Here is a 144,179-nt window from a genome sequence, read left to right as displayed (position 1 = left end):
CAGTTTGAGGTGGAGTCTTCCAATAGTGGTAGACAGTCAACATTAGCTCTTGGCTATCTAATCGGAGATAGGGAGGAGAGTGGTATTGTTGAACCAAAGGGGATGACCATGAAGACCTTGTGGATTATGTTTCAATTGTGGCTGAAGAAGTGCAAGACGATGATCTTCAGGGAGGCAATTGAAAGCAACATGTGATCAGACTTGGTAACTTGTGAGACTGCTGGAGGTAGTTGGATACAAGGAGAGTTTGATGTTGCAGCTTGTGGAACCGCCTAAAATTCCAAGGTTGGTTTGGAGCCAAGCAAAACTTCGAGAGTACGGAAGGCATTCCGGGGTCGAAGAGTGGTGAAGGCTTGTAGGGCTATCGCAAAATCCCATGAATAGTCGGAGGCAAGCGATTCTTCAGGAGGACGGAAAAGGCACAATCCGGGGGCTGAAGAGGGATGGTGGAGCTTGTTGAGCTATCTAAAATTCCGATGATAGTTGGGAGCAAGCGTTTCTTCAGGGAGGTACGGACTTGACCAGTTCGGAGTCTGGAGAGGGTACGGTGAATCTTGTGGGGCTACCTAAAATCCTATGGTAGTGGGATGCAAGATCTTCATGAGAGCGGAAGGCATTCCGAGGATGAAGAGGGAGGTACGATCCAGTGATCTTGAATAGAAGATTCAAGATGGAGAGAGCAGCACGGTGGTTGATCGGATCACCATCGATTTAAAGGCAAGGTGGAGAATTGTTGGATATGCCTTGAAATCTCGGTAACAAGAAGTCAGAAAATCATGTTTTTGGGAGATTCTGCTTGCTCACGCCCAGGCGTGGGAGCTCACGCCCAGGCGCAGCGCGTTTTGACAGCATGTGTTGTTTTGCTGTTTTTTTGGGAAAAATCTTTTCTTGGAAGATATTCTGACTTGGATTTGTTTTATTTTAAAACAGATTTGTTACTAATTTTTTGGCATATATTTTTCTATAAATAGGGAGTGCTTTATTCATAGAAAAATTGAGAGTAGAGATGTAGAGACAAGGATTAGGGTTTGCCACCACACAAGGGCTAGGGTTTTAGAGAGGAAAAAGAGTTTTCTCTTGGTACAACTCTAGGGTGGGCAAACTATCTTTGTGGTACACCTTGGGAAACACTTATCAAATTGAGTCTCTTGGCCACGGGAAGAGATTCGGGTTTTTGGGTAGAATTAGGATTAATTCTTGTAACTCAATTGGAACTCTTTGTAAAGTTACTTGTTTGATATAGTGGAACGGAGGGGCTGCTCTCTCCCCCAGACTAGGTCATTATTTGACCGAACTGGGTAAACAAATATCGTGTTCTTTCTTCTCCTTTATCTTGTTTATCTATTATTATTATTGCTTATTCCGCTTAATTATTTGGTTGCCGTTCTATTGCTCCACACATCAAGTTATTCATTGGTGTGATTTTAAGACGAATTCACAACAGTTTCTACCAAGCAAAAACAAGGAGAAGGCTAGTTACCTTAAGAGAAGTGATTTCCTTGCAAGTTCTATGGATTTCCCTAGCTTGGAATGAGATGATTTGGTGATGAAATGAAAAATTGGTGAAGATATGAAAATGGGGGATGGCTTCACGGTTTGGAGAGGAAGAGAAATGGAAAAATTCAGATTTTTCTAAGTCCCCAAAGAAGCTAAACCTCCTTACTATACATTGGTCTTGGTCATTCCTAGCCATTGGATCAAAAGTGCAACTAAAGCCATGAAAAACCCTCACCATTGGATCAAGCAAATCCCATCCACTTTAGATATTTATTTCCCTCATGAGAAACTCACGCCTCATCGACGAGTCGCACTACGCATACGAGCCAAACTCGCGAAACTAGAAAATTTAGAAACTAAATGTTCGCCTTAAACGATTTCCAAAAATTATCGCGAAACATTTTTCCTCGACTGTAATTTTCTTCCCTAACTCTTAAAAATATTCTCAGGACATATCCTAACTCGCGCAGATATATAAATCCTCCATCTAAAATTCTACGGAATTCCGAAACCGTAAAATTTTACAACAGCGGGTAAAATTCCTACTCGTTTTTCCAAAAACAAGAATAATCCAAAACTCGTCGTTCTGACTTCACAGAAACCTTCTCATTCATGAAAGAGGATTACAACCCAAAAGTCTGTGCCTTTCCAGCGCACGAGCACAAAACAGACTCCATCTCAGCAAAAATCCTATTATTGCGACGATACTCACAAAAACACTTAACCAAAAACCCTAAATTCCTTAGCCATTACTTATTTTCTTCACGCAAAAGGTACTGTGGAATTACGGGTCTTACATTACTACCCACCAAAAAGAAGTTTCGTCCTCGAAACTAAAGCGAGAGTAACAACTCATCCCATTATTACTAACACCAACGTGCACTTGTCGCAACCCTTTACAAAGTAGCACTAGCTTCAAACTCCAGACGCCAAGCTAGACAACACAATGAGTTCCTCACTCAAAATTTTTCTACCAAGTCCACAAACCTAGATCAACACATGTTGTTTCCAAGGTCACATATTTTGTCTCCGCAGCATAGCCCATTTCATTAAGTTCACACGAAACGGCGACGGGCTACCCTCCAAAAGAATTTCCAAAAACTTTACGCACTACCAAAGCTGGCCAAACTAGTCCATTCCAGTCAACACGATTCCGCCTACTAATAACAAGAGATTAAGGACGATCAGTTCCTCAATTTGTCACTAGATAGTCGACAACCATGATGGTGACATAGACCATCTTTACCAAACTACAATAGCACTCTCAGCCACTTGTACTCAATTCATCTGAATCACAAAGGTCCAACGTCTTCTTCGAGGTTTTCTACATGTCTCCTCAATTCTTACTACCTCGATCTTGTCTACGAGTCGCAACCGCCCACAACATAAATACTCCGAAAGAAGTTGTCATCTCCGTAGAACCTTACAACTTCACCAATGTCCGTAAATCCTTAAAAAAAAATTTTTTTTTTTTTTTGATCTCGTAACTTCGCCGCACCGTTCGTTCATACACTAATCTCATTCCAATCTCATTTTTAATAATACCATCCCAACATCCGGTTGGTGATTACAACTCCCCAAGTTGTCTTGGCGGTTGTCAACTTATAAAATCTTTTGTTAAATTCCCAAACCATTTTAAAACTTCGTCGAGTTTCCTTCCTCTTACCAATAAATTCTCTTTTCCTCAAAAGAGTTCGTCACCCTCGACCTCCTTAATTGTTCCAACCTCTCGTATTTATTGTTAACATCCGATGTCCTTTATTTTCTCAACGCGCACTTTCCACTATGCTACGCCCATCTTCATTAGAACAATTACTAACCTCCTTTTCATATTCACATACAACAACCTCACTGCCATGACATCCATTCATGTGGTGATTTCGAATCCTTATTACACACATACAAACATAATTTTCCAAATTATGTGTGAGGTAGTCCCATTTGTGAATCCTCAAGAACTTAAAATACTAGCCATATCATCCAAATTTCCCATTACATCTTAACATTCAACAAAATGTCCTTCCAACTATCACTCTCATTGTCTTAGTACTCTTACTAACAAACTCTCTTTCTAATAATACACGACATTTCTAGAAAATTTCGAAAAATTCTCGTTCAAAACTTGAATTATTTAAAACTTGTCTACCTCCACACCAATGATGTCATAAATTCAAGATACTACTTGGTCATTCAACCCTTTTGGTCGATCGAAATCATTAACTTAAATGTCCAATCACACAGGATCTCTACTCAAATCTTGACTAACCCCTTCAAACTACTCAAGATGTTTACTTTCTCTTAGGGTCTACCTGCCAATAATCAACAATTATAGCTTACACTGCTACAATTCTCTAAGTATTTCCATACCATACACCTCTAGTATCCCATACCATCGACATAAATTCACTTTCCAAAATTGAACTCCTCATTCTTACCAAAACATCTCTCGAAATCTATAGTTATCTAACCAATGATTACCTATATATTTCTCTTACATCAACACCTATACTTACTATCTCCCGAACTATGTATAGATTGTCACTCATCGACGTGATATTTAGTCTCATACCCTCAATTATCACGAGATTCATCCTTAATAATCTCATTTTCGAATTCAACCTATCTCACACACTCAACTTAAACCTTGAAGGTACCCATCGACGTATAACTGTCATCTAACACCACCAGGTTCGCTCACTCTTGACGCGCAACATCCACTTTAACTCAAATACGGCTCGCCCCGATGATTACCCAATCATCGTAATTAATTCCAATTGACATTGTTGTCTGTTCCACCATCCCTCATTGGCTGCATCTTCTTGACAACCAAATGACTTCATCAAGTCTCATCCCGAACTCACCGTAGCAAACATCCAATATTTTCTTCAAAAAGTTCCCCGAATCAAGTCCTTACTTGAAATCCTTTACAAGAATGATGTCCACTCGTCCACACTCAACATTGTCGAGTGGCCACGTCCAATGCCACTTCCAAGAATCCCTTGTAGTTTTGATTCGCTCCAAGTCCATCTTTCCTTTTCACCCATAGGACTGATGCTCCCCACGGAGACACACTTGGCCTAATAAATCTTTTTCCAATTCCACATCCGACTTGATAAGCGCCAAACGTAGTTGAATCACGGATTGGTGGAAGACACACATTAACGAAACGAGTTAATGCGCCAATACTAGCAAACAAGACACACTGCTACCCACAAATGATTCGCTAACCCGACGCGAATCCAACTCTAAACTAACTGACCTCAGACTGTTAACTCATGTACACACTTTCCCTTTGAAGATCTAATGCCGAGCTCTGATACCAAAATGTAACACCCCATTTTTCAAAGCATAAAAAGGGGTATTATTTATTTATTTTTTTTTTTAAAACAACACGCTAAATAAAAATGGCGCGCGTGAACGCCCTTAGCTATCTCGACAATTCATCATTCAATGGAATATAAATATAACATCAACACATTATATTACAGGGCTTCCTCGAAGCAAAGTGTGTACCTGAATAATTTACAAACAGCGGATACATTAAGTTCATCAACCAAAAGACACGAGTTATGAACCGAATATATCACAAGGCCAAAAGGCACTAAACATGTCTGAGTATAAATGTATAAGACATACAGTCATCCAAAAAACAACTAGGCCCTAAGCCTAACCAAAAATGTAGCCTAACAAGCGCTACTCTCTACACTCCGGGATAGTCCACGAAGTCCTCGCCATCCACACGACCCACAGTCTCGCTAGGCTCTCCGTCATCTAAGGTGGGGGATAACCCGTTCATTTATCACATACAAAGCAAGGGTCACCAACTGAAACAAATATACATACCAAATACCAAGTACCAAAACGGAAAGCGAGTAATCATTTAACATAATTCTCAACACCAAGAACAATGAATAAAGTGCACACATAACCTAATGCAAAACCTCTAATGAATGAGTGTGACACCCCGTCACAGGATCGTCACATGCATGGATTCCGGAATCAAACGGTGGGATAACACCGGGTGCAATCACTCAGATCAAACACCTACTCAATTGGTGGAATACCCCGAGTACAATCACTCAGATCAAATACCGGCTCCATTAACGGCGGGTACAATCACTCAGATCAAATACCGGCTCACTTAAAGGCGGGAGTATCACCGGGTACAATCACTCAGATCAAATACCCACTATGAATGCATGAGCATACGCCTTCTCTACATATACTAATGCAACAACTTACATATTCTCATTAATATGTAATCTCAAACATTCCAACATACATATTCGCATAATATGTAAACAACCAATATGTATTCAACATAACTCATTACGAGAATACATAACGCAACCATACAAAGCACTCACAACCAGTGCATAAACAACAAGCCAAAACAACACATGTTATTGTCGGAAGTAAGGCATAAATAGAAGGTGCCCTTACCTCGGCAAGCTTCCAATCAAAAACCACAACGTTCGCTCTATTCTACCGTTACGTGCTTCCTAAAATAGTGAGCGGACAAAGCATAAGTTTCTCCCAAAATATCTTAACGAAACTAAACCTATCAACAAAGGTCTAGAGGTGTCTAAGGCACTTCCTAACACTCTCGGATATTATTTCCGAGTCCTCCCCATAGTGATTAAAAATTCCCGAAGTTAAATACACTATTTTTCACAAAACAAACACATTTTCGACAAAATAGTTTTCAAACTAAAATGACCATAACTAATTCAACTCTTGTCCACTCGAGACGAACCATACGCCAAACTCTTCGTCTCGAAAAGACGGATCAAATGGTTAAGTTTTGAGGGAACTGAAACAATTTTAAATGGACGAAAATGCCCCTGCACAGTTCGTCCAGAATTGAGAAATCAAGGCATTCTCCCACAAATTTTCATTTTCAAAGCATACCATTGCTCTCTATGGTTTTAAACTTCAAAGGACACTTTCATACACTACCAAAACACTTGTAAACAACCTAAAAATTTTACGAAAATATCTCGACAAAATAATCGAGTTTTTCTTGCGTCGCAAGTTTCAAGTTTTTCTTTCCAAATACAATCCTATAATCAAACTTTGACCCACCTATGATCATTTCATCAAAGCATGCTCATTTTTCACAAAATTGTGGACTTAGAAAAATTTCACAATTTTTCCCCCCCCACACAAGCTCTAGGTTCTGCCCTTGAAAAACAAAGTGGCCCTTCCGCTCAAAATTTTTCGCTTCCGAGGGCATGGTAATATCCCATAATACCCCCGAGTTACTAATCCAAGCCCCAAAAAATTTTCCGGGCAAAGCCTCAAATTTCGAAAATTCAATTTTAGGTTCTTTAACACACATACAACACTAAAACCATTTTTTCCCAAAAATTTTTGCATGGTAATTCGCCCTAGGCCACCATTGTGCCTCCCTCAAAGCCCTAACCAATTTTGAAACCTCTACCACACTTTTCCGAAATTTCTCATGACCAAAAGTTTTCAAAATAAGGACCACTCAAAATTTTTCCAATACTAATACCTAGCATGATTCTATGAGTCCACAAGTCTTTGAAATTGATCAACCAAATCATTTTGAGGGCCAAAGCAAGGATTTCCAAAAATTTGTTCATGAACACCTCAAGAACACACATAAAAAATAAATTTTCTTGTTTCACAAAAACAAAACCATTTCCTAACATCCATTTGCCTACAAAGCTCATAAACAACTTCAAAAATAAAAGCACAACACAATTTTCCAAAGTTATGAGCATTTCAAATAAGTTTTTCAAACCCTAACAAAAGATTTTATGAAAATCTTAATCACCATGGAAATCACAACATGCCAAGCTTAAACAAGCTTAAATACTACTCCTAAACACTTCCTTAGAACCACAAACAACCAAAACTAATTTCTAGAAAAATAATTCTCAAGAACATAACCCAAAAATTCCTAGAATCATGAGTTTCTACCAAGCAAAAACAAGGAGAAGGCTAGTTACCTTAAGAGAAGTGATTTCCTTGCAAGTTCTATGGATTTCCCTAGCTTGGAATGAGATGATTTGGTGATGAAATGAAAAATTGGTGAAGATATGAAAATGGGGGATGGCTTCACGGTTTGGAGAGGAAGAGAAATGGAAAAATTCAGATTTTTCTAAGTCCCCAAAGAAGCTAAACCTCCTTACTATACATTGGTCTTGGTCATTCCTAGCCATTGGATCAAAAGTGCAACTAAAGCCATGAAAAACCCTCACCATTGGATCAAGCAAATCCCATCCACTTTAGATATTTATTTCCCTCATGAGAAACTCACGCCTCATCGACGAGTCGCACTACGCATACGAGCCAAACTCGCGAAACTAGAAAATTTAGAAACTAAATGTTCGCCTTAAACGATTTCCAAAAATTATCGCGAAACATTTTTCCTCGACTGTAATTTTCTTCCCTAACTCTTAAAAATATTCTCAGGACATATCCTAACTCGCGCAGATATATAAATCCTCCATCTAAAATTCTACGGAATTCCGAAACCGTAAAATTTTACAACAGCGGGTAAAATTCCTACTCGTTTTTCCAAAAACAAGAATAATCCAAAACTCGTCGTTCTGACTTCACAGAAACCTTCTCATTCATGAAAGAGGATTACAACCCAAAAGTCTGTGCCTTTCCAGCGCACGAGCACAAAACAGACTCCATCTCAGCAAAAATCCTATTATTGCGACGATACTCACAAAAACACTTAACCAAAAACCCTAAATTCCTTAGCCATTACTTATTTTCTTCACGCAAAAGGTACTGTGGAATTACGGGTCTTACAGTTTGGGAATGGTGGTTACAACCTGAAAATATAACCAACGGGAGGTTGTATTTGTTCTTCTTGTATGTTGTGTCAAATGCAACCACATATGCAAAACAGAAGTAGTCAGATCTACTGGTCCCATCAGCCCAAAAAAGAGACTTCATCCGTCCATTACTACTGTCAGCAACATATTCAGCATAGAGCATGGGATCAATAGCTGACTTTGCATTAAGATAATGTAGCGATGCGGCAACATCACCATCTTTAACAATATCACGCATTTTTTTATCAAAATAATTGTAAAGATCTTTCTTCGTAAACCTAACACCACCATATCCACCCTTCTGAGCAACCATGTACCCCATAATATGACAAGTTCTAATTCCACGTGACTGCATACCATCAACCTGAGCTCTATCTGCTTCACTAATTTTACAATAAATTGGGTGTAAGTGCACAAACCTAGCTGATGTTAATTCATGGTTATGAGTCTCTTCAAATACAGACACTAGAAATCTACCCTTATCGGCTTTGTATGTCACACGAAACCTAGCCGTGCATTTCGTACGTGTCAAACATCGGTGCTCTCTTTTCCTATGTAACCTAGATATGTGTCTCTTAACTCTTAAACCTTGTCTACTGCATACAAAAAGCTTGTTTGTTATTATTTTACTACCACCAGGCCCTATTTTCTTCTTATCATCACTTTTCCTAACGGAAAAACCTTTACATTTACCGTATTGATAATAAAATTCATAAGCTTCTTCAACACTACCAAAATCCATAGCACGAATTTCATCAGCAGTCATAGAATTAATACGTACCGCTCTTTCACCTACAAATGCTTCATCATCAAAATCATGGTCATTGCCATCATCATCATCATCACCATCATCATCGTCATCATCATCATCATCGTGGTCACCAGTATCATCGCCATCATCTGACCTATCATGCACACTGGATACCGAATAGCTGGAATCCTCATCATCAGATGTATGACTATCAGTTGAACTAAATTCATTCGAATCAACATATACATATTCATCATATTCTACCATTGTTGTGAACCTGAAACACAACAATTGTCACCATCAATAACAATACCTCCTAATTCCATAATTAAAATGAAAGGTAACTAACACAACTGAAAATCAAATTTATACACACACAACTAATTTTATGCAGAAAACAAATTAAAGCTAATTCCCAAATTGAAAATCAAATTAATTCTTAGTAACTAATTACAAATAAATCTGCAATTCAATTTCAGCATGAACCCTAATTCCCAATTGAAATCAAATTGATTTTCTGCATAAACACTAATTCCCAAATTGAAATCAAATTAATTCTTAATAACTATTTCTGTTTCGTATTTACCTTAGCAACTGCATACGCAATCTTCTTTCACAAACTCGCCGTCGAATGGAGTTCCGTTCAAACTTAGAAGAAGAAGGAAAACGATGAACTAGCAAAGTCTGTTCGTCCAACAATGGCGAGCGTTTTGGAGGTTAATGTTGTTGTTTACACTTTGTTGGTGATGAAAAGAAGTTCAGGAAAACGAAAACGATGATGTTGTGTCTTTGTTGGTGATGAACACAAATTCAGAAGAAGGAAAACGATGAAGTTTGATTCAAAAAAAAATTACAAAGATTATTTTGTCATGTTGTTGTTTTTTTTATTTAATTTTAGTTTTAATTTAGTTTTAATTAATTTACAATCATAATTAAAATTAACAAAATATAATATTGGGGTAATTGTGTAAGTTTTAATATGTAAGGGACTTAGTTGAAATATTAAAAGATGTTAAATTACATGGTAAGTACCATACATCAAGGTTGTACCATATCATTCAAAGTTGGTCAACACTACATCCTCATTGGCTAGTTTTGGAATGTACCAAAACATTCCAACTAAGAAATGTACCATAAAATTTTCCTTTATGTAATATGATAAAAAACGATTAAAGAAATTTAACATGTCATTTCAAGATTTCTTTAAATAGAAATTTCCTAAATTACTCTTTTAAATCACAAAAATTTTAAAATGGAAATTAAAGAAATTTCCTAAATTGCCTTTTGTCAAAATAAAAAGAGATGTTTTGTAAAAAAAAAAAAAATACAGAGATGAGATTTTTAATTTACAAAAATTTGAAAATGGTTTTTTATTTTTACAAAAGGGTTTTTTTTTTTGTGAAATTGACAAAAAGGTTTTAATATGTGTGTTTTTTTGCTTTTCATTAATTTCTATTATTTTTTATACTTATAGCATCACTCGTTTTGAAGCATTTGTTTCAATTTCTCGTAAAGTTCATATTTTTATTTTATATATGCAATTTCGTGGGTTTTCAATTTCCGGCGGTTGGATTTTTTTTTGTTTTAGGTTGTGGGTATCATTCTTCTCTTTCTTGCATCAAGAAATTCTTACTAAATACCCCCTCCGATCCTATATATAAGAAAAAGTTTATTTTTAAATTCAATGTAAAGTTGATGTATCTAGACTATAATGTTATCTAGATACATCAATTTTACGATGAATCTAAAAAATAAACTTTTTCTTATATATAGGATCGGATGAAATAACATTTTCCTTTAGGGTATGTTTGGTTCGAAGTAGATGGAGGGAAGGGGAGGTGAGGAAATATTTGTTATAAAGAGTAAATTTGGTAGAAACTCTCAAATATCTCAAATGTTGTATATTTTTTAAAAAACTCTCAAATATTATATATACGGTACTTTTTTTTTCTTTTTGAAAACTCTCAAATATATATATTTTTTTTGTAGAAACTCTCAGATATTTTTTTTTGTACAATATTTGAGATATTTGAGAATTTCTACCAAAATTACCCATAACTAAAAATATTCCTTCATATTTTTTTATTTTTTAATCATACAAACTTAACGTCTTTCATTAACTAGTAAATGTTCAATACATAAGGGAATAATCTCAAATCTACGGAAACTAGCCCAAGAATTGGCCGCCCGAGCAAGTTGTAACGACCCAAATTTATTATTCACTATGTAAGTGTTTATTTATTTGGTGACGTGGCTTTTAAGTAAGATAGTAACTTTAAGTTATTTATCGAGAGATTTAGTTAACGCGCGAGTTAGTGAGAGTTAACGCGAGTTGAGCCGAGCAATTGGGCTTTTGGCCCAATGGGCCTTGACACAAAGGAGGGGGGCGCTATTTAGCCTTGTTAGAGAGAGAAGTTGCTCATTTTTCTTTGTTCTTGAGAAAGTAGAGAGAAGGAAGAGAAGAGGAGAGCTAGGGCAAGAGCTTCAAGGAGAGATCCAAGAGCAAAGTTCGTGAGTTCGTCGATCTAAGGTAAGAGAGTAGATTTCATATTCATGGGTGATACGAGAAAGGGGAGAATGTCGATTTCTCCGTACCCGAACTTTCTCCACCCCATTTTCGTTTGGGTTTTTGGGTGATTTTCTTAAAGGAAATGATAGAGAATGTTCATAACATGTTTAATATACTTGTATCATGTAGCATGAACGATTTTGTGGGTTATGAAATTCCGGCACGCAGTGGACACAATGCTACAGATGATGCTACAGCATGTGGTGTAGCATCACAAACGCTGAATAAAATAAAGCGATAAATAGCAGAATAATAAATAACACAGATCGTTTGTTAACCCAGTTCAGTGCAACGTCACCTACTCTGGGGGATACCAATCCAGGAATGAATCCACTATAATAGCTCTAGTTCAAAGCCCTCGACCAACACCCGGTACTTGACTTATCGCCTAGACACTACCCGTGCAATCCTATCTAAGAACCTCTTAGATAATGAGACCCCGTCCCAAATTCCCTCTAACAACACGTACCATGTTGCTGTCAATAATAACGATCAAGATGGAGACACTCTCCTAGAAACTAGACCACACTCTTGCTTAAAAGCTCTTGAGTGAATCACACACACTAACTCCGTGCTTCAAAGCTTAGGAGTAGTTTACAATTAACAACCAAAACACAGTCCTAAACTTGCATCAAATTGACACAAGAAATGCTGACAAAAGACACAAACTCTAAACCTTAAAAAATCACACTTTGTAAAAAACACGGTTTAGAATACATGAGTAGAATAGCTTGAGGCTTCACATATTTATAGTCTTCAATTGTCTTGATGTTCAAGCTAGGTCTTCAGACAAATACAGCTGTAGGAATTGCGGCCAACCCTAAATTATTTCCAGAAATATAATTCATGTTGTACCAAACAAAAAAAACGCTAAAAATATAATTATATTATATTTTTGTTTTAAATAACATTCCTTCAGCCGGCTTCAATAAAACTTGCTGAGCAAGGCTCGTTTTGCCCAGACGCACGTGCCTGAATATATAATTGAAGCAAATCTTGACCAAGATTTGAAATAAAAATTCTGCACGAAAAACAGAGCATCAGGATGCTGTACTATAATGCTACAGCACCTCAGTCCAGCATCTGGCTGGTTGGCTTTTGCAAAATGTAGCCAATCAAAACACCAACAATCTCCCCCTTTGGCAAATTTTGGCTAAAACAACCTCAGGCCAGTGCATAGAGAGATACAGTCTAGACTTTCCTTCGAGTCAACATAAGCACAAAACTAGGAAAGAAAGTAGAACGATGCTAAGCTATTTAAACTTTCCTTCGAGTCAACATACGCACACAACTAGGAAAGAGAGTAAAGAAATTCATCAGATGAATAGATAGCTAGCACGTAAGCATCAGAGGCATGCAATAGCGGAACATAACACATCTAGCCTCAAAGTACAGATAGAGAGAAATAAACTCTCACATAGTGGATTCAAGATAGGAGAAATAAACTCCTTCATATTTAATCAATGCCACAGAGGATAGGAAAAATAAATTCCTATATAAGCATGCATATCATAAGTAGTAGAAAAATAAATTCTACCTACTCCCCCTCAATATATGCATAAACTTCACTCCCCCTCAAAACTTGCATATCACATAGAACAGACATGCTATACTACCTACTCCCCCTCAATATATGCATAAACTTGACTCCCCCTTTTTAGCCATAAATTTTGACAAATAAAGTCAGTATCACATAGTAGGAGCAAAATACATATTTCCATAGAGTTATCAGATCATAGAGAACATAGAGTGCAGAGAGAATCAGAGCATATGAACTCATAAAGTGCATATTACAGACCATGAGGGCATAGAAAACCTGGAGTATTGGACCCAACAGACATGGATTGTGCATGTTACAATCCAGAGAGCATCAGGGTGTTGCCCACAAAATTAAAATCCAAGAGGACATGCAAATAAAGCATAAGCAGGTCACATAGAAGGACTTGCGTCATAGTCCTCCTCCTCTACCTTAGTATCACCACCTGCATTATCATCAAGAACACCAGGATTGACATTGGAAAACACCTTGAGGTCAACAATCATTTGCTTCCTAGGCAAAACATCAGTTGACTGATTGACAGATGATGCAGCACAGTCTGCAGCATGTGTAACTCAAATAGTCTAAAATCAAAAGACAAATCACAACCTCTCTTATCAGCCTCAGTACAGATGCCAGGATGTTGAGCTAGAACAATATCACACATCAGTGTAGGGAAGGCTATAGGCATCTTCACAGCACATGACTTAATATCCAGAACAGTTTCATCAAGAATATAAGAACCAAACTCAAAAGGTGATCTGGTCCCTACAATATATATAAACCTAGCCAAACCTGTAGCCACATTATTGGAATGTGTAGTTGGAGCCCAGTTGGCTGCTACAATTTTGTTCAAGAGAGCATTCTTTGCAATGACCTTGGCAGCAAAAATGTTGTTTTGTTTAGGCCATACTTTCAACAAATTTCCTGCATTTCTCCTTAATCTTTTAGCAATTGGAGCAGATGTCTTTTTAGGACTATCACTAGCGTTGAGATTGTCCACATCAAATACATTGGAATCTGTAATATTATCTTTCTCAACAGATTCATCATGCACAAACAAGGTATTCAAACTCTCATCAGATTGAGAGATCACAGCAGTGTTACTAGCAGAACCCTTCTCTTTATCAGGAATAATAACATTAGTTGGAGATTGAGGTACAATTATGTTCTCCAAATTTTCCTGTGTTGCAGATGTTGTAGCATCATGTGCAGCAACCTTCTCAGGAACACTCTTCTTGACATGTTCCAACACATAGTCATCTTTGACCTAAGTTGGAGCGTCAAAATCATCACCAACAAATGTTAAACACAGCAGGGGAGAACACCACATAACTTCCTCTGATATGAGTTTATTTCTCTAATACGCTCTGATACCAATTGAAATTCCGGCACGCAGTGGACACAATGCTACAGATGATGCTACAGCATGTGGTGTAGCATCACAAACGCTGAATAAAATAAAGCGATAAATAGCAGAATAATAAATAACACAGATCGTTTGTTAACCCAGTTCAGTGCAACGTCACCTACTCTGGGGGATACCAATCCAGGAATGAATCCACTATAATAGCTCTAGTTCAAAGCCCTCGACCAACACCCGGTACTTGACTTATCGCCTAGACACTACCCGTGCAATCCTATCTAAGAACCTCTTAGATAATGAGACCCCGTCCCAAATTCCCTCTAACAACACGTACCATGTTGCTGTCAATAATAACGATCAAGATGGAGACACTCTCCTAGAAACTAGACCACACTCTTTCTTAAAAGCTCTTGAGTGAATCACACACACTAACTCCGTGCTTCAAAGCTTAGGAGTAGTTTACAATTAACAACCAAAACACAGTCCTAAACTTGCATCAAATTGACACAAGAAAGGCTGACAAAAGACACAAACTCTAAACCTTAAAAACTCACACTTTGTAAAAAACACGGTTTAGAATACATGAGTAGAATAGCTTGAGGCTTCACATATTTATAGTCTTCAATTGTCTTGATGTGCAAGCTAGGTCTTTAGACAAATACAGCTGTAGGAATTGCGGCCAACCCTAAATTATTTCCAGAAATATAATTCATGTTGTACCAAACAAAAAAAACGCTAAAAATATAATATAATTATATTTTTGTTTTAAATAACATTCCTTCAGCCGACTTCAATAAAACTTGCTGAGCAAGGCTCATTTTGCCCAGACGCACGTGCCTGAATATATAATTGAAGCAAATCTTGACCAAGATTTGAAATAAAAATTCTGCACGAAAAACAGAGCATCAGGATGCTGTACTATAATGCTACAGCACCTCAGTCCAGCATCTGGCTGGTTGGCTTTTGCAAAATGTAGCCAATCAAAACACCAACAGGTTAAAATTGGGAATTTGTAGATGTTTGATCAAGAACTTTGTGGTTTATGAGTTTTTGAGTAAAAATGATAAATCATTACTTTTTCGATGCATTTGATGTAGATCTGAGAATCTATCCATCCTTTTATGTTTATATATATGTTATGTACATGAAGATAAACTTATTTGGGATTCATAACAGGAAAAATGGGAATTTTGGGTGATTTGGAGTAAAAAACACGAAGTTTGAACATTGCTGTAAGAAGGTCGTCACTAAGCCTTCGCTTAGCGAACAGGTGGCGACTGCTGCTATCCTGAGGCCCTCGCTGAGCGACCATAGGCCCTCGCTAAGCGACCAGCTCGCTGTCGCTCGCCAGAAGTTGTCCATGCACTGACTTTTGCTCGCCATCCCTCGCTAGGCCGTCGCTAAGCGACCAGTACTGTACAGAACATGTTTTGTTGATGTTTTAAAGTGCAATTAGGCACTTGTAACATGTATTTAAGGTATCCTAACATGCAATTAAGTGTTTGTAACCATGATTGATTGCTTGTTGATGAATAATGATGTGTTGATGAATTGTTGATTATATTTGTGGAATATAATTGTTGTTGATTGTGTTGATGATGTTTGTTAAAATGTCAAAGAAGTATATTAAGGTGTTAATTAACTTAATAAAGAAGTATATCGAATTATGTTATTCGATAAAGACGTATATTAAGGTATAGTGTTATCTTAATAAAGAAGAAATGTTGGATAGTGTTCCACATTATAAATGAAGAGCTTAATGCTATTGATTGTGAGTGAATTCATGAAATACATACATGCATTCATAAATATATGTGATATTGGATATTCCAATAAAGAAGGATATCGGATTATATTTATCCGATAAAGAAGGATATTAGAGGTGAGATACTCTAATAAAGAAGATGGTACCACATGCATTAGAAATGTCTAGGATGACATAGCATGAAGTTGAAGCATTAGATTTGCATTAGGTTATGTGTACATTATATGATAATTGGTATGTGACACATAATTGGAATTGTTTGATGTATTTGTCTATATGATGATGGATAAGTGACATTATTTGTACTTGTTGATGAATTATCTTTATGTGTTAGACATTAATTGTTTGATGATTATAAATGAAGTTTTATTTCAATTATCTGGTATTCATAAGTAATTGAAAATGAAGCATGCTAATGAGTTAGAATATGATGAAGTGTTAAGTTTATTTACTTACACTTGGATATTATTTGAGTATGACTTCTGACTCTCTTTTATGTGTTATGTGTTGGACCGTTGGGGGTCCAGATTTTACGGGATATGTGTGTTTCATTGTTCGAGTATTTGGTGAAGCTCCGCTCTGATTGTGACACGGGAAAATGGTTGTATATAGTATATAGAGTCATTCATGACTCATGTATTTAGATTGGAAAAATGTATCTTTTATAAGAGAATTTATATTGTATAAAACGAGTTTTTATTAAGTAATCATGTTAGTATTATTTTGTAAAGAGGAGTGTAATACCTAGAATTAATATTCTATAAATTAAATTGTAATTTTCCGTTGCGTTTTTTGAAAAAGATTTAATAAAGGTATAATTACTACAATAATGGGTTCGGGTGTTACACAAGTGAATGAGAAACTATATTCGCTTGTCTCCTAACAAACTTCACTTCAAAGTTTATACACGATAACATAATTTGGATAATATCAGCAACAATTAAACTAAATTCCGATTTACCACTACGTCTCGTTCGAATAGCTTCAGTCAACACCTGCGAGTCGCTTTCAAATTGAACCATATCCAGACCTCTATTAGGTAAAAGAATATTTTTTCGATATATTAGATGATTAAATTATTAGGTAAATGAATATTTTTCCGAAAGAAATCATTTTTTATCATTTAAAATATTATAATAACTAAATACTATTTATCAAAATTATAAAAAAAATAAAAATTTTATCACTCATAATAGTCAATATTGATTTTTTTTTTATGAAAAAATGTAAAAACGTTTGTGTATTGCTTATAAAACATTGAAATTGTGTCTTTTCTTATGAAATTATTATCTTTGAAATACAATAATCGGCAAATAATTTTTTTATTTAATAAATAATTATTAATTAAGTAATTAATTGATCTAATGTACCGGTAGATTGAATTTTTTCATATGTACCATAGAAGCCCCCTAATAAGTTTGAGGGCTTTTCTTACTTAAGCCCTCAACAAGTTTTATTAGAAAATTAGTATGTGATTCTTAAAAAAAAATAATAATAATTCTACCAAATATGATTAAGGGTGCGTTTGATCTGCTTAAACTTAAGGGACTTGACAGAACAACTTCAGTTGTATTGTACGTGTTTGATTTTAATTTTTTTCTCAAACAATTCAATATCACCTAATTGGAACGAGACACATGACATTTAAATTTTTAGCAATATAACATTTCGATGTCAACTAATTGGATTACCTGTGAATCAAAAACCTAGTTATCAAAAAAGGATTATTAAGTTGCTACCAATTCTACCGATAAGAACTAAAGAAGTAAATTGACCAAATTGAAATGTAAAACACTTAAGAATTTAAATGTCGACAATGTAACAGTTCAACATCAACTAGTTAGATTAACTATGACTCAAGAAACGTAATTCATATGAAATGAGTGTTAAGTCTCAACTAATTTTCTCAACTGTGACATAGGGAATCAATTCATCTCAGTTAATCTATTCAACTTGACCTAATTGAAATGGTAAACAATTAAAAAGTTGAATTTCAACATTCTAGCTAACAGTTCAATCTCATATTGTTGGACGAATTATTACACCAAAAACCTAGTTATTATGAAAGGATTGTTAAGTCACAACCAATTAGACCGAAAGGAACTAAGGAGATCAAACATTCTCAATCTCACTATTCAACTTGACCAAGTGGGAATGAGAAACACTTAAGAATTCAAATTCTAAAATCAAACAATTCAACCTCAACTACTTAGATTAACTGTGACTTAAAAAAACTTAGTTCAAATGAAATGATTATTAAGTCTCGACTAATAATGCCAATTGTGTCAACAAAAATCAAAAAATTTAGATCAAACCCTTCAACTTGAAACATAGTTCATATGCAAACTTAACTAATTATACTTACTTTATTAAGGAATTCAATTTTTCTCAATCAAGTCGTTCAATATCACTTAATTGGACTAACAATAACTTATGAATTTAAATTTCGACAATCAAGCATGTCTAGAACAATATCAAAAGTTCATTTACAAAACTTTAGTATTTTTTAATATGAGATGAATTAAATATGAAATTTCTAAATCAAAATATCAAGATAAAAGTAACGAATATTTTGACCTAGAAATCAAATTTTGTGCTCCTTACTTTTGGACAAACTTTTTATAATGCGCTATACATATTTGCAAAATCATCAGAAATATACATCAACTTTACAACATGACCAAAATTGCATGCATAAACATTTTGTGGGGATCAAAACATGACATTTTCTTATGCAGATCAAAAATTAAATTTAGTAATTTTGTATCGATAACAAACTTATTTAACCCTGTAAAATATAACGAATCACTAAAAATTAACAATATTTCAATAAAATATATAAACATATTAAAAAATTTAAGTTTTTTTTACTAAAAAATAAATATTTTTTTAATAATTATAAGCACTAAAGATTAGGTGGTAAATGAATATTAATCTTTATAAACTAATAATAATTAAAAAAATTGAAAGGTAATAATATTGAAATATTAAAATCGTAGTTGGATCAATCATATTAATAATTTTAAAAGTTTTTTTGTTTGAATAATTAAAAAAGTTATTAAAATCATATTTTAATTTTTAAGAAAATACAAAATACTAGAATAATATTATTTATAAGATATTCGAATAATATTAAAATATTTGAATTTGTTGAAAATCATATATAAGTTGATAGATATGATGCATGATTTGATTTATTGTGGAAGGATACATTTGTCAATATTAAAAAGTAGTGTTTAATATAAAAAACTTAATAAAGAAACAAAATCTGCATTAAATTTTTTTTTGACAAATCTGCATTAATTACTATATTACTTGTTAACCACATCAGCGATGTACCAGTACACATCCACGTAATATGTGTACAGAAGAATTCACCTTGAACGGAGCAATTATTATAATCTGACCGCAATGTATTAATTATGATCTCCCTAAATGGAAATATAACCATTATAAAACTTCTGAGCACAAATCAATTTAAGGCATGCATTGTCCCCCGTAAAGATATCAACCATCCTTTCACCTGCCCATTTAACAACTTTATCTTAAGCCATACACATAAATCCATACTTCCTACACTTTCATCTTATATTCCCTCGATCAAAAGCATCTATCAGAAGTGACAACATCTCAAAATATACACACTCATTCATTATAAATTCATTTTATCCTCTTACTCTTTTATCCATGCTTCAAATCATACACTCAATATCATGGCTCTACAAACTCATGTGAGTGAGGACAACCAAAAAGATAAACAGTGCAACAAAACAAAAATAAATACGCAACTTGCCCCCACATATATAAAAAGAATTAAAGAAAATTAAAAGCATTATATAAAAAAGAAAGGAAATTAATAAAAATATTGTATGCATGATGATGTCTGTAGGGACTTTAAATTCCAGCTTATGCATCTTTCCAGGTAATCAAAGCACTCAATTCTACACATTACACATTATCCCACTATGCTTTCTCCATCAATTATCACTACTATAGATAATCATTCAAGAAAACCAAAAATTGATCACTCAACAAACAAGCAATAATAACAAGACTTTGAAAGCCATGCTTTTTTTACTTAAAAAATAATTTTGCACTAACTCTTTTATCTACGACTTAAGTCGACTTAAGTTAAGTCGTAGATAAAAGAATTTGAGTTTGAATTCTCACAAAAATCTTAGATTAATATAAATTCATGGTCATTATGAGAAAGGACATTGTTGCTTGTAATATTTAACTATTTTTATCAATTATTTTTTAGTTTTGAAATTTTTCTTGACTTTAGTGAGTTGTCGACACATATTGAAAAAAATACAAGTCTCAAATACGATAAAAATAAAATATGTGTTACAATCTAAAAGGAAAGAGAGAATTGAAGATAATGATTCTTCATTATTGAATTGAATGAATGCAAAGTACAACTAATGATCCTTATATATACAATGTAGGATCTATGATAAGCTATGCTACACTAACTTTACAATAGCTTGCCCTACAAGTTAGTTACAATGCCTTAATCTACACCTTGTGTTATCTTTGCTTATATGATTCATAATCACCACTTAACAGCCTCCCACAAGTTGATGCTTGGTATATATCAAGCAATCCAAGCTTGGATATGAAATTGTTGAACTTTGGAGTAGGTAGTGCCTTTGTTAGGAAATCTACTAGCTGATCCTATGTTGAAATAGGTAGTAGCCTCATTAACCCTTCTTGTACCTTTTCTCTCACAATGTGGCAGTCTATTTCAATATGCTTAGTCCTTTCATGGAAAACTGGATTAGAAGCTATGTGCAAAGCACTTTGATTGTCACAAAAATATCACTGCTGCTTAGAACTTTCAATGTGTAAATCCTTCAACAAGTATAAGAGCCAAGTTAATTCACATGTTGCTGAGGATAATGCTCTATATTCTACTTCAGATGATGATTTGGATATGGTAGTCTGTTTCTTTGCTTTCCATGAAATTAATGATGTGCCTAAGAAGAAACAATACCCAGTAGTTGATTTTCTAGTGTCTATGCATCCTGCCCAGTCTGCATCTGAGTAACCAAGCAGTTGTATATCTGCATTTTTGTGAAAGACAAGACCTCTACCAGGGTTGTGTTTGAGGTATCTAATGACTCTACAAGCTGCCTTATAATGTGTCACAATAGGGTTATGCAAGAATTGGCTCAGTTGTTAAGTTGCATATGTTATATCAGGTCTAGTATTAGTGAGATATAATTATTTCCCTACAAGTCTTCTATACAAGCTAATATCTTCAAATGGTTTTCCATTGTCCTGATGAAGCTTAATAGAAGGATCCAGAAGTGTAGAAGCTGGTTTGGATCCAAGTAGGCTTGAGTCATTGAGTAAGTCTAAGCAATATTTCTTCTGAGATATGCTAATGCCTTCTTTTGAATGTGCAACTTCCAATCCAAGAAAGTATTTCACAACACCTAAATCTTTGATTTTAAAGTTAAGATCTAGAATAGCTTTGATTCTATTAATTTCTTGCATATTAGTACCAGCCAGTATCACATCATCAACATATATGAGCAAAGCAGTGAAATTATTTTGTTGACTGAGTGTGAACAAGAAGTAATCAGAGGTTGATTGTGTATATCCTTCCCTGACTAACAAGGAGGAGAGCTTCTCATACCATTTCCTGCCGGCCTATTTCAAACCATATAAACTTTTGAGAAGCTTACAAAATTGATTAGGCTTGGTACAATGAACTCCATCTGGAATTTTCATGTAAACATTTTCCTGCAAATCTCCATGTAAGAAAGCATTATTTACATCTAATTGATGTAAGAACCACCCTTTAATTGATGCAATGGCAAGTAGCATTCTGACAGTAGTTAGCTTGGCAAGAGGTGAGAATGTGTCAAAGAAATCAAGGCCTTCTACCTAGTTATAACCTTTCGCAACTAACCTGGCCTTATATCTTTCAGCAACTAACCTTTGGTAAATTTGATTGATATAGTACCATCAGACTTATGCTTAATTTTATAAACTCATTTACTACCAATAGGTTTAATGTTGGGTGGTAAGTCCACAATCTTCCAAGTACCGGTACGAGCAAATGCCTCAAGTTCAGTATTCATAGCTTGAATCCAATTTTCTGATTTACAAGCTTCATTATAGGTCTTAGGTTTTGTGTGTTGTGTGAGAGACATAGTGAAGACACTATATGAAGGAGACAATTGAGAAAGGGAATGAAAGGAGGAGATAGGATAGAAAGTACCTATAGATGAGGATTGTCTTGATGAACCTATTGAACTGCAAACAAAATCAGACAGATAAGAAGGTCTATGTTTTATCCTATCAGGTATAACATTAGGTATAATGGGTGAAGTAGCAGGTGGGTTGTCAGTTATGATAGGTACATCACTAGTTGTGTCAGTTTGGTTAGTATCATTGGCTGTATTGGCTGGTGTTTGAGTAGTGGAAGAAGTATCAGGAGAAGGTGTTAGTGAAATGGGAGAGTCACAGTCAATGGAGATATGGTAATGCCAATGAATTTGAGGTTTACTTGTGGTGTAAGGTAAAATATGGTCGAAGTGGATGACATTTCTGGAAATGAAAATTTCTTTAGAATCAAGATCATATAGAACTGTGCCTTTAACACCATGCTTGTAGCCTAAGAAAACACATTTTCTGCCTCATGGAGACAGTTTTGACCTATGAACATTTAGAGTAGATGCATATGCAAGAGAACCAAAGACTTTTAGATCATTCAAATTGGGGAGGTCATTATGCAGCATCTCATGTGGTGATTTATTTTAAAGCACAGGAGTAGTAATCTTATTTATAATATAAGTGGCATGTAACACTGCATAAGACCAAAAATATTTTGGTAAATTTGATTGATATAGAAGAGCTCGAGCAATATTCAAAATATACTGATGTTTCCTCTCCACTCTGCCATTTTGTTGTGGAGATTCAACACAGCTTGTTTGATATAAAATACCATTTAAAGAGAAAAATTCATGCATTGAAAATTTTGGTCCATTATCAGACCTTATGATTTTGACTTTATGATTATATTGAGTTTGTATCATTTTAACTAAGCTAATGACATGATATCTAGTTTCAGCTTTAGATTTCATCAAAATGATCCAAGTAAATCTGTTATAATCATCTACAACAGTTAGAAAATAAGAGTGACCATGAACAGACTTTATTGAAATAGGACCCCAAATATCAAAATGTACTACATCATAAGCATGATTTGCTTTATTAAAACTACTACTATAGGGAAGTTTCTTAAACCTAGCAAGGTGACAAATGTCACAGATTCCATTATGATCAACAGTTACATAAGGAAATTTATTTCTTAAGCTAACTAATCTACTATGAGAGGGGTGTCCAAGTCTGAAATGCCAAAGAGTAGATTTAGGGATTGAGGTATGATTAGAACCATCAATGGAAGCAACATGAGCTACTTTATCTGTAAGATTGAGGTGGTACAGTCCATCATGTTCATCAGCAGAACCAATCATCTTAAAACACTTCTTGTCCTGAATTTCACAATGTGTACCATAAAAATTAACAATGTAATTTGGTGAACTACACAATTTAGACACAGCAATCAAATTTATTGAAAATTCAGGTACACAAAGAACATCAGTTATAGCTAATTTTGAAGAAAAATTGACAATGCCTGAATATTTTGCAATTGCAGAGTTACCATTAGGCAATTTTATGCTAATAGGATTGATTTCAATATATGATTGAAACCAACTCAAAGAGTTTCATATGTGATGACTAGCACCTGAATCAATAATCCAAGTACTAAGAACACATGCATTATGAGAATAAAAGTTAATACCTTTGTGAATCACTGATGTATAATTAGTGCTCATGGAAGAACCAACCTGATTGGAGCTTGCAGAAATAGAATTTGGTGCAAGATTTGAATGCTGAAGAAGAGACATTAGCTTATCATACTGTTCTTGAGAGATAGATGGAGGAGTAACTGTAGTTGAGTCATGACTGCCTCTGTAACGACCCAATTTTCATATTATTATTTTTATGTGTTAAAATATTTTATTTAACGTGGCATTTTAATTAAGTTAATAACTTGAGTTATTTATCGAGTACTTTAGTTATTAAGCGAGTAGAGAGAGTTAACGTGTTATTGGGCCAAGCCAATTGGGCTTGAGGCCCAATGGGCCTTGTGTGTGTGTGGAGCGCCCATATGGGCATAGTGAGGGAAGAGAGAATTCATTTCTCATGTTCTTGTGTTTTTGAGAGAAGAGAGGAGAGAGCTTGAGGAGCTAGGGCAAGAAGAAGAGCTAGGGATTCGAGAGCTTCGTCGTGTTTTCTTCGAATCCAGGTAAGAGAGTAGATTTCATATTCGTGGGTGACTCGAGGAAGGGGAGAATGTCGATTTCTCCTCACCCGAACTTCCTCCACCCCATTTTCGTTTTAGTTTGGATGGATTTTCTTAATGGAAATCGATTCTAAGGTTCATAACATGTTTAACATGCTCTTATCATGATGTATGAACGAATCTAATGGTTAAAAACGAGATTTATAAAGGATTAAACTCAAGAACATTGTGTTCTTGAGTGTTTTGAGTAAAAGTGTTCAATCTTTACTTTTTCGATGTTTATGATGTATATCTGAGAAATGAACTGTCATTTTGTGTTTAGATATGCTTGTTGCACATGAATATAAACTTATTTGGGGTTTATAACATGAAAAATGGGATTTTTGGGTGAATTTGGGTGGAAATCGCATGTTTTGAGCAGTTCTGGCAGGAGCTGTTCGCTACAGCTCGCTGCAGCTCGCCACGAGCAGGTGACCCACTGGTGTGGTTCGCTGAAGCTCGCTAAGCCTTCGCTCAGCGAACAGCTCGCTAAGGCTCGCTTAGCCACCGCGACAGCACAACACTTTGCTGTTTTGGAATTTGAATGGCTTTGAGGGTTCTAACATGTTATATTATGTATGTTAATTGTTGTATTAGACATATATGATTATAATATGGATAATGAACATATTGTATGAGATTAATTGAGTAATCTTAGAGAATAAATATGATTGTGATGATCATGAATATGTGTTAGGAATATGACTTAATCTTATGCTTTTGTGATGATGTATGCAATTGGATTATGTGTGTGTATCTTGTTTTGGAAGATGATTATTGATGATGTTTATTTAAATGTCAAAGAAGTATATTAAGGTGTTAATTAACTTAATAAAGAAGGATATTAGAATTATGTTATTCTAATAAAGAAGTATATCGAATTATGTTATTCGATAAAGACGGATATTAAGGTATTGATTATCTTAATAAAGACGGACGTTGGATAGTGTTCCACGTTAGTGTTGATGGGCTATATGCCATAATTGTTGATGTATATATTCATGAGTTTTGAGTGCATGCCTCATGAATATTTAGGGATATTGGCTTGTCCAATAAAGAAGGATATCGAACTATATTTGTTTGATAAAGACGGATATCGGAGGTGAGATACTCTGATAAAGACGATGGTACCACATGCATTAGAGGTGTCTAGAGGACATAACATGAATGTGAAGCATTAGATTGCATTAGGGATTTTGTGTGCATTTTATGATAAATGATGTTTGACACATACTTGGTAAATGTTGATTGTTAATCCGTATGTGGGGAGCAGAGTCCGTCATGACTATAAAATGAACAACGCAGGGTCCGTCATGACCATAATCTGAACAATGTATTTGTTGATGTTTTGGTATTGTCCGAGACGACGTGAAACTATATGTTTGGTGTATTTTGTGGATGATTGATTATGTGATAAATGAAGTATATGCATGATATATGAATATGCATGAATGATGGTGATGTATATGTATAATGTATGATTATGCATGTTTTTATGAAGAAGTGTTTAAGTACCATTTACTTACACTTGTATATTTTGAGTATGTTGTCTAACTCTCTTTTATGTGTTATGTGCTGGATCGTTGGGGGTCCAGATTTTACAGGATTTTGTGGTATTCGATGTCGAGTCGTCGGTGAAGCTCCGCTCTGATTGTGACACGGGAAAAGGGGTTTTATATTGTATATAGAGTCTCCTTACCTAGGTTGTTTTGTATAATCAATAAACATATTATTTGATTTAAGATTTGTATAAACACTGTTTTTACTAATTAATTACATTAGTATTATTTTGATTGAAGAGTGTAATGCTCGAACCATGACTTTTAATAATAACAAACTTTGATTTTCCGCCGCGTATTTTGAAAAAGATTTTACTAAAGGTAGAAATATATAAATAATGGGTTTGGGTGTTACAGCCTCCCTCAACTGTAGCATTGTGAGCAGATGAAGGTTTCTTCATATGTGGTGGCACACCATTCTTTTTGAAACAATTCTCAACAACATGATTATCTTTACCACAATATGAGCAATTACGAGTGGAAGGCTTGGAACTAGAAGCAAACTTTCCATTCTTTGCAGCATTAACAAGAATCTTCGAATCATCAATTTCAGAGAAATTACCTTGGCGTTCATGATGAATTACTAGAGAAAAGACTTTTTTGATAGGAGGAAGTGGATCCATAATCAAGATCTGTGACTTGACAGTGGAAAAATGATCATTCAAGCTAGTTATGAACCTAACTATCTGAAGCAGGGAGTGATTGCGTCTTACAGAACGCATAGCCTCGCAAGTGCAACGATGATGACAAGTGCAAGTAGGAATTGGAAGATACAACTCCAATTCTTCCCAAAGAGTTTTGAGATCAGAGTAAAAATCAGTGACAGAGCGAGTTTCTTGCTTCAAAGCATAGATTTCTTGTTGCAATTCAGAAATTCGAACCAAATCTCGTTGAGAGAAACGTTCACGAAGATCGTTCCAAATATCGCTAGCATTTTTCATGAATACTACCGATTGAGCAATAGATGGTGAAACAGAGTTCAAAATCCATGAAGATATCAATTGATTACAGCGATGCCAAGCGCAATAAGCAGGATCGAAATCATCATCTGGCATTGGAAGAGCATCAGTAACGAAATCGAATTTCATCTTCGTGCCAAGAGCACGTTTCATTGATCGATACCACGAATGGTAATTCGAACCAGTGAGAAGAGGAGTAACAACGACAGAGGTAGGGCCATCGCCGGGATGAACAAAGTAAGGAGAAGAATTGGATAGAAGAAAATGTGAAAGAAAAGAGTTAGTTACGGCGGAAGCAAAACGGTTACGGTGGTGAGAGAAAACGGTTACGGTGGATCGGTAAGGCGGTTGATACCATGTTACAATCTAAAAGGAAAGAGAGAATTGAAGATAATGATTCTTCATTATTGAATTGAATGAATGCAAAGTACAACTAATGATCCTTATATATACAATGTAAGATCTATGATAAGCTATGCTACACTAACTTTACAATAGCTTGTCCTACAAGTTAGTTACAATACCTAATCTACACCTTGTGTTATCTTTGCTTGTATGACTCACAATCACCACTTAACAATATGAAATAAAATAATTTTATAAAGAGTGACATATTTCATCTTATAAAAACTATTTTATAAAATTAATGATTTAAGCCCAATGTAAAATTCTAATATGTATTAGAGTGTTTTTATCAATTTAAGTCACTTATATATCAATAGTTCTGAGCATGATTTAAGTCCATCACTTTACAAATAGATTTTGTAAGGAATTGTTTTTTTTTTTTTTTATAGAAAAGAAAAGTGGAGTACAAAGAGGGGGGACCACACCAAACCCTCAAACAACATTAACATATTCTAAAAAACGGGAGGCCGAGCCTATTTCTATCAAGATCCTCTCTAATGATGATAGGAGAAATATTCCACCAAGCATAATCGTTCAAAGCAAGACCAAAAGAGGCAAGTTTATCATATTTTTTATCTTTGTGATGCAATTCAGCCAACGATTCTTTAACTGCCAAGGAATTACATGAGGGGATTTGAAGGCTAAAACAACTAACTTAGAATCACATTCTAACCAAAGCTGCTTCCAATTTTTCTCAAAAGCACATTCAATAGCTATAATAACTCCCATGATTTCAGCAAATAAAGCATTAGCTATTCCAAGATTTTTAGCAAAACAACCAAGAAACTCACCCTTGTAATTTCGAAAAACTCCAGCACAAGCAGCTGGCCCTGGATTTCCCATTGAAGTTCCACCAGTATTGCATTTGTACCATCCATTTAGTGTAGGAGACCACAAAACTTCAACAATTTTAGCAGGTCTAGATTGATGAATTTCAATCTTAAAAAACTTCAAAATTTCAAAATCAGAAATAGAAGAACCAGCAGTCAATCTAGTGCAATTACCAACTAATGAAACATTGACAATTATCAAAGAGGTAATTGAATTGAAATTTGGCTTGATATTTTTGAATCTCAAATTGTTTCTACTAAGCCAAATGGAGTTCAATATATAAATAACAACAGCAGTAATTGTGATTTTGCTTCCAATTACCACTTGTGACCTGCCATAGAGTAGATAAAGACGAGACATCAATTCTATGATTAATAATAGCAGCCAACCAATTCCATAAAGCAAGAGAAAACTGACATTCGAGAAACAGGTGGTTGGTAGTTTCAGAATCCTTGTTGCACAAACAACACATATAAGGCAGCTGCATTCCTCTAGTAGCAAGAATTTCATCTGTAGGCATCTTATGATGGAATAATCTCCAAACCATAAAAGACTTGGAAGGAGGAATAGCTATGTTCCAAAGAGATTTTGCCCAGCTAACTTTTTGACCTGAAGTTGTGAAAAAGGAGTATGCATCTTTAAGGGTGAGCTCGCCATGAGCATTATGGATCCATATCAATTTGTCCTCTTTATCTTCTAATGGAATAGTGAATTGATTGAGATATGGTAAGAGTGTAGGATAGGCAGCTTGTAAGTCTAATGGAACAATCCATTGATGATTTAAGATGAAATCTGACACCTTTGCATGGAGAAAATGATGTAAGTGCTGAGGAATTTGTAAGGAATTGTTAAATTCAATATAAAAACATAAAAATAAGACTCTCCTCATCTAAAAAAAATCAACAAAGACTCACCTCATTTAAAAAAATTCAACAAAAAAGCTCAAAATTCATACAATTTTTTGCATTTAAATTGGTCCATTATATATGTTTTTTGTGTAAAGTGTTTTTATGATTAATAGAGTTGCATATGTGGACAACTTAGAAGGGTGCAATTTGAAAGTGTTAAACAAATTTAACTTCAAATTTGACAGAAAATGACAAAATTATGTTGATATCAGTAACATAAAAGATCAATTTAAGATTTTTTAAACATAAAAAGACAAAGTTATGTTTACATCAGTAGGGATGACAATTGGCCCCATACCCAATGGGTACCCGCAAAAAATACCCACAATAGGTAGGGTAAAAACCCGCATTTTGGGTACGGGAACGAGTATTAGTAATTATCCGCAAAAATGAACGGGTATGAGTGTGGGTACGGGTACCTTAGTACCCACCCCGCCCCATACCCATATAGTATATATTTATTTATTTTATTTAAATTATTATATAGTAATATATGTATATCAATTTTTAAAAAATACAACACTATAAAACTATTACACATTTTTAATAAAAATGTTTATTTTATAATATATCGCAAACACAATATGAGTATGTCAATAATAATATGAACTTTATCGCGAGATTAGTAATAATTTTGTTTATAATTTTCATGAGTCAACACTAAAATCTTTGAATTTTTATTAATTCTATTAAAATGATATGATATTTTATAATTAATCGATTTATTTTTAGTAAAAATGCGGGTAACGAGTACGAGTATGGGTACTTGAATACCCATAGGGTATGGGCATGGTGTTTACACTGTACAAAGATTGTTACCCACGCGGGTATGAGGATGAATACAAGTATTTTTTTTAAACTGTGGGTATGGGGATGAGTACTATAATACCCTACCCATACCCTACTCATTGGCATCCCTAGACATCAGTATTATAAAAGACTAGGGGCCAGGAAAGCGCGTTCCGCGCCTGCCTGTGTCTAACTTATGTAAAAAAAAAAGATATTTCTTATCTTATTGTGAGTTTGTTAATAAAAAAAATTTGTTGCTACTAAAAAAATCAAGGGTATTGTTGGTATTATTGTTAAGTGTTATTTCAAATTATAATGAAGGGCAAAATGGACAAAAAAAAGCCAGCCCAAACTCCCATATCCCCTTTATATATTGTTATAGATAAACTTAAATTTTTTTAAACATAAATAATAAACTTGAACCTAGAATAAATATAAGGGACCAAATATGTAATTAAATATAACATCTACTATAATAATATTGTTTCAGATAAATCAAACAAACTACTAATACTTCCTCCTCTCAAATTATAAGACCCATTTTACAATAAAAAAAAGTTTGTCAATGCCTATGACTGCATGCAGACAAAGAGATCGCAGCCGTCTGATTAACATCAAACTGTTCAAATTTTAAAAAATTAAAATTACATTAAAATCTAAACCGTATGATTTTAAAGCAAACAATTCAAAGCAGCTGACCGTAGACTACGACAAATTTTACGTCCCTCATTAATACCACAAATTTGTATTAAAATATAAAAAATCAATATTAAATTATATTTATACATAGGATAATTAAGCAATAATGACATATATATATATATATATATATATATATAAAGATGATACATTTACATAGTTTTGGTGTGGATTTTTCATAATACCAACAATACTTTTGATTTTTTTTAGAAACAATAATAATCTTTTATTAACAAACTCACCATAGCATAAAACATTTTTTTTTTAACAATAAAAATCTTTTATTAACAAATTCACCGTAATATAAATTTTTTTTTTCTTCCCATAACGTGCGTGGCCCACTGGTTTCATATAAATGACAATAAATGAGGAGTATAAAAAGTTGAATCAGAAAGGAAGAGTAAAAGTCACTCAATGGCTTTTTTCACGAATCACTTTTTCTTTCTTCATTTATAATTTAATTTGTTGCATTGTTCAACTTTATATATAAACACAGTGCTACACTTTGTTTTTGCCGGTGAATGGTCGTTGGAAAAAAGAACTTCACCGGAGAAACTCGCCGGGAAATGGACGAGTCATGGAGAATGCAAATGGGATTAACGTCGGGACTTCCTCGACGGCGATCAATGGAGGACCGTTCATCTTCACTGACACGGCAGTCCATCTTCTCAAACACCAACGTCTCCGAATCAGAAACCTTGGACGCCGACGACTTCGCGGACGTCTTTGGTGGTCCACCTAAAAGCCTCCTCAAACACAAGTTTACCAGGTCGAGTTCTTTCTACGCGGAAATTTTCAAGCAGCCGGCGTTCACGTCTCCAGCGCTGACCAAAGGTGGCCGGAGCTTGCCGGCGTTCAGGGTTCCGGCGAAAAATGATGCGTTTTATGGGGATATTTTTGGTTCCGACGATGACCGGAGATCAAGAGAACGGTCAGGATCACAATCCAAAGCAAAATCAAAATCAAATTCATCATCGGCATTAAGCTCCGAGGAGCTGAGCCCTCTCCGTCCGGCGATCAGTGATGACGTGGCACTTTCAGCGTTTACTTCAAAGCTCAGGTACTCAAACTGAAATCCCAACTAACTAACTGGTTATGCTTCAGTCTGTTATGTTATTATGGGAATTGACAGTTTTACCCTCCGTAATATTATTAGCTATCATTGGCGATGTATTCATGCTGCTTATGTGAAAATTGTCAATTATAGCTAATAATATATTATCGGAGGGTATACAAATTTTCACAACTTAGTAGAGATTTTTGTAAATGTCTTAATTTGACCTGTGTTTCTCAAACAGCCAAAATATATTATGGGAAGATATCCCTGGTGGGGTTTGGGGCAGGGGAGGATTGTCCGCAATGTTTTATTTCCAGGAGAAATGGGGATCAAATATGGCTGATGTGGCCTCAATTTCTGTTATGTATGTAACAGGCAAAAACTTTGTTATCGCGATCCCAGGCATAGAAGTTGGAAATTATATGGCTGATTGGTTTTAGTTTGATTAGCAGATTCAGAACTAGATGTGTAGGCTGAATTTTTGTTGCTAGTTATGCTTTCCACAATGTGTAGGGACTCCCTAAACTATGATAACTTGAGTGGATGGCTACTCTAAGTAGTAAGTAGAATCGCTTGAGCGTAAAGTAAGTAATATCAAACATTGATAAATGAATTAATTAATAACTGATAGTTTGATATCACGTGTGAATGAATGCATAACAAATTATAGGCGTATTGAAATATCAACGCTTAGATTTTCTATTTAATGGTTGAGTTGAGATTACTTAGTTTACAAGAGCCAAATCCAAATCTCCTAAGGATGGTATTCTAAAGCTTCTTTAATGATTGTTACATTACAGGCCAATCAAAGTCCCATATAAATGGAACTCATCCACTTTGATGCATGAGGAACAACAAATTAAACAAAAGAAGCCAATTTTTGCATGTAATGGTCAATCATTTGAGTTCCAATGTCAGGATAATGGGCACTCAAAAAAAGTCACATCCCCAGAAACAATTAGTGTTGAATCCAATTCATATCAAAGCATCAAACTATCCACAGATGACTGGGAACTCAGTCCCCCATTTTCTTCTGTCTCTGGAGTTTGTCAAGAACCCGATCAGCCAAAATCTGCAGTTCATGATCATGTGCTTCGGGAACTAGTTATAGAGCTGGATGACGATGATGATGAGGATGAAGTTATGAGCTCCTATGTTATAGAGGTTAACTCTAAGTCTAACCTTAGAGAGGAAAATTGTGGAACCGAAGCCATTGATGAAGCGATTGCATGGGCCAAAGAGAAGTTTCAATCGCGAAATAATGAAGAATCAGCAGGGTTGAGAAACAATGGAAATGAGGAAACTGCTGCAATGGGAGGTTATTGTCTTAACCACTCAAATATAAGAAGAAAAAAAAATGTCTCTACAAATTTAATGCACAATAGGTCTTCTGTAACTGACCAATGCAGACACTTCATATTTACATCTGATCTCATCTAATGCAGGAAGGCCTTGTGTATGTGAATACCATGACGACGACATCGGAATGATTGAATCTCCAAAGGTAACATAAGAACTAGATGCTTTTTGTTGGTTATTCTATTGCCATTTATTGTATGGACGGTCTTCTGGCAAGGCAAGGTAGTAAGCAAATTGTGCTTCTGCAGAAGGTGCAAACAGAAACAGAGAAGTTGGACATAGATATAAGATTGTGGTCATCTGACAAGGAAACTGACATCAGGCTACTACTTTCAACACTACATAATGTAATGTTTTCGCTTTTGTTGACCAATTATACATGACAATTTATTCAAAAAATTTGTAGTATCATACCACTGGTGTATGCATTTAACAGGAGAATTGACATGGTTGTATGTTTTTTTGATAGATTCTGTGTGCTGAGAGTGGTTGGTCTGCTGTTCCTTATATGAGCCTAATCGAAAGCTCGCAAGTGAAGAAGGCGTATCAGAAAGCAAGATTATGCCTCCACCCTGACAAACTTCAGCAAAGAGGAGCAACACTCTTACAGAAGTACATAGCAGACAAGGCTTTCTCCATTCTTCAGGTTTGTAACGTATATACTCCTCCGGTGTCAATTATAAAAAGATAAAAAGAGTTTTGTTTATGTTTAGGGCCACCAAATAAGACTTTTTTTTTTACTTAAATTTGAGAGTTGAGTTGTACAGACTACATATATATCTATGTGCTATGCGCTATGCAGATAGAGAAATTAAATTGTTTAGATGGAGATTCTGTTCAGTTCGGGTGTCTTGTTCCTGTTAGTGTGTGATAGTACTGAAAATGTGGCTCAAAAGGGAGTATCAATCATTAAGGTTGAGTGACGAAAAAGAGAGATGAAGAGACACTCTATCTTAAGTTCTAAAGTCTAATTAAGATAGAAAGTTTTTCAGATGATGCTTTTAATCTCAGGTTGCTTATTTCCATTATTGTGTTAGTATTAAACCTACAGTTCTATTGGGTTAGAGTATTAAAAAGGCGGTCAACAAATCAAGAGAGAAGAGGGAGTATCAATTAATAGGATTGAGTGATATAAAATGAGATATTAAGAGACATTTTCTCTTAGACCATGGATTTTCAAAGTGCAAGTTAAGTTCACATTTTCTATTTTGTAGCAGGATGCATGGACAACATTTATTTCAGAAGATGTTTCCTTTTGAACACCAAATCATTCTTAAATCCGGGTAACTCATTTTTGGTTTAATGCTTAATTGCGAACAAATACCAGGCATTTAGAGTGTTGGTACCATGCAGCAAGTACATGTTAAGTACATTAGATTTGAAAACAGCATCCCCTTTGTACAAATAGTTGTCTGATGGATTGATCTTCTACTGTTTTATGTTTGTTTGTGTCAAACGTTGTTAATGCTTTTTGTAAGTATTATTTTGGACGTATTTAACAGGAAAGTTATTTGATTTCTTCTATTTGACTCGTATATGAGGACATGGAGCCAAGACATAGTTTTTGTGGTATCTAATTGAACCCTACTATTTCATTTTGATCTCGTCCTCATCTATTGCAGTCTGGAAATGAGTCGAGTTGAGTCGAACTCACATCAGCTTGACTCGTTTTAAGTTCACAATCAAACTCAGTTCGGCTCGTTGGTTCAACTCGTCAAGTGAATCACATGATTTTAAAGTCAATTTTTTTGTCAAAATTTCAAAATTGAATTATGTCATTCATATGAGATTCATTGATGGATGTCAAGGTTGTTTAGTAAGAATCCTCAACACCCATTATGCCAAAGTACACATTGATATTGTCGCCACCCATATGACCAATCACATTTGGCCATGTGCCAATCAGTTTTGACTGCATGTGAGGCTGTGTTTTTCTACTGCAGACAGGTTCCCTTTATGCCATGTGAACACCATTCGCAGTGCAAACAATGTTTTTCAATTTTTTGTCATTTTACATACTCGTATCCTAAATAATGATGGGAATAAATTTGGAATGTCAAGATGCACGTAAGAGTCACGGGGACACGAAAAGAAAAAGTTTAAAAGTAAAACAAAACAAAAACAAAAAACTAATGGCATTAAACCCATGTAACGTATGAGTTTGACTATTGAAGCACGAATTTAATCCACCACTCCAATCCAAACAAAAGAAACAATATCCATTGGAGCACATATGAGAAGAATGTGTGAAATTGAATTGGACGAACACGGGCTGAAGCTTAATTCTTTGAAGTTTTAATGAGAATTAAGCAAGAGAAATTTGAGAAATTAATTAGAAATAGACTCAAAAGAGAACCACAGAGTAAATATTATGTGCCATTTGATTAAAATAGAATGAAGGAATAAGGTTTGGAATAATTCTTTAAAGTTACACTTGAAGTTAATATATCCCTCCTTAAGATATAAATTATGGCCTACTTGTTTTTCAGTTACTACCACTAACCATTTCAGCACTATAGGAATAGGACAATTCCATTTGTGTATGAGAAAGTCCCGAAATTTTTTCATCCCACCCACTCACTTTCTCGCCTACTCCCCTTGCACGCAAAAAAATTCGGAGAATACATATCGAACTGTTTTTCTAGTGTAAAATTTACGCTATAAAAAATTTGGAAAACGTTTTCCGAATTGCTAGAGGGGTAGGGGAGAAAGTGAGTGGGTGAGATGAGAAAATTTCGAAAGTCCCACGTGCCTAACTCCACTATCAAGCTTGATGGCATGTTATGAAACAAAATTCTTAGAGTTCGAGGACTAAGAAACCTCCCAAGAAGATAAGATAATGAAGAATTGTTTATTTCATTGATGATTCAAAGAGAAGGAATTACAACGCATATAAAGGAAGGAAATAAGGGATAATAACAACTTCCACAATTACAAGGATTATTCATTGCAAAGATATAATCATATAATCAATTCTCTGACTCATCATGCTCTAGAAGGTCCTTGTTTGCTCAACACATAATCATTCAACTTAATTGGCAATTTGATATTTCTTTTGGGCCTTCCCTGCACAGTTTCTGGCCCAACTATAGGAATGGTAGCTTCAGGCCTAATTGTAGTAGATGAGTTCATAACAATGCCTTCCCCATCAAAACCAACCTTGTCCTCAAGGTTGTAGACAGCTTGTAGTTTATTCCAAGATTCCCACGAAGTCTCATCAGGGGAAAGCCCTTCCCACTGCACCAGGACCTGCACTTGGTTTTTGCCATCAATAAATTCTTCTTTGGTGGCGAGTATTGCCAACGGTGAGACTAATGGGTGGTTATCAACAGCGTCATGAGGCAGATCGTCCACAACAGTTGGAATAGAACCAATATGAGGCTTCAAAACTGAACAATGGAAGACATTATGAATCTTTGAATATGAAGGGAGTTCTAGCTTGTAAGCCACCTTGCCAACACGTTCGATGATGCGAAATGGTCCATAAAAACGTTTGGAAAGCTTGTTGTATTTAGTTCTGGTCAATGAAGTTTGGCGATAAGGCTGCAATTTGACATACACCCAAGTTCCTGCATCATAATTAACTTCCCTCCTATGAGCATTTGCATTATGCTTCATAACTTGTTGGGCTTTAAGTAAATTCTTGCGAAGTAACTCAAGAATAGCAGCTCTGTCACTCAACAATAAATCACATGCATCAACAGAGGATGAGCCTATAGCATAGGAAGGAATGGAAGGTGGTGGTTTTCCAAACATGACTTGGAAAGGGGAAAGACCAGATGATGTATTATAAGCTGTGTTATAGTGATATTCGGCCCATGGTAGAAACCGAAACCAAATGCTAGGCTTAGCATGGACAAAGGCCCTTAAGTATTGTTCAATGGTGCGATTAGTAACCTCCGTTTGGCCATCCGTTTGTGGGTGATAAGAAGAACTCATCCGCAGCAATGTTCCACTAAATTTAAACAAATTAGCCCAAAACTTACTAATGAAAATGGGATCTCGGTCGGAGACAATGCTTCGGGGAAGACCATGAATTTTACAAACCAAATTAATAAACAATTCCGCCACTTTATAAGCTGTGAATTGAGCGGGAAGTGCGCCTAAATGAACAGCTTTTGAAAAGCGATCGACCACCACAAGAATGACAGAATATCCATTGGACTGTGGCAACCCGGTGACGAAATCCATGGAAATATCTTCCCAAACATTAGAAGGGATGGGTAAAGGTTGAAGCAAGCCCCCCGGCTTCGCCGTGCTATACTTGGTCTGTTGACATATCACACAACTAGCAATGAATTGCTTCACTTCCTTCCTCATGTCACTCCAATAAAAATTTGCTGCAAGTCTCTTGAGGGTTTTAATGATACCAGCATGGCCCCCAATTGGAGTTTCATGGAATTCCTTCAGCAAAAGAGACTTGTAATGCGACATGGGACTGATCCAAATTCTACCTTGATAGAGAATCAAACCATTTTTAACTGCATATCCTGGGTTCCCAGCAGGATCAGTTTCAATGCAAGCACGCAATTCTTGGAATGTACTGTCTGCCTCTAAATCTTGTTTCAACTCATTGATAAACACAAACTAGGGGAACAAATAAGGCCATAATAGAAGCATCAGAGGGGTCTAATGATCTTGACAAAGCATCAGCAACCGTGTTGGTACTTCCCGGTTTATATTGAATATCATAGTGATATCCCAACAGTTTAGACAAATAGAATTGTTGTTCAGGGGTCTGTATAACCTGTGTTAAGAGCTCCTTGAGACTTTTGTGGTCGGTTTGTATGATGAAGTAATGGCCCAACAAGTATTGTCTCCATCGTTTGACTGCACTTGTTACAGCATGTAATTCACGCAAATATGTCGAGGCTTTCATCATACGCGGGCAAAAGACCTTGCTGAAGTATGCAAGAGGGTGTTCCCCTTGCAATAAAACTGCTCCCACAGCCTTACCAGAGGCATCAGTTTGGACAATGAATGGTTCATCAAACTTAGGCAACCCAAGAACTGGAGCTGTTGCCAAAGCTTGCTTCAATGTTTCCAATGCCTTTTGTTCTTCCTGAGACCATTTGAAAGCATCTTTTCTCAACAATTGTGTTAAAGGAAGTGCTAAAGCTGCATATCCCCGAACAAACTTCCGGTAAAATCCAGACAAGCCTAAAAATCCACGCAACCCTTTAACTGTCTTAGGAGGAGGCCAATCAATAATTGCTTGTATTTTTGCCGGATCTGGTGCAACTGTGCCAGCAGCTACCACATGACCAAGATATGCAATTTGAGGCTGACAGAAGGAACACTTAGAAATCTTCAAGTGAAATTGATGTTGTGACAGGACGCCAAATACTTGTTCCAAGTGTTGAAGGTGAATGTCTAATGAAGAACTAAAGACCAAGATATCATCAAAGAAAACAATTACAGTCTTGCGCAGCAATGGCCTGAACAGTTCATTCATTGTAGCCTGGAATGTAGCTGGCGCGTTGCAAAGACCAAATGGCATCACACAATACTCGTAGTGACCAGCATGTGTCCGGAAGGCAGTCTTTGCAATGTCCTCAGGAGCTACTCTAATCTGATGGAAACCAGAAGTCAAGTCCAATTTAGAAAATATGCGCGCCTCTCCAAGTTCGTCCAACAACTCATCAATGGTGGGTAAGGGAAATCGATCACGCACAGAAATGGCGTTAAGAGCACGGTAATCGACACACATGCGCCATGTACCATCTTTCTTTTTCAACAGAAGCACCGGAGAAGAAAATGGACTTGTGCTTGGTTGAATCCACCCTGTATTCAGCATTTTTGCAACTTGATTCTCAATCTCAGTTTTTTGGGCATGTGGATAACGATAAGGTCTAACATTCACAAGAGTGGCATTGGGAATCAAGTTAATATGGTGATCAGTTGGTCGTGGTGGTGGAAGTTGTTTGGGTTCAGTGAAGAGGTGGTTATAATGGTGAAGGAGTTTATGAATTCTTGGGTCAGGGTGAGGTGTAGATGGTAGGATAAGAGATTCTTGAGTTGGGTCAAATACCTTGAGGGAGAAAAATTGGGCCTCAGTGTCAGAACGGGTCAACCTTTGTAATTGGTGAAGGTTGAGGGTAGAGGTTACAGAGGAGGTGTCACCTTGTAATTCAATGCAGGAACCTTGATGAAAAAATTTCATGGTTAGGGTGTGATAATCCATGAGAACTGGGCCTAATTGTTTGAGCCATTGGGCTCCAAGTACTACCTCTGCCCCTCTTAAGCCCAAAACATACAAGTCCACAGTGAAATGATGATTCTGAATCACTACTTGCACCCCTAAACAAACATGAGAACAAACTAATTCCTGACCACTTCCCACCATTACTCTAAGTGAAGGTGTTGGACTGTGTTGAAGGCCCAAAGCACTTGCCACACTTGACTGGATAAAATTGTGGGTGCTGCCCCCATCTACAAGGATATTAACTGGTTGTTTCAAGATTTGGCCCTCAACTCGAAAGGTATCTGTGGCATGTAACCCAGCTAAGGCATGTAAACTCAATTGTGCCTGTGGTGTATCATCAGGAGGGGAGGTATCAATATCAATTGTTGACTCCAATTGACTGGGATCCACTTCTTCATCTTCCTCATCAGCCAATAATAAAAATGTGCGACCACCACAACGATGTTGTTTTGACCATTTTTGATCACAGTTGAAACAGAGCCCCTTTTCTCGACGTTCCGCTAATTCCGGTTCAGACAAATGACGAAATCTGGGTTTGGAAGGTGGAGCTGGTAATAACCCAAGTGCAGGACGCCCCGGTAGATTAAAATTGGGACGAGAAGGAGCAGTATACGCGGAGACAGTTTGGAACGTGATGCCTTGATCTGATCTTGAATCTTATCCTCTTGGAGACGGGCTAATCCAGCAGCTTGTGAGAGTGAATTGGGTTGCTGAGCCAAAACCTCTCTACGAATCTCAACCTTTAAACCCGAAATAAAACAACTCAACAGATCCAGTGGTGACAACCCAACGATTCGATTAGGAAGTGACTCAAACTCAGTTAAATAATCGTTAACAGACCCTGATTGTGTGAGTTTGAAAAGGTTACCTTTCGGATCGTCATAAGCCGTGGGAGCAAATCGAGTTTCAAGTGCTCGGAGAAACTGATTCCATGAAACAATCTGACTATTGCGATACATCCACTGATACCAAGCTAGAGCAGGACCGTCAAGATAAAACGAAGCGATGGTGATTCTGTCTTCTTCCGGTGTTTGGTGATAAGTAAAAAATTGGAATATTTTGAAAATCCACCCGTTAGCGTCGCCGCCGTTAAACCGTGGAACGTCAAGTTTAAGGCGAGGTCGGTGTGGGGAATCTGATGCTGATGTAGAAACAATGGACTGAGCAGTGGGTTGAGGTTGCTCATCAAGACGGTTGCTAATCGCGTCCAAACGGATGAGCACCGCTGACATTTGTTGTGCAAGTTCGTCAATTCGATCGGATGAATTCGAATGTGAACCAGCCATGATGCGGGAAGGAGCTCTCTCAATGAAAGCACCAATGTTATGAAACAAAATTCTTAGAGTTCGAGGACTAAGAAACCTCCCAAGAAGATAAGATAATGAAGAATTGTTTATTTCATTGATGATTTAAAGAGAAGGAATTACAACACATATAAAGGAAGGAAATAAGGGATAATAACAACTTCCACAATTACAAGGATTATTCATTGCAAAGATATAATCATATAATCAATTCTCTGACTCATCATGCTCTAGAAGGTCCTTGTTTGCTCAACACATAATCATTCAACTTAATTGGCAATTTGATATTTCTTTTGGGCCTTCCCTGCACAGTTTCTGGCCCAACTATAGGAATGGTAGCTTCAGGCCCAATTGTAGTAGATGAGTTCATAACATGGCACCTGTATCAGTTAATCACCAAAAACTTTAGCAAGGTCTCCAATAGTATACCCAATATGTGGACTCTGTATCGGTTACTCATATCGTTTCCAATGTAGTGGACAAATTGAATATACAAAATTACTCTTTGGAGTAACTCTTTAGAATGAAGGGATAAGATTTGTTACTCTTGGAGTCGATATATCTCTCGTAAATGTTGCATTGAACTTTAAAAATGGTAAATAAATATGAACAAAATTATCTGCAAAAGCAACGACAGAAGAGCCGTAACTTCGATTGTTTTACACTTAAGATAAAATATTTGTTCCCAAAAGCTATTGAACAAATAAGCTAAATCACTAATCATACAGATAAATGCTAGAAATCTCTTACTTCTATTGAGCCGGTTTTCCTTTGCATTTGTAATGTTTTTCACAGCACCAAAAAGTAAAAGGTTATTTAAAAAGCAATATCAAATATATAATTAAGAAAAAATCATATCTCAAGGCCAAAATACTAGCTATTGCCCACTCTTATCCAATAATAATACACAAGTATGTGATTATACTTTGTACAATGATGAAGACTTGGGTAACAATTATTTTGAGGAGGTACTGGCACCTGTATACAAATTGAAAGAAATATTAGATTACAAATCTCAATTAATTAACAAAGATTTTGCTGCATAAATTACCCTCTCCAAAGAGAATAATACAGGCTGCACAAAAGAATGCCATATCATGCTCATTCACATTAAAATGGATTTAAGTACATTAATACCTCAGGAAAGAAGAGTCACTTTTCAAAACAGAGAAAAATAATTTGATCTAAAATAATAGTTAAGGTTAAAAGAAGTTAGAGGTCTTGAATTTAACCCGGGACGAAACAGCAAAAAATATTAATCTAACAAACATTGTCCGTTTCAAAAAAAAAAAACTACAGATCTTCCAATGTATAATTTTTCTTTGTATGAATAAACTTCTTAAAAAATTACCTTTCTGTAATTAATACCAAATAAAACTTATTAAAAAACTCAAGCAGCAAATAAATTTAATGGTATCCTTCTGGTAGCCCTAACAACTGCGTCATAGTAGCAGACATTAGGGGTGAGCAATGTTGTTCGGAGAAAAAATTCCAATGTTTTTTCGGGAAAAAAGTTCCCAATCTTTTATTTTTGATGTTGTTTCCGGAAAAAAAAAGAGTTCCCGATTTTCTTCGGAAAAAAAATTCCTGATTTTTTCAAGGAAAGCAAGTTCAGAGTTTTTTTCGGAAAAGAAGTTCCTGATCTTATTTTTAGAAAAAATGTTCCAATTCTCGAAATTTTTTTCCAAAAAAATAAATTCTTACATTTTTTTTAGAATGAGTTAAAATGAGTCACCCTAACGGACATAGATGCAAACAAATCAGCAGTTTTAAATGTCTCAAACATTTGAAATTTATAAATAAAATAATGATATTTTATAATACCATAAATATTCACAAAAATGTTTATAATCTTCAAACAAAACGAAAAAACACACAAAATAACATGCCACCATCAAGAATGATTTGCCATTAACAAAAATTGCTAAAAATCCTCATTTGTCAATTCAATTATTAATTAGGATTGCTAGATTAGAAAACTAACCATCATCACTTTCTTCAGCAATAGGATCTGCTTTCCAAACAATATCTTTCAGCCCAGTAGATATATTTTTGTAGAACTGCAAATACAGACAACTTAGTCAGAGCATGTGTTAGACTATTATTATTAATTAATAAATATTATATTTTATAATAGCAGCTATGGCAGTAATTATGTAAGTTATTATTTAATAAGTAGTTATTAAGTTAGTTATGTATTGTGTGTGAATAAAAGGGAAATTGTAGGCTATTGTAGATTATTCCGAATATTAAAGTGGTAATTTGGGAGGGAGAGATCAAGATTCTCGAATTTCTTGAGAACCTATTGTAATATTACTATTAATTTGTATTTTGACAACAGCCACGGCCAATTTGTGAAGGATGGCAGTTTTATGGCGGATATGGAAACACCATATGGCGGATTTTTGGCGTTCCACCATGTTCCGCCATCGATAACATTGCCTCTAGCCACTCACTGAGAGTTGAGTATTTCCTTATGTATGGAAACACATAATGATTTGTGAGTTGAACTTACCTTGTGAAATTCCAGAGTATCTCCTTCAGATTTTCGCATCTCAACCATGTAAACTGAAGGGGCCACCTCCAAGATCTAGAAAGAATCACTTATAAAATCATTAGAGACAATCCTGAATATCAATAAATTAGCACGGAGTACGCCTGACATCATGAGAAAGAATTTCAAAACATATACCTCCGTGGCTACAGATAGATGACCTTTCCGTCCAGATTTTTCCCCATGAATCCTTAACTGAAATACATAATAAGATATACTATCAGAAACAGAAACTTAACAACAGCAAATCTGACTAAGGAGTAAACAAGTAATATCACGAAAACGATATTCTGAATGTGCAAGGGAAGGGACATGTAAATAGGGACATAGGGTGCGGCAAGCACAACTATTTTAATATCATCCATTTCTCTCCACTGATTGAAACCTTAAATACACTAAATATTGAGAGATGGGAGCTAAAATTAAAAGGAGGTAAATGTAGAGAGAAAAATAAGCATAGGTTCTTTTACCTTGCAGTTGTTCTTCCTTACGTCAAAACCCAGAGGTCCAGCAGTTTCCTCGATTTTTGCAATTATCTCATTCGCTGAACATTTGGATGTGAATCTTGTTTCCCTTTTAACAAGTCCCTAGTAACCAACCACAATATACAACTATCTTCAACCACGCAACTTACTATCAACTAATAGAAATACATAGAGTTAAAGGGGTGAAATACAAAGAAATGTTAGACAGGTCATCGGATCATGATGTAATTTGATAAGGTCCTCGTAAGACAAAAATTTAATTTTCATTTCCTCAAACAAATCCATATGAAATTGCTAGGATAGGAAGCTCTAATAAGAGAAAAGCACAGAATTCATCTTTTAAATTAGATACACATACCATTTGCTTCTCAAAAAGGCTACCAAGGTTGAGGCCCCGAGACTTAGAGATAAGTTCAAACGCATTCATTGTCACAGGTGCAACAGGCCCTTCTTCTTGCTTCTCAAAAACAATACTATCTGAATCCTGTGCAGAAAAAAGAACATCGAGATAAGGCTAAAATCCAAAGCTTAGAAGAACAGAATTTAATCAGGATAGACAAAACATTGAAAGACTTACCATAGAACCGCCGAAAATAGAGTTTACATCATCAAGACTAACATCGGCCTGTTCAAACACAGGAGGCGTATATCCCTTCTTGAACCACTCATTTTCAATGACATCGGCAATTTTAATCCGCTGTTTCAAATCATTAAGAGAAAGAAAAACAGGTTAGTTTCACATATTTGATTTCAAATTAAAAGAGGGAAAATGAGGAATATTTACTGAAAGCCAGACTAGTAGAAAAGTACATTGAGATTAAACAAAGAAAAACACAAGTTACACATACTGTGACAGGACTGGGATCAAGGATTCTTTTGATTAGTTTCTTTGCACTTGAAGAGAACCAGGGAGGACATGTGAACTCAGCCTTGAAAATCTGTCACTCATCATAGGAAAAAAAAACCCGCATTAGCCAGCGCTATTACGAAACCTAAAATATAGGACTGTATTTAAGGACAGATGCACAATAAAAGTGTTCGCTAAACACAACAATTTTCTTCCATAATTAATTAACGTTAACACACTGCTACAAGGCTTAATTTTTTGGCATAATAAAGGTTAAGAATATCAATATCAATATGTCATGTTCCCCGATAGAAACATCGTAAACTTGAACTAAGGACAATCAGAATGATAAAGTTCAAGTAAAAATCACCTTTTTATATAAAGCCACAAGATTGTCTTCTTCAAAGGGCAAATAGCCAGCCATTAAAACGAAAAGAATAACACCACATGACCAGAGATCTGCAATTGCACCATCATACCCTTTGTTTTGGATCACCTAAGATAATAAAGAAGCAGTGATTAAAAAAAATTGAGTTAAAGAAATGGTAATTAGCAGGTAGAGCTAAAATACCTCTGGAGCAACATAATTTGGAGTACCACATGTTGTGTGAAGTAGCCCATCTTCCTATTAATAAATAATAATAATAATAATAATTATTACAATAAGCAGCAACTGTTTAGTCGTAATTATATTTACTCATTTTTTAAAACTAGCCAACAAACTCACCCGAACTTGTTGAGGCAATGCACTCAATCCAAAATCCGATACTTTAAGAACTCCGTTAGCATCCAGCAACAAATTCTCAGGCTTTAATATATGAAACATAGTAACATGTTAATTTTTTTTATTCTTTTTCCATGCTTCTATCTCTTTCACGCACACAAGGAAACAAAAGGAAAATGTGAATGAGAAAGTAATGAACACCTTTAGGTCTCTGTGGCAAACACCTCTACTATGACAGTAATCCACAGCACATATAAGCTGCTGAAAGTATTTTCTTGCTTCATCTTCTTTCAACCTCCCATTGCGTGCCTGGATCAAGTTAACAACAAAATCAACAAAATGAGATTTTAAAGAACAATGCTAATATGAAGAATTCTGGTCTTCAAAACACATATAAAGGTAAAAACCGCCATACAATTTTATCAAACAGCTCCCCACCAGTCACAATTTCCATTACAATGAATATCTTTGACCTGTTCGCTATTACCTACACAAGGAATTTGTAGTTTACAATGCAGAGGACAAGTTGGAAAAGACTGAAAGAATAAAACTTGAGAAAATATGAGAATCGAAAATAAACCACGCAAATGTAGAATACATGTAAGCAATTTACTGCCTGCTAACCTCATGCATGCGTATGACATTTGGGTGTCTAATCAGTTTCATTGTTGATATTTCTTGCTTTATCTGCATAACAATGAACAATAGAATATCAGGAAAGACAAGAGTACTTGTGCTTCAGAAAAAATAAAGTAAACCCTGAAATTTAGCAGAAGTTGTTCATACTAGAATTCGTTAAGGTTGGTTATGAAAACTATGTCTCCGTGTGGAGGGATTCACCAACAATGTTCCTATTCTTTGCATACATTGTTTCCTATTTTACTAACTAACCTGCTGACAAAGTGTCTGTCATATTCCTTCTTTACAAACACATTGAAAATCCAATACACATTCTCTAAGTTCAATTTCATTATTCTCGAATTGTACTTCCAAGAATCTATAGAAATGGCATGTTTCCAATTTCCCGGCCTCAAACTGACACCACACTTTTTCTAACATGTATATATATTGTGAGCAGAAGAATTAGCTCAAACAAAACACCCCAAATCTTAATACTTTTATTCACATTTACATGTACTTTTTATTTAATAATAACTTTTCAATGATAAGATCATGGTTCTTCTGGTAGAATAGCTCTTTCAGATGAACTTGGATCAATAGTGGAACCAGAAAAGAACAGATTATCATCATCGGTAAGAACCCACTTAAAAATTATAACCAGGGACGGCTAGTAATCAGGGTTCTGTCTTTGGCGATCATTACGAAGAATCGGATGCTACTATGCTTAGTAATCAATCTATTATGTCTGTTAACTACATGTTTTCTTACTGGCCAAGAAATCAAAAAATTAAAGCTAAAACACACAGAAATAAATTAATAATTCACATCCAAGTAATTTAATAATCAAACTCTAACACCAACTCTAGAACAAAATATAGAGAGAAAAAAATAAATAATTTATCTACACACTCTAAAACATTTTTACACATACATACATTCAATCAAATTATGCTAAATGGATATGTGTAGAGATATTTTAAAAGATAAATTAAATAATGATAATTAACACAGAAAAATGAAATAAAATAAGAAAAAGTGAATATAATTTACAATATTAATTGATTTAACACAAAAACGATAAAGAAAAAAGAAAATGAACCTGACGAATCATTTTGTGCTTGAGAATTTTTTCCTTATCAAGAATTTTGATAGCTACATGTTCTCCAGTTTCAACATGTCTAGCAAACTTCACCTTCGCAAAATTTCCTTCGCCAAGCGTCCTACCAAGCTCATACTTACCAGCTCTAGGCCGTCCGCCGTTGCTGCTTTTGACGCCGGGCGACGGACGAGACGTCATCTTTCTCTCTTATTTCTTTCCTTCCTAGATATTTCTTCTGCTTCTCTATTTAAAGTATTTGACTTTTTTTTTTTTATTAGAATAATATTAGAGCCTCTTCTTCTTGCAGGGTTGCCACACCTGAGATTTTGAGACACTCATTTTCTTTCGTTTGATTTATTTATTCTCTCTATCTAATATGGAACCACGCAGAACAGAATGAATCAGAATTGGAAAAAACAACAAAAACCTTGGAGATTATTCATTCAATGGTTGGTAGATCGTTGACCGTTGGATCGACAGAGAATCTCATGATGATAGAAAAAAGGATTGATAATTAGTAAAAGGGTTTGATGGATTTAGGATCGAGAGAGGGTATTAATATGATATTTTTGGGGTTGAAGAAGAAGAAAAAGAAGAAAAGGTTTTGATAATGAAGGAGTGTGGTCAATGAAAGAAAGAAGGAAGGAGCTGCGTTGTTGTGTTTGGTGAGTTTTATATGGGGAAGGCTCATATGTCACATGTTGGATTTTATATTCAACTTATTTTTCTATTTTTCTATGCAAATATTAAGCATACAAGATCTTATTTGATTTGTCGATATGTTATTTTTAAATTATATAATTTTTAAAATTTTTAATAATAAATAATTAAAGATATTAATGATTATATCGACAAACGTAATAGTGGTCAAACATATCATTTATTTTGTTTTACTATATATGTTTAAGGAACCATATATAGTAAAACAACATCAAAAATTGTGCAGTCAACTCTTTGAAAATTTAAAAAGTGTTATTTTCAATTAAAAAGTTTTTTTTTCATGATTTCCTTAACCAGTATCCCGAGAGTACCGGTTAGCATGACCCTAATAAGCCAATTAAATTGTAACTCATGTAAATAATGAGTATTTTTTTCAAACCATATCATCACTATAAACCGAGTGGTTTGGTATAATATCGCATTGTTTACTATAAATAAATGTAGAGAGAATATAATAATTAAAGGTTTTTTGTTTTTTACTAAATTAAATGATTTTTTGTCATGTGCAAATTTGCATAGGTTACTCCTTTCATGCTACAATATAAGTCACTCTTGCTAAATTACATAAATTAGGAAATATAATTAATGTTTTATGAAAAAAAAAATTATGAGTTAAGTTTACAAAGTTGTCGTTCATTAATGGTATAAGAACGATAAACTGAAGAATTGAAAGAAGACGGAGTAATAAATAGTTAAGGGTATAATAGAAAAAATAGCATCAAATGCTTCGTTGGTAATGTAAAGTAACTTATAATTTGGTATAAAAAATTTTCCTTTGTCAAAGTAACTTTTAAATTCAAAGACACTTATTATAATTACTTTTAATCCAATTATTATTTTATTTTAAATATTTTCAACTAAACAATTAATTCTTTGGTTTCTAGAAAAAGAGTACTTCAAGCCATTAGGTTTGGTATATTGTGAGAGATTTGAATAGTACGTTATATTATATGTCATATGTTCGATTCTCAGCTCATTGTAAACCAAAAAAAAAGTACTTCGATAATTCAAAATTCGGTTGTGAGGTAAATAAAACCCGACTACCATCAACTTGTATTATTTTTTTTTTGAAAGGGAACTTGTATTTTGTTAGTATTAATAACCATTACAATTTTAAAAAGACGAGGGATATATTGACTCAAAGCGTTTTTTTTTATAAGCAAAGCGTTTTTTTTTATAAGCAATGTTAGTTGTTAGTATTACAATGTTATGTTAATTTTTTTGCCTTTTCCAGGACTTGAACCCCGGACCTCCTACTCCTTAATCCTTAGCTCAACTAGCTTAATCAGTTGAGCTACACATCTCATTTTTTTTTGTTTACATCATCTCATCCATTTTGACTCCAAGAGTAACTCTAAATAGTTACTCCAAATCTTGACTTTTGATTTTAATATTAATTAATGGTTACTAATAATGTGTAGGGTAAGATTTTTTGCTCTTCTACCTTCAACCCTAACACCTGTATCTCCTCCATTGATAACCACACGTCATGTCTTCAATTGCAAATAAATGTGTAACGATCGAAAATTAAATCATTACCATTAATCGAAATTGTTATTTTAATTTATATATTTTCGAAAATTAAATCATTACCATTAATCGAAATTGTTATTTTAATTTATATATTTTCGTTTTCATTCCATAAATTCTAAGACTATGGTACTTCTTGTACCAAAAAAAAAAAAAAAGACTATGGTACTTTTTTTTTTATAAGCAAAAGATATATTATAAGGGAGCACTAGTACTAGGGGAACTCAATCTTTTATATTATAAGCTTGTATACACAAGCAAACCCTAAACCCTAATTTGTTTTCCCTATTTTCCCTCCATTTTATCATGCAATTTTTATTAAAAAATAATACAATTTTGTAATATTTACAACCACTATGGCAAGTATACCAATTGTGATTAAAATTATGTGCAATAATATTGATAAGCACCATCAATTTTAAAAGTAAATCATATCAAAATTATTGTTGACTATATTATCACGAAATATTTTTATGTCTTTCGTGATCATGATTTTTTTCTACCGGATCATAAATTTAGAGAATAATTATCATGTGAGATTTGGAAAGTTATTCTCATACTATAAACAATATTGAAATCTATTAAAAAAAAAATATCTTTCACATTTCAATGTCTCATGTAATGGTTATATCACTTTTTAAATTATTTATTATGCAGTTTATTAAATTGTAGTTTTTTTAAAATTGGAAAAAAAAATTTGCCAAAAAAAATAATGGAAAAAGAATTGATATTTTTTATAAATACCCTTTATTTTTACGTTAATGTATCCAAACATAAATCAATTCTGTTTAACTCACTTTTAACCAAAATCAAATCTATCAAACTCAATTCTACTAAATCAATTTTTTTTTGCAATAGAACCAAACACAACCATAGTCATGTCACTAATCACATTCATTATTTTGATTTTCACATTGCAGATTTAATATTAACCAATGATCAATTGATACAATATGCACTAGCAGATATTGAGATGATGTTACGTAGTTGTGGGAAGAGTTTAAAAGATTATCCTCCAATGCCTAGAGCAGACACATCATTAGTTCCTGATATACAAAATAGTTTAATACACGACGAATTGAATTATAACAAACAATCATTAGCTGAGGAACATGTTAGATTGATGTCAACTATGACTTCAGAGCAACATAAAGTATATCACACAATCATGACAAGAGTTAACGAAAACAAATCTGGTGTGTTTTTTCTTTATAGTTATGACGGTACAGGGAAGACATTTATCTGGAGGGCCATGTCAGCCGCATTACGCTCAAAAGGTGAGATAGTTTTAACAGTTTTCTCAAGTGGGATCGCTGCATTGCTTATACCTGGTGGTAGAACAGCACATTCAAGGTTTTGTATTCCTCTAAATGTTGACGAGTTTTCAACATGTACCATAGTTCCTAAAAGCCCTTTGGCACTATTAATACAAAAAGCAAAGCTCATTATATGGGATGAAGCACCAATGATGCACAAACACTATTTCAAAGCTGTTGATCGAACTTTAAAACATATTCTCAAGTCTGTTGATAAAAAAAATAAACACATTCCCTTCGGTGGAAAAGTTGTTGTTTTTGGCAGAGATTTTAGACAAATACTACCAGTAATACCCAAAGGTACAAGGCCAGAAGTTGTTCATGCTACTATTAATTCTTCGGTTCTTTGGAATTTTTGGGAAGTTTTAACATTGAGTAAAAACATGAGGCTTCTTGGTGGTGCTTCGAGTGCAAATGTTGAACAAAGAAGATTATTTTCTGAAAGGGTTTTGGGTGTTGGCGATGGAGAAATTGGAGATGACAACGACGATGATTTAGAACTTCACATTCCATCAGTTTTATTGATTCCAAATTCAGGTGATCCTCTTGCTTCTATCGTTGAAAGCACCTATCCCCAACTTTTACAAAACATGAACGATATAACGTATTTCCAAAATAGAGCTATACTAGCTCCTAAAAATTCAATAGTCGACACAATAAATGATTATATGTTAGATTTAATTCCTGGTGAAGAAAAAACATATTTGAGTTATGATACTCCACTCACACAAAATGTAGACGGTCAAACAGTGGATGATGTTCATATTTCCGAATTTTTGAACATGATTTCTACGTCGGGACTTCCAAATCACAAGTTGAGACTTAAAGTTGGAGTTCCAGTTATGCTATTAAGGAATTTGAATAAAAATTAGGATTATGCAATGGAACATGACTTATTATTACGAGATTGGGAAAACGTGCTCTTGAAGGAAAATTTATTTTAGGAAGTAATATTGGTGATCAGGTTTTCATACCTAGATTTTCTCTAACATCATCTGACGTGAGAATTCTTTTTAAATTTCAACGGAGACAATTTCCTATAATGATTTCTTTTGCGATGACTATTAATAAGAGTCAGGGACAATCTTTAAAGCATGTTGGGATATATCTTCCGTCGCCAGTGTTTTCACATGGTCAGTTGTATGTTGCAATTTCAAGAGTTACTTCTAGAAAAGGATTAAAAATATTGATCATCGATGACGACGGTGAAGATACGACTAAAACTTCAAATGTGGTCTATAAGGAAGTTTTCCGTAATATAACATAATTTTCTTTGTTTGAATATTTATCCAAAATTATTGTTGAACTATCGTTTAATGTTACTCAACTTTTTTCATATACCTTACATTATTGGAATTATCATATCTTATTTAATCATTATATATCTTACAGCTAATCAGACCCGTGCACCGCATGGGTCGATGTTCTAGTTGCTTACAATGAAAAACTCATGATTAAGAGTTTTGAATACAAGACATATGGTCCAAACACCAACTAGAAAAAGGGAAACAGGCGTTACGACCATACCGATTACTAAACCACACCCAGGATGTAATTTTCACTTCCTCCACTAATGACGATGCATCTGGTATGTTACCATTAAAAATTACATTATTTTGAAGTCTCCACATACTTCAAGTGGTTGCTAACCAAATCAAATGCCACACACGCCCCTTATCCTTCACTTTAAAGAGATCACCAAACAGCAAGAAATGATTACGTCCTTCGACTCCCGTTTAGAAAGACTTTCCTAACCATTTAAGAACATTGTTCCACACACCCTTGCTAAACGGACACGAAAAAAATAAATGTGCAACATCATCGATTTCCTGGAAACAGAAGACGCAAGGTAAATCAAGGGTATTAATTAAAATAACTCGCCGATTAAGAGCATACCTCGTTGGAAGTCGATCTAACAATAATCGCCATCCGAAAACATTAACTATGGTACCTATAATAATGCAAACCGTGATTCGTAAAGCTATGTGATGTATTGGGATCGAAATTCCAGGTTCTTCTTCACAATTAGAGGTGGGAATAGGCTAGACTGAGTTAGGCTTTGCCAAGTCTGAGTCTGGCCTGTCAAAAAATCGAAGGTCTAAGTCTAACATTTTGAAAGCCTACGTGGTCTGTTAGCCTATTTAAAAGCCTATTTCACATTAACATATTTAAATAAATAATTATATTTATTTTTAAATATACTTATGAACTAATAAATCAATGTCCTTTTGATATTTAACATGATATTTTAGAGACTTTAATTATATATGTCATTATATTTCAATTCTAGCATAATACATTTATATATGTGAAAAACTAATGTAGATTAATAAACTTAAACTATCGAAAAAGTTAATAAAATTATAATTTAATCAAAGTACAAATTTTAATATATAAATAATAATAGTAATAAAAATATTATTCATATTAACTTAAATAGGCCGACCTAGTAGGCTAAAAGACTTTTTTAATGGCCTGCAGTCTGGCCTATTTAACTAAATAGGCTATAAGGCTAATAAAAAAGTTTTGGCTTGCTCTATTTAAAGAAATATGTTGGTCTAGCCTGAGCCTATGTAGGCTTGGCCTTAAGGCCAGGTAGGCCGGCATGACATATTCTCACCTCTATTCACAATATATAAAATATAAGGTGAAATATATTTTTGATCCCAATAGTTTCACAAAATTTTCGTTTTAGTTCATGAAGTTTGTTTTCACACTTTTTAGTCCCTGAAGTTTCATCTGTCAATGGTTTTAGTCTCTGTCATCCACATGGGTTTAACATAGGATGACGTGGTAGCGACGTGGCACTGCCACATGTATTTTTTTTCATGCCACGCCACGAATAAGTTTTTTTTTAAAAAAAAAAATTCAGTGTTTCTTTTCCAATTTTTTTAATTAATAATTAAATTGAGAAAAAGAAAAAAAATTAATTAATAATTTAGTTAATTAATAATTAAATTGGGAAAAAATATTAATTATTAATTAAAAAATTGAAAAAAAAATTAACCCTTAACTAAATTATTAATTAAAAAAATAAAATTGAACCCCTAACACTTTTAACCCCTAAATTATTAATTAACCTCTAACATATTGAACCCTTACTAAATGATTAATTAAAAAAATTGAAAAATAGACACCGAAAAAAAAATTAAAAAAAAAATTGAAATTTTTTTTAAAAAAAAAATTGGTTGGTGACGTGGCAAGCCAAAAAAAATACATGTGACAGTGCCATGTCATCCTATGTTAAACCCATGTGTACGGCAGAGACTAAAACCATTGACTGATGAAACTTCAGGGACTAAAACGTGTGAAAACAAACTTCATGGACAAAAACGAAAATTCTATGAAACTATAAGGATCAAAAACATAATTAACCATACTCTCCTTGTCACGCAATATTATTTAACTATATCACAAAAATTAAGAAAATATGATAAATGGGGGATGGTTCAATTGGGAAAAATTCCCGTCTCACCCCTACACTTATCCCTTCACCTTTACGAATCACTCAAACTTCCAATTTTACATCTCATGCCATTTAACCTTGTTCATCACACTTGTTGAGTGTGTAAAAGTACTTTGATTTTATAAAATTTATCGAAATTTTTTTACAAATGTTCCGGTTACTAGATAGTGACCCGTGCATCGCACGGATTTTATAAATAATAGAATAAAAAAATGGATAATCAAATTAAAGCGAGAAACAAATAAGCTAGATGATAAAGACAAAAAAAAAAAAAGACATGGTGATGATGAAATAATGGACAAACTTTGAAGTATATTTTGTATCATATTAATTTTAAAAAAATTCCTAAAAAACAAAATTAATCTTTAGATCTAATGTAAATCGTAAATAAATCTTTAGTGTTTCTTTTTATTATCCTTATCGTATTACCCACATTTGAGGGAAGAGAACTACGATAGGAGCAATCAAAGCCACTTGCTGCTAGAATTGAGTCAATCGTTAGTTTGTCTAGTGGTGTTTGACACTCCATTAGGTAGGGAGGACCACTGTTCAATCTCTCGCAATTGCGATTTGAACCTTTTGATGCCACATACTCCGAACCAAATTAGACGGTCCAGTAGGCCGGATACTGGTGGTGAAAAAAAAGAATGTGAAGATATCCCTTAATATCTAGAAATCTAGACCTAGTAGGTCGGCTAAGCCTATGTAAACTTGGCCAAAATTTAGGAAAACTCAGACACACGACCATTAAAAAAAACACATTGGTTCTATTTCATTTGTCATTCTTATCACGAGACCAATTCGTGTGCTGGCAACTTGACTAATAGGGGATGTGATGGTGGTCATGCTTTGATTATTCATGAGCAAGTTCATGCTCAAATTAGATGTTATTTTTTTGGTGACATTGTTGGAGTTGTCACTCCTCACTTGATTAATATGTTATTTTCTTATTCGGGCTTTAGCCCTCTTTTAATCCAAAAACAAAAGGTAACATAAAGAAAAATACAAAAAACTTCAAACGAAAATTAATACAAAATACTGAAATTCTGGTATCACTAAAATAATGTTCCCACAGATGTCCCAACAACAACTTTATGAATGATGTTGTACTTATTGTTGGAACATCTGACGTAACATGTAAAACTGACAGAAAATAACTAAATTGCACAAGTAATTGTTAACCCTGTTCAGCCAACTGCCTACACTGGGGGATACCAATCCAGGAAGGAAATCCACTAATAGTTCTAGTCACTAAAACCTCCAGCAAACCCTTGGATTTACTTCTTACACTAAGACCTCCAGCAAACCCTCGACACTACTCATGCAACTTCTGCCTAGAAACTCGTAGACATGAGATCCCATCTCACTTCCACTCAACCAACACAACCTGTGTTGTTTATACAATGTTGGGAATAATGTGGCAACAACTTACCAAGACAATATTTCACTCTTGCTTAAAAGCTTCAAGTGAATCACACACAGTTACCTCCGTACTTCAAAGCTTAGGAGTAACCTTACAAATAATAAACTCAGTTCTTAACTCGTGTTATAAAATCCACAAGTAAGAATCACAATAAACAAATACAGACACAAAGACTCAATAAAGACTCAATATGTATTTTCTAATACTTTTTCAATTGAGATACTTAGTCTTGAACTTGGTCTTCATATATATAATAAACTGGCACGCTCCTCTTGCTTCACAAATGATAGGACGCTCCTTGAGAGCCATAAAAGGTGATCTGATTCATTTTTAATCTTCATCAAGGATATATCAAAACTTTCCAAAAGTGTTTAAAGGACTTTAGAAGATAAGTGTAGTCATACAGTTGTTTCATTTAAGTCTGACTTATCTCAAAAACACCTGATTAGATCAAATCTTCAATAAGCACGCTCTTAAGTGGATTTTCATATATAGCAGATGCTCATATTAAATGCGTGAGATTTGTTTTAGCAAATAGGATGTTGTAACATGTTTTCCAACATCTTGTTAGCATATTTGTTTTAGCAAAATTAAGCCAATTCAAATATCCAACAATCTCCCCCTTTGGCAATTTTTGGCTAAAATAATTTCAGGCCATTTAATCACCTTTGAGAGATATAAAAAGCGCAATCCTTCAAGTCACCATGATCACACAAAAAGAAGGATGTTAGAGCATCTTAAACAAAATTTCACAATGGTGAAAAATATAAGTATCAGAGGCAGCAGCAGCGGAATCATCATCAAATAGCCTCGAGCAAAATGAAACATGTGTTAGCAAAGATGTTTTAACATGTTTATCTAGCGTGGTATCAGAGCGAATATGATCAATCATAAAACACGTCATATGTTATCAAAGATGTTGTAACATATGAGAGCACAGCTTCTTCCAATCAGGGCAGCATCCATCAAGCAAAAACTCCCCCTGAATTCATCAGCTCGTGCATCATCTCAGGGTCAAAAATTTACTCCCCCTGAATACTTGTTTACTGCTACTTTTCACACAAGTGTCTTAAAACATGTCACAACACAAGACACAACAACATTGTAGCAGGCTACTCCCCCTTTTTATCCACAAAATGTGCCAAAATAGGAAAGCATAGTATCCAAAGTGCAGAATTAAACAAAGTTACAAACGATGCACTCAGAAGGTGCTAAAATCCAGGGTGCAGAACCCACAAACCAGATAAAAGTACAGCAAAAACAAATAATAAAAGAGTTACATAATTATTCTTCATCACTGCTATCAGAGTCATCATCCTCCGCATCTGTAGCAGTGTCATAAACTTCATCCTCATCAGCATTAAGTGGTTCACCTTAAGTAGCAATATTTGCACTAGCTTTGACAGGTGCATCATCAGCTTTCAGACCTTGAATCATCTTTACAAACATTTTCTTCTTCTCCTCAAGCTCATCTTTCTGCTTATCAATTTCCTGACATTGAACTTTTAGAGCAGCAATGATCTCAACTTTGGTCATAGGACCAGCTCCATCAGCAGATGTCCCAACATGATCTGCAACATTATGATCTCCAAACAGCTTGTGATGAAAAGTGAAAGCACTTTCCCTTTTCTTAGGAGTATCAGTCACAACCTTGATATCTGGGTATTGATCCAAGATGATTCCACACAACAAAGATGGAAATGCTATGGGCATCTTAACAGCAGTGGATCTAATATGCTTAATAGTTTGGTCAAAAATAAAAGAGCCATAATCATAGTCAACCTTGGTTCCTACAGCATAAATAAACCTACCCAAATTTGTTGCAACATTTGTTGCATGCTTAGTTGGTACCCAGTTTATAGACCCAATCCTATTTAGGATGGCATACTTCACATTCAGCTTACTAGTGGGTATCAGCTTGTTCTTGGGCCAGACCTTGACCTTTCCAGCAGTTATTTCAGAACTCACAATATCATTAGCAACCTCTAACTCAGCCTTAGGTTCTACAGATCTTCCTAGGTAATTATTGATCACAGTAGGAGAAAAATTGATACATTTACCTCTGACATACACCTTGTGGTAGTCCTTGGTCAGTGGATTGTCACACTCCTCAGGAATGTTGACAAGAAATTCTTTGACCAGGAGCTCATAACAGGGACTGAAGTCACCAACAGTCTTCAGCAGACCAGCTTCCTTTATGTAGTGAAAGATGTCTTGACATTTCAGAGCATCTTTGGTCAATTCCCTCTCCACAGCTAGTCTCCTCTGGTAAATGTAATCTCATCTCAAAGCAAAAGCAGCACGATGGAATGAGATGTTGTCACAGGGAGGTTCATCAAGATTTTGAGGCGCTTTCTTTGCAGTAGCTTTTGGTTTAGGTGTGGGAGATGAGATGTTTGGAACATCTTCTGCAGCATCATAATCTGAATCACTTGATGATTCTTTCTTCCTTTTCAATGTCTCCTTCTTCTTGCTAGTGGGAGAGAAGACTTTACTTCACCCTTCACTGGTCCAACACCTTTTGTTTTGACTCTACGTGCAGGAGTCTTGCTTGCAGTAGGCACAGCTTTGCCTGAACTGCTCCTCAGCCTCTTTGTCATACCACCAGTTGTTCTTTCAGCAGGCTTGATGGTCTCATAAGCATCAACATCAACTACATCCTCTCCTTTTTCTTTCCCAGCATCCAAGGACTTTTCAGCTTCCTTCTCCTTTTCACTGGTGGGCATAAACTGGTTGCTTTCTTCAGATTGAGTATCTTCATCATCAGAAGTACCCTCTTGAGCAGTTCCAGTTCCTTCATCAGAAGACTCAGATGATGTGACAGTTGTCTCAACATCTTTTTCAACAGCAACTTCCTTCATGGTTTTCTTGTCAGCAGTTTCAGCAACCTCAGGTTGATTCAAAGATGTCTCAACATCTGGCATGACATCTTCTTCAGTAACAACATGGGTTGATTTTTCAGTCTCCATCTCAGCAGTGGTTGGTGATTTATCAGTAGTTTTAGTATCAATCTCTGTAGGGGTATCATTTGTTTGCATTTCAGATTCAACAGGTTCAGAGGCAAGATTCTTCTTTTCAGCAACCGATTCCAAATTCTCAGTTGCATTAGGGTTATCAGAAATTGGGGCTATGGTTTCAACCACTTCAGGCACAGACTTAGGCATATCAAAGTTGGTGTTTCCAGATGTCTCCACAGATGTGTTAACATTAGATTCAAAAACTAAATCAGACATAGAAAGAGGTATTCTGGACTTATAATCCCTCTTTTTCTTTTTCGTGCTTTCCTTACCAGATTTATCAGTCACAGATGGAGAGATAGCTTGACTTACTTTTGGAGTTTTCTTCTTCGCAACTGATTTTCCCTTCCCTTTCTTCTCAACAACACTTGATTGAACTTTGGGGTTGCTAGTACGAACAGTTGTAATGGGAACAGCATCCTTGATGATTTGAGATTATTCGATCTTTGCTTTTGATCGTGTGGAACGAGCAGACTTAGTGGTTTGAGAAGATTCAGACATGTTGAGTTGGTAGTTTCTGAGATTTGAGAAGATGAACAAGTGAGGTTTGTAGAGAGAAGTAGAGGAATAGGGTTCTCGAGCAAAAACTAAATTTTGGAAGAAAAGGAGTTGATTGCGTGTGATGACACATTTAAGGAAAGTTTGTAATGATTTCCCTAAATTAGCGTGCATTAATGAATGGGAGAGAGAACGGTTTCCTTTTGCACGCCATAACTGCAGTAACTGCTATGCTTCTTTATGCAGGCAAATTCCTAATTTGCCCCTTAAAAATTCAAATTGATTTGCATCAAGTGCCTTTGTAAAAATATCTGCTAGCTGCTCACTTGTACCTACATGCATTAACTCCACACAATTTTCTTCTACCAGGTCTCTGATGAAGTGATGCCTGATGTCTATATGTTTAGTTCTTGAGTGTTGAACTGGATTTTTTGATATGTTGATTGCACTCAAGTTGTCACAATATAATGTCATGACTTCTTAGTCGACATTATATTCCTTCAGCATTTGTTTTATCCACATCAGTTGGGAACAACTGCTACCTGCAGATATGTATTCAGCCTCAGCAGTAGATAGAGACACACAATTTTGCTTCTTGCTGAACCATGAGATTAGATTATCACCCAAAAAAAAGCAACCTCCTGAGATGCTTTTCCTATCATCAGCACTTCCAGCCCAATCAGCATCACAATACCCTACTAAGGTAGAGTTCTTTGTCTGTGAGTACAGAATCCCATAGTCACTAGGGCCATTAATATACTTCAGAATTCTTTTGACTTGTACAAGGTGGCTCATTTTTTGTTTGGCCTGATATCTTGCACATACACCAACAACAAAGGCGATGTCAGGTCTACTTGCTGTGAGATACAAAAGACTACCAATCATGCTTCTATATAGGCTTGATCAACATCAATGCCTTTTTCATCTTTGGTTAACTTCAAATAAGTAGCAGCTGGAGTTCTTTTGTGTGCTGCAGTGTCCATTCCAAACTTCTTGACCATATTCTTTGCATACTTGCTTTGAGAAACAAATATGGTGTCTTCCATCTGTTTGACTTGCAGACCAAGAAAGTAGGTTAATTCACCTACCAGACTCATTTCAAATTCTGATTGCATTTGTTGGACAAAATGTTGCACCATCTTTTCTGACATCCCTCCAAATACTATGTCATCAACATAAATTTGGGCTATCATCAGCTTCTCTTCCTTTTCTTTAACAAACAGAGTTTTGTCATGACCTCCCTTTCTGTAACCTTGACTAACAAGAAAATTTGTCAGTCTTTCATACCATGCCCTAGGAGCCTGCTTTAGCCCATATAGAGCTTTCTTTAGTTTGTACACATGATCAGGATTGGCAGGATCTATGAACCCTTTTGGCTGCTCCACATACACTTCTTCATGTAAGTACCCATTAAGAAAGGCACTCTTGACATCCATTTGATATAGCTTAAATTTAAAGATGCATGCTATACCAAGAAGTAGCCTAATAGATTCCAATCTTGCTACTGGAGCATATGTTTCATCAAAGTCAAGTCCTTCCACCTGAGTATATCCTTGAGCCACTAGTCTTGCCTTGTTCCTTGTAACAACACCATTTTCATCTGATTTGTTCTTGAACAGCCATTTTGTGCCAATGACATTAACACAATTAGGTCTAGGAACAAGATCCCACACATCACTTCTCCTGAATTGAGTTAGTTCATCTTGCATGGCTTCTATCCAAAACTCATCTGTAAGGGCCTCTTTTACATTCTTAGGCTCAATTTTGGAGACAAAACATGAATTTGTAACAACCTCATTTGACCTTCTTGTAGCAATTCCCTGATTAAGATTTCCAATGATGAGATCCTTGGGATGATTCTTCTGTATCCTTATTGATGGAACTTTGCTAACAGGACCAGGCATAGGATTAGTTGATTCATCATCTGAATCTGATTCTTCCTCTGCTGCAGCTGCATCTGATGTTGGCAAAGTTATTGCAACATCTTCTTCATTGTCTGATGTTCTTGCAGATGTTAAGTCATCTATCACAACATTGATAGATTCTACAATTACCTTGGTTCTCAGGTTGTAAACTCTATAAGCCCTGCTGTTTGTTGAATATCCAAGGAATATCCCTTCTTCACTTTTAGGATCCATCTTTCTTCTGTGTTCTCTGCCAGTTGAGATGTAACATTTGCTTCCAAACACATGAAAATGTTTGACAGTTGGTTTTCTGTCTTTCCACAGTTCATATAGTGTAGTGGAGGTTCCACTTCTGAGAGTAACACGGTTGTGAATGTAATAGGCAGTATGCATAGCTTCAGCCCAAAACTGATATGGAAGGTGTTTTGCATGCAACATTACTCTGGCTGACTCTTGAATTGTTCTGTTCTTCCTTTCAACTACACCATTTTGTTGGGGTGTAATTGGAGCTGAGAACTCATGCTTGATTCCTTCAGAAATACAAAATTCAAGGAAGCTTGCATTTTCAAACTCCTTACCATGATCACTTCGTATTCTCACAATGACAGAGTTCTTCTCTCTTTGGAGTTGAAGGCAAAGCTCTTTGAATGCCTCAAAGCGCTTTCAGATTTTTCTTTTAGAAACTCAATCCATGTGAACCTTGAAAAGTCATCTACCATGACAAATGCGTATCTTTTTCCTCCAAGACTCTCCACTTGCATTGGCCCCATAAGGTCTATGTGCAGCAATTCTAATACTCTTGTTGTGGTAAGATGTTGTAACTTTGGATGCGACATCTTTGTCTGTTTCCCAATTTGACATTCTCCACAAATACTCCCTTCCTTAATTTTGAGTTTGGGAAGACCTCTGATTTCTTCTTTAGCTATGGCCTTTTTCATGCCTTTGAGGTGTAAATGGCCAAGCTTTTGTTGCCACAATTTTACCTCATCTTCTTTGCTAATTAAACATGTGGACAAATTGTCTTCTTCTTTAGGAATCCAGAGATAACAGTTATCTTTTGATCTTACTCCTTTCATCAAAAGCTCTCCCTGATCGTTTGTAACTAGGCATTCAGATTTTGTGAAGTTTACCTTCATGCCTTGATCACAAAGTTGACTGAAGCTGATTAGATTTGCTTTGAGACCTTCCACAAGCAACACGTTGTCTAGCTTTGGTAAACCGTTGTTTGCAAGCTTACCAATTCCCTTAATCTCTGCTTTGGCTCCATCTCCAAAGGTCACAAAACAGGTAGCATATGACTTCAAATTTTCAAGATATTTTTCAACTCCTGTCATATGTCTAGAACAACCACTGTCAAAATACCAGGTTTCTCTTGAGGAAGCTCGTAAGGATGTATGAGCTATTAGACCTGTGATCTTCTTCTTTTCTCTCCATTCCTTCTTTGTTGCAACATTAGAGAAGGCAAGAGTATAGAATGCTTGGTGATCTCTTCTTGGATATTCGTGCAATCTATAGCAGAAAGGCCTTATATGTCCTTTCTTTCCACAATGATGACATGTCCAGTTATAAAACCTGGGCTTAGGATGATGTTGCGACAATCCTCCTGACACAAATGTTCTGTTGATGGGAGTTTGTATGGTGGCATTGTTGAACTCCATCTGCTGATTTACTCTTTCATGTTCAAAACCAATGGGCTTTGGTTTCCCAAGGTTCTGCTTTTGTATCATTTCTTCAAAGGCGTCAGTCCCATTGGTCATCATTTTGGCTACCTTTTTGATTTGATCCAGGTCAGTATTTAACTTGATTACTTCTTCATCTTGTTCAGCAATCTTACCAAGAAGGTTAGATTTCTCCATTTGCAATCGATTGATTTGACTACTTTGATCTTCAACCTTTATGTTGAGCTTATCAATGCTTATGAGTAGATCAATTCTTTCAGCTTGCAGTTTGCCATTGATTTTCTTTTGTTTCTCCAATGCTTTGCAAACCTCTATGCTTCTACTATGAAGATCTTTGTAAGTGGTAGCTAGTTCTTCATAAGTCACCTCATCATCACAGGATTCTGAGTCAGATATACAAACTCCAGTTAAAGCATTAACAAATTTAGCAGACTCCTCTTCTTCTGAATATGTATCAGACCATGAAACCACAAGACTTTTATTTTGTTTTCTTAGAAAAGTTGCGCATTCTGTTCTGATATGGCCATAACCTTCACATTCATGACATTTCACTCCTCTTTCATCTTCATTGATCTTCTTATGAAAGCTAGCTTGTTTGTTGTTGTTGAATCTACCATTTGACTTAGGCCTCTGGTCCATTTTCTTCATCGACTTGTTGAACTGTCTCCCTAGCATAGCCATAGACTCAGATAGACTTTCTTCACTTTCAGATTCATCTTGTGAATCATCAGCAGTATTCTTTGAAGCAAAGGCTAGATTTTTTTCTTTCTTTTCATTTCTCCTGTTCAAGCCAATCTCATAAGTTTGAAGTGAACCTATGAGTTCATCTACATTCAGACTTGAAAGATCATGAGCCTCTTCAATGGCTGTAACCTTCATATCAAATCTTTTAGGTAATGATCTGAGTATTTTTCCAGCCAGCTCTTCATCAGAAATGGGTCTTTCGAGCGCATCAAATGAATTTGCAAAATCAAGCACATTCATTTGAAAATCATGAATGCTTTCTTCTTCCTTCATTCTGAGATTTTCAAAATTGGTTTTGAGCATCTGAAGCTTAGATAGCTTAACTTTAGATGTTCCTTGATGTGCTTTTCTTAGAATTTCCCAGGCGCTCTTAGCAGTGGTACATCTCTTGATAAGTCTGAACATATTTGCATCTACTCCATTGAAAATTGCATACAAGGCTTTGGAGTTGCCAAGTGCAAGATCATCCTCATCTTTTGACCATTCTTCCTCTGGCTTCTTGACTTCAGTTTTCTTGCCATCTTTGTCAAGAACCATTGGTGGTTCCCATCCACGTAACAAAGCCTTCCATGTCCTACTATCAATTGATTTTATGAAAGCCTCCATGCGAGATTTCCAATAATCATAGTTATTAGGACCTGTCAGTAAAGGTGGTTTAGACACTGAACCTCCTTCTTTATCCATTGTACCATAAAGTGTTTCCTTGGAGCTCACCCAAAATAACAGAACAGGGTGCCTGCTCTGATGCCAATTGAAATTCTGGTATCACTAAAATGATGTTCCCACATATGTCCCAACAACAGCTTTATGAATGATGTTGTACTTATTGTTGGCACATCTGACGTAACATGTAAAACTGACAGAAAATAACTAAATTGCACAAGTAATTGTTAACCCAGTTCAGCCAACTGCCTACTCTGGGGGATACCAATCAAGGAAGGAAATCCACTAATAGTTCTAGTCACTAAGACCTCCAGCAAACCCTTGAATTTACGTCTTACACTAAGACCTCCAACAAACCCTTGGTTTACGTCTTACACTAAGACCTCCAGCAAACCCTCGACACTACTCATGCAACTTCTGCCTAGAAACTCCTAGACATGAGATCCCATCTCACTTCCACTCAACCAACACAACCTGTGTTGTTTATACAATATTGGGAATAATGTGGCAACAACTTACCAAGACAATATTTCACTCTTGCTTAAAAGCTTCAAGTGAATCACACACAGTTACCTCCGTACTTCAAAGCTTATGAGTAACCTTACAAATAATAAACTCAGTTCTTAACTCGTGTTATAGAATCCACAAGTAAGAATCACAATAAACAAATACAGACACAAAGACTCAATAAAGACTCAATATGTATTTTCTAATACTTTTTCAATTGAGATACTTAGTCTTGAACTTGGTCTTCATATATATAATAAACTGGCACGCTCCTCTTGCTTCACAAATGATAGGACGCTCCTTGAGAGCCATAAAGGGTGATCTAATTCATTTTTAATCTTCATCAAGGATAAGTGTTTAAAGGAATTTAGAAGATAAGTGTAGTCATACAATTGTTTCATTTAAGTCTGACTTATCTCTAAAACACCTGATCAGATCAAATCTTCAATAAGCACGCTCTTAAGTGGATTTCCATATATAGCAGATGCTCATATTAAATGCGCGAGATTTCCTTTAGCAAATAGGATGTTGTAACATGTTTTCCAACATCTTGTTAGCATATTTGTTTTAGCAAAATTAAGCCAATTCAAATATCCAACAAATGCATTAAATGGTATTTCATTACAATTTAGTAGCTTATGCGTTTATGCGTATATGTGTTGACAAACTTCAGGATACACAACATTGATTGTAAAAGTTTGTGATTGATCACTATCATCTGTTATTAATATCTTTAAATCAGCTCGAGTTCTAACACGGGAAACGACAACATATAATTGATCAGGTGTAAAAATAGGCTTAGGAAGATACAAACTAAGGATAGAAACATAATAAATAAAAATTAAATCATAATTTTTGTAAAGGCCTAAAATACATAACTTTTGTCTAATAACTCCAAATTCAAAATTAAAGCCATTACATAATCTCTTCAAACATAGAGTCGACAAATTAAATTAATGTGTGGTGTTAAATGTATGATAGCATATATATATATTAAACAATAAACAATCCTCCATATACTATGCATCAATTTTACCATTCTATTCCTTTTTCTTCTCCTTATCCCTCAAGGTTCTCATCATATATGCATCAGTGCCTATCTTCTCAAAAAGCATACCTACTATAGGTGCACCTGTAATAAAAGTAGCATGTCAAATATATTGTATGAAAGTTGTGAAAGTAAAGTAACAAAATGCAATATGTTTCATCCAAGAGTAGGTCAAATATATGGTATGAAAGTTAAGTAACAAAATGCAACATGTTTCATCCAAGATACATGCACCAGTTTTGGTCTAATAGCTCCCAAATGTAACACCCAAACCCGTTATTTAATTAACTCTGCCTTTATAAAATCTTTTTCGAAAATACGCAGCGGAAAAATTGAAAATCTGATTATAAAGCGCTGGTTTGAATATCACAAAATACAAAATCCTCTGCATCAACACGATGCGGTATAAGTTATACAAAACCAATACTTTTCACAAAGAATAATTCTTATATGAAAACATAAGCAATTACAGAGTAATTTTCTAAAGGAATTTATATATATATATATATATATATATATATATATATACAAAACCCCTTTTCTCCCCGTGTCATAATCAGAGCGGAGCTTCACCACGCTACTCGGACAAGCTAACATATAACCTGTCAACCTGGATATCTGAACCCCCAAAGGTTCCAATTAACACAAAGCAGAGAGTTAATTTACATGATCAATAAAACAAGCATAAGAATGCACCTACGCTTTACACCACTATCATGCATACTACTAACTCACACGCACATTCATCAACAAATATTCCATTATAATTTACCAGACAAATTATAATTCAAACATCACTTGTACGTCAACAATTATCACATAATCAATCATCCACAAAATACACCAAACATATAGTTTCACGTCGTCTCGGACAATACCAAAACATCAACAAATACATTGTTCAGATTATGGTCATGACGGACCCTGCGTTGTTCATTTTATAGTCATGACGGACTCTGCTCCTCACATACGGATTAACAATCAACATTTACCAAGTATGTGTCAAACATCATTTATCATAAAATGCACACAAAATCCCTAATGCAATCTAATGCTTCACATTCATGTTATGTCCTCTAGACACCTCTAATGCATGTGGTACCATCGTCTTTATCAGAGTATTTCACCTCCGATATCCTTCTTTATCAAACAAATATAGTTCGATATCCTTCTTTATTGGACAAGCCAATATCCCTAAATATTCATGATGCATGCACTCAAAACTCATGAATATATCCATCAACAATTATGGCATATAGCCCATCAACAATAACGTGGAACACTATCCAACGTCCGTCTTTATTAAGATAATCAATACCTTAATATCCGTCTTTATCAAATAACATAATTCGATATACTTTTTTATTAGAATAACATAATTCTAATATCCTTCTTTATTAAGTTGATTAACACCTTAATATACTTCTTTGACATTTAAATAAACATCATCATTCATCAACAAGCTATCATCACATAAACATCAACACAACCCTCATGCAATTAATATATAACAACTACATTAAGCATGCCTCAACTCATAAAACAAACACCGGAATCGGAGTCTACACGAAAAACTGAGTAAAATAGGTTCCGGGGTCGAAAACCCTCAAAAGTCAACCAAAAGTCAACATTTTCAATCCTGTGAACAGTGCCTGCGCTGGGGCGCCAGCCTTCGTCACAAAACAGAGTCAAAATGGCATTTCTAGACTTCTCTGGGCGCCTGGGCGCCACTCCTCTAAAACGGTGCGCCACAGACAAATTGTGCAGGATTTCTGCAGGACAGCCTCTCATTGCAACGATCATAACTTGGGCTACGAAAGTCCAATGGAGATGAACATATACTCGTTGGAAAGCTAACAAACAGGGCTACAACTTTTATGTTGGCCACTAAAACCAGTTCACAACGAAAAGAGGTCAAAAATGCACGTAAAGGTTCAGACCTCATAGATAACAATTTTCTATATTTCTCATTTCAAACTCTAAACTCTCAAGACTCTCACATTGACCATTTTTCATTTTCTAAACTCCATCACACATATATACATACTCAAAGCACTTACAAAAGTCCATTTAAACATCAATACATCATTCATTGCTTATTATTCAAAGAAATTCATGAACATTTTGCAAAACTCATCAACACTTTGCAAATCATTGAGCTTGGCTAAGGCCAATCTAGGGCTTAGGCAAAGCACACCAAAATAACCACACATCAACACAATCAACCAAGCATATTCATAAGCACTTAAACACAAGTATTTTAACCATCAAAAACACTTATACACATTAGTTATGATTCCATTTATACAAAGCTTGTGAACATATCAAAATTAATCAAGAACACAAACTTTTTCCTTAACAAACATCTACATATTCCCTCATACAATCATGTCATGAATAAATAACATCTCATGATCTTTTCCTTTCAATGATTCATGAAGAAAATCACCCAAAACCCCAAAGAAAATGAGTGAGAGAGTTTGGGAATGGAGGCCTAGACAACCTCCCCTCTCTTGAACCACTCATGAATCATGGAAACTAACTCTCTTACCTTAGAAATTTGATGAATTCTCAAGCTCCTCATGTTCTAGCTCTCATGAGCTCCTCTCTTTCTCAAGCCCTAGCACCCTCTTGCTTTGCTCTCTTGCTTGCCCTAGCTTAGGGATGATGATCCTTGAACTCCCATGATTCCAACAAGCTTCTAATGGATCAATTTGGTGAAGAAATGAAAATTTGTGATGGAAGGGAAATGATGAAGAAATGCCACGGCCAAAGAAGAGAGAAGAAGAAGGATGAATGAACTTTGTGATTTTTCTCTTGTTCTTATCTCCTTTCCACCTTTATTGACTTTTCTTACCAACCAAGTAGAAGAAAATATCTTCTCCCACTTGCATCATAAACCGCCCCCCCTTTCCCTTGCCTTGGCCCATTGGGCTTCAAGCCCACTTAACATGGTTTCGCTCACGTAACGCTCCTAACTCGCGTATTAACTTATATTCGCGCCAATTAATTATTCGCCGCTTAATAAAATAATTATGAATTACGCCCTCGCGTAATAAAATAATTAAATAACGAATAATAAATTTCGGGTCGTTACACCAAACGTCCAACACAATTTTCTTAACTAATTCAAAATCTTGTATATAATGGCAATAAGGTAGCATATAACGTTTGTCCCTCTAGTTAAGCACTTACACTAATGTTAAAATAGTCCCAATCAGAAGTTTTAAAAGGACAGAGAAAATAATTAGTTGTATAAAAGAAGTGCATATCATGCAATTTCATTGTACCAAGGAAACAAAATTAGCCCTCTATTGCAATATAGAATGCACTGGTTCCCATATCTGGTTAATGGTCACAAACCTGTTATGGTTCAGGCAGGGTATTTTCAGGCTCATTAAAACCAGAAGTGAAATGTTCCATTGGTGCGTGATTTTCTGCGAATTGGGCATTAATTGGTGTCACCAAACCAATTCGCAAAAGTACCAAACATTGGTACTCACAAACCAGTTCACAGTTCTCGTGGCACTCTAGCGAATTATGTTACTATGACTCAGACAATTCACAAAATACCTATTTCAGATGCCATTATAGGTTGAGTTAAAATGAAAATGGTAACAATCCCAAAAGGAATAGGTCATTACACTCTTCATAGAGAAGCATAAGACTATAGGAGGGTATATATTTCACATGAGGACCAATACACAGACAACTTGATAAGTTTCATAAACAAAGGAAAAGCAGCCATCAGCCTATGCAGCACAGACACGGACAGTTGTAAAACTATTCTACCGATACATTCATCTAACTCCTAGAATCCATGAGATTTTTCAAATTCTAAAAAGTTCAAGTTCAACCAACACCAATAACCAAATTTAATTAAAAATAGAAACATTTTTGATAAAAAAATGTTATAAAGTATAGACGCCGCCAAACTAACCCAGATGTGACATGTAACACCCAAACCCATTTATTTATTTATTTCTACCTTTAGTAAAATCTTTTTCAAAATACGCAACGGAAAGTCACATTTAATTTATTGAATATCGGTTCGAGTATTACACTCTTCAATCAAAATAATACTAATGTAGTTAATTAGTAAAAATGTTTGTTTATACAAATCTTCGAATCAAATAATATATTTATTGATTATACAAAACAACCTAGACAATAGACTTTCACTACTAGAAAACTCGCCTTTAGCGACCGATTTAGAGACCGATTTTCACCAAAATCGGTCTCTAAATCCATTAGCGACCGAATTAGCGACCATCTAAAATCAGTATCAACGACCCTGGTCGCTGATCAGTTGTGACCACACCAGCGACCGATTTTGTAGCGACCGTATTAGCGACCCATGTTAGAGACCGAAATAGTGACCAAAATCAGAGACTGACTTAGAGACTGAGTTTGCGACAACGTTTGCGACGACGTTTCCGACGCTATAGCGACTGATTTAGTGACTGAGTATAGCGACCGATATAGTGACCGATTTGGAAATAATTTCTCTGCTCATTGCGACCGAATTAGCGACGCTGTGTGGAAAATTCGGTCTCTATTTCGGTCTCTAATGATTTTTTTGTTAATTATTATTATTATTATTATTATTATTATTATTATTATTATTATTATTATTATTATTATTATTATTATTATTATTATTATTATTATTATTACTATTATTGATTTGCAATATCATAAAAGCAATTTTTGGATTCGAATTTAATATCTCTAAAACTATTTCATACACACCAAACAATTAAAATGCACACAACAATATGAACATAATATAAATATCATAAATAAAAAATTATGATACATAAAAAGAATCTATTATTACATTAAATCCATACCTAGACTAACTTAGCATAATATTAAGCACTTTATGCTTAACTAATTTTTGTTTTTGTGTCTATAGTCGGTATTACAAATAAATCTCCTATAAATATATGTATTGATCATTCTAGAGGCTGTAATCCACATGCTCCATGATATACATTCTTGGTACCATGACTGCACTTACCTGCAAAAAAGTTAAGTCATTCAACAAGTTAATTTTTAATCAATAACAATACAAATTGGCTCCTACCCATTACACTTGAATGTAAGAGAATGAACTTTTCTTATGATAAAGGGTAATAAAACCACCTTCATTATTGAATGGTACCTTCCTATCGAATGACTTTAGATCCCTTGAAAGTTGTTTGACTTTATTACTGCCACTTATGAGCAAGAACTTTCCAATACAAAACAAATAAAAAAAATGATCACGCTAATTTCCTATGCAAATCAATATTAAGTGGAAGCTTAGGTTAACTTATCTCCTGTAGCTTCTTTATTTTTAACAGCTCAATAGTATTATTAAATAGCTCTCAACGAATAATACTTGATTCTAATAGAATAAAAATTTAAACAGTTTTCTGTTACCCTGTTCTTGTTCTTCACTTATCATATCATCATCTTTCTGTTTTAGTAACTCAATACATAAGCAAAAAAACAATTTCTCCCAATTGCTAAGAGAAGAGATATAAAACTAATTAAATGACAGATAAAGGAAAAAAAAACTTTAATTTCACATACCGTTTGATGGTTCACGGTATTACCTTTAGGAATTTTGGCAGCATCTTTAACAAGCTCCGTCCCAACACACGTCATGCCAGAAGATAGAATAAAGTAAACACATATTTTCAGAAAATTTGTAACTCCTTTCTGAATCTGCAATAAACCAAAAGATAGAATAGAGTAAACATAGTAACATATAAACTTGTAGCAGAGACAACACATGAACAAAGAGTATGTAAAAATTAAATACCTCGAAGGGAGAAAAAGTCATAACAATTGTTTTATTATGTGCATTAGCATTACTTCCTCTAGACGCTATAGTCTTCATTTTGGCTTTAACATGGAAATGGACCATTACTGATAAAACTCATCAAAGACATCTATACCTGAGATGCCATATAAATGAAGAATTCTACACAGTACGTAATCATCTTTTATGTATGATATTGACCTGAGAAAACAACATAAGAATGTCTGAACTTGTGTAAAATCACCTATAACATGTTGGTATATTAATCATTGGAAGAAAACAAAAATCATTAGATTTCTAGAGTTGAAAAGTGCCAATTCTTTTTGGTTATAAGGCATCTGTGTCAAATCTACATCTAAAGGGGAAGCACCTAGCGTGGCCTACCACAATTCAGTATCAGATTCCAAATCTGTTTTCTAGATCAACAAAATATTATTATACTTGGTTTCAGAAATTGAAGTGGAAAGTAGCGTCTTACTGATATCACAAAAGAGAGATTTGAACAAGAACTGAATATTTTACTACCAGAGAAGCAATGATAATTAGATTAGAAGAACTTAATAAGTCTTGTTTATGTAATTAGCATGAAGTTGAAAAAGCTAATAGGACAAACAAACTTAAAGGGAGCGAGTTAATTAAATTGAGGGTAACTTCTGAAAATCAATAACAAACATACAATAAAAATTCAGTCATGTGGTGCGTCAAGATGTTTCTATCATCCCCTTGCAACTGATCCAAAGGTATGTTGTGGCAGCAAAGTGAAGAAAGAGAACATACAAAATCCTTCAAATCTTAACATTGAATTGAATAAAAAAATAATATCCAAGTAACTTCTAATTTCAACTACCCAATTAAGATGGCATGTTCAAAATACATAGTTTCAACAAGAGATAACATTGTGTCAAAAAAAAAAAAACAAAGAGATAAGATAGAGCAATAGAAATAAAAAGTGCAGCAGAGCACATGTAAGCAACCAATGGCTAGAATTTAAGGCACACAAGAGATATGAAACTATCACACTCAATAAAGAAGTGATACCCTAGCAACACCAGCCAAACTCCAAAACCATATAATTAAAGTAAGACAATTAAGACTCTACAAAAGCCTCAAATAACAGACACAGCTCACAAACAGATTAGAATGCCACCCATGAATTGGTACTTGTTAGATATCTACAACTCAAAGTTCTGTCCTTGAATAAGCTTCATAAGTAAAAGTCAAATGTGAAAGTTTATTAATCCTAATTATACATAATTCTTTAGCCACTTCCAATTAAATTTATTCCTCTTTTATTGGTATGCATTCAATCAATGTACAAACTCTAGCTATAAATTAAGGAATGACCATTGAGTAATACATGAGATTCTTTGAAAAAAGATAAGGAATGCTGAAAATGTACAGAGATTTTATTGTGTATATATTATTTATTATGTGTATATGATTTGCATATGTACTAATTAGAAAATTGAATAATAGCACACCATTTGGACGATAGCAGGCTGAAAGCAAACACAAAATACCAAAAAACAGATCAACTTCTAAATTGCAGTGAATTTACAAACAATCACATAATGGAAAAATTCATGGAAATGGTGAATAGAAGTATGCAATAAATACCTTACGAAAGTGATGCATCAATAACTTGTGTTATTCAATCTACCAAATGATTTAACTTGTTCTTTTCTGCATCATTGAATCTAACTCTGCTTTTTTTCCTTCCCATCCTTAATGCAGTTATGTGTATGAGAGTAACTGTTGGGGCAGGAGATTACAATACAACTTAAAATCATTACCACCCAATCTCAAAGTATGGCCGAGATTACTACTGCAAGAAATGTCGACCGTTCTCAATCCATTTCTCTGTACTATATGTTAATTCTTTATTGACTGATACTTGCAAGTTTTTAGCATGATTGGTCTCTTTTGTAAAACATTCTTGACAGTACTATTGAAAACAAGCACAAACCACTTTACGTTTTGAAGGATTTGAGGAAAATTTAGGACAAAGTATATAATCCTAATCTTCCTTGGGAGAATGGATATTATAATGAGTCAAACACATTGCTTTTGGATGACTCCCTACAAGTAACTGCTAAATCCTGTAAATAAACTAACTCTTTCTTTATATTTATCATGCTTATTTTCGTCTATTATATATAGTGACATGTTCTAACTTATGTTTAATGTTTTCATTAATTGTTGCAGCCCTACAAATCAATTTTTCCTCATACATTCAGCTATGAAAATTAGAATCACAATTCATTAGATATGGTACAAAATGACTTTCATATTTCTAAAGTCATAAGGTTTTGTTTGATTTTGTTCCTTTTCCATTGGTCTTTTGTCTATTTAACACTATTTTGTATATCTTTCTTTTAGCTTTTAGCTTGAATCTCACATCTTTTAAATATAAGTAAACATAATTTATAGTAATATCAGCACTGGTATTTGGATATAATAGGTGAATGAGAGGTTATGGAAACGTGTTGGTAGTTAGTGGCTCAATGCTATAATATTTGGATAGTTACTACTATAAGAATAAGCATCAATAAAGGGCACTCGCACTACTGGGCGAACAAATCAGCACTAGTAGAAGACAACCAAAATACTTGAAAAGGTTAGATGTGATTCAAAAATCTCAAGGAAACAATTAGCAAGGAATCGAACCGGTCTAACAGACCAACCAAACATCACACCAGAAAAAAAATCAAAGATTCAAAGATCTTCACAAACCACAAATTCTAAAAAATTCCCACAAACCCTAAAAAATAAAGAACAGAAACAAAAAACCCAAAAAAGAAAGATAAGAAATCATAGCAGAAGAAAATAAGAACGAGGGATTTGAGAGAGAAAGATAAAGGTACCGAGTCAATGCAGAAACGAAGAGAACGATTGAGCAGGGCGAACAGCTTGAAGAATCAGCGAAAGATGCGTTCACGATTGAGAGTCGATAGGTTAGGAATTACGTGAGTTGAGAGAGATCGAGTGGAAAAGAAAGGGTTTCGTGACTGAGGGAAAGAAAGCAAAGCTTCTGTTGTTAAGGGAATGAGTTTTCCCATATGGGAAATTTAATTAAAAAAAAAAATTGCAAAATAATTTGATGAAATTTTTTTTAGGTGATTTGTAAAAAAAAATCCTCAGCGACCGATTTAGCGACCGAATATTTTTGACTTTGGAGCTCAAACTTTTGGTCTCTAATTCGGTCTCTAAAAGCGACCAAAAAATGTGGTCGCTAACAATCGGTCTCTAATTCGGTCTCTAAATTACTTAGCGACCGATTTAGCGACCAATTTATTTTTTAACTTTGACGCTCGAAATTCAGTCTCTAATTCGGTCTCTATAGCGACCAATTTTTTTCGGTCGCTAAATCGGTCTCTAAAAGCGCATTTTCTAGTAGTGTTTATATACAATATAAAACCCTTTCCCGTGTCACAATCAGAGCAGAGCTTCACCGACGACTTGACATCGAATACCACAAAACCTGTAAATCTGGACCCCCAACGGTCCAGCACATAACACATAAAAGAGAGTTAGACAACATACTCAAAATATACAAGTGTAAGTAAATGGTACTTAAACACTTGTTCATAAAAACATGCATAATCATACATTATACATATACATCACCATCATTCATGCATATTCATATATCATGCATATACTTCATTTATCACATCTAATTAGGAGTTACAACCTAATTGTTCTCACACTTCATTTATAAGCATACATCATTAATCTCATTCAATTATAAGCTACGAAAGGTTATAACCAAATATCAATCATAATTCACAAGATATTGAAGCCAATTACATTTAAAAATCATCGGGCAATCAACACATACATCAAGTCTAACACACATAGACAATTATCACAAACTCCAAACATATGTGTCACATATCAAATATCAAATAATGTACACATATCCTAATGCAATCTAATGCCACAATCTTCATGCTATGTCCCCTAGACATATCTAATGCATGTGGTACCATCGTCTTTATTAGAGTATCTTACCTCTAATATTCGTCTTTATCGGATAAATATAATCCGATATCCGTCTTTATTGGAATATCCAATATACAACAACAATTCATGAATGCATGTATGTTTTCATGAATATTCTCACATCAACAATCACATTTAGCATTAAGCTCGTCATTTACAAATGTGGAACACTATCCAACATTTCGTCTTTATTAAGATAACACTATACCTTAATATACGTCTTTATTAGAATAACATAATTCTAATATCCTTCTTTATTAAGTTGATTAACACCTTAATATACTTCTTTGATATTTAAACAAACATCATCAACAATCATCAACAACAATTATATTACACAAATATAATCAACAATTCATCACAATACAATTAATCATGGTTATAGACACCTAATTGTATGTTAGAATACCCTAATCACATGTTACAAGTGCCCAAGTGCACTTAAAACAATTAACAAAAGTTGCTGTCACAGAGGCCTTCGCTGAGCGAAGGCTCAGCGAACCTCGGCGAACAACGCCAGGAAGTCACTGACTCATGGCGAGCAGTAGCGAGCATCAGCGAACTATTCGCTGAGCGAAGGCTCAGCGAGCCAAAGCGAACCACACTAGTGGATCACCTGCTCGTGGCGAGCTGCAGCGAGCTGTGGCGAGCTGTTCGCCACACGTTCGATGAGCGAAGGCCTAGCGAGCGCCTTCTGTCAGGACAGTTCAAAACCTGCGTTTTCCACACCAAATCACCCAAAAATCCCATTTTTTATGTTATAAATCCCAAAAGAGTTTGTATTCAAGCATAACAAACATGGATAAACACAAAAGGACAGTTCATTTCTCAGATCTACATCATAAACATCGAAAAAGTAAAGATTGAACACTTTTTCATCAAAACTCTCAAGAACACAAAGTTCTTGAGTTTAATCTTTCATAAACTCGTTTTTAACCATTAATTCCGTTCATTAATCATGTTAAAAGCATGTTAAGCATATTAAGAACCTTAGGAACGATTTCCATCAAGAAAATCCGTTCTAAGCTAAAACGAAAATGGGGTGGAGGAAGTTCGAGTGAGGAGAAATCGACATTCTCCCCTTCCTCGAGTCACCCACGAATATGAAATCTACTCTCTTACCTTGATCCGACGAAAGCTCAACGATTGCTCCTCGAATCTCTCCTCCAAGCTCTTGCCCTAGCTCCTTGCTCTCCCTTCTCTCTTCATTCTCCCAAAAACAAGAAAAATGAACTCTTTCTCTCTCTAATGGGCTTCATATAGCGCCCCCTCTCCTTGTGCCAAGGCCCATTGGGCCTCAAGCCCACTAACTTGGCCCAACTCGCGTTAACTCTCACTAACTCGCGCGTTAACTAAAACTCTCGATAAATAACTTAAAGTTACTATCTTACTTAAAAACCACGTCACCAAATAATTAAACACTTAAATAGTGAATAATAAATTTGGGTCGTTACATGACAGATAATTAATTGATATCCAGTCACAATATGTATATATATATATATATTAGAATTAAAATACGAACAAATTTTGCCCGCCCAAAAGACAAAATCGGCCAGATACTGCTACGACTCCGCTATGAAAATGCTATTCACTGGCAAATAGCGGCTGCTATTTCCGCTTCTCTAAATAGCGGAAAGCGGACCTATAGCATAGCGGGGAGGAGGTATGCTGCTACGCTATCCCGCGCTATAGCGCCGCTATTAACATCACAGAGAAAAACAGTTATTGGAATGAACAAATTTGGTCAATCAACCTACACCATATTTATACTACATTTTGTTTGGGGACTCTAATAGATTTAAACCAATAAGTCATTTTTCAAGTTTCCATTCTAATCCAGTGAATGATCAGAGATAGAGGAGTACATTTTCATAAAGGTGTTGTGCACACTTTGTGATGAAGAGCATACATAATTAGTCATGAATTCTAAACAGGGCAATTTGTGAAGGGCTACATAATTAGTCAAGTATATCCTTCAAAACTTGTAAAAAATCTGAGAGTAAAGATATGACATATTGATCCATATCATAATTAGTTAAGGATGACATTTTAATAGTAAAGACCAATATAGTTAGCAATTAAGAGTGATTAATAATAAATCACCTTAAACTTTCAACTACAACCACATATTCTTTTTCATTCCATCACATGTAGTTAGATACAAATGTGAATATCATATTCAACCTATATTTCACTAACATGTTATGAAAAATTCAAATGCAAGGAGATCCAAATTTTGTTATAAAAAACAGCAACCTTTTAATTTAACCTTTGAAATTGCAGGTTTAACCTGTTGTTGCTCCATGCGGATCTCCACTTACCTTCCAAATCTGGAATAAACAACACAACAGAAAACCATCAAAATCCAGCTCATATGATCATCAATCGATAGATAGCATTTAAGAAATAATTAAGTTTGCGAAAGTGAAACATCATCCATTTGATTTAAACCCTTTTGCAAAAGTGAAAATCATAAGTAGAAACCAGAAAAAAGGAAAGATAGACACAGTGAAAGTCATTGACATATAAAACTAAAAAGACATTAACATATAAACAAAAATTGAAAAAACCAGTAGGATAAAAAGATGTATATAACTTTCTTACCACTTCCACTATCAAATGATCAATATCCAAATTAATTAATAAATGAAAATTGAACCTAATTGAAATTTAGAGGAAAAATGAACCTGAAAACTGAATATAATTGGAGAAAATACCAGACATTCAATGAAAGAAGCCATGGACTCCAACATTTGTTAAGCTCCTCCAAGTTATGCATATAGAAGCTGTACCACTGCGTATTAAATCCATGTACACCTTTCATAATCAAAAGACCTAAAGTGTTAGGGAACATATAGGTTGTAGAGAAAGAAAAAACCATATATTGATCAACCTAATATTCGTAGAGAAAAGGCCAAGTAAAATTACTCCATATCAATTATGAATATATGAAAGCACAAAAAATAAGACCACAAAGCCATTAATTTTTCATATTGAGACATTTCTTCAATACTTTGAGTGCTCACTTTCACTATAAGAAAAATCAAAAGAAATTCCAATGCAGAATAATTAACAACATAAATCATTAACCTTAACACAACAATCACAAAAACAATATCTATAACTTATTAACAACAAAAAGGTTTACCCCTGAAATATCTAATTTTTCCAAATTGGATAACAACTACCGGTAATGAATCAGGTGCACCCTTAAGAACACCCTTAAACAAATGAATCAGGTGCCTCCGGACAGTAGCATGAATCTTGCAGCTCTGGAAAACAATTTATTTAAGTAGATAAGCATAATTACATTACATATAAATAAATAAAAATGATTTAATTAAGCTATTGTACCTTCTCATTGATAAGCACCATTTCAATTGAATTTTCCTGGCCAGATATTAGATTGGACTTGATGATCCACAAACGCATCACACGAACCTTCAAACACCATGGAAATCTAATTCAGGAATAATGAACATTAAAGCATTATAATAGACTTACTTATGAAAAGATAAAAAAGAGATAAAATCTAGGATTTAAAACAAATGGATGAATTCTTTTGCAAACCCCTGTGAACCCTTGTCAGAGGAATATAATGAATTTTTGTGGATGAGAGGAGTAAAATTGGATGAATTTGAGTGAGAAAAAGATGAAAATTTGTGAGAAATGAGAGTATTATAGGGTTTGAATGCTTTTGCGAAATTGAGAATTTAGGAAAAGGGATGCATACTTTTGAAACCAGCCGAGAAAAACTTGCCTTCAAAAAGAATATCCTTAAACAAATGAATCAAATGCCTTCGGACAGTAGCATGAATCTTGGAACCCTGAAAATAACTAATATGATTGAATAACCAATTAAATTTTACGATGCATATAAAACACAAATAGATTTAATTAACCTAATGTACCTTCTCATCCATAAGCACCATTTCAATTTAATTCTCCTGGCCAGGAATGAAATTGGACTTCACGATCCAAAAACACATCACACGAACCTTCAACAACCATGGCAATTTCCCAACACGAACATCACTGATTTTGCTATAAACATTAACCATTGCTTTGAATTAAATCTTTCAAGAACCAAATCCAAAATCGAAAATAAATAACCCAGTGTTTCGTTTTTTCGATTAGGCCTGAGACACTTATATACTACAAAAATCAGATTTTTGTAGCAGATATAGATATAGGACAGATTTCTGAATCAAAGAACAGATCTAAAAAGCGATATTCAGAAAGGGAAAAGGAAAAACCTGCCATCATTGTTCAGAACCACACATAACACGACACGCGAGCAAGAGAATGGGAAATTCTGAATCAGAAATGGCAGAAGACGGAACCACCAAAAACGCGAATCAACAGTGGATTTGGGGGATACTCTCTTCGTGAAGAGTATAGATTTTTGGTGAATTCCAATTTTTTAAATTGTACTTCAGCACACTTAATATAGAACCACAAAACCATCAACCAAACATGTAAAAGCACTGTCCTATCTTTCCAACTTTTAGCCAATCTTTTACCAACAGGCACTGTCCTATCTTTCCAACTTCTATCACCAATATTCACCTGACCAAGGTAAATGTGATGACTCAGTTACCAAGTTAATGACTTCGTCACTTCTATCACTCTGTGGTGCCTCATGCTTTCTACTATGCTTCACTGATAGCTTCAGAGACAAGAAAGGTAACATATGTTATGGTTTTGCCACATTTAAAGGCTTATGGATCATTGATGGATCAACAAAACTTCCACATGAACAATTGATGAAAAATATCAAGATTTCATGCATGCAATTATGTCAACCTTGGTGTTTTCTGCAATTGCAGTGTTTGATCATAATGTGGTAAAGTGCTTAATTATTTCCGTCACCTTCACATGAGATGCATGAAATCCTTACTGCATTGCCAGTTGGAATTGGTGTTTTGTGTATCATGCTGTTTGTTGCATTTTCTACTCATAGACATGGAATTGACTTTCCACTTTCAACAAATTAAAACTTTATATATAGGTCCTTTTTATATTATTAATTATATTTATGAAATGAATTCTCAAGTTTGTAACAATTATATATGAATATAATTGAATTTCAATATTTGGTTATTATGCTGATACTTCATGAAATTATGTTCAACTTTATTGAATAAAACATGTTTTACCATATATACCAGATTGTTACATCAAAGACTATAACTTGTGATGGCACTACAAAACTATTTGCATTTTTGTTAAGAAAGAGAAGATTCGTTATAAGCTATGAAGCTAGATTAATATTCAATTGTGTTGTGGAGAAAACTCTTATATATGAAAAACTGGTAAAATAGGCAACAAGAGGTAACACTATATATCCTTAATTTCCCACCATGGGAAAATAAAAGTTCCATTCCCATCTTGTTGCCTGTTTTAAGGATACTAGTACAAAAGGTGGTGTCATGTACTAGTATTGAAAAAGCTCAACCTTAAATCCTTTGACATTTATTATAAGCCATCACCATAACAATACTTCAATAAAATTCTAAAACGTTATTCAAGACACACTCCTTTTGTTGCAGCCGAGGATCCAAATTCTTTGTCGAAATATATTGACATTGTAAAATGACTTAAAAAATGTGATAATTTATTTTGTCTAGAATGATAGTATATAATTAGACAATTGGGTAGTAGTAAAAAATAAGCATTTTAAACAAATTTTTATTCTTGTAAATAAATATGCACTTTAATTTTTAAACAACCCACATTAAGGTTAGGAAGCAAATATAAATAAAGCTAAATTACTATTTTGGTCCCTTAACTAAATTGTTGATTTCATTTTGTCCCTTAACTAATTTTTGTTCCTCTTTGTTCCCTTAACTATGCTTCTGTCTTAGTTCCCTCCGTTAATTTTTAACCCCAAATATATAAGGTGTATCAACCATTTTAGGTGGTCGACCATCAATTTTAACCATATGATCTTTTTGTGAAAAGAGAGACCATTAGATTTTGAGGGTCTACTAAAGCTAACAGTGCACCATCACTAACTATTTTTTTTAATGATAGACAGCGATGGCAACAAAGAAAAGAATAGAGACTATTTTCTTCCCAAAAGAGCATAATGATCATTATGAAATAGCTTTCTCTTACACAATCACGTTAAGCAATAGCTTTCTCTTGCTTGATCAAGAGGATTAGAAATCTTAACTATTGTTAAAAATAATATCACCTATAATTATTATCAAAACTATTTCATATTTCTAATCCTCTAGATAAAAAAATGTACAAAAAGCCAGAAAATAACACAGGCAAAGAAACAAAAACACTCTTTGCCAACCCTAGAGAAACTTGTGGTTCCTCTTCAATAATAGTCTCTAACCTAAAACAACGTGGTCTCTTATAATAATAATTTGATGTTAGGAGTGCTGGTGCCACTTCACCGCAGTTGTCGATTGATTTCACCATTTGAGATTAAATCTTAAGAAAATCCTTTGAACTTAAGAAAAAAGTGATTTATGGTAAAGGATGTTTTATTGATTTTGAAGGTAGAGAACTTGTTGATTGAAGACAATAGGTAAAAGACAAAACATTAGATTTTATATAGGGTGCAAACAACCTATATTTGGGTTGGGACCCAAAAAAATAGGGTAAAAATGAAGGTGTTCCAACATTGTAGGGGAATGCTAAACATTCAATGACCGTAATATGTAATAACTCCCTAAAATTAGTTTTTGAATATATCTTCCTTGACAACTAATTTTTCCTTTTGGTTGTTACAACAGTGTAGAACTCCTCAAATGTACAGCAAAATATTTCATAGATATTTCATTTTCCAATCCAATTAATTAAGAACGTACCGTAACAAAATAAATTTTTTTTTTTTTTTTTTTTGACAAAACTTATAAATCGGATGTCCCCAAGGGGACTTGACAATACTTATAAATAAATTGAATTGTTTGCTAAAAAAAAAAAAAAGAATCAATTTTAATTATTTGAATATATAAGGGAGAGATCAAATTACACCGCTGTAACATTTAAGTAATGTTACACCGCTCAATAACGCTTTAACGAATATAAATATTACAATTCACGGTTGGATTGAAAGTTTATATCATACAGATCATCAATGTTGAATTTTACAAAATGTAAAATTGTTTGATATGATATTAAGATCGATCATGATTAGCGGTATTCAATAGAAACACATAAACCATTAATCTTGTTGGATCTTAATAATATATAAAATGATTTTAGATTTTTATAAAATTTAACATGAATGATCTTATGATATATAAAACGTTTGTAGTCTATTTCGGTACACACCTTGTACCGAGGGGACTGTTTTAATTTATATCTCATTTTAGCTGATTCAAAAAAAAATTTGATCTTATGATATAAACTTTCAATCCAACGGTGGATTTAGTAAAATATGTATTTGTTGAAGCGTTATTGAGCGGTATAACATTACTCAAAGTGTAATTAATTACATGTAACATTTGAGTAATGTTACACCGCTCAATTACATCGGTGTAACATTTGAGTAGTGTTACACCGCTCAATAACGCTTTAACGAATATAAATTTTACAAAATTCACCGTTGATGAATTGAAAGTTTATATCATATAGATCATTCATGTTAAATTTTACAAAATGTAAAATCGTTTGATTATATGTTATTAAGATCGATCAATATTAGCGGTATTCAATAAAAACACATAAACCATTAATTCTGATGGGTCTTGAAATTTAACATCAATGATCTAAATGAAATAAACTTTCAATCCAACGGTGAATTTAGTAAAATTTGTTAACGCTTCAACAATACAAATTTTACTAAATTCACCGTTGGATTGAAAGTTTATATCATATAGATCATCCATATTGAATTTTACAAAATGTAAAATCGTTTGATATGTTATTAAGATCGATCAATATTAGCGGTATTCAATAAAATCGCATGAGCCATTAATCCTGATGGTTTAAATTTTCAAATCGACTTGTCAACTCAATAATTTTAGTCAAGAAACCATTTTAATAACCAATGGTTGAAGCGTTATAAAATGAAAAAATTAGTAATATTATAAAAATGTGTTGGTTCAATCAAGCTGGGAGAAGGTTTGCTTATAAAAAAAAAGCTGGGAGAACGTTTGCATGCCGAACGAGAGAGGTGGGTTGGGGATTAAGAGGATTGATTGGTTCGATCAAGCTTTGCTTAGTAAGTGGGAATGGAAATGCATCAATGATAATCAAGCCATTTGGATTTGGTATGATCTTTTACATTTTAGATATAGTCCCTTCCCAAAAATGTCTTATGTAGCATTGATGGTTCTGTTACAAGGAACTATTCACTATGGTGGAGGGACATCTCCACCATTGGAGGGAGGAAGGAGGGTAACATCTGTAACGACCCAATTTTCATTTTATTAGTTTTTGTCTGTTAAAATATTTTATTGACGTGACATTTTAATTAAGTTAATAACTTTAGTTATTTATCGAATAGTTTAGTTATTAAGCGAGTAGTGAGAGTTCACGCATTATTGGGCAAAGTAATTGGGCTTGAGGCCCAATAGGCCTTATGAGTGAGTGAGGGGCGCCCATCAAGGGCTTAGCATAGGGAGAGAAATTCATTTTTCTCATGTTCTTGTGAAAGTTAGAGAGAAGGGAGAGCTCAAGAGCTAGGGCAAGGTGAAAGTGAAGAGATCTAGAGCAAATCTTCGAGTTTTTCTTCGAATCCAGGTATGTGAGTAGATTTCATAGTCGTGGGTGACACGAGGAAGGGGAAAATGTCGATTTCTCTTTACCCGAACTTTCTCCACCCCATTTTCGTTTTAGTGTAGATGAGTTTTTTCTTGATGAAAATCGAATCTAAGGTTCACAACATGTTTAACATGCTCTTATCATGATGTATGAATGAATCTCTAATGGATAAAAACGGAATTTTTAGATGATTAAACTCAAGAACATTGTGTTCTTGAGAGTTTTGAGTAAAAGTGGTGAATCTTTACTTTTTCGATGTTTATGATGTAGATCTATGAAATGAACCGTCCTTTTGTGTTTACACATGTTTGTTACACTAGAATACAAACTCATTTGGGATTTATAACATGAAAAAATGGGATTTTTGGGTGATTTGGAGTGGAAATCGCAGGTTTTGAGCCTTCCTGACAAGAAGAGGCCTTCGCTCAGCGAACTGCTCGCTACTGCTCGCCACGAGCAAGTGTTCCACTAATGTGGTTCGCTATGGCTCGTCAGGCCTTCGCTCAGCGAACTGCTCGCTACTGCTCGCCATGAGTCAGTAATTCCCTGGTGTGGTTCGCCACTACTCGCTACTGTTCGCTCAGCGAACAGTACTGGGACTGCAACTTTTGTTGATGTTTGTAAGTGTGATTATGTAAGTTTAAGAGTGCAACCTAAGAGGGGGGGTGAATTAGGTTATGAGACTTTTTGTTTATTTTTAGAGATGTTATGGTAATTTTATTTTTCTTGAAGGTTTGTGACAAATATATGAATAAAGTGCAGAAAAATAAAAGTGCAGGGAAAGAGAAAATGGACACAGGAGATTTATAGTGGTTACCCTAATGGTACGTCCACTCCCTTCACACCCCGTGAAAGATTTCACTATGATCTTTATAAAGTGAAACAAGAGAACAATCCTCTCTTTTTCACTCTCTTGCTTCCAACAATCCTAGACAGCAAGGTGATTCCCTACAAAGTGAAACAAGAGAACAATCCTCTCTTTTTCACTCTCTTGCTTCCAACAATCCTGGACAGCGAGGTGATTCCCCTTATAATCTCTTCAAAGTGAAACAAGAGAACAATCCTCTTTTTTTCACTCTCTTGCTTCCAACAATCCTGGACAGCAAGGTGTTCACACTAATCTGAATTTTATACAAGAGTTTGAGTACAAGAGAATTTTGATACAACAAAATTCCAATAATTAGTTTTCACTTAATATAACAATTCAGAATGATAAACTCTAAGTGCTCAGGAAACTTTTATCTGATATGAAATTATGCAGGAAAGTTTCAAAGAGTTTTGTGAAAGTTTGTATAGAGAATTGTTATGAAAAAGTTAATGAAAGTGATTTGTTGTTTTTGAGAAAATTCTGATGTATATTTATTTAGAAAATTACACCTCTTTGAAAATACAATTGCAATGATTTGGAAGAGGTATAATAATGAAAATGTTTGTTTACGTATCAGAATTTTCAAATGGATGCAGAGGTAAATCGATTTCCATTACCAGGGAAATCGATTTCGGTTCCTTTTTTAACGTTTAAAAAAGTTTCAAAATTGCACAGGGTATATCGATTTCCCTTTGTTGTAAATCGATTTACCTGTCAAAAATTCAGCAACAGAGTGTTGCTAAATCAATTTCCCTGTCAAGGTAAATCGATTTCCCTCTTTGAAAAACAGCATTTCAGGAACAACAGACTGTAGGTAAATCGATTTCCCTGTTTAGGTAAATCGATTTACCTGCTTAAAAAACTTGAAAAAATTCTAAGTTAAAACCTTTTTGGATGGGAATCATGCAACATTATTATAGTAACTTTAGAAAGGTTTAGATGAAAGTTTGTGAGCACCTAAAGCTTATAACAATGAATTGCATATTGTACCTAAGATTATTCCCATAACTTGATCATCATCTTCATGTGGTAATTTGGATTTCTTTAATCTTGAGCACTTGATCATGATCAATCTTTTTCTTCTTTTCACATATTTGTCTTCATCAAAATAACTTCAAATATAGAAGCTTGTCTTCACAGATTAGGCACTTGTAACATGGTTTAATGGTATTCTTACATGATTGTTGATGCTTATTGATGCTTATAATGCTCATTATTAATCGTTGATGATTGTTAATCATGTATGAAGTTATAAATGAAGAATATTAAGGTTTTGTTTAATCTTAATGATGAAGAATGTTGGATAGTGTTCCACATTGTAAATGAAGAGCTTTATGCTAAATAATTGTGAGTGAATTCATGAAAAACATATACATGCATTCATGAATTAAATAGGATATTGGATATTCCAATAAAGAAGTATATCGGATTATATTTATCCGATAAAGAAGGATATTAGAGGTGAGATACTCTAATAAAGAAGATGGTACCACATGCATTAGAGATGTCTAGGATGACATTCATGAAGTTGAAGCATTAGAGTTGTATTAGGTTATGTGTACATTTATGTGATAAGTGATATGTGACACATGTTTGGCTAATTTTAATAATTGATAATTGATGTTTGAGTATTCGATTATATGTGTTTAAGAACTTATAATTGAATGATAGATGTTGATGTATATGTATAATGGTGAATATGCATGTATTATGAAGAAGTATTTACGTACCGTTTTACTTACACTTATATTTTGATTATGTGATCTAACTATCATGCTTTGTGTTATGTGTTGGACCGTTGGGGGTTCAGATACTCAGGTTGAGGATCCGGCTCAGAGTTAGAGGGCTTGCTCGTGCTTTGTGATAGCACGCTTTTTGGTGAGGAGTTTAGCTTAGACTACTCCTTTAGATATATTTGTATATCTTTTTGACGAGTTGTATAGAATTTCTCTGATTAGGTGATTACCGTGTCGGGTTATTCGCTTGAATTACTTAACCCCAAGATGGCATATTTGACTTTGCTAATCCTTTTTTTTTTTTGTAAACATAATATCCTTGTTGTTGATATGGCCTAGAGTCTAGGGATATTATGTGAACAATATGGTTATTGTATGATATGCACAATGAACTATATTTGCTTTTAATTTCCGCTGTGCTAGCATGAAGTGTTTGTGCTGTGGTTTTATATTATAATTGTGACGCCTTAATTTTCTTAAGTGTTTTATTTATTTATATTCAATAAATTCGCGTTAAGGGGTTTGGGTGTTATAATAGTGGTATCAGAGCAAGGTCGGTTCATGTGGAACCAATTAGGATTAGTTGCCCGTATATTCAACTTGTGTAGAGACAACACTGTTGATATTATTTTCTAAGTCTGTTCTTGGATTGGTTGGTTGTTCAGGATCATGGCTGGGAGAGGTAACAATCAGATGGCAGATGCAATAGCTACTTTGACTAACATCATGGCCAGAGATCATCAACCCGGGAGGGAAGATGAGATGAGGTTGGAGCGATTCATGAAGCATAATCCGAAGCTTTTCACTGGAAGCTATGCTCCGGAAGCTGTTGTTAAGTGGATAGAGGAAGTTGAGATTGTCTTTGAGGCTATAAGGTGTACCGAGGAGAATAAGTTAACCTTGGGTACCTATGTACTTCGTGAGGAAGCTAACAAGTGGTGGAGGAATGCTAAGCTGAGAATGGGAGCTGGTGGTGTGGTAATCACTTGGGAGATGTTCAAGTGAGAGTTCTTGAGGAAGTACTTTCCGGCTGATATTAGGAACAAGAAAGTGGTAGACTTCATGGAGCTCAAGCAAGGGAACATGTCTGTGGCGGAGTATTCCGTGAAGTTTGAGGAGTTGTGTGCGTTTAGTCGACACTACAACACTGTGGAAGCTGAGAATGACAAGTGTGTCAAGTTTGAAAGTGGGTTGCGCCCGGACATCAAGCATCTTATTGGATTTTCACAAATCCGAGACTTTACAACTTTGTGGATAAGTGCCGTATTTGTGATGATGATGGAAAGGCCAAGACTAACTACTACAAGGCCATGAGCGACAAAAGAGGAAGAGGTCAAGATCGTGGGAAGCTGTATGGTGACAAGGGAAAGAAAGTTGTTGAGACTAGTGGTGGGAAGAAGAAAGGTGGTGGACAATGCTACAAGTGTGGAGAGATGACCCATAAGTCTTATGAGTGCCCAAAGAAGGTGGACAAGTGTTTCAATTGTGGGAGATTTGGACACAAGTCGGATGTTTGTCAAGTGAAGGTGACTTGCTTCAATTGTGGTGAGGAAGGTCACAAGAGTCCTATGTGCAAGAAGTCGAAGAAGACTATGGGAAAGGTGTTTGCTTTAAGTGGAGATGATGCGGATCAAGTGGATAATCTCATTAGAGGTACGTGTTTCATCTATGACACTCCTTTAATTGCAATTATTGATACGGGAGCAACATATTCTTTTATATCCGTTGATTGCATGAAGCGTCTTAGTATACCAGTGTCTGAAATGTCTGGTCGTATGGAAATAGAAACTCTTGCTAATGGTTCTGTAAATACCCGTCTTGTATGTCGCGACTGTCCCGTAACCGTGTTTGGTAGACACTTTGGTATGAACCTAGTGTGTATCCAACATAGTGGTATAGATGTTATCTTTGGTATGAACTGGTTAATATTTAATCGAGTCCATATCAACTGTTGTGAGAAGACCGTTGTGTTTCCAAAATCGGAGGAGAGTTTGCATTTGATGAGTAAGAAGGAAGTAGTATAATCTTTGAAGGAACATGTAGAGGTGTATGCTTTGTTTGCATCCTTGAAGATGGAAGGTGAAGTTAAGATGGAAGAGTTGCCGGTTGTTTGTGAATTTCCTGATGTATTTCCGGAATATGTGTCAGATGTACCTCCAAAAAGAGAAGTAGAGTTTACGATTGATTTGGTACCTGGTACTAGCCCGATATCTATGGCATCGTATCGAATGTCAGCATCAGAGTTGAATGAGTTGAAGAAGCAACTATAGGAACTACTTGAGAAGATATTTATTCGACCTAGTGTATCGCTGTGGGGTGCACCTGTGTTGTTGGTTAAGAAGAAAGAAGGGAGTATGAGGTTGTGTATTGACTACCGTCATTTGAACAAAGTGACGATCAAGAATAAGTATCCACTTCCGAGGATAGATGATTTGATGGATCAATTGGTTGGAGCTTGCGTGTTTAGTAAGGTTGATTTGAGATCCGGATACCATCAGATTAGAGTGAAAACAGAGGATATACCAAAGACTGTTTTTCGGACGAGGTATGGTCATTATGAATATTCGGTGATGCCTTTCGGTGTGACCAATGCACCTGGTGTTTTTATGGAGTACATGAATAGGATTTTTCATTCATTCTTAGACAAGTTTGTTGTGGTGTTCATCGATGATATTTTAGTTTACTCAAAATCCGAAGAAGAGCATAAGGAGCATTTGCGGATTGTTTTGCAAGTTTTGAAAGAGAAGAAGTTGTATGCCAAGTTGTCGAAGTGTGACTTCTGGTTGAAGGAAGTAATTTTTCTTGGTCACGTGATTTCAAGTGGAGGGATAGCGGTTGACCCAGCGAAAGTTGATGTCATATTGCAATGGGGAACGCCAGAGTCTGTTTCTGAGATAAGAAGTTTTCTTGGATTGGTCGGTTATTATAGAAGGTTCATTGAAGGATTTTTGAAGTTGGCTTTGCCTTTGACGCAGTTGACTCGAAAGGATCAAGCGTTTGTTTGGGATGTGAAGTGTGAAGAAAGTTTTCAAGAGCTTAAGAAGAGGTTAACTACTGCGCCTGTGTTGACTTTACCTGATGCTAAAGAATCTTTCGTTGTGTATTGTGATGCTTAGAAGATGGGACTAGGAGGTGTGCTTATGCAAAAAGGTCAAGTTGTAGCGTATGCGTCGAGACAGTTGAAGGTTCATGAAAGGAACTATCCGACCCACGATCTTGAGTTAGCCGCGGTTGTGTTTGCATTGAAGGTGTGGAGGCATTACTTGTATGGATCGAAGTTCGAAGTCTTTAGTGATCACAAGAGTTTGAAGTATCTATTCGATCAGAAGGAGTTGAATATGAATGAGACAAAGAAGATGGCTCGAGTTTTTGAAGGACTGTGACTTTGAATTGAGTTATCACCCTAGAAAGGCTAATGTGGTGGCCGATGCGTTGAGTAGGAAATCATTGCACATGTCATCACTTATGGTGAAGGAGTTGGAGTTGATCGAAGAATTTCGAGATTTGAGTTTAGTGTGTGAAGTGACTCCTAAAAGTGTGAAATTGGGAATGTTGAAGTTGACGAATCCTTTTCTAGAGAATATCAAAGAATGTCAGAAGACGGATAAGAAGTTAATGGAGAAGTTGACACTAGTCGTTGAGGAAGTAAAAGAAGCTAATTTCAAAGTTGATGAGAACGGAGTTGTGAGGTTTCATGGAAGAGTGTATGTACCCGAGTTGAAGAAGATGATTTTGGAAGAAGGTCATAGAAGTGGAATGAGTATTCACCCGGGAGTAACCAAGATGTATCAAGATTTGAAAAAGTTGCTTTGGTGGCCAGGAATGAAGAGGCAAATTTCTGAGTTTGTTTATGCTTGTCTAGTTTGTCAGAAGTCGAAGATTGAGCATCAGAAACCGTCTGGTTTGTTGCAACCATTGTTTGTACCAGAATGGAAATGGGATAGCATTGCTATGGATTTTGTGGGGGTTTGCCCAAGACTACGAAAGGTAACGAAGTGATTTGGGTGGTAGTGGATCGTTTGACGAAAGCCGCGCATTTTATTGCTATTAAGAAAGGTACCTTGGTGCCTAAGTTGACGAGATCTATGTGGAACAAGTTGTGAGGTTGCATGGTATTCCGTCGAGTATTGTTTCGGGTCGAGACCCGAGGTTTACTTCGAGATTTTGGGAAAGTTTCAAGAGGCTTTAGGAACTAAGTTGAGGTTGAGTTTGGCTTATCATCCTCAGACAGATGGTCAGTAGGAAAGGACAATACAATCTTTGGAAGATTTGTTGAGAGCTTGTGTTTTGGAACAAGGAGTAAGTTGGGATTCGTGTTTGTCGTTGATCGAGTTCACGTACAACAATAGTTTTCATTCGAGTATTGGAATGACACCTTTTGAGGCTTTGTATAGGAGGAGGTGTAGAACACCGCTTTGTTGGTTTGAATCCAGAGAGAGTGTGATTCTTGGTCCGGAGATTGTGCAAGAAACTACCGAAAAGATTAGAATGATTTGGGAGAAGATGAAAGCGTCTCAAAGTCGTCAGAAGAGTTATCATGACAAGAGGAGGAAGGACATTGAATTTCAAGAAGGTGATCATGTTTTCTTAAGAGTTACATCGACTACCGGAATTGGATGTGCTTTGAAATCGAGGAAGTTGACATCGAGGTTTATTGGTCCTTATCAGATTTTGAAAAGAGTGGGGAAGGTGGCGTATAGGATTGCTTTGCCGCCATCATTGGCGAATTTGCACGATGTGTTTCACGTGTCACAATTGAGGAAGTATGTAAGAGACCCGTCACATGTGATTGAATCGGATGATGTTCAAGTGAGGGATGACTTAACCGTAGAGGCTATGCCTTTGCGGATCGAAGGGAGAGAAGTGAAGAGGTTGAGGAACAAAGATATCTCCTCGGTGAAGGTGGTATGGGGAGGACCCGTTGGTGAGAATGCGACTTGGGAATTGGAGAGTAAGATGATGAGTTCGTATCCAGAGTTATTTTCGGGTAATTTTCGAGGGCGAAAATTCTTTAAGGAGGGTAGAGTTGTAACGATCCAATTTTCATTTTATTAGTTTTTGTGTGTTAAAATATTTTATTGCCATGGCATTTTAATTAAGTTAATAACTTTAGTTATTTATCAAATATTTTAGTTATTAAGCGAGTAGCGAGAGTTCATGCATTATTGGGCCAAGCAATTGGGCTTGAGGCCCAATAGGCCTTATGAGTGAGTGAGGGGCGCCCATCAAGGGCTTGGCATAGGGAGAGAAATTCATTTTTCTCATGTTCTTGTGAAAGTTAGAGAGAAGGGAGAGCTCAAGAGCTAGGGCAAGGGGAAAGTGATGAGATTTAGAGCAAATCTTCGAGTTTTTCTTCGAATCCAGGTATGAGAGTAGATTTCATAGTCGTGGGTGACACGAGGAAGGGGAGAATGTCGATTTCTCCTTACCCGAACTTTCTCCACCCCATTTTCGTTTTAGTGTAGATGAGTTTTTCTTGATGAAAATCGAATCTAAGGTTCATAACATGTTTAACATGCTCTTATCATGATGTATGAACGAATCTAATGGATAAAAACGGAATTTTTAGATGATTAAACTCAAGAACATTGTGTTCTTGAGAGTTTTGAGTAAAAGTGGTGAATCTTTACTTTTTCGATGTTTATGATGTAGATCTATGAAATGAACCAGCCTTTTGTGTTTACACATGTTTGTTACACTTGAATACAAACTCATTTGGGATTTATAACATGAAAAATGGGATTTTTGGGTGATTTGGAGTGGAAATCGCAGGTTTTGAGCCTTCCTGACAGGAGGCTTTCGCTCAGCGAACTGGTGGCGAACAGCTCGCCACAGCTCGCCACGAGCAGGTGTTCCACTGGTGTGGTTCGCTATGGCTCGCCAGGCCTTCGCTCATCGAACTGCTCGCTACTGCTCGCCATGAGTCAGTAATTCCCTGGTGTGGTTCGCCACTGCTCGCTACTGTTCGCTCAGCGAACAGTACTAGGACTGCAACTTTTGTTGATGTTTGTAAGTGTGATTAGGCACTTGTAACATGGTTTAATGGTATTCTTACATGATTGTTGATGCTTATTGATGCTTATAATGCTCATTGTTAATCGTTGATGATTGTTAATCATGTATGAAGTTATAAATGAAGAATATTAAGGTTTCGTTTAATCTTAATGATGAAGAATGTTGGATAGTGTTCCACATTGTAAATGAAGAGCTTTATGCTAAATAATTGTGAGTGAATTCATGAAAGGCATATACATGCATTCATGAATTAAATAGGATATTTGATATTCCAATAAAGAAGTATATTGGATTATATTTATCCGATAAAGAAGGATATTAGAGGTGAGATACTCTAATAAAGAAGATGGTACCACATGCATTAGAGATGTCTAGGATGACATTCATGAAGTTGAAGCATTGGAGTTGCATTAGGTTATGTGTACATTTATGTGATAAGTGATATGTGACACATGTTTGGCTAATTGTAATAATTGATAATTGATGTTTGAGTATTCGATTATATGTGTTTAAGAACTTATAATTGAATGATAGATGTTGATGTATATGTATAATGGTGAATATGCATGTATTATGAAGAAGTGTTTAAGTACCGTTTTACTTACACTTATATTTTGATTATGTGATCTAACTCTCATGCTTTGTGTTATGTGCTGGACCGTTGGGGGTTCAGATACTCAGGTTGAGGATCCGGCTCAGAGTTAGAGGGCTTGCTCGTGCTTTGTGATAGCACGCTTTTTGGTGAGGAGTTTAGCTTAGACTACTCCTTTAGATATATTTGTATATCTTTTTGATGGGTTGTATAGAATTGCTCTGATTAGGTATTTACCGTGTCGGGTTATTCGCTTGAATTGTACTTAAGCCCGTGATGGCATATTTGACTTTGCTAATCCTTATTTTTTGTTGTAAACATAATATCCTTGTTGTTGATATGGCCTAGAGTCTAGGGATATTATGTGAACAATATGGTTATTGTATGATATGCACAATGAACTATATTTGCTTTTAATTTCCGCTGTGCTAGCATAACGTGTTTGTGCTGTGGTTTTATATTATAATCGTGACGCCTTAATTTTCTTAAGTGTTTTATTTTTTTATATTCAATAAATTCGCGTTAAGGGGTTTGGGTGTTACAACATCGGGTTGTTTTCATCCTATATTAATAGTGTGTTGGGGAATGGTACAACTATGAATTTTGGCAAGAGAAGTGGATTGGGGGAACATCTCTATGAATTGAGTTTTCGCATATCTATAACCGTGAACGGAATAAGGAGGTTACAGTCTTTAGTAGAGGCATGTGGGAGGGCAGTGAATGGGCATGGTGTAACACCCCGATTTTTAAAGCCGAAACAGGGGTATTATTTTTATTTTTTTTTTAAAAACCACACGCTAAATAAAAAGGAGCACGCGTGAATGCTCTTAGCTAGCTCAAACATTATATCATACAAACAGAATAATATACAATACCGAAGATTGTATTACAGGGCTTCCGAGAAGCAAGTGTGTACCTGAATAAATTACAACCAAAGGACACAAAAAGTCTGAGTACCAAATACAGTCATCCAAAATATAATCTAGACCTTAAGCCTAGTCCAAAAGCATGGTCTAACTAAGACCACCAGCTACTCCCGGGATACTCCACGAAAACGTCGTCGTCTTCACGACTTACGGCCTCAGGTAACGCTGCATCGACTAGGGGTGGGAGGAGCCCGCGACATATAGAATACATAGCAAGGGTCACCAACTGGAAACACATATACAAATACCAAACAAACAAATACCAACGGAGAAAGCTCTTTAAACACATAGACATTCCCACCAACGGGCTCATATAAACCAAAGCATAAAAGCCTAATGCAAACCTCTAATGCAATGAATGCGACAACCGCCACTGGTCTCGCTAACCTCTAACACAACAAATGCGACGACCGCCACTGGTCTCACATACCCAAACACTCGTACAAAAATTAATACAATCCATAAGGATTAAGGTGGATCCACTCCCGCAATCACACCCCATGGTCCACTCCCGCAACCATGTTCCTACTAAAAGGTTAATCAATAAAATCTCGAAGGATTTAAGGTGGATCCACTCCCGCAATCACACCCCATGGTCCACTCCCGCGACCACGTACTGAGAATCAATAAAACCACGAAGGGTTAAGGTGGACTCACTCCCGCAATCGCACCTCATGGTCCACTCCCGCAACCAAGTATTGAACTCAATAAAACCCCGCAAAAATTAAGGTGGATCCACTCCCGCAATCACACCTCGTGGCCCACTCCCGCAACCACGTATTGAACCCCATAAAATCCCTCAAACATTTGGGTGGATCCACTCTCGCAATCACACCCCGTGGTCCACTCCCGCAACCACTTATTGAACACCTGAGCATGTGACACTCTTATCTACGCTAATGCAACAACCTACATATTCACATAATATGTAATTCCACAACAACATGTCAACACATATATTTAACCAAATCATATGTAAGACAATTAACATCATGTATTCATCACAACTCATCTCGAGAATACATGCCACAATCATGCCAAGCAAAACAAGCAAGCAACCAAGCACAACAAGCAATCATACAAGCACAACAAGCAAGCATACAAGCACAACAAGCAATCACAACAACAAGCATACCACTATGCTATCGACGAAATTTAATACGGAAGTAAAAAGGTGCCCTTACCTCGGCTAAGCTTCCAACACAAAACCACAACGTTCGCACTAATCTACCGTTTCGTGCTTCCTAAAAATAGTGAGCGGACAATGCATAAGTTACTCACGAATTACCTTAATGAAACGAAACCTATTCTCAAAAATCTAAAGGGGTCCAAGGCACTTTCTAACACTCTCGGACAACGATTTCGAGGCTTTTCCTGATTGATCAAAAATCCAAGTAAAACTCTTCACGTTTTACTAATTAAACGAAATAGTTCTCATTCCAAAATCTTTTAAAACAAAACAAGTCCGAACCCAACACATCTCTCGTCCGACTTATAATAAAATACTCTTTTTAAACACAATTCTCAACAAAACGGTTTTCAAACCAAAATGACCATAACTCATTCAATCCTAGTCCGATCGAGACGAGCCATACGCCAAATTCATCGTCTCGAAAAGGCGGATCAAATGGTTAAGTTTTTAGGACACAAAAACAATTTTAAAGTGACCTAAATACCCTCAAGGATTTCGGCCAGAATCCAAAAATAAAGCTAGTTCAAACATTTTTCATTGCAAAACCATGCCATTGATCACTTAGTTCCCAAAATCATTTATTTGAACAAACAAACATTTTTCTAAACCACAAACTAAAACTCATGAAAGTTTCCTCTTGAACACTCAAGAACAATTTTCTTGTTTTTCAAAACTAAACCCTTTTTCACATATCCATTTCTCTAAAAGCTTTAAAACAACTCATTAAACACAAAAACTAAACCATTTTCCATGTTCTTGATCAATTAGAATTTTCTCCAAAAACCCTAATCCCATTTCTTCATGAGCTTCTCATCAAACTCATGGAATCCAACAAACTAAACCTAAACAATCTTAGTTAAACACTCATGAACACATCCTATGGATCACAATTCATTTTCTAACAAATTCTCAAATTATTTTTCTCAAGAACATAAACATAAATCATCAAACCCTAAGGGTTTGGCCAGCTATAGAGGAAAGAAAGGATCAAGTTACCTTAGTGATGTTACTCTTGCAAGTTCCAAGGATTCAACTAGCTTTGGATGAGATGATTTGGTCAAGAAATGAGAATTTTGTGATGAATAGTATGAAGGGGAATGGTTCACGGTTTTGAAGAGGAAAAGAGGAGTGAAAATCTGATTTTTCTAAGTCCTTTAAGTGCCTAAACCTCCTTACTATACAAAGGTCTTTGCCATTCCTAGCCCTTGGATCAAATGTGCAACTAAAGCCTTGTTAATTCCTAGCCAATGGATCAAGTTTGACTTGTCAACAAAAGATATTTTCCTCATGGTTCTAAAAGTCCTCGCCTCACAGACGAGTCGCATCTCGATTACGGACCAAACTTGCGCAAACAGAAAATCTATAACCTAAAAGTCCTCCGTAAACGATTTCCAAAACTTATCGCTAAATATTTTTCCTCGACTGTGTTTTCCAACCCTACCTCTTAAAAATATTCTAATGACGGTTCCCAACTCGCGCCGATATATAAAGTTCACATCTAAAATGTGAAAGAATTCTGAACTCGGAAAAATTCAGAACATCGGGTAAATTCTCGCTCGTTTTCTCAAAAACTAGGGCAACGCGAAAAATGAAATTCTAAAAGCACAGAAACGTCCTCACTCATAAAAGAAGACTAAGGAAACAAACTTCAAGCTATTCCAACACTCGAGCACGAAACAGGCACGATCTCAGCAACTTATGTCGTTAAAACGACGATACACGAACCAAATACTTAAAACCCTAAACCAACTAACCACAACCCATGGTTCTCACACCAAACAATGCTATCAAGCATTTCTTAACTCAACCAATAAACCTCGGAATCGAAAACTACGCGAAAAATTAAGCAAAAAGGCTCCGGGTACAAAAACCCCTAAAAGTCAACAAAAGTCAACAACTCTGAAAACGACTCAAAACGCCTCAAAACGACTCCGTCGACTTCAACCAACAAAACATACTCATTTATTCCACTATTTCCAAAATACATTCAAACAATTAACACACTTAAAGTAAGGTGGAATTTAGGGTCTTACATTTCTACCCACCAAAAAGAAGTTTCGTCCTCGAAACTAAGCAGGAGTGATAGCTCAACCATTTATTACTAACACCACACAAAGAGTTCACCATTCCAAATTACTTTTACCACCAGTCCACGAACCTAGGTCAACACATTCTGCTTCCAAGGTCACATTTTTCCGTCTCTGCTTCATAGCCTATTCCATTAGGTTCACGCGAAGTGGTGACCGATTATCCTCCAAAGAATTTCCAAAAACTCTATGCACTACTAAAGTCGGCAAAACTAGTCTATTTCAGTCAACACGATTCCGTCTACTATTAACAAGAGATTAAGAGTGATCAGTCCCTCAATTTGTCAATAGATAGCCGACATCCGTGATGGTGACATAGACCATCTTTACCAAACTACAATAGCGCTCTCAGCCACTTGTGCTCAAGATCCTCTGTTGCACAAGGGTCCAACAATTCCTTCGACGTTTAATAAACGTTCCCCTCAATTCTTACCACCTCGATCTCGTTAACGAGACACAGTCGCCCAAAACATAACCACTCTAAAAGAAGTTGTCAACTCCGTGGAACCTTACAACATCACCAACGTCCGTAAATCCTTAAATTTTCCTTGATCTCAACTGCACTGAATCGTATGTATCTCTCCATGCATAACTATCTCCAGACTTATCTTCACAGCATCACTACAATTTACCTCCAAGTAACAAATCTTACTCACTCATCTAGTGTCCGACATTTATCTCAAATCTTAATGCTCGTTTTTTGAGACTACCCACCAAGCAAAAACCATACACTACATGACTTCCTTATAATGTTTGATTCCTAAATCAATCTCTTGAATCTAATCCTCAAGAACTTATAATACTAGCCACCATCTAAATTTCTCCATTAATTTCCGTCCATTACTCGAATTATTTCAAACTTGTCTACTCCCACTCCTATGATATCATTAATTCAAGGTGCTACTTGGTCATTCAACCCTCTTGGTCAATCGAAATCATCAACTTAAATGTCAATCCTTACCGAGTCTCTACTCAAAACTTGACTAATCCCTTCAAACTGCTCCAAAAGTTTACTTTCTCCTAGGTTTTTCCCGCCAACACTAACAACTCTAGCTTACTCCGCCACAATTCCCTCGGTATTTCCATACCATGCACCTCTAACATCACCTATCATCGACATACAACTCACTTTCCGAGGTTGAATTACTCGTTCTTACCCAAACATCTATCCAAATTCACCCTGATCCAACAAATAATTTCTTAAAGTTTTATCTCGTATCCACATCTATACTCACAATCTTCCAAATTATGATATAGATTGTCACTTATCAACGTGATATGTGGTCTCCTACCTTCAATCATCACGCGAATTTACCCTTAAAAATCTTATTTCAGAATCCCATACGTCTTAATCACTCGACTTTAGCTCTTAAGGTATACACCATTCGTATAACCGTCGTCTAACATCACTGAACTCAGTCTCTCTTGACACACATCGCCCTTCAATTCCGATATAACTCACCCTGATGATTATCCAATCATTGTAATTAATTCCAATTGACATCGTTGCCTGCTCCACCATCCCCATTGGCTGCGTCTTTTTTACCACCCAATAACGTCATCAAGTCGCGTTCCGAACTCGCTGTAGCAACATCCAATATTTTCTTCAAAAAGTTCCCCGAATCAAGTCCTTGCTTGCAATCTTTTACAGGAATAACATCCACTCGTCCACACTCGACGTCTCCGAGTGACCACATCCAACGCTACTTCCAATCCATTTCGTTACTTCCAGTAATCCCTTATAATTCTTATTCGCCCCAAGTCCGTCCTTCTTTTTCACCAACAGGACTGGTGCTCCCCACAGAGACACACTTGGCCTCATAATTCCCTTTCCCAATTCCACGGAATATTCCACATCCAACTTGATAAGCGCCAAAAGTAGTTGAATCACGGATTGGTTGAAGACACACATTAACGAAACGAGTTAATGCGCCAATACTAGCAAACAAGACACACCGCTACCCACACGCGAATCTAACTCAAAACTGACAGACCTCAGACTGTTAACTCATGTACACACTTTCCCTTTGAAGATCTAATGCAGAGCTCTGATACCAAAATGTAACACCCCGATTTTTAAAGCCGAAAAAGGGGTATTATTTTTATTTTTTTTTTAAAAACCACACGCTAAATAAAAAGGAGCACGCGTGAATGCTCTTAGCTAGCTCAAACATTATATCATACAAACAGAATAATATACAATACCGAAGATTGTATTACAGGGCTTCCGAGAAGCAAGTGTGTACCTGAATAAATTACAACCAAAGGACACAAAAATTATGAGTACCAAATACAGTCATCCAAAATATAATCTAGACCTTAAGCCTAGTCCAAAAGCACGGTCTAACTAAGACCACCAGCTACTCCCGGGATACTCCACGAAAACGTCGTCGTCTTCACGACTTACGGCCTCAGGTAACGCTGCATCGACTAGGGGTGGGAGGAGCCCGCGACATATAGAATACATAGCAAGGGTCACCAACTGGAAACACATATACAAATATCAAACAAACAAATACCAACGGAGAAAGCTCTTTAAACACATAGACATTCCCACCAACGGGCTCATATAAACCAAAGCATAAAAGCCTAATGCAAACCTCTAATGCAATGAATGCGACAACCGCCACTGGTCTCGCTAACCTCTAACACAACAAATGCGACGACCGCCACTGGTCTCACATACCCAAACACTCGTACAAAAATTAATACAATCCATAAGGATTAAGGTGGATCCACTCCCGCAATCACACCCCATGGTCCACTCCCGCAACCATGTTCCTACTAAAAGGTTAATCAATAAAATCTCGAAGGATTTAAGGTGGATCCACTCCCGCAATCACACCCCATGGTCCACTCCCGCGACCACGTACTGAGAATCAATAAAACCACGAAGGGTTAAGGTGGACTCACTCCCGCAATCGCACCTCATGGTCCACTCCCGCAACCAAGTATTGAACTCAATAAAACCCCGCAAAAATTAAGGTGGATCCACTCCCGCAATCACACCTCGTGGCCCACTCCCGCAACCACGTATTGAACCCCATAAAATCCCTCAAACATTTGGGTGGATCCACTCTCGCAATCACACCCCGTGGTCCACTCCCGCAACCACTTATTGAACACCTGAGCATGCGACACTCTTATCTACGCTAATGCAACAACCTACATATTCACATAATATGTAATTCCACAACAACATGTCAACACATATATTTAACCAAATCATATGTAAGACAATTAACATCATGTATTCATCACAACTCATCTCGAGAATACATGCCACAATCATGCCAAGCAAAACAAGCAAGCAACCAAGCACAACAAGCAATCATACAAGCACAACAAGCAAGCATACAAGCACAACAAGCAATCACAACAACAAGCATACCACTATGCTATCGACGAAATTTAATACGGAAGTAAAAAGGTGCCCTTACCTCGGCTAAGCTTCCAACACAAAACCACAACGTTCGCACTAATCTACCGTTTCGTGCTTCCTAAAAATAGTGAGTGGACAATGCAATAGTTACTCACGAATTACCTTAATGAAACGAAACCTATTCTCAAAAATCTAAAGGGGTCCAAGGCACTTTCTAACACTCTCGGACAACGATTTCGAGGCTTTTCCTGATTGATCAAAAATCCAAGTAAAACTCTTCACGTTTTACTAATTAAACGAAATAGTTCTCATTCCAAAATATTTTAAAACAAAACAAGTCCGAACCCAACACATCTCTCGTCCGACTTATAATAAAATACTCTTTTTAAACACAATTCTCAACAAAACGGTTTTCAAACCAAAATGACCATAACTCATTCAATCCTAGTCCGATCGAGACGAGCCATACGCCAAATTCATCGTCTCGAAAAGGCGGATCAAATGGTTAAGTTTTTAGGACACAAAAACAATTTTAAAGTGACCTAAATACCCTCAAGGATTTCGGCCAGAATCCAAAAATAAAGCTAGTTCAAACATTTTTCATTGCAAAACCATGCCATTGATCACTTAGTTCCCAAAATCATTTATTTGAACAAACAAACATTTTTCTAAACCACAAACTAAAACTCATGAAAGTTTCCTCTTGAACACTCAAGAACAATTTTCTTGTTTTTCAAAACTAAACCCTTTTTCACATATCCATTTCTCTAAAAGCTTTAAAACAACTCATTAAACACAAAAACTAAACCATTTTCCATGTTCTTGATCAATTAGAATTTTCTCCAAAAACCCTAATCCCATTTCTTCATGAGCTTCTCATCAAACTCATGGAATCCAACAAACTAAACCTAAACAATCTTAGTTAAACACTCATGAACACATCCTATGGATCACAATTCATTTTCTAACAAATTCTCAAATTATTTTTCTCAAGAACATAAACATAAATCATCAAACCCTAAGGGTTTGGCCAGCTATAGAGGAAAGAAAGGATCAAGTTACCTTAGTGATGTTACTCTTGCAAGTTCCAAGGATTCAACTAGCTTTGGATGAGATGATTTGGTCAAGAAATGAGAATTTTGTGATGAATAGTATGAAGGGGAATGGTTCACGGTTTTGAAGAGGAAAAGAGGAGTGAAAATCTGATTTTTCTAAGTCCTTTAAGTGCCTAAACCTCCTTACTATACAAAGGTCTTTGCCATTCCTAGCCCTTGGATCAAATGTGCAACTAAAGCCTTGTTAATTCCTAGCCAATGGATCAAGTTTGACTTGTCAACAAAAGATATTTTCCTCATGGTTCTAAAAGTCCTCGCCTCACAGACGAGTCGCATCTCGATTACGGACCAAACTTGCGCAAACAGAAAATCTATAACCTAAAAGTCCTCCGTAAACGATTTCCAAAACTTATCGCTAAACATTTTTCCTCGACTGTGTTTTCCAACCCTACCTCTTAAAAATATTCTAATGACGGTTCCCAACTCGCGCCGATATATAAAGTTCACATCTAAAATGTGAAAGAATTCTGAACTCGGAAAAATTCAGAACATCGGGTAAATTCTCGCTCGTTTTCTCAAAAACTAGGGCAACGCGAAAAATGAAATTCTAAAAGCACAGAAACGTCCTCACTCATAAAAGAAGACTAAGGAAACAAACTTCAAGCTATTCCAACACTCGAGCACGAAACAGGCACGATCTCAGCAACTTATGTCGTTAAAACGACGATACACGAACCAAATACTTAAAACCCTAAACCAACTAACCACAACCCATGGTTCTCACACCAAACAATGCTATCAAGCATTTCTTAACTCAACCAATAAACCTCGGAATCGAAAACTACGCGAAAAATTAAGCAAAAAGGCTCCGGGTACAAAAACCCCTAAAAGTCAACAAAAGTCAACAACTCTGAAAACGACTCAAAACGCCTCAAAACGACTCCGTCGACTTCAACCAACAAAACATACTCATTTATTCCACTATTTCCAAAATACATTCAAACAATTAACACACTTAAAGTAAGGTGGAATTTAGGGTCTTACACATGGCTTTGGGATTGGATGGAGGATTTGACCACAACAGATGCAGCTGAATTGTCAGACTTAGAAGGAGTGCTTCAAGGCATAACACCGAATGTTGTCGAAGACGACTGACGTAGATGGGTTGCGGACCGTTCAGGTAATTTTTCGTTTAAGTCATGTTACAATCTTATTGCTGCTATAAACCTTTCTGATATGCTGGATCACAACCTTTTGAGGGCCCTAAATGAACTCCGGGTGAATGATTTATCATCTAAGATATGTGTCTTTGGATGGCGCTTGCTGCATAACAAATTGGCCACTAAGGATGAACTGTTTAATAAGGGGATCATTAGTGATAATATTAATAGATCTTGTGTGCTTTGTTGTTGTATATCTGAGAGCCATACACATCTTTTTTTTCGAAAGTCAATTGGCGTGTAGTTTATGGAACGATTTTTATGACTAGCTCGGTTACAGACCTGCTACGCAACAACTTGGAGTATTTAGAACCTTAGAAATAATGTTATTTTTAAAGGAGATTCAATCATCCAATTATCCTAAATTAGACAATTGGTCCCTTAACTTATTTATTAGTTTCATATTAATCTCTTAACTAATTAACGTTATAAATTGGTCTCTTAACTTATTTATTAGTTTCATGTTAGTCCCTTAACTAATTAAAGTTACAAATTGGTCCCTTAACTTCAATTTTGTTTGTCATATTGGTCATTTTCGTTAGTTTTTCTCAAAAACTTTAACGTTAGAAAATGGTTATTGACACGTTTTCATTTTCAACATACCACTCATTTCAACGTGTTACGTGGCCATATCAGTAGCCAAGTAAACAAAGTTAACTTTTTTTAAGAAAAACTAACGGAAAGAACCAATATGACAAACATAATTAAAGTTAAGGAATTAATTTGTAACGTTAATTAGTTAAGGGACCAATACGAAACCAATAAATAAGTTAAGTGACCAATTATATAATGGGTCTTGCTAACTAGTACCCCCGTGCACTAGTTAAGGAACTAAAAAACGAAAGAAAAGAAAAAATATGCATTGAAAATACCAAAATTTATACGTTTAAGATATTGACTGCACAAGTCCCAAGATAATTTTATTATTTTTTGTTACCTTAACTAGCACCTCCGGGCACTGGTTAGCATTTGCCTAATTATAATGGATACAAGCCTATTAGTGTGTTAGTAATGATGAGAAGCATTGATAAACAAATAGTAAGTTTTAGTTAAACAATCTTGCAGAAATTATGAAAATAAACTAAAATTGCTGATTGTTTAATGAAAATAACCCAAATATGAACTCTACATAAACTTTTAGCATACTTCTATTGACCAGAGGCCCCATTTACATATAAATTGTTTATAGACACCGGTAGTTTGGTAGATTTATACGTAAGCATAAGCTGAATAGGATCTATAGAAGATTGATTTTCGTAGAGGAATATATTTTTGTAATGATGGAAACTGGATGCTTTTCATTCTATTACTATTTTTGCTGGGTGAATGCATCATCTCAATTGTAAAAAAAGAGTATATAATTGGAATTTGAAAAAAGGGCGAAAAGTTTGGTTAATGGTTGAAAATTAAGGCGTAAAAATTGAGAAAAATTAAGAAAAAAATGGAGATGATCCATTTTTGTCAATAGCCAAATAAATCCAGCGCAAAGTATTGAGTGCTACGTAAAATTGCCTTGAACATGGAGAAGCTGTTTAATAATTTTTTTTTTTTGTTGGATAAGCAATGATAGATTAATTAAAAGTTACAGAAGTACTATGGGTACTTTAACCATTACAAGAAATAGTTTAGATATTTTGAAGGCAATCTAAAGCATTTTACACCAATTGATATAGGAATAACATAAGTTCCTTTCACTCCTACCGACAAACTAGAACCAAGAAAAATGTTGGCTAAATTATATAAGGCAAATGCTAACTAGTGCCCCGGGGGCACTAGTTATAATTAAACTCAGATGTTTACTCTGCTTTACCATTTACAATTAAATACAACAGGTTACAATAGCTTTTTTTGGACAAAAACATGTATCAGAGTTTCACTACGAATATATATCTCGAGTTTCACCATGTATCGACAATCAAATCCAATAGCTTTAGTTACAAGAATATATATCTCGATGTACCTTGTCAGCTGGAAATGCTCTTCTTATTCCAAGATGCGTAGGCTGTGTCTCCATAAGGTCTGCCTCAAAAAGGAAACACAGGAAAATAGAACCCAAATCCAACAAATGTTTGAGAGAATCAGTTTTAAAAGATAGAATAGGAGAATAATCGAAACATGCTTTCTATGCAAATTAAATTATTGGGAATTATTCATAGGTATGGTATGATGTACACATATTTCTATTCTTTTTCTTCTATTTGCAAATTTTCAGTTTCATAAAATTCCATGACTATTGGTTATTAAAACTAGTGGTCTCAGATGCCAAATAATAAAAAGCAAATAGTCAATTATGGACACTATTACATTACCTGGGACTTTTCAGATGAAGCACCAGGAAGATAATGGAGATCAATATACTAAAGCTGCCAACAAATAAATTGGCAATTCCAAGAAAGTCATTTTTTCCACCCAGCCAGCTTGATGTTGATAGAACAATCTTCTTCTTTCCTCCAAAACTGTAAGTATTATAGTTATTCTTGAGGTTGACTACTATAACATCATCTGCTTCCAAATCCTCTTCTATTCTACCATACAACTTTCGGAAGGTGGGGAGAGCAGCAGTCCGCATCCAAACTATGAGATCTTCTTGATCACTTAGCTGAAATACAGAAATCAGAATGGCCAACAGGGAGAAATAGAGTAATACAAAATGGAAATCATTAGAACCAACACACAAGAAAATATTATTAAAAATTGAGAAGAAAATAAATAGAGGGGGAAAATAGGAGAATGGATCCTCTCAATTTTTTCCCCCTCAATTTTTCTCAATTTTCACATCTCAACCATCAATCTACTTTTCTCCATTTTTTTTTAATTTAAATATTGTTTTATATTTACAATCCAATGGTCTATTGCCCACATTATTTCCTCAAAAAAAATTTCACTTGAGAGAATCCTTTCTCGAAAAATAGATATATGGAGGAACTGATGTAAATGCTACATAATATTAGACAATGAAGGTCCCCCAACAGAAAAAAAGGCAAGTAATTCAGAAAAGAAAATGTTGAGGACTTGAGGTGGGTAAGTAGATATAGAATTATAGATGGAAAATAAGATCAGGGAGAATTGCAATGGAAGCTAGACTAGAACCAAATAAATTTGAGTGATTTGATTATGTAAGAAGAAAACCAACAGAAGCTTCATAAAAAGTGGATCAAATAGAAGCTAATTCAGCTAAAATAGCATACGAAATATTGGGATGAAAACAACAATAATAACAATAAGTGAATAACTGTTATCAGTTTTAAATACTGGGAATCTGTTAGGTACTTGGTTTGGGCCTAAGCCCAACTAATAGAGGAGTTGGTTATATTTGCAGGTGTGACTAGTTTGTTAGAGGGGAATGATAGTTATATAAAGGATACGGATAACAAGGGAGAAGGTATTGAGTGTCATTTTGTAAGAAGCTGTATGGTTTGGGCAAAGAGAGAAATGTCTATTCTCTGAGGAGCTTTTGCTCTGGGGTTACAGGGGTTATCCTTCTGTAATACATCTATTTTCAATCAATAATAATGTTTTCTGTATATCATTGAGTTTGGGTTCCTATGAGAATCAGTATTTTTTAACTACCAGGAATTCTGTCGAATAGGTAAAAATTAAGCAAAGGTGTTGAGGAAAGGTAAACTATTATGTTTTAATCAAAACAAGTTGTGACACAAGAAGAAAGGCTGGCAAAAGTCAAAATACGATTCAAGAGCTCATAACTTACAGGAATAGTAGGATCCAGCTTTGCACCTCCAGTCAAGGTACCATTCTGAAAATTAAACGGGTAAACATGCTTCCCAAATTTGTGATTGCGATCACTCTTCCATGCAATGTCTTTCCTATTAACCTTCAATTCCGATGGTCCACGACTGAACTTATATGTATCATTAAATAAACTCCATGCTATCAACCCGCAGGGTACAATGGGAAGATCATCAGAAGACTCTAAAGGTCTACAAGAACTGGTATCATTGTATCCAAGTCCATGTAAGAGCTGCCGATCAGTTCTACTTTTGACATATCTGAACAAATTGCGAATATTTTGAATGAGCAAGAGAAATAAAGGCATGAAGTTGAAAACAAATCCTCGGGGATTTATATTTTTAGTGGAAAAGAATGGAGGAATTAAGAAAAACATCTTATTTTATAGACCTGACTAGACCCGAAATGATTTTCGATACAGTACATGATATTAAAATTCAAAGACAATTTTATGACTTTCTAGCAAAAAAAAATTCAAAACTTTTTTGACAAAATAATAAAAATAAAAAACAATTGACAACTAATTGGTAAATAATTAAAGAAGATAGATTTCAAGAAATTCAAACTCGAGGGAAATATACCCATAATTGCTTAGGAGAAATACCAATATGCCCAAATACAATGTAAGAGCAGTTAGATAATATGAAAGCAAGAAAACGAACTTGCCTCATAAGTGGACATGTATTCAGCTTCATATTGAACCTACTTGTGGAAGTGTTAGAATCAAATCCTAATATTTATTCTTAGGATTAGAAATAGTAAATCATATCAATTACTCCCTCTGTTCCTTTTTTAAGTGTCGTTTTAGAAGAATTTTTTGTTCCTTTAAGTGTAGTTTTGATAGTTTAAGGTACAATTTGCCAATTATATCCCTACTTTCTCAATACTCCACATTTTCCATAAAATTTAATGGAGAGATGAAGAGTGTATATGCTAAATTTATTTGGAAAGAGAAAGTAAATCGTGGATTAAATGAGGGTAGAATTGGAAAAAGAATACAATAATCCACTAACTTGGTGAAAAAGCTTTATGCTAAAACAACACTTAAAAAGGAACGGAGGGAGTAATATTTATTTTATTTATTCTATACACTATTATATATAGAGTTGTGTGTAGTCTCTTTCCCATACACTATTACAAAACTAACATGACATATATTGTGGGAATGGGATGGAGTAAAAACTTTGAATATTATTGATAAACACTTGATATACTTTATAAAAAAGACTAACCACTATAGAAGTCGTTGGGTAGCTCAGTTGGTTTGAGCTACGGGTCGAAGGTGTTGGAGGATCTCCAAACCCTAGTGAAGGAGAAAAATACTAACCTAAGAACTAAATGACTAATTACTAGCATTTGCTTCCAAAAGAAAAAAAAGACTAAACACTAAGCCCTGTTTATAGGGATACAACAAGACTCCTGATCCTATATAAATACAAATCATAACAATATGTAAGTAATATAGAAGCTAATTCCAAGAGATAAACAAGATGCTCTAAGATTACAAACTGATCTTGCAAGATAAATTAAGATACTATAACATGATATAAAGATATTATAAGATATTTTGTAATAATATTCTAACACGATAACTTGTACATCAACCAGAAACAGACGAAAACAAAGGAAGTAAATGTGAGAAACAGAACACAAAGATCATAGTTCTGTTAAAAGACTTCAACACTGTATTTGGAACAGAAATAAATTCTTACCGTCGATGGTTCTGGTAATAGTTATCAAGCTGATAATAGATAAAAATTGGCGCTCTCATTGACTTAGGCACCTACAAACAAGTTTTAACTTTTAAACACAACCAAGAAACTCAAAAGATCAACATCATTACTTTCAGAAAAGATATCAGAGGTTTAGTACCCAACCCAAAATTATGTTAGAACTAAATTAGACGAAATCAAGCAATAAAAGTTCTAACTAAAGTTACAGCAAAAAAAATAAAATAAGATGTCCTTTCAACAGTGACTTAAGCCATCTCTATCTATTATCAGTTAAGATTTTCTGGTTCCTTTCAACAGTATGCGTCCTTTTCTCTTGAAGGGTGAAAATTCATAACAGATTGCAATTACAAGATAGATGTGGAAAACAGATAATTAAGAGTTCCAACCATATTATAGACATAAGAGGTCGAATAATATTTTCCTGGCATATTGTTATATACAAAAAAAATAAAAAATAAAAAAATTATACTAGGATCAGTGGATCATTTTTTACAGTCATTCTCTATAATAACTGGAAAAATGGAAAGAAGACCATGTATAATTTGATCATGATGGAGCATATATGATTAAGTATAATTAAAACTTCCCAGTCCCCCCTTAACTTGGTTATTTTAATTAGCATTATGAAAATGTCACACATCTGTATGATCCTTGCCAGGGCATTTTTACCATAAACTTTTTCATTTTTCTAAGCATGCTATTGGTACATCATGTCATGGCAAAAAAGAGCATCTCAACTCTCAAGCCGGTAGCTGCAAGTGACAGAAAACACATCTACATTTAATTCAGAGGCCAGATCACAACAAATAGAGTTCTAAATTTTACCGCATGCATTTCATACTATCACGCAAGTTCTTTATTTTTTCCATATTTTTTATTTCTCCTTTTATTGCATTCTCTGCTTTTCACCTCTTCTGTATTTTCTTCAACATTTTTACCCCCGAGTTCAAGGCCAAGTAGAGTGCCAAACTTTACCCATTCTCAGCTGATCCAAAGACTTGACTGGACTGGCTATGTCTAATTTCCAATCAAACTAATCCAATGGCCGGTCTGGTCTGATTTTAGTAACACTTAAATATTTCCTTGGTTTTGAAGTAGAGGGTGGTAGCTTTTATTTGCAAAGGAAATATGGATATGTTGGAAGAAACTGACATGATCAACGGGATCTGGTGGTTCTGAACATTAAACGATTAATGGATAAAAGGGTGCCTAATTATGATCCTGGTAGAAACACCATAATAGCTATGAAATAGAACTCTTTAGTGTAAGTAGACCAAATATTTGTGATTTGTGTAGTGAGACATTTATCCAATCTCCATGTGTTGACCATTGGGAGGCAATGGTTCAAACTTCACAATAGCTATCAAGTATATATCCAAGCCAAGGAATGGTATATTAAGCCACAGAAATTACTCATATTTTGGGATATTTGGATGAAAATTGGGTTGGTTCTATATTTGATAGGTAATATATTGTAGGGTATTGTGTCTTGGTTGGAAGTAACTTGGATTTTAGAAAAGTAGGAAGTAGAATGTGGTTAGTCAATCTAGCACAAGGCTAAATATTGAGCTACGGCAATTATTACTTGCCAAGATATATGGACGGAAGGGCTAATTCACTAGGTTAAGTTTAGCAATATGGACCAGCCGTGAAGAGGAATATTGAGCTATGGCTCTTACTATATGTGAGTTGATATGGCTAAAACAACTCATTAAATTCTTCACATTTTATGAGGTTGGAACTATGAGGTAATTTTCAATTATCAAGCAACTCTTATCTAACCCAATTTTCCATGAGCAAACCAAGCATATAAAGATCAATTGTCATTTATTTGTGAGAAGATTGTCTCTAGCAAAATTAGCACATTATTGTTAACTCAAATGATCAATTGGCTGATTTGTTCATCAAAACCCTTTGCAGACAAAGGACTTTTTATATATGCAACAAACTAGAAGCTTTTAGTCTCTACCCTCCAACTTGGGGGGTTTGTTGGGAATAGAATATAGTTCATGTTTCACTTTCCAAGTATAATTATAATTCATTGTTTCAATAGGTTCATTGCATTCTTAGACTCATTTTACCTTAGGAGTTAATGCTAGTTTTAATTTCTCGTCTTGTAAATTGTAACTTATCATTTATCATGTATATAAATAGATGTTTTTTCTGAATGTGTTACTCAAGCACTCAGAAATTCCTATCATATTTTCTTCTCCAGTTCCCAAGTAAAACTATTGGGAAACACAGAAATACTTTTGAAGAAGTGGAAGTGGATAAAATTTAGAAGTACTTCCCAGAGAGCAGAAGATAAAATTTAGAAGTAGTTTCATAATATCCATGAGACCAAGATGACTGTCTATTTAATCTAAATTTACTGTCCAATTAAGTATCCAATTAAAATTAATCATCATACGCATAGCCACAGAAATGGCTAGAGAGGTTTGCGAATTGTGTGGCAGCTTCCATAGATTATAAGAGGAAGCAGCCACTCATTCAAATGCAGAACGAACAGTGCCGCCAATTTATTATATAGCGCTATTTGCACACAACTGAAACTTGAAGCAACAATCCATGAATGATGTAAATAATTGAAAAAAGATTGGTCACCTTCAAGAATCGGGAACAATTTTTGGAGACTGAGTCATCTTTTACATATGCTACCTTGTTACTTCTATATTCTTCAGGTACACATTCAATGTCATATCTGTCCACAATTTCAACAACCTGCATATCCATGGGTCAAATAAATATTGGAATAAGCATGTGAATATTGAAGTAAAAAAGAAGAAAAAAAGAAAAACATTGCATAGCCTTAACGTAAGAAGATATGATATATACACTATACGATGCACGAAGTGTAACAAGTCCAACAGGAATAAAAATGAAGCCCATCAATAAAAATGTGGAAATGACCTGCAAAAAATATGATTGAGATTTAGAATACACATTTTTTAGAACAAGGCACCATAAAATATTTAAGTATTGTAAAAGAACTAACTGCTGCAGGTGTAAGGACAGGTTTACATGCTGGAAGATTCTGCTGTGTAAACTGATAGAGTGCTGCAAGACCACCACAAATGGCATTCAGTACAAGTTCCTTTAAGAAAAGGGTAAGAAAAAAGACAAAATAAAGTAGTTGCAAAACAAAGAGGCTTGTGTAAGAAAGAAACGCCAACTACAACCTATCAGATAACTCTGACTTTTTCTAGTCTATGTACAGGCCAAACATCATGACATGATTTATTCCTTTCCAAAACAATCTATTGCCAAGTTGAGAAGAAGAATGTATAAAATGCATTGAAATGGCATGAATTTGCAAAATGATTGCCCAATTCTTTATATATTAGGTCACGATAATTTGATAATATAAAAATCTGAAGTTAGGTTGCAACATGTATAGAAGAACATAAATATCTTTTAAGTGCATAGGAAGTGACTACAATACAAATTTTTAGAAGTGAGTAAATGAAAATAATTATTCCAGCACATCTCCTACAAGGATACAACTATATGTCAGCAAAAGTTTCGAATATAACGAAAATTGATACTAGTAGTAAAATTGTAAAATACAATATCAATCTAGTATTTTGGCTCAAGACTTCAAGTTGAGGAAAATAAAAAATAAACAATCTCTAGTGTCCAACGCGATACTCATGTAAGGGAGACATCTCAATATACTGTTCTGTTAAGTTCTCTGCCTAGTACAGATCATAAAAGGAGAAGAAAAGAAAACAAGTGGTTTATTTATTAATTATACAATTGCACCACATCAATATATAAAACAACATCATCTACAGGGAAATCCTTTGATGCAGTGCCCCCAAAAATTTTGCATCCTATATCAACAGAAATAGTTGAAAAGCTGCCTAAAAAGAAAGTAAAACCCACCACCATGTCGCACAGGGCGTCCTGGAATTGCCCGTGCACCTGTGCTGATGGTTGATGAACTTCCTCCATCGAGATCCATCACTACAGTTTCCCAATTTGCAGAGGTGTCAGTATGTCACGTCTCACCCCACAAATCAATTACCCAATTTGCGCCAACACTTGCTTTTTCCAAACACTGCATAAAAGTTCAAACAGTAATCAATCAAATCCTCTTGTCATCTTATCTTACACCAAAACTTGCTCGCTCTTTTGGTAATTGAAAAACAGCAAAATAACATAACTTAATCTTTAATAATATCCAGTGTTATCAATTCCGAATAGCATAAAATAGTAGTTTGTTTCAAATTATGCTATGGTACATCGCTATAGTGTCGCAACAGCCGCTTCTTAACAACACTTTTTACTAAATAACATATTGCCAAATACTAGTGATGTGTTCAAATTCTACTACGATACAGCGCTATTCAACAACATTGATAATATCTCAATTTATAATTTTCCTTTTGTAAAAGTCTTTGGCCATGGTAAATGAAAGAACATCTCCAATAACCACTAAAAGAAAAGAAAGAAAAAAAAAAGTAATATGTTCAGTTTCAATCCCAATAAAACTAAAATTACAACACAGAAAATCAAACTGAGCCTCAAAACAACAACATAGAAACTCAAAACAGCTGATTCTATACCTAACAAGAACAATTGATGCATCAAACTGAGCCTCTTATTGTTACAACACAGAATATCAATTAAAAAACGAATAAACATAGCTTTTTAATTTCTAACTGAACATCATCAACATCAATTCATCATGAACAGAAAAAGAGAGAAAGAGATATTACCAAGGGTAGAATTTTGTGTAGATCTAAGAGCGTAATTGAAGAATCGGAGATGGAAGAAATAGGTAATTGGAGTATGCGTGGAGCACTACATATATTCTTGGCTTGAAGAGAGGAAAGTGATCATGGCAATGCAGAAGACGCAAGAGACGCGTTGGAACGAAACGTTTTCGTGTTTCAGGGTTTCGTTATGTTTTCGTCAAATTCCACGCGATTTCTGAACGATTTGTTTTAGAGAAGTTCATAAAGCAACCACTTACATTAAATGGACCCTTGCCTCATATGGTCCATGATGGACCACTAATTTTCAAAAATTTTGTTTAAATCTAAATCATTGGATGAAAGGGGTGCATACAGATCATCAAAGACTTCAAACACTAAATAAAATCTGTTTTCTCTCTCTTTTACTTCTATTTTCAACTAGAAACAACATTTTTAATTTTTATCTTTTACTTTTTTTTAGCTAATTGAAATAAAACAAGAATTTAAATAAACTAATTAATAATTACTTACTAATTACAGAGTACTTGGATTAACATTGTTTAATTAAATTAATTAATAATTACTTACTATTTTAAATAATTTAAATTACTTTTTATTGTTTTAATTTTGTTCCAATTTTTGTGTATAGATTGATATATAATCTTATTGTTTCTGTTTTGTCTATAATTTTGTGTGATAACATCTCTGTCGAGTCTAACACTCAAACTCATTATTTAAGTAATTCTACCTTTAAAAAGATCTATTTCAAAAATACGCAACGGAAAAATCGAAAGTTATTTATAGAACATTGGTTCTAGGTATTACACTCCTCTTTACAAAAATACTAATGTAGTTAATTAGTAAAAATACTTGTTTATACAAATCTTAAATCAAATAATGTATTTATTAACTTTACAAAACAACCTAGATAAGGAGACTCTATATACATATAAAACCCCTTTTTCTCGTGTCACAATCAGAGCGGAGCTTCACCGACGACTCAACATCGATGAACACATAACCTGTGAAATCTGGTCCCAAACCAGTCAAATACATAAAACGGAAAGTTAGAAAACATAAACATCAACATACTAGTGTGAGAAATATACTCACACTTCATCATTATTATCATGCATATTCTAACTCACAAATATACATTCTCAATCTTAGTTCAATTATAAGATTATTAGGCATCAACACATAGAAGTATCATTTAGAGTTAATAAAACATCTAACACTTCCATCAATTATAGATTACAATATAATTGTAATCAACACATCATCTAGCAAGTATAGACAATTCATCACAAGTTCCATATATGTGTCACACACTAATTATCACGTAATGTACACATAATTCTAATGCAATCTAATGCAACAACTCATGTTATGTCACCCTAGACATATCTAATGCATTTGGTACCATTTTCTTTATTAGAGTATTTCACCTCTAATATCCTTTTTTATCGGATAAATATAATCTGATATCCTTCTTTATTGGAATATCCAATATCCCTAATATAATTCATGAATGCGTGTATGTTTTCATGAATACTCTCACACATTCATTTTAATTAGCATTATGCTCTTCCTTTACTAATGTGGAACACTATCCAACATTACTTCTTTATTAAGATAACATTATACCTTAATATCATTCTTTATTAGAATAACATAATTCTAATATTCTTCTTTATTAGGATTACAATACAATTCCTAATATTCTTCTTTATTAGGTTGATTTACACCTTAATATTCTTCTTTGATATTTAAACAAACATCATCAACAATCATCAACAACAATTGCATTAAGAACACAATTAAATCATACTATCAACATACATCGTTTATTACATACAATGTATTTACTTGCATTTTAACACAATACCAAAAACATGAGCTAATTGTATTAAGCATGCATTATCTCACAAAACAAACTCCGGAATCGGAATCTACGCGAAAAACTGGGTAAAATAGGTTCCGGGTACAAAAGCTATCAAAAAGTCAACCCTGAGGTCAACAGTTGACTTTCCAGTCTGTTGACTATTGCGCATGGCGCAGAAGCCAGGAAAAATTGAAGCAGAATTGTGCATGGCGCAGGGTACACTGCGCATGGCGCAGGTAGTCTGTCAGGGTTGCGCATGGCGCAGCCAGTGCTGCGCATGGCGCAGGAGATAGTCCAAAAAGCTATCAAAACGCGATTTTACACTAAAATTCACTTAGTTCGACCCAAAATCACTTATTTGACTTCCAGAAAACATACCAAGCATAGATTATGATTATACATGCTCAAAAACACTTAAAAGCAACTTATTAACATCAATAATCATTTATTTCATGGTTTTTGACACATTTAGATCTAAACTCATAAACTATCAAGTTCTTACAAAAACATCTACAAATTCCCATCCAAAACCCCATTAATTTGTTCATACAACTTGTTAATGGTTTATTAAACATGTTATGATCAATGGATTTCATTTTCATTAAGAAAAATCCCACAACCCAAAACGAAAATGAGTGAAAGAGTTTGGGAATGGAGGAATCGCTCATTAACTAATACTCTCGATAAATAACTATTTGCCACTAACTTAATTAAAAGTCATCGCAACAATTAATTAAACACTTAAATAGCGAATAATAAAAATCGGGTCATTACATCGAGGAACCTGTGGGATACATTAGATGGATTTTTTCATCTCAATCAAATTTTTTTAGTCAGAAATTGAACTCATGACCATATGCTTAAGGGGCTCAAGATCCATACCACATCGACCAATCATTGTTGGTTTTGTTACAAGTTTTATTCTTGCAAGAAATATTTATCTCACCTATTATATTATTATGATATTAATATTATAATTGTAAATTTTAAAAATTTCAATTTAATGTCTAATCCGGGCAACATCTGAGATTTAAACTAATAAAAATAGGAACATAAAAATCTACTAACAATATAATTAAAGTAATTACTAAAAAAATACCTAATTTATTCTCATCAATTTTAATAATATTTCAAATATTCTATCATTAAATATAATTTTACATAATGTTTTTACATTAAACACGAAAATTGGTATTATAGAATAACTTAGATTAACATAAAAACCAATAATCAAATAACATCAAATAAGTTATTCTATAAAATTGGTATTTTATGCTAATCTATGTGGTGGTCAAGATTGATATTAAGTACGGGTTGCAAACAAAAGAATGTTGGATAAAATTGATAATATATATGTGTGTTTTTATTTCTCATATTCCTTCTTCTTCTTCTTTGAACTTGTATTTATACTTATATATTAATACACTGGACTAAATTTTTGTAAGTTATACGATGACCTAAATTTTACTTATATATTAATATGATGGCCTATTAATTGGTAATTTCTACTAGGACCAATATTTATGTATATTAGTATGTCAGCCTATTTTTATGTTTCAATGAGGACCCATAATTCTACTTATATATTAATACGGGAATCTTTTTTTATATAATTTATACGGAAACCTATATTCCTACTCATATGTAAATATGAAGTCTATTTTTTTAATTTTTTTTTTGTAATTTATATTTGAGCCTATTGCTATACTCATATTAATCCAGGAGCTATTATTTTATTTTTAAATTTCTACGAAGCACTATATATTTTTCTTTTATATTAAATATAGAGGCTTTTTTAGTAATTTCTATGGACACCAATATTTATACTCATATTGATATAGGAGCCTAACTTTTTTTTATGTAATTTCTACTAAAACCTTTATTTTTACTCATATATTGACATGCAGTTCTATGTTTATTTTTATTATTTCTACAAGAACCTATATTTTTACTCATTTATTAATATGGGAGCCTTTTTTTAATAATGGTCCCGTGTATTTTTTGTAATAAAAAAATTAAAAATTTGATTAGAAATATTTAGGGTAATTTAGTGAAATTGAAAGTAATCAACTTTATTAAATTTTTTTTATAATAACTTTATTAATATTAATAGTTAGTACTAAATTTAGTAGTAATATTGTGTATGTTTTTTTATGATTTTTTTATATGAAAAATATTGTTTATGTTTCTATTTCTATATTCATATTTTTATGCATATTCATCTATAATTTTTTTTATTGACAAAATTTTTTATTATCATTTTTTTTTATTCCTATTTTTATGCATAGATTCATATATACTATTTTTGTTGTATTCATCTTGTTCTTTCCATGAGTGCGTTTGATTCGTAAAACATCAAGTATTTGACAAAACAGTACATGACAGAACAATATAATACAAAACATGATAAAATTGTACCGGACAAGGTCAAACTTTACTTTTATCACCGGTTGAAGACAACTAATATTAATCTCGTTTCAAATTATCACAGTCGGTGGTCGAGTCCGTTTACAAGTTTGGACATTGATTAACTTTGTTTATCATACTGTTATCCGTATGCAATCTCCGTAAACTATATTGTAGCCTTTTTTTTGGCACACTTTGTGTTAATGAGACTATTTAATTGTTTAATATATGTCATTTTTCTTTGTTAAAAAAATATTTATTTTATTTTATGAAAATTCTAATATTGACCACCACAAAAAAAAATTATGTTTTTAATTAAAAAAAAAACTCAACCGAAAAAATTTAAAGTAAATTCATATCTTCTCTCCATCTTCAAATCGACTGACTCAAACCCAGCAAAATTCACCATATCCATCTCCATCACTAACTCTCTCTCAAACAAAATCACCTTCCTCTTAAATTTTTTTTTTCTCTCATTATCAAACATAAACTCTCTTTTCTTCCATCTTCCACTCATAAAAACAAAAACTCAAAATCAACACTATAGAAACCAAGAACTCAACCGATGAATTGATATACCCCAATTTTTTTTCCTCATCACCATGATAAGAATAAAGCTTGAGCAAGAACAAAAATAAAGCTTTTCGTCACGACCTCACGCATCATGTGCCCCTGACGATAGAAAAAAAAAAGATCTTGATTCTACAACAACAACAAATTTTACTAATATTCAATTTTTATTTATTTATTCAGGGAACATCATTCTAGGATTAACATAAATAGACACTCTCACGATTAAACTTCATTCTTGGTTGTGATTCACTAGTCGGTATGGGCGTAAGACTTGTATTCCTTTTCTTTTTTGGTGTTTAAATCATATGTCATGTATTATGAACACTTAATTTAGTGCTCTTTGTCGTAAGAATTTGAGTACCCCTTTGTACTCCTTATAATAAAATTTTGATTATAAAAAAAAAAAAAAAAGTAGCGACTAGTGATTTAATTCGATTTCAATTCACAAACCTTTAATGCAGATTTTGGTAAAATTGTATTTTTTGTCACCGCAGAAGATTTTCAGATCTAAGTTTTTTTTGCAGATATTGGTAAAATTGTAATTTTTGTCATTCTAAAAGGTTTTCAGTTTTGAGTTTTTTTTAGTATATATATATATATATAGAGAGAGAGAGATGATGATGATGATGTAAGATCTAGTATTTTTTATTTTTTGCGTTTTTTCTATGAAGAAGGTAAATAAATGTTAATGAACAAGATGATGATCAGTGATGAAGTTGATGAACAATATAATGAGGATGATAAAAACTAAAAAAAATAATTGATTGGAAGTAAATTATTAATTTGATTAACTTTTTTTTTTATGTTTGAATTAGATTTTTTTTTGTCAACTAGCATAGTCGCTAGAAATTTCAGCTTAAAGGTAAATGAGTGAAGTGTTCGGGATTTGCACCCAAAATAAAATGCGATGTTCCTGTCAACTGAGTTAAACTCACAGAGATTTTTGAATAAGATTTTAGTAAATAAAAAGAATTTTAAACAAGCTAAAAAAGAAATAAGTTTTTTTTTACAAACAAAAAAAAAACACGTTTAAATAAAGGAGGAGAAAGAAAATAGGAAGAAAGGGGGAAAGATCTTGAGTGAGGGCTACATTATAACATAAGTGAACTTGCTTAATCTAATGGATATAAATCCTTGGTAAAAAAAATAGTCCTTGTCCATGATGGACCATATGCTAAACCGGTTCACCTTAGAAGCAGCCATTAAATTATAGATTTTTTGAAAATATATTCTTTATAAAAGCTTCAATTGAAAATTTGGCTTGAATAATTATTTTTAAAATATTATTTAAGGTATTTAATTATTTTATTGAAAAAAAATTTGGATACCAAAATTTCGAAAAATCATTTAATTTTGAAGCTATTTCAAATAGATTTTCATAAAAATCATTTTTGAAATACAATTTTTTGAAAAAATTGTGATTTTGACTATGTTTGATCTTCAATAATGTGTGTTTGTGTTATATGATGTCAAAATTAGTGTTTCAATTTAGAAAAAACGAATATAAAAAAACTTGTAATATTTTAAAAAACGGTTTTAGAAAATATATTTTAAAAAATACAAAAAAAAAAAATCCATATTTTTAAATCTAAAACAATCAGGCTCTAAATCTCTTATCTCTCCCTTTCCCAAATCCTTAATTCCTTATACTTCTTCCTTTCCCAAATCCTTAATTCCTTATACTTCATCCTTACATTTTGTTTACAAGGTGGATATCATATATCCTATCATATAATCACGTCCCCTATACTATTAATTTTACCCTCTTTTCGACCTACTTTTCAGATTATGCAGCGAATGTGTAAAATAATAAAATCTGGAAGAAAAAAAATTGTTTGCTATTGCACTATAATTTGAGTATGCATTTTAACCAGCAAACTTGTAGGTAGTAAAAAAAAACATCCTTCTGCAATCAAATTGTGCCAACACATATGGCCAATTTTAATTGATCACGTGTGTGGCATTACATAGCATTCATCAATCACAAACTTTGGTGAATTCTATGAAAGGGGACCATTGTGTTGGTTTTTTTTTTTTTTTCACATTCTCACATTCTTTCAATTTTATCTTTTATTATATTTTCATCGTTGCATTTGGAAAAAATTGCATAATTTGTTGGAAAAAATTGCATAATTTGTTGTCAGTTACTCATAATGTTTTCCTCGTTGTTCTTTAATAATCATGATTGTGAATATTATGGTAATCGATGACGGATTTTTTGTGGTCAAATTGCAAATGTTATGACTAACCAAAATGAGTGTCACTCAAATGGGCATTTCCCATGCACAAATGGACATTCCAAGCTACCAAACTGGAGGGTGAAAGTAGCTAAGTGTCAGTGACTGGAAATAGAAGTTTGACCTTTTAGATGCAACATGCAGTACCTAAAGCAGAATTCAGTCATCGTGTTCTTCTCCATTAAGAGGGCAAACATTGACAATAGGAACTCACGGAAGATTCTATTCACGGTTCTCATTGTTAATTAAAAGGTCTCACTAAATAGTACAGAAAAAATCAAGGTAAGATAAAATTAAAAATAGCCGCATGTAAATCACTAATTTCACTAAATAGCAAGAAGAATAATCATCAAAGCCAAAACCAAGTCAAAATTGAGTTCTTCGTTGGGCACATGCAGTTTTTCTATTTATGTTAGTGTAACACCCTTTTTTTTAAAAAAAAATAGTTATTTGTTTGTTTATTAGTATTTATTTAATTATTTGTGTTTATTTATGTGATTATTATTTATTTAATTATGTGGCGCGTAACTTTCGTATTTGGAATATTTATCGGTTTTGGTTAAGTCGGTTAATTAAATAGAATCAAGTGTTATTTAGATTTTATATGAGTTGAGCTTTGTGTGGGAGAGATAGAATAGTCCATTGAAATTTGGGGTGTAAATAGTAATAGTATAGAGAATAGAAACCTAGTTGATATATCATATCATATCATATATCATACTAAAGGATGGTGGACTTTGAAACCCAAATCCAAAACTCTAATGAAACCCTAATCCAATTGGTCAATTGGTGCTCAACAAATTTGCATGATGTCCAATTATGTGTTGCTAATTTCATCCACTTATATGTTGCCAATTTCATCCAATGATCATGTTCCACTTGCCTAGGTAGAAGGTCTTATGCATCCAATCTATTGCTTAGATCATCATATAGAAACATGTATCATCATGCCATTTATGTATCCATCCCCATGTCAATATGCCATGTATAGATTGGTCTATCATATCATCCATGTCCATGACCAATCAAGAAATCATTCACCATCCATGTCATGTATGTCTAGCTTACCATCCAACCAATTCACATTCACAAAGTCAATGTGCCATTGTAGGTTTCTTGGAAATTGTTGCTACTTAATTCACTTCTTTCACAAAGTCAACTATCACACTATGTAATCATTGTTCTTCCAATCTTCTTATTGGCTGCCTATTTTCTTTCACAAAGTCAACTAACCACATTGTAAGAACAAATCTCTTCTCACCTCTCATCTTGCCAACATAGTGTTGTCTTATCCAATTAGCACTTGACATATTTGAATGATGAGATGACAAATGACAAACTAGAAACATGCATTGGGGCTCAATTTTCTGGTTACTGCAAACAATTTGATGGTCTACCAAAACAATGGCTTTGACACCACATAAATGAAACCTAAATACAGGAGCTGCTGCCTTTCTTCTTCAAATTTGGGGAATTTGAAAGAAAAAAAAATACATAACATGGAAAGTGAAAATACGAGAGAGAGAGAGAGAGAGAGAGAGAGAGAGAGAGAGATTGGCAGAGGAGGGAGTTGCTAGAGGTGGTTCTCCGGCCAGAGATGGCGGTGGCGGAAATCTCTCATCGAGTTAATTCTTTAAGTTCTGTAAAGCTAACGAATTTACCCTCGTTGGCATATCAAATTTCATCGGATTCGGAGTTACAATGCGTTATGTAGGTGATGTTAAAGTTGAAGATACGAAACAGGATTTCTGCAGAAAATGTGTTTGGATAGTGCTGCACTTAAAGGTTAACTGCTCCCTCTCTATAACTCGGTTTGAGATTCCGTTTGCTTCTATGGATAGCTAACTCGATTACGGTCACTATGGTTCCGGTTTTGTGAATTTTCAATAAGGGATGAGGTCTGTATGAATTTTTGAAGTTGATGCTCTGATGCAGAATTCTGCAGAAAGTTATGGGTACCGGTTTGAAGCATTTCGATTGCAATTATGCATATCGGCGAGCTCTGGAAATGACGATGGTATTGTTCAACCGTGTTTGCAGGTGGGTTCCCTTAGAGCCTTAAACTCTAGTTAGTTTAGCTCTATTAGTTTTCCCAAAATTTATGCATATGATAACATTAGTCTAGATAGGATAATAGTATCCCCGATTTATGATAAAAAGTATGATAATATTAAGGTTTAGGATGAATTAGTGTATGAGAGGAGCTTAATCCCAAAGTTCTTCTCCATTTTAATCATTTAATCCATTATAGTGTGCACAACTATTAGAAAGAGGGATTGTAGGTGAATTTATGCATAGTTTATATAAACCAGAGTGCTGAATTGGTATCCTCGCTAAGCGAGAATAGCAAATCAGTATCCTGCACATTTTTTTAAAATGCGATGCTTTCACTCTTTTTAGATCCCTGACCTTTCTAGATATTTTATGTGAATACTGTAAGTACATTAAATAATTAGAATGTTAATTACACGTTAGGTACATGATAATCAGGAAATCAGGACAAGTTAGTATTACCCCGGAAGGGAATTCATGGGCTGGATAACAATCAGGATTATAAAGTTAAATAAAAAAAGTCAATCAATTATGGTGGTTACTTATGTACCACGTTATGGGATTCGTTAGAATCCAATCATGCTGTGTTGCACAAATACGGGTACGGTACCCGATACGGGTACCGGTACGGGTACGGAATACGGCAATTTTCAAAAAACAACGGTACGGGTACGTTACCAAAAAAAAATAAAAATTAATTAAAATATATTGTTCAAACGACAACGAAACAAAATAACGACAAAACATCAAAATTAAAAAGTTACTAGTTTGAAATAAAACTTAAGATCTAAGCAAGAATGAAAAAAATCACACTCTAAACAGTGTCTTCGTCATCAGCATCATCAAAAAGAACAGCTTCCAGGTCGGGTTCATCAAGAGAAAGGCTTGCAACTTCAAGCAAACCAACTCCATCAGACATATTCCATTCATCTCCATAAATATCCCACATTTTTGTTTCTCCTTCTTTATAATTTTTATTGTTTCTTGATAGAAGACGTAGATTTGTATGAACAAATACCAAGTCTTCAGCTCTCTTGGGGTTCAGCCTATTTCTTTTCAACGAGTGGATAAATGAATATGTGCTCCAGTTTCTCTCTGCACAAGATGAAGAACTTGGTTGTGAAAGGAGCTTCAATGCAATAGATTGAAGTTTAGGGACTGAGGAGCCATAAGTGATCCACCATTCTTTTGGTGTCAAGTTCCACCTATCTTGCAATGAATCAAATTGGCCGAGTTCTCCTTCCGCACTTGAGAATTTAACAAATTCTGTAGTAGCCTCTAGCCTTTCACGTGCATCTGCAAAGTAATTCCTTAAGCAATGTTTTCTTCCAGTGCAAATTTCATTGTCTCTATGCGGCGCAACTCGGTTTGGGGATTGATCCAACCACTGTCTGCAGTAGTATCTTTTATACAAAATAAAAATTATAAGTGAGAGATAAGATAATTGAAACTTAAAATGAAAAGGTAAAATAAGATAAAATTTACCTTGGATTGAGAAAATGAGCCAAGCAATGAAGAGGTGTGTGATTTTTAGTCCATCTATCAATTAGGATGTTATAAACAACATCATAAAAGGATGAATATTGTGTCAACTCTTTGTTCTCATGTTTATATATTGCTAACTTGACTTGTTCAATCATAGAATCCCACTTCTCATAAACCAGATGAAGATTTGACTCATCAGTATCACAAGAACGAAGCATGTCATAGATGGGCACTGTAAATTTCAGAATATAATCAACTTTATCCCACCATTCATCATTTAACATTGTTTCCTTCACAGAGGCAGCCGTATGAACATCATCCTCTTTATAGTGAGACCATTCTTCATTAATTACAAGAGACATGCGACCTTTCTTAATGGTTTTAAACCTCTTAAGCATAACAATAATTGAGGCAAATCTTGTTTCAGAAATAGAAAGAAACGACAAATCCACAAATTTTTTGAACATAGCAAATCTCATGGAATGGTTCGTAATAAATTTCTTAATAAATTTTGCATCAGCAGCAATAAGAGCTATCCAATTACATTCACTATAAACATCTTCATCATCTGGTTTTGGTGCACAAATATTTCTTAGAGCCAAATTCAATGTGTGCACTACACACGGTGACAAAAAAATATGAGGATACATACCTTCAACGATTGAACCAGCACCTTTGCAAACAGGGGCATTATCAGTAATGATTTGGACAACATTTTGTGCTCCCACATCACTGATTGTTTCCAAAATTAGTTTTGCAATAAAATGTTTGTCCTTGTACTCTGTTGTTCCATCAATAGCCTTCAAAAACATAGGCGTCACATTCGAAATTGCCATAAAGTTAATCAATGGTCTTTTTTGGACATCCGTCCAACCATCTGAAACTATGCTGACACCTTTTTCATACCAAGTGTCTTTGAGAGGCTTTAGTAGTTTCTCTACATTGTTTTTCTCTCTTTGCAACATGGTTGTTCTTAGGGAATTATAGTTAGGAGGAACATAACCTGAGATAGAAGTATTTGCTGCATAAGCGAATGCACTGACGAAGTGAGGATTTTTGGCAACATTGAAGGGCAAACCAGCAGTATAAAATAGCCTAGCATTTCAGCAGATAGATGGTCCCCTGCTTCGTTATTAAATGCCTTTGCTAAAGGTCCATCAATTCCTCTTCTTCTTTTACTCGTATCAATTGGCGGATTCAAACTTGTTGTTCCATTCGGGAAAGGAACTTGTACTCGCTGTGCTTTTTCAGTAGCAATGGTTTCAAGTTCTCTCATCTCAGCCTCATACTCATCTGTCACTTTTGTACAGATAGCTATCCCTTTTTTCTTCTCACGCAACAAATGATGTTTTACTCTAGAGTAAGAACCCTTATAGGTTCCACCGCAATAGTTGCAAGTCCAGGTTTCATTATTTGTGTTTCCTTCAATCCTTTCCTGCACAACCGTCACATAAGCCTTAAGAGGTTTATCACTATCAGTACTTCCAGTTCCACTTGTAAACCGATCTGTTAAACGTGTAGTGTTATTTCCTACTCCACTATTATTGTTTCTTTGTGAGGACATCTTCAAAAAAAAAAAAAAACAAATATAAAATTAGCCTACCTGAGCACCGGAACGCAAAGCAGCATGAAGAATGGAGTAGATACAGTACAAAAGTATGAATAAAATATAAACTATTAGCTAGTACAAGTAGAATAAAATATAAACTATTAGCTAGTAGTATGAATAAAATATAAACAATTAGTAGTAGTACCTTTCTTTTTCAATAAAGTAGTAGATACAGTACAAAAGTGAAGAATTTTTTCTTCTTCCTTCACTCCACAGTCCAAATCCAAATGCAAAAAGACGGAGAACTGAGAGAAGGCAGCAGAGAAAGGACATGGGTAGGTGAAAGAGTTGCAAAATTAGGATTGTAACTTGTGATGGTAGGGTTTTATATTGATTCAGAAAAATTGGAAACTGGGCCAAGCAAAAGAAAACGTGTAAACAATTAAAAAAAACTGTCCAGTCGTCTACCGTACTGCGAACAGTACCGCTACAGTACCGAAACGCAAAAAAAAAGGGTACGCGTCAGGTACGCACAGTACCCGTACAGTACTCGTACCTGTACCGCTACAGTACCCGGTACTGGTACTTTTTGAAAATAGCTGTACCAGTGCTTCATAGCAATCATGTTATGATTGTGAGCTTCAGCCGTGTCGATGTACATTATTATCACAGACGGACATGTCAGGCCTCTGAGACCGGCTCACCTCAGAGTGTCTTTGTTATGAATAAAACGAACAAGATAAATAATTTGTGTTACACCTTTATGTATTATGTTATGTAAATCATGTTTAGAGATTGACTATCAGGATCAAGGAACATTAGTTCATCAGTTGCCCCCGGTGTAGACACCAATAGTAATTGGGTAGTAGGAATCCACCGAGACAAAGTGACTGTCTCATCCCCACTTATTTGATTTCAGATAAACAGGTTGATCGAGATATCATGGTCTGCAAGCATGGAGTTCAGATACTTGGATTATGCTAGTTGAGTTGACGTCATGTTATCTTATATTGTGAATAATATTTAGTTTCTTTATGTTTTCAATTGTTAGCTCAACTTAGTATTAATAACTTGGATTTTTATAATCCTATTTATGTATTCAGACGATATGTAATGAAAATTTAATGTTTTCTGATTCAGTTATGTACACTCTTGTCGATATTCTAGATAAATTGACATAGGGTGTTATAAAAATGCACAAACATAATATTAATTATTTGAGCATACTTTGTATTATTATGCCATGTTTTGGTTTGATTAAATTTGATATTAAATATTATGAAGTGTAGTGCAAAATACTCAAAACATAATTAAAACCAGAATATACTTGGCGTTTGTTTGGTTCTGCTATGATAAAAAATGGTTTTTACTTGAATTAAGATGAACCTGCATTGATTTATGTTTGGATACATTCATAAAAAAATGATTTTTTTTGTTCTTTTTTTATCAATTTACATTTGGGTAGTTTGGTTAATTATTAGCATCCAAGTTAAGATTTCGAGGTCATTTATTTTAAAGCATTGAATGTTTTACAGGATGTGGATTTCAAACAAAACAAATATATAGATTTGGGTGGTTTAGTATGAAGCTGAAATTGGTAGGAGGTGATTCTCCTTGTGACAGCCTATTATGTAAGTATATGATTACATCAACATTGAACTATATAGTATTATTAAATTTACTTTTTTATGAGTACCTTTTTGGGTTTACTAAATGAATCCAATTGGTGTGGTGTTTATAAGAATATGAAATTGTTGCAGATGTGTACTAAATGAACTTGATTTTTAGTTTCTATATGAGGTTATCTTTTGGGTTTACTAAATGAATCCAATTGGTGTGGTGTTTATAAGAATATGAAATTGTTGCAGATGTGTACAGAAAATGGTGTTTATAAGTGTTGTTTTGTTGGTATTCACATCTTCACTGGCCAAAAACATGAAGATATTGTTCCTTATTCTCATAACTGTCATTCTTGGTTTTCATTTTAATATGAGGTTATCTTTTGGGTTTGGATTATATTTTTAATTAATTGATTAACTAAGATGTGTTTCTTTGTTGTTACAACAGGTTCCTCATATCAATTGTACTCATAAACTTGCTAAATATGAGGTAGTTCGGCGGTAGCTTCCGACACATAGGTAAGGATTTGTTTCTATGTAATTAAAACCATAGCTATCACTAATTAGCTGCATACTACTCTTACCAAATAATTATTGATTTGTTTTTATGTACATGCAAGGAACAATCTTTGTTAAATTTTGTAGTTTTACTGTGTTGTTTCAATTTTTTGATTAAAGATTACATTTTTACTTTGTTTTGTTTGAATTTTTTTCTACTCTTTTTATCGATTTTGATTCATGGGTTTGAAAATTTTAATGCCGATTATGTATATGATTTAGTGCAGAGCTGATTCTTCAATTGCTTTTACAATTTTTTTAAAAATTTGTGAAGTTTAGTACTTATGTTAATTTTAATTTTGTTTTGATTCATGGAATGTGGATTAATCTTTCTTCCCTTAGAGTTGTGCATATGATTTTGTGTAGGGTTTTTCAATTGATTTTTCAGATTAGGTTGTTTGATTTGACATGTTAAGTAGCACATGTATTATATGTTGATGTTAATTTTAACTAGGTGTTGTTGATTGTGTTGTGTTTTGCAGCATTTCCACTTGCCATGGGTTGCGGTTCCTCTTTTCCAAGTAATCAATTAGATTATTGATATTTATTTGTTTGTTTACAATATGCAGATAACACTTTTGTTTCAAACTGGCTTTGATGAGACTGAACTAAGAAGCTACACGCCCGTCATTTTTGCTAATGTGTATCAGACTATAAAAGTACCCAATACCTGAAAGGGTGTGTTGATTTTTTTTCTCTTAAAAACAGATAGAGTTCCCAGAGGTTAGCTAAGAAGATTGTAATCCTTTCTACTTGATATGTTTAACAGGTACTACATGATGGGGCAAAGGAGTTGGCTCAGAATGATAGTAATTCTTTAAAGCATGCTATATCTGAGGGAAACAAGGTACAATTCACCACTAATCCCTCCCCCTATTATGGTTTGTTAATAATGGCTGTGTAGTTTCTGAAATCTGAACAATTTAATGCGGTTAAAGAATTTGTTGAAACCGCGTTTTGTTCCGCTTATTTAATTAATTTAACTGCAACTTCTTCTACGACTACTACAATTGTCACATGAAGAAGAAACACAGAGGCTATATTGCAGCAAAAGTTTGTTAATTTGTGATTATTGTTTTTGCTAATTGATATTAATGCTTTTTATGTTTTACAGGTTTATCATTATTTGATTGATATGTATATGTATATTTAATAGTTATATGCTTTGTGAAATTGGAGTTTGAGCTAAACTATGATTTAGGGACGATTATCGATGCCACTATATTTTCGTTAGAGGTTTAAAAATGATAATAATTGATTTTGAATGAATTGATTCTTTAAAATTGATTCCGGCTAAAAATGAGTTGAGTGTAAAGTGAATTATGATTCATATAAAAGTGAATTGAACAATAATTTAAAGGCTAAAACTACACCCAGGAGGCAAAAGCTCCAAATGAATTCACTTTTGACCTTTTTGACGGTTTATGTACCTAGACTTCATTTTCACAGTTTTTCGTGTATATTCCAATTACGGAGTTTGTTTTATGAGATTATGCTTCGATAATGATATTGCTTATATTTTGGCATTACTTTAGTTTAAATTAACTTTCGTATGCTTAATTAATTGGAATTGGTGAACCCTTGATGATGTGTGGCTTTAGTGACTTGTAAATGAATATGTTGTTGATTAATGATGATGAATTGGTTGTTGATAGATTATGGTAATCATGATGTTGATTTATTGATGATGATAAATGATGATTTATCATGAGTAGAGTTATTTTAAAGACGATGATTTAGAATATTTGGATTATATTATTCATATTAGGTTGATGTTATAGTTGAGATAAAACCATATGTTTGGTATATGCACATTTCATGCATTCATAAGTTGTGTATATTAATGAGTATCCTAGAGACGATGATCTACTTTACCATTATTCTAGAGACGATGATCTAGAATGTTTTAGAGACGATTATCTAAAACACTTGGGTTAAGTTATCCAAAATTATGATGAATCGGTACCACATACATATAGATATGTCTAGGTGACATCATATCTATGTGACATTAGAATGCATTAGGAATTGTGTGACGTCCTTAATTGTTAAATGGTACTTGACATTGTATATTTTCATTTATTTGTTCGAGAGTTTGTACTTCTCAAATGTGATGAGTAATTGATAAATGAATATGATTGAGTATGTCTGATACATGCCGGTATATGTTCAATACGTATATGAGATGTCTGAGTTGAATTTACTCCGTCGCATTTATTTTAATTAGTGTGTGATATGCGTTATATTTAGTAACTGATAATAATTGTGTTATCTAATCCTCCGTTTTGTGTTTGTGCTGAACCGTTGGGGGTTCAGGTTTTCAGGTTGTACGTTTGTCGGTGTTTAAGTTGTTGGTGAAAGCTCCGCTCTGATTGTGACACGGGGAATGATTCATAGAGTCTTTATTTGTTGTTGTTTTATTTAAATTAAAGGTGTATCTTTTATAAAAGAATCTTGTATAAGTGATGATTACTAATTAATATTACTAATAGTGTTTTCAATGAAGAATGTAACACCTTGAACCAATATTTTTTTAATTCATTTTGACTCCGAGTCTTGAAAGTTATTTTTTTTATCCGCTGCGTAGTTTTGAAAAAGCATTCTTTTATTAAGATAAATTGAATATTGAGTTAGGGTGGTTACAGTTAGCATGATATACACTACCTGGGTTAATAATAAATTAATAAATCAGGAAAGATTATAAGAATAAATTAGGAAAGATTATATCTAGGAAGATTTTTCAATCAACACAAATATGATCACATGAGGTTTTAAGTGAGCGTGAAAATTTTAATCTGATGCGTCAATTAAATCTGATGTTTATTAATAATAGTTCTATTTTCTCATAATTATTAGTTCTCACCGGATACGCTCCCTATGTAAATATATATATTCAATTTGTCTTTCCATTTTCTGTTTATGCAAAACTTGTAACATAAGGATTCCCTGAAACTTTGCACAGTGTGATACTTACGCAGCGAACCATCTTGTAGTTCATTGCTTAACTAGTGAACACCTTCTTCCATAATAGAAATCTAAAGAGTAAACATGGACTTTTAAATTACAACAACATAGTACATTGAATTTAAAATAAAAAAATGATAACATAAATAAAAAACAGTAAATTAAACAAAGTCGAGACTAAAGATTAGATAAATTGACTACTTCACCTTCAACATTTTCTAGTTTAACAATGTACGCTGCAATATCGTCAAAGGTCCTCGGGCAGATCTAATTTGAGCAGATATCTTAAACAAATCAAGCTTCACAGACCTTAAATATTATATAGACTTGGACTTCAAAGTGTTTGCAGTAACACTCAACTATCATCACACATTATCCCCAATGCGGATTTCCACCATCCACTACAATTCGATGCGGATTTGACCTATATGGGATTTACCGGAAGCAGATTTCGTGCTGTAATATTCCGTACAGTTTTCACGCAGTTCTGATTGTGGACCGTCCGATCTGTTGATCGGGCAGTTAAAAAATCTAACTAATAATTTAGGAAATCCATTTTTTTATTTAGTAACTAATTTTACAATTTTCATAAAGCTTAAATGTAGGCCTGACCCAAGTGGTAGGTGTGTGTTGGGCAATTATCATCATCATTAGAGAATTTATCCTCTCGCTTTTTAGGATGTAAGTGTGCAAATAACAAAAATTAGAGAGAAAAGAGTTTGTATTAAAGGATATTGTTGTGGCAAGTATGAGTGGTTAAGTCCCACATTGCTTAGAAAAGTGGAGGTTGAACACTTTATAAGTGAAAGGACCTATAAACCTAACACCTTAAGGTTTTGGGTTAAAGTGTGGTATCCAACTCACTTGTAGAGTTGTTCTTGAACCCAATGTGGATGATCCCCCTGGCTGTCCCCTCGTGTTGACCCAACAGTGGTATCAGAGCCGATGGTTGTTGATCCGGCTCCTTGTGTCGAAAGTCTTCCTGGCAAAGTGGTCAGGCGGCGAGTCCTGTGGAGCAGTGTGGCTTACGGCGGTACAAGTGTAGGATGAAGAAAGCTTTCGCTTGAGGGGGAGATTGTTGTGGCAAGTATGAGTGGTTAAGTCCCACAATGCTTAGAAAAGTGGAGGTTGAACACTTTATAAGTGAAAAGACCCATAAACCTAACACCTTAAGGTTTTGGGTTAAAGTGTGGTGTCCAACTCACCTGTAGAGTTGTTCTTGAACCCAATGTAGATGATCCCCTGGCTGCCCCATTGTGTTGACCCAACAGATACAAAATTGTGAATTGAGTTTGCATAGTAGGATGCAAACCTTATAAAAAAATCAATTTTTTTGTCCTTTGCATCCTTCTCTCGTCTCGCATGAAATAATTTTTAATGAAATACAGTCGCAAGTTAAAGTAATAATTATAGCCTTATTAGCTCTTGTAGTTGTAACCTTGATACATGCCTATTGTTTTTCATTCATAGTAAAATAGTCCGTCCAATTAGATAGGGGTGATGTGTTAAATGAAAGGGTGAGTTGATTTTTTTTTTCTCGTAGTAATAGAATACATGGTAAATTTTAACGAATACGAATTTTATAAAATCTACCGTTGGATTGAAAGTTTAGATCATATAGATCATCCATAAAAAAAATTAGAAAAATTGGAAACTATTTGATATGTTATTGAGACACATCAAGATTAACGGTATATTAAATAACATAAATCTTGATGAGTCTCAATAACACATCAAATGATTTTCAAAAAAATTTAAAAAATTTATGGATGATCTATACGATATAAACTTTCAATCCAATAATGAATTTTGTAAAATTCATATTCGGTAGATCACTTGTCTACGGTGGACCACTTGTGAAGATGGTTCACCGTAGCATTAGCCTAGAATACATATGTTCTCTTCAATATTTTCACATTAAAACTACTAAACTGCTGGCATGGACGAAGCCAAAATTAAAATTTGAGGGGATCAAATTTATTAGTATAATTTGATATAAAAACTAAATAAATTTTAAAATACACAACATATAAAAGTCAGTCCCATCTAGTATCTCAAGATCTTTGTAATGTTATATACACCGAGGTTAATAGATTGATCCAAATCATAAAAAATTTGAATATCTTAAGCATGTATCATGAGTTCAACTTTTGACTCTTTCTGTATAAGTTTTTTTAATAAAATGAGTAATATGATATATATTGTCACATATATGGTTGCACACATTTATTCACACAAATCCCAAAAATAGATACAAACATCTATAATCTATAATATAATAAACTAGGGTCTTGCTAACGAGTGTCTCCGTGTATTTTTTAAGCATTCTATTAAAAGAAATTTTTTATTTAAAAAATTACACACTTCAATTTTCAATGCGTTGACTTTACGTATTTCCATAAAAATTCTATAAAAAACTTACTATTTAAGAACTTAAAAAGTACCCTGAGATACTATTTAGCATTTGCCAATAAACTAAATTATATCTTGGGTGTGGATGTATAATCTTGGGGTTGAAAAATAAGCCATCTTATGATAATTGGCTATCGTGTCCTATGGACTGTATTCAAAAATTGTAATCCTGTTATGTACTGTGTTTGAGTATATCCAGTACTCATTAAAAAAAAAAATTGTAAAGTAAGTCTGAAAAAGAGATAAAGAAAAAAATAGAATATTCGTCAAACAATGTCTATATTTGCTTTTAAAAAAAAATCCATATTTGATAAAAAGTTGGTAACCCTATGAATTTTAACAAGAAAGATACATTTTTGACTCTCGATGCAAAGTTGGTAATTTTATGATGATAATATACTCCGTCCGTCCTATTTTATAAGAGCTAATTTGACTAAATGGTACTATTTATTTATCTTGCTTTGATCATATTTTTTTAAGGCTTAACTACACATTTGCTCCCTTACGTTTATTTTAGATTTTAATTTGGTCTCTTATGTTTAAAAAATATCAATTTGGCCGCTTACATTTATTTTAGGTTTCAAGTTAGTCATTTCCGTCAATTTTGTCACATGTGGCAGCCAATTTGCATATGTGGACTGACACGTGGCACTTGAACACACTGACACGTGTACTGTTCAAACGGTGTTAGTGACAAAACTAACGGAAAGGACTAACTTGAAACCTAAAATAAACGTAAGGGACCAAATTGATACTTTTTAAACATAAGAGACCAAATTGAAATCTAAAATAAACGTAAGAGACCAAATGTGTAGTTAAGCCTTTTTTTAATAATATACAGATATAAATATTAGCATATAAGATCTTGTTTGATTCGTTTTGATGAGTATTTTCAAAATATCAAGTTTTTATAATTTTTACTCATAGAGAATTAAAGATATTAGCGATCAAAATTGTACGTTGGCATACGTGCATCAGTCAAACTAGCTCTTATATTTTGGGGCGGAAGGATTATTTATTTTTAAAAAGTTTGTGCAAAATATTTATTTTTAATTTGTTGTTTTAAAAAAACGAATACAGTATAAAAATTGGATTTAATTGATATGCATCTACGGTGTTGATGTAGGAGGATTTCTTCTGTATTTTATTATTTTAGTTAGATTTAGTTTTATTATATTTTAGGTTGATTTCTTATTTTTATATTTCACCTAGGTTAGTTATTTTTATATTTTAGGTAGATTTGTAATTTTTATTTAGCTAGGTTTGTTGTTTTTATTTTTACAATCTTTTAGGAGATTTGTTAATTTTATTTTTCACTCCTATTTAAGCTAAATTATTGTAGCCTTGAAGACAACCTTTTGATTCAATAAAAATTCAAAGATTTTTCTCAAATTTGGTGGATTCCAAATTAATCTTTCTGGTGGATTCCAGAAATCTGGTGGATTCCAGAACCTTTATCTAATAGGATTAGCGCTTGCTTTTCCTTCACGCTTTCGTTCTGCGTCAGGTGTAAAATAATTTTACACTGTCAACCAATACCAACCATGTTTTTTGCCACATCACCCCACTTTCTTGACATGATACGGAAAAATGATGGTTATTTGTTGGACAATCATGTAAACCTATTTTACACCGTAAAAAAAAAACTCATAAAAATTATTAAAAATAAAAAGGCAAAATTACACAACATGTCCTTTATCTTATTTATTTGTAACACTTTGCTCTTTTATCTTTTTTTTATAACATTTTAGTCATTTATCTTTTAAAACATGCACAATTTCATCCTTTTGCCATTTTTTATTAAAAAATTGCTGACATATTGATGATTTGGCAGAAATATCACAATTTTTTTTTCAAATTTTTTCCACGTAATTAGTTAAATGAAACTCTGAATTTTTAAAAATAGAAAATTAAAAATTGCATCTTCTTCCTTCTTCTTTTTCATCTTCAACCCAAAAAACTCATAGCTATAAACCTTGAATCTCCACTAAAGAGAAGACCCACACACTCTACTAGATCTAATTCTATTTTGTAAAGAATGAATTGAGAAAAAATGAGGTGTTTTTTTCTAAAAGTGAAAAAAATGAGATTGTTGTTGTTTGAAAACTCTTAAAATTCAGTAAAAAAAAAATCAATATCTAATTGAGAGGGAAGATGAAGAGTTGAAGTTTGAAAACTCTTAAAATTGTCTGGTTTGCCTCTACCTAGATCTACCATTATAGAGAAAGGCGAGGGAAAAATTGAGAGTTCTACAACATCAAAAACTCAAACAACATCAACATATAAAAATGGGTTGGAATTGAATCATAAAGGTAGATGTAGATGAAATTTTTGGGTTTGAAAACAAGAATTTTAAAGGAAATGAAGAACACCTAATTTTATTAATTTGAGATTTTTTATTTTAACAAAAAATCATTTTAAAAATACATTATTATTTATAATCCTATTTGGCATTGCCATTTCAGCATTTTTATAACACATTAACGTTTTTTTTTACAAAAACTGATGATAAGGACAAACTTGTGCATGTTTCAAAAAATAAAGAACCAAAATATTAAAAAAAAAAAATAAAAGATCAAAGTGTTATAAATAAATAAGATAAAGGATCTGCAGTGTAATTTTGCCAAATAAAAAATAAAAAATAAAAACCAAAACAACCAGTCGGTTAAGCGAAAGGGTTATAGAATCTTACGCTATGTGGATTTGTGAAACGAATAAAAACTCATTCTTTCTTTTTCTTCTTCTTCTTCTTCTTCAAGAAACAAGAAAAGAGTGAAACACGCACAACACACATTGTGGAATTTATGGTGTTTGGGTGTGTCGCTCAAGGATCAACAAACTCATATTATGTCGATCGTTTGATTATTAAACTACAACATTCAATCTTGCTTCATAAAATCAAAACCCTAAATCAAAACCCATTTTCTCCCATTTTCATCTCACCCAAAATTACACTTCCAACTCACATGAGAAATTTGTGTGCATCTCGCGATTCTTCAATGAGAAATTTTCAAGTCCATTTCTGAATCAATTGATTGCGGTATCAATTTTGGTTAATTTCACGTCTATTATATCGTTCTGAACATATATCATCAAGTGATTTTAGCATCAGAGATTTGATTTCAAGGAGATTTTAACTCTGTTTAGGGTTTTGATTTTTCTAATTTGATGATATGTATGTTTAGGATTTGACATTTCAGATTTGATTTTAAGTCGATTTTCACTTTGCTTAGGGTTTTTCTTCATCCTCATCAAGTTTGATTTATGCATGTCTTCAGTGACCTAAATGATCACTATTGCAATATTTGACTTCTTTATATATGATTGTTATTGTTTTTCTAAACAATTTTGTTGTGATAGATAAAAAAATGTTGCCTAGTACATATAATGTTTGGGGTGCTAGAGGAATTTGGTTTGTGATTGATTTTGGTGGGGGCACTGTGTGGTTTCTTTTGATTACGATGAATTCTAAAATTTATACATGTGATGTTACAAGGCTGAGGTAGAAAGCTAAAAGAGAGCTATGATGTAAAAATAGGTGAAAAGTGGGCTATTCATTTATGTTTGTGATATGAAAATGTGGCTGGAAGTGGACTAATAATTTATGTTTGTGATATGTTGCAGGGATGAGGTAGAAAGCAAAAAAGATAGATACTCCATGATGCAATAATAGGTGAGAGAAGGAGCTAATTTGTAGTGTGAGATTTATCAACATTGTGTGGTTTCTCTTGATTTGATGACTTAATGAATTGGATTTGTTTATAACATTTTATAAGCTACTTATTGACACAGTTCTGTAGCAACCGACACATTTGTTTATATAGCCCTGACCATTACTAGTTAGTTCATGCATTATGGGTGGTGGCACCATTGGTGTTCAATCCCTCTGGCTTTGATTTGTTAAAAATTGTTTATAATTTTGATGACGTTATGGTACACTGGAATTGTGTTTGCTAAAGCTGAACAGAGCTGGTGGTATGAAGAGTAGGATGGTCGGTTCTTTTTCCAGTATGGAAATAATCTTAGACCTCCAGTTCTTCTTTTTCCAGGATCAGCAGGAGCTTACGCATATCTCAGATAGTTACGGGGAAAAAGTCTCAAAGTTCACTATGAAGCAAGGTAATTTCAATTGTTAGTGATGAAATATATATATTTGAACAACTATTTTATGATGTCAATTGTTAGTGTTACACTATATTACATGTTGCACTTGTATTTTCATTGACCAACTTCGTATATACTTATGCAGAACAAATATTTGCTTTTAGCATCTGTAAATAACATGTTCCTGATCATTAGTTACTATGTTATATACTCATAACAATGACTTAATGAATAATTTGGCCCATTTACTGCGTATTATTTTTTATTTTTTTGGTCAAGTACTGTGTATTATTATTAAGGGAAAAAAGACATAAGAATTGGAGAACAAAAGAAGCAAGAATGTTGTTGGTGGTAGGCCAAAGCTTGCCTTGTAACCACGTTTGGCGCTGCCGAGTAATGTACATTAGGATTAGGATGTTCCTGTTGCTGCTGTTTCTGAAATTCTGGTTTCCATCACATCACTTGAGTACTTATCAACTAATACTAGTGTAACTTCTGCTGCAGAGGATATGAGAAGACTGGATAAAATATAACTGAAGGTGCACCTGATATGGATGAAGCTATTGATGTAAGTCTTAATTGTTGCTTAACATAAAATTAAGTGTGTATGTTTCTTGTGTGTTCTTATACAATAGATATGTTTCTTTATTAGTGACAGTAGGTATATATAATAAGCATCTACAAAGGCAGATAATCCTCCAAAGTTCAAAGTTCTTATGAAGGAATATATAAACCTCTGCAAAGGCATGCTTTCTCCTACCTTATTTATCTTTTTTGGTAAGTTCCTTTGGCTAAAGTTGTTTCTCTTATGTTGTTCATTTGGTTAGAGCATATCTTGCAAAGAAAATAATGTGTAGAATTGCTTTAGAATTAGGTGGATCACCATGAGTTTGAAGGTGATCGAGCTTATGATCTATTTTGGATTATGCGTATAGTTGGTTACCCTAGTGTAAATGACATAGGATGGTAATGAAGAAATCAATCTAGCCTATCTAGGACCTGAATCTTTAGAATTTTTACATTTTTTATCTATGTTTGGTAGACCTTACATTATTGAACTAAGACATCATTCAACTAGGGCTTTTGACATAGGGTGTTGCTTGCATAGAATCTACTAACAATTCATCAAGAATGATTGGATCTTTTGCTTGAGAAGAAAAAAAAAACCCTTAATCGTGTAAAAGACAGTTTTTTGTTTGTCAAGATAATGGACATATCTGGTTTATAATCTATATATGTTGGGAACAAGTGTGGCTGCCGATTTTATCATTCTTGATTATTCAAACATATTTGCTACCGTAATTATGGGATAATTCAAGAACGTTAAATCTACTGCTTGAAAGCACGAAACTTTAATTGAGGAAACATGGTTTTGCATTATGAACTTAATGACCCTTGTCCCTAATGTTACATAAGTTTTGTAAGGGATGAATGCCTCTATGACCCTTGAGGAAAATGCATTATGAATTCTTTATTCATAATGGAAAAGTTGGATGGATGGCTTTAGAAGTGATTTTACATTATGAACTTTAATTGAGGAAACGTGTTCTGTCCCAAAAACTTTCAATCTTCTACTTATTGGTTTATAATCAATACCTATTAGGAATGAGGATGGGTTTTCGATTTTTTCATTCTTTATTCAAATACCTTCAATCTTCTGCTACAATAAAATGTGAAATTTCAAATTTTGTAAGGGATTGGAATCATTGGATGTCTTGATGCCCAAAAAATGCTGGATAAATTACTTAATGACCCTAGTCCCTGAATGTGAAATCTTGTTGTCTTAATTGCTACTCAATGCAATTTTCCCTATCGGTGTCCGCTTTTCTATTAAAAAAATTATGAAATTTTATTCATAGTAATGCATGAATGGATATATATTCTGCTTTGATGACCCTTAGTCCCTAAATTCAATTTTGCAACTGCAATTAGAAGTGGTTTTGCATTATGAACTTAATGACCCTTGTCCCTAATGTTACATAAGTTTTGTAAGGGATGGATAACTCAATGACCCTTGAGGAAAATGCATTATGAATTCTTTATTCATAATGGAAAAGTTGGATGGTGGCTTTAGAAGTGATTTTACATTATGAACTTTAATTAAGGAAACGTGTTCTGTCCCAAAAACTTACTTTCAATCTTCTGCTTATTGGTTTATAATCAATACCTATTGGGAACGATGATGGATTTTCGATTTTTTCATTCTTGATTAGTCAAATACGTTCGATCTTCTGCTTCAATAAAATGTGGAATATCAAATTTTGTAAGGGACTGGATGTCTTGATGCCCGAAAAATGCTGGATAAATAATGACCCTGGTCCCTAAATGTGAAATCTTGTTGCCTTAATTGCTACTGAAAGCAGTTGTCCCTATCAGTGTCTGCGATTTTATTAAAAAAGAAGATTATGAATTTTTATTCATAGTAATGCATGAATGAATATATATTATGCTTTGATGACCCTTAGTCCCTAAATTTAATTTTGCAACTGCGATTAGAAGTGATTTTACATTATAAACTTAATAACCCTTGTCCCTAATGTTACATAAGTTTTGTAAGGGATGGATGACTCAATGACCCTTGAGGAAAATGCATTATGAATTCTTTATTCATAATGGAAAAGTTGGATGGTGGCTTTAGAAGTGATTTTACATTATGAACTTTAATTGAGGAAACATGTTATGTCCCAAAAACTTTCAATCTTCTGCTTATTTGTTTATAATCAATACCTATTGGGAACGATGGTGGGTTTTTGATTTTTTCATTCATGATTATTCAAATGCCCTCAATCTTCTGCTTCAATAAAATGTGAAATTTAAAATTTGTAAGAGATCAGATGTCTTGATGCCCAAAAACTGCTTGGATAAATTACTTTATGACCCTAGTCCATGAATGTGAAATCTTGTTGTTGCCTTAATTGCTTCTCAAAGCAATTGTCCCTATCAGTGTCTGCTTTTCTATTAAAAAAAATTAAGAATGTTTATTCATAGTAATGCATGAATGGATATCTATTGTGTTTTGATGACCCTTAGTCCCTAAATTCAATTTTGCAACTGCAATTAGAAGTGATTTTGCATTATGATCTTAATGACCCTATTCCCTTACGTTTCATAAGTTTTGTATGGAATGGATGCTTCAATGAGACAAATCAGATAATGACCTCAAGAGTAAAGTGTAGTATGACCCTAGTTTTTTTTGACATATATTATCTTTTTATGACCCTAATCGTAAATCTGTCACTGAGATGAATTTATTTTCATTATGGATAAAGCGTGGTGTGGTAAACATGAACCTACTAACTCAAAATTCCACAATAAGATGAATATACTTTGTTCTGTGAATTTTGTTGTAAGGGATTTTCTTGATTGCCCAAAAATACAGGCTGATGCCTTTCTGTCCCATGATCCTTTTGTTTTTCTGGAACCAATGTTTTCAAATATTAACTTTTTTGTTTGCTAAGGTAAATTTTGGAAATTTCATTACTGTTGGGTTTTTGTATGTTGGCTACATTTTGCAAAAACATCTTTTAGCCAAGTGTTGAGACATATGTGCCTACACCAAGTGTTCAGACAGATGTGGGTACACATTGGAACAACACCTGTCCGTCTGACTATGCGCGCCAGCTAGCGGTTTTTATTTTCTACTCAATCTTTTGAAGATTTGATTGAAGAATTGTTTCAAGGTTTCTTACAGAGCAAGGCGCACGTGTTTAATGTGTTACAGGAGGCAGCCAAACCCTAGTTATATTTTCTAAAAGAATTATATTTTTAGAAAATATATTTTTGTGATTAAAAAATATAACTATTATTTTCGAAATTATATCAGCTGCTGCCGCAATTCTAGAAGCCCTAATTTTGTCTTGAAGCCCAAGTCGTTCTACTACTATAAATACGAAGGCAAGCATATGGTTTCAAGCATCTAAAACCGTGTTCTTACAAAGCGTGTGTTCTTAGGGTTTTAGAGTGTTAATTGTGAGCTTTTCTTGTATCTCATTGATGCAAGCTTAGGACCTGAGTGTTATTGAGTTGTAATTGTGAATATCTCCTAAGCTTTGAAGTACGGAGATTGTTCTAGTGTTATGTGTGATTTGCTCGTAAGCTTTTAAGCAAGAGTGAATCTTAGTTTCATAGGATTGTGTCTCCACCATTCGTGTTCAATTGAGTTGATAACAACGTTGAGTGTGTTGTTAAGGTGGGAATTGGGACGGGGTCTCATATCTAGGAGTTCCTAGGTAGAAGTGTCATTGGGTAGTGATTAAGTGAGGAGTTGTAAACAGGTGAGTTTAGCTTCGAAGTAATACTACTGATAGTGAACTTTATTCCTGGATTGGTATCCCCAGAGTAGGCTGTTAAGCTGAATTGGGTTAACAACTCTATTGTGTTATTTACGTTACTGTCTTTATTATTTGTGTTCTGTATATAGACAAGTGTTGCCACACCTTGGTCAACATCTGTCTACTACGTGACGGACAAGTATTGACACACTTTGATCAACACCTGTTTACTGTGTGCCAGGAATTTCAATTGGCATCAGAGCAGGCACCCTGTTCTGAATTTTAGGGTGAGCTCCAGGGAGATTTTTCTGGCAGATATGGACAAAGAAGGAGGACCTCTCAACAAACCACCTCTTCTGGTTAGTGCTTCAAACTATGATTATTGGAAGTCTCGCATGATGACCTTCCTTAAACAAATAGATAGCAAGATATGGAAAGAAGTTCTAAGAGGTTGGGACCACCCTGTGAAAATGGACAAAGAGGGCAAACCAACCCTTGAGTTAAACCCTGAGGAGGAATGGTCCAAAGAGGAGGATGAGCTTGCTCTTGCAAACTCAAAAGCACTATATGCATTGTATAATGGTGTTGACAAGCACATATTCAGACTCATAAAAAAATGTGCCTCTGCTAAGGAAGCTTGGAACATTCTCCAAACTGTTCATGAAGGTACCTCTAAGGTGAAAATGTCAAGGCTGCAACTTTTAACCACTAAGTTTGAAAATCTTAGAATGAATGATGATGAAACCATTCAGGAGTTTCACATGACCTTACTTGACTATGATAATCAGTTTGATGCCTTGGGAGAAAAGGTTCCTGAAGAGAAATTGGTAAGGAAGATGCTTAGGTCCCTTCCTAAGAAGTTTAATATGAAGGTCACCGCTATAGAAGAAGCCAAAAATATCACAGAAATGAAGTTGGATGAACTTATTGGTTCATTACAAACTTACGAGGTGGCTACAAATGAAAGGATGGATAAGAAAACCAAGAGCATTGCCTTTGTCTCGAATGCTGAGGAAGAAGATCAACAGAGTGACGCGGAGTCTGAGAATAGCATCTCTGATGCAATGGTTCTTCTAGGAAAACAATTTAATAAGGTGCTAAAAGGAATGGACAAACGTCCAAGGACAAGTGTACCTGACACTGGTCGCAACACAAACAGAAATTTCAGAAAACCTATGTCAGATGAGAAAACATCTCTTAATAAAAGTGTCCAATGTCATGAATGTGAAGGGTATGAACACATTAGAACTGAATGTGCAACCTTCTTGAAGAAACAGAAAAAGGGGTTAACTGTTTCATAGTCAGATGAGGACTCTGAAGGAGAAGCTGACACTGCAAAATCTATTCATGCACTGACAGGTGTATGTACATCTGACACTGAATCATGTGATGAGGAGCTAACCTTTGATGAACTTGCTGAGTCATACAAGGAGCTGTGTCTAAGGAGTGAAGAAGTCTGCAGAATCTCAGAAAAACAAAAGGAGACAATCTTAAAGTTGCAAACTGAAAGAATTATCAATCTAACAAAAATCTCTGAGATTGGTGTCAAGTGTGAAGAAGGGTTGAAAACAATTGAGGAGCAGAAGGCAATCATCGCCAATCTGGAAACAGATAAGATTGAGCAACTAGCAGAAATATCTAAGCTGAATGAAAAGGTAATTGAATTGAACTCTCATCTTGAGAATCTAAAGAAGCATGTTGTTATGTTATTTAAAGGAACTGACCTAGACGAAATCCTAGAAAAACTACCTACCCCTAGTAGAGCCAAAACAGGCATTGGATATGAGTATAAAAGTGTTAATAGAATTAAGGATTACAACAAAGATGGAAAATATATGTCTGAGATAAGTAAGCAACCCTCTCCAACAATGTATGGAGAAATGTCACCACACTTGTCCACCGGACATCATACTACACATAGACAAGTGTTACCACATATGGCTCCACCTCGACAAAGAAGGCAGAATCCTAGATTTATACCAAGGCATAAAAGCAAATATCGCTTATGGAGATGTCATCACTGTGGAAGAAATGGGCACATAAGACCCTACTGTTATAAGTTATATGGGTATCCAAATGAAACTATTCGAGAAAAACTTGATCCATCCATAACTAATGCAAAGAAGGAGTGGAAACAAAAGGCTGATGCAACCAACACCAAGGGTTGTGCAGCTGAAAGTTGTGAGAAAAGCTTGATTGCTCACACTTCTCTTAGAGCCTCATCAAAAGAAAATTGGTACTTTGATAGTGGTTGCGCTAGACACATGACCGGTGTTGAAAAATATTTGATGGATATAAAATCATATGCAACAAGTTTTGTAACATTCGGAGATGGAGCTAAAGGAGAAATTAAAGGTATAGGAAGGCTGATTGACAATGGTCTACCTAAACTTGAAAATGTTCTTCTTGTAAAAGGGTTAACTGCTAATCTAATTAGTATAAGCCAACTATGTGATCAAGGCATGCAAGTCAACTTTACAAAAAATGAATGTCTTGTTAGCAATGATGAAGGTGACATCCTGATGAAGGGTGTTAGATCGAAGGATAATTGTTACTTGTGGGTTCCTCTAGAAGAAGCTAATGTATCTACATGTCTCTTAACAAAAGAAGATGAGGTTAAGTTGTGGCACCAAAAACTAGGACATATTAACTTGAAGAGTATGAAGAGAGGTATATCTG

The 144,179-nt window shown here is 34.5% G+C and overlaps 4 protein-coding genes, 2 long non-coding RNA genes and 1 pseudogene across 9 annotated transcripts; 3 read left to right on the top strand and 4 right to left on the bottom strand.

Moving 5' to 3' along the window:
* Nucleotides 1-31,209: 31,209 nt before the first annotated feature.
* LOC123885721 lies at nucleotides 31,210-34,768 on the top strand. Its single transcript, XM_045935037.1, has 6 exons — nucleotides 31,210-31,875; nucleotides 32,673-33,190; nucleotides 33,318-33,376; nucleotides 33,480-33,578; nucleotides 33,701-33,877; nucleotides 34,449-34,768. Exons 1-6 carry the CDS (start codon nucleotides 31,337-31,339, stop codon nucleotides 34,488-34,490), a joined length of 1,434 nt encoding a protein of 477 aa, XP_045790993.1. The 5' UTR covers nucleotides 31,210-31,336; the 3' UTR covers nucleotides 34,491-34,768.
* A 6,551-nt stretch (nucleotides 34,769-41,319) lies between these two features.
* Nucleotides 41,320-47,786, bottom strand: LOC123883599 (CBL-interacting serine/threonine-protein kinase 23-like). The gene is made up of 15 exons (XM_045932449.1): nucleotides 47,071-47,786; nucleotides 45,975-46,037; nucleotides 45,766-45,837; nucleotides 45,552-45,659; nucleotides 45,354-45,434; nucleotides 45,198-45,251; nucleotides 44,997-45,122; nucleotides 44,628-44,717; nucleotides 44,357-44,476; nucleotides 44,138-44,263; nucleotides 43,765-43,881; nucleotides 43,433-43,489; nucleotides 43,256-43,330; nucleotides 42,725-42,800; nucleotides 41,320-41,718 (listed from the first exon to the last, which is right to left on the bottom strand). Exons 1-15 carry the CDS (start codon nucleotides 47,266-47,268, stop codon nucleotides 41,696-41,698), a joined length of 1,386 nt encoding a protein of 461 aa, XP_045788405.1. The 5' UTR covers nucleotides 47,269-47,786; the 3' UTR covers nucleotides 41,320-41,695.
* Nucleotides 47,787-65,917: 18,131 nt separating this feature from the next.
* LOC123882920 lies at nucleotides 65,918-68,464 on the bottom strand. The gene is made up of 2 exons (XR_006800026.1): nucleotides 68,137-68,464; nucleotides 65,918-66,203 (listed from the first exon to the last, which is right to left on the bottom strand). It is a non-coding gene; the product is annotated as an uncharacterized LOC123882920 (long non-coding RNA).
* A 9,229-nt stretch (nucleotides 68,465-77,693) lies between these two features.
* LOC123884118 lies at nucleotides 77,694-78,667 on the bottom strand. The gene is made up of 3 exons (XR_006800703.1): nucleotides 78,554-78,667; nucleotides 78,123-78,222; nucleotides 77,694-77,735 (listed from the first exon to the last, which is right to left on the bottom strand). It is a non-coding gene; the product is annotated as an uncharacterized LOC123884118 (long non-coding RNA).
* A 1,245-nt stretch (nucleotides 78,668-79,912) lies between these two features.
* LOC123886853 lies at nucleotides 79,913-80,402 on the top strand (annotated as a pseudogene).
* A 24,406-nt stretch (nucleotides 80,403-104,808) lies between these two features.
* Nucleotides 104,809-113,653, bottom strand: LOC123884117 (putative ALA-interacting subunit 2). 4 transcript variants are annotated; one of them, XM_045933127.1, is made up of 9 exons: nucleotides 113,407-113,653; nucleotides 112,571-112,745; nucleotides 111,681-111,742; nucleotides 111,521-111,595; nucleotides 111,290-111,406; nucleotides 108,665-108,735; nucleotides 106,915-107,212; nucleotides 105,515-105,804; nucleotides 104,809-105,224 (listed from the first exon to the last, which is right to left on the bottom strand). In XM_045933127.1, the coding sequence occupies exons 2-9, from the start codon at nucleotides 112,647-112,649 to the stop codon at nucleotides 105,170-105,172; spliced, it is 1,047 nt and encodes a 348-aa protein (XP_045789083.1). In that variant the 5' UTR covers nucleotides 112,650-112,745; nucleotides 113,407-113,653; the 3' UTR covers nucleotides 104,809-105,169. The 4 variants fall into 4 exon arrangements, with proteins under 4 accessions (XP_045789083.1, XP_045789084.1, XP_045789082.1 ...); XM_045933128.1 differs by having other exon boundaries at nucleotides 104,809-105,228; nucleotides 113,407-113,637; XM_045933126.1 differs by having other exon boundaries at nucleotides 104,809-105,228; nucleotides 111,521-111,742; nucleotides 113,407-113,637.
* Nucleotides 113,654-135,784: 22,131 nt separating this feature from the next.
* Nucleotides 135,785-143,073, top strand: LOC123884116. Its single transcript, XM_045933124.1, has 5 exons — nucleotides 135,785-136,165; nucleotides 136,750-136,798; nucleotides 137,175-137,244; nucleotides 137,734-137,797; nucleotides 137,882-143,073. The coding sequence occupies exon 5, from the start codon at nucleotides 141,818-141,820 to the stop codon at nucleotides 142,799-142,801; it is 984 nt and encodes a 327-aa protein (XP_045789080.1). The 5' UTR covers nucleotides 135,785-136,165; nucleotides 136,750-136,798; nucleotides 137,175-137,244; nucleotides 137,734-137,797; nucleotides 137,882-141,817; the 3' UTR covers nucleotides 142,802-143,073.
* The last annotated feature ends 1,106 nt before the right edge of the window (nucleotides 143,074-144,179 follow it).

The sequence above is a fragment of the Trifolium pratense genome, linkage group LG5 (assembly GCF_020283565.1).
Source record: "Trifolium pratense cultivar HEN17-A07 linkage group LG5, ARS_RC_1.1, whole genome shotgun sequence".
NCBI lineage: Eukaryota > Viridiplantae > Streptophyta > Magnoliopsida > Fabales > Fabaceae > Trifolium > Trifolium pratense.
This window is presented reverse-complemented; position numbering and strand designations above follow the sequence as displayed.

Coding starts and splice junctions, on each gene's coding strand:
- LOC123883599 (XM_045932449.1), bottom strand. CDS start 47,268: ATGACGTCTCGTCCGTCGCCCGGCGTCAAAAGCAGCAACGGCGGACGG. Junction 44,264..44,356: donor CTATTTTCGGCGGTTCTATG/GTAAGTCTTTCA, acceptor TTTTCTGCACAG/GATTCAGATAGTATTGTTTT. Junction 43,490..43,764: donor TAAGGAAGAACAACTGCAAG/GTAAAAGAACCT, acceptor TATGTATTTCAG/TTAAGGATTCATGGGGAAAA.
- LOC123884117 (XM_045933125.1), bottom strand. CDS start 112,639: ATGGAGGAAGTTCATCAACCATCAGCACAGGTGCACGGGCAATTCCAG. Junction 111,407..111,520: donor CACTTCGTGCATCGTATAGT/GTATATATCATA, acceptor ATGGATATGCAG/GTTGTTGAAATTGTGGACAG. Junction 105,805..106,914: donor AGCTGGATCCTACTATTCCT/GTAAGTTATGAG, acceptor TCTGTATTTCAG/CTAAGTGATCAAGAAGATCT.
- LOC123885721 (XM_045935037.1), top strand. CDS start 31,337: ATGGTCGTTGGAAAAAAGAACTTCACCGGAGAAACTCGCCGGGAAATG. Junction 33,191..33,317: donor GGAAACTGCTGCAATGGGAG/GTTATTGTCTTA, acceptor CATCTAATGCAG/GAAGGCCTTGTGTATGTGAA. Junction 33,878..34,448: donor AGGCTTTCTCCATTCTTCAG/GTTTGTAACGTA, acceptor ATTTTGTAGCAG/GATGCATGGACAACATTTAT.
- LOC123884116 (XM_045933124.1), top strand. CDS start 141,818: ATGGACAAAGAAGGAGGACCTCTCAACAAACCACCTCTTCTGGTTAGT.